The 109536-nt window shown below is 37.4% G+C and overlaps 3 protein-coding genes across 7 annotated transcripts; all 3 read left to right on the top strand.

Moving 5' to 3' along the window:
- Positions 1-995: 995 nt before the first annotated feature.
- Positions 996-2395, top strand: LOC124643495 (neuropeptide IMFamide). The gene is made up of 3 exons (XM_047182489.1): positions 996-1082; positions 1467-1605; positions 2096-2395. Exons 2-3 carry the CDS (start codon positions 1467-1469, stop codon positions 2185-2187), a joined length of 231 nt encoding a protein of 76 aa, XP_047038445.1. The 5' UTR covers positions 996-1082; the 3' UTR covers positions 2188-2395.
- A 634-nt stretch (positions 2396-3029) lies between these two features.
- LOC124643336 (unconventional myosin-Va) lies at positions 3030-55917 on the top strand. Its single transcript, XM_047182277.1, is given in 41 exon segments — positions 3030-3386; positions 6263-6385; positions 9299-9417; positions 12409-12491; positions 12961-13083; positions 13629-13759; positions 14157-14376; positions 15003-15110; positions 15711-15841; positions 16440-16541; positions 17072-17216; positions 17749-17885; positions 18662-18860; positions 19506-19741; positions 23893-24071; positions 24303-24383; positions 24801-24939; positions 25894-26010; positions 26012-26052; positions 26538-26712; positions 30876-30965; positions 31355-31539; positions 32698-32954; positions 35885-36011; positions 36814-36892; positions 37326-37424; positions 37628-37736; positions 38415-38558; positions 39183-39262; positions 42358-42467; positions 43037-43144; positions 45632-45731; positions 46769-46886; positions 47590-47724; positions 48905-49109; positions 49576-49721; positions 51448-51659; positions 52875-53024; positions 53621-53752; positions 54363-54479; positions 54986-55917. Coding segments are annotated over 41 exon segments (5448 nt in total). The 5' UTR covers positions 3030-3359; the 3' UTR covers positions 55115-55917.
- A 10210-nt stretch (positions 55918-66127) lies between these two features.
- On the top strand, positions 66128-108794 carry LOC124643396 (solute carrier family 28 member 3-like). 5 transcript variants are annotated; one of them, XM_047182378.1, is made up of 16 exons: positions 66128-66261; positions 83784-83978; positions 90990-91049; positions 92169-92358; positions 97483-97654; positions 100131-100255; positions 100640-100776; positions 101460-101549; positions 101926-102087; positions 102549-102642; positions 103776-103935; positions 105266-105477; positions 107413-107528; positions 107870-107989; positions 108386-108446; positions 108662-108794. In XM_047182378.1, exons 2-16 carry the CDS (start codon positions 83943-83945, stop codon positions 108691-108693), a joined length of 1767 nt encoding a protein of 588 aa, XP_047038334.1. In that variant the 5' UTR covers positions 66128-66261; positions 83784-83942; the 3' UTR covers positions 108694-108794. The 5 variants fall into 5 exon arrangements, with proteins under 5 accessions (XP_047038334.1, XP_047038336.1, XP_047038335.1 ...); XM_047182380.1 differs by lacking the exon at positions 66128-66261 and adding an exon at positions 76837-76874; XM_047182379.1 differs by lacking the exon at positions 66128-66261 and adding an exon at positions 76854-76882.
- The last annotated feature ends 742 nt before the right edge of the window (positions 108795-109536 follow it).

Below are 109536 nucleotides of genomic sequence, written 5' to 3'. Positions count from 1 at the left end.
AAAGGCACAACAGTCAGCATCGGCCCTGGAAGAGTCAGTCGGTGGAGGCATCATATTGCATCAGCATCACAGCTGAAAAACGTCTACTGCTGGACTGCTGCCTCCCCTAGTTTGGAGGATTTACTCATTCTCACTGTACTGGGCATGTGTGTTGGTGACTATTCACATTGCATGAAGCATGAAAGCCAAAAAGTGTAACATAAAAGGCCACTGCTCTTTTCTGAATATCCTTCTTTTTATTCTCAAAAAATATCTGTTTGGACACCTGGCTAGGCACATTACGCATAGTCTGCTTTTTACTCTCGTCTTGTAATTTCGCCTCAGCCGAAAGTACCCTATCTACTGGGTCCTAGATTTAAGTATCTACCTACTTAGGTTATTGCTTGGAGATTTGACTTTGTCTTGTTGATAGCATTTCAATCATTTCTATTTTGTTCGCTTTTACACTTTTCCCGCTCGACGTGAAGTCGTAGTGGTCTCGTGGTTTAAGCGCCAGTTTCTTAAAAAATAGTGCGCGGGTTGGACTCTAGCAGCGAGTACGCCAATACAACATTTCTAACATATTTCTGAGTATATCTTGGAAACCAACGACTGTTTAAGGGTGGAGCAAAACATCTCTAGGAAACGGTCTTGACAAGGTCTAGAGTCTAGACTATTCATAGGATCAGAAATCACCAACCTGCATTGAGCAAGAGTGGTGATTAACTTTCAACCTTTCTTGGTGTGAGTGAGAGCCAGTCCCCAGCAGTGAGACAATAAAAAGACTGATGATGACCACTCAACGGTTAAAACTTAATATTTATCAATGACAAACTTCTATAACCACGTATGTATTTAACGAATCCAAGATGGCGTCCCTTCAATTCTCGCTACTAATCTTATGCACTAACAAAGTTATAATCCCTGAGGATTCGCGGGGAATCTCCGTCGCAATATGTGGTCAGTATCCACTAATCCAATAATTGGATGGACAGCAGCCATCTTTGATTTCAGAGTATAAATTGGCGGGAAACTCGGCTCACAGCATCAGTTGACATTCAACCATTCCAGTGTTACCAGCAAGAAATACATCAACCTACAAGGTAGTTTTCAGTTTTATTGTATTTTCAACAATTTTTTTTACATCAGTACCTATACTTTGTATAGTGAAGCAAAATTTAGTTAATACAGCCTCCTCATTATATTACTATTGAAAATTGTTGTAACTGTCCGAAGACGTTCTTAAGAAAAAGTCCAGTTTATAAGTCTCAGTATAAGTTTACACTTTCAGAAACACTAAAGTGCAATTTATTTATATTCTTGCTGTTTTTTACCAGTAAGTTATTGCATGGGACAGCTACGAACAAGCTGCAACGCCACTTTTAGTAAGTCGATTCCCAGTAAAACATGCTTACTCCAGCACTCAAACCCCACTTCATCTTCCAATCTTCTTATATCCTCTTCTACTATACTTATTTCTTGTCCAGATGTCCGGAGCCATGCTGCGTTTCAGCATCGGAGTCGTCTGCGTAGTCGTGGTGCTGCTGTCCCTGGCAGGAGTCAGCGAAGCCAACTACAAGAACGCACCCATGAACGGTATCATGTTTGGCAAGAGGGGTCCTACTGGTATGTACTACTTCTGTTGAATGGTTAAACTTTCTAGTAGACCTATTACGGGTTCTTTCGAAACGTTAGAAGCTAGACGTATGGTTATAAGCAATTTGTGAGATCATTCTATGATAGCATCTTCATGAAAATCCCTTAATTTAAAGTTAAAGGCAAGTTTGTGATTACTAAAAAAACACCACGCCTTGGCTGATCATCAAGCATTTTTCGCAACCAATCCCAACATAGACGCAAAAAGACGATAGTTCCTACTTACGCCTTAGCAATAACTTCCTTTTTCAGGTCTGATGTGTTCGTTATCTAGAAAATAACTTCTATGTTTTTTTTTTTAAGAAAGCTTTTTTCATACATATTTTTTTATAGTTTAGTTACATAGTTATATACATAGATATTTACAACACAAAAAATAACTATCCTAGTAAAGCAATAAAAATAAAAAAATACACAAATATATACAAATAACAATACATAAATCGATTATTTTCCACAGAATACGACCAACGCGGCAAGACATTCACTGCTCTCTGCGAGATTGCCACAGAAGCTTGCCAGGCATGGTTCCCATCTCAAGAAAACAAGTGAATTCATTAATCAACTAAAACAAACAATAACGACAATAGCTCGACATTCGGACTGTGGTAGAAAATATTAATTTGTAGGTAATTTTTAACATAAGCATTGCAACACTGATGCTTCCGCTCATTTTGAAAAATAAATTAAATAATAATGTTTAATTGATCTCTCATAAAGGCTGGATACTGAATATGTAGAAATAAATGCTTAAAAACAATAAACATTTGTTTAATTTATAGGTAGGTACATCAATCACGTAGCTTATGAAGCTTTAATACCTACCTTGCCTACCGTATAAGTACCATCCTTGCTAAGTATTTTGTTTTCTAAATTCTAAACAACTTACTAAAATATTTTTCTCGACTATTGTAACGTTGAAGTGCGCATAATATAAAAAAGCAAAGAAAAACTAAAAGCGCCTACACAAAAGTTGATATCACTAGTTCCTGTGTGAAAACAATAATAATTATCACAGGAGACTTAATCGGCGAGGTACTTTTTCTTTCCTTTCTCAGGTATACATCGTACAGTTAAATAAAACAATTATTTATGTCAAGTTTTCAACTGGAACCTGGAAGCGAAATAATATTAAGATTCTCAAAATGTTTGGCTTCATTAAACGATTGTAGAAGTGATTCCAATTTATTTATTTCTTATTAAAAATATAGCAAATTCCTAAAATATATTATTTAAATAATTTTAAGACCATGGTTGATAAAACTACTATAAAAAAAATCAATAACTTATAGATTCCTTTCATAAGACTGCGTGAAATGAACCGTAGATTTGTCCCAGATCCACTTATTTTATCATGGCAGCCCCGACCGTGGGAATTTTATAGATAAAGTGGAACTTTCAATTTGTATTGTTATCAAATGTTTTTGTCCTACAATTAGATTCCAATAAGAATTCGCTTCCTTGTAGAAATCATGATATATTCCCACAGTGTGAAATCAAACTCTTTGGTGCTCAAATAATTTTATTATTGTGATAAAAAACTGATAACACTGGAAATAAAATGTCAATAACATTGCAGTGACGTTTCGCATTCGGAAAAATCGTATTTCGAATCTACCTTACTTTAATAAAATGGAACATTTAAGTTGTGAACCCGTGGTGAAATAATGAAATAACACTAATTATTTGTTCAAGTAATAAAGCATTAAATAAAAAATATCAAAATGACTACGAAGGAGTTGTATACGAAGGTAAACCTTTCAAGTAAAAGTATTTGATTGTATTTTGTTTTTTCGTAGACTTTATATTTCGAATTTGGAACTCAAAGTCAATTAAACTCTTGTAGTATCATTTCATTGATGAATTCAGCACTTCATTACAGTAATTGTTAATTATAGTAATTAAATAAATGTAATCAGAACAGTCGACTGTTTACGATTGACCTTCTTCATTTAATTGAATGGGACGTCATTTCAATTTGTGTATTGGGCTATCGCTAATTCAGCTACATTTATAAATATTTGTCGTGTCAGGGAATATTACGAGTTCCGTGATGACGTCAGATTTCACGTTGCAACAATTCGCCCTAGTGTTCCATTTTTAAAAACATTAAACAAACAATACACTGACTGACCATTCTTTATTCAAACTACTCAGAAATCCTCATTATTTCCGAAATGGCGAAATCAATATGATTTCCTTTAAATAATCTTGTTGATATGCTTATTAACATATCACTTTTACTGTCTGGATTAGTGAGATATATTTTGCTCATGAATTATTTATATTGCAATTACACAGTGCTTGGGTACTCACTGTTATATGAAGTCAATTAACACTCTGCAAAATGCTATTCTGATCTTTATCTTAAGATTATAAATAAATATGTTATTAAATTAACTTATCATATGTTTCAATGCATATCGTGTTATCTTTATGACAAAAATTGCCTTTTAATTTTTAGAATTTTTTTACAAATGTCATTTTGATTGCAAACTTTTTAGTTGTCATGTACATAAAGTCATAGATATCTATAGAAAAATAATCATAGTTGTAATCTTTATGCATTGATTTGATATTAGAATGCATAACATTACATTGGTATTGTAAAACCAGTTTTAAATCTCCAGAAATAAGGTTTAATATGCCATAACAAAAGTTCACAAATGAAAACATGAAAATGTTAAGACTATGATGTCATACCAACATTCAAACAAACAACTAAATATTTAAAATGCATTTCTTAATGCATTTATTAATTATCATAACAAATTCTTGACAAATCAAGGCCATTATTTCTTGTTTTTATTCAAAGCAATGTTAATCTTATGCTAATGGTCTTTTAAGGGGCCAGTTTCACCTCTCTTGGTAATGAATTATGTAACAGATTCATTTCCAATATTATATCTATCCATTCATTTGGTAAATTTTGACATAAGCCCCGTACAAGTAAAGTAAAATTCCTATCTCCAGTAAGCAAAATAACACATAGATTGAATATTGGGATTGACAGCAAATGTGTTACATTGATAAATATTAAGATTTCCTGGTAAGGAGGGCTTTGTGTTAACTCCAAATTATCTCATAAAAAACTCAGCCTCTGAACCTTTTTCCCAACTATGTTGGGGTCGGCTTCCAGTCTAACCGGATGTAGCTGAGTACCAGTGCTTTACAAGGAGCGACTGCCCTTATAAAGAACATAGAATAGTATTGAACAATCTCATAGATAATCAAACCTGGTCTTATTCAGAATCTATAAATAAATTTAATTCGCCAAGCCTTTTTCCAACTATGTTGGGGTTGGCTTCCAGTCTAACCAAATGCAGCTGAGCACCTGTGTTTTACATGGAGCGACTGCCTATCTGACTTCCTCAACTCAGGTACACGGGCAGCCTAATACTCCTTGGTAAAAGAGGTTGTGAGAGTTTCTGGCTTACTACCTCCTCTGGCGTAACTACCTGTAACAACTACCAAAGATGTTAAAAAAACAACTGGGACCTACAGTTTAATGTGTCCTCCAAATCAAAGACATTGGTGTCCAAGATATACTTAGGAAATCCATAAAAACATGGTTTTCAAAATACTATATTTACAATATTCCTTTATGCACGGACTGTGTTAATTTATTTACACATAATTTTTATTTTTATGGTGTCCACAATTTTATAGTTTTTTTTTGTGGGTGGTCATGCCAACTTGTACTTTATATGTAAATATTATTATAAACTTCCTTATACATTAAATTCAACCATAAAAATACCTTAATTTAAATGGTGCCTTTTAAATGAATTTACATATTATTATGTCATGTTATGTTGTTACAAACTATGTTGAAATACTACTATTCAACTACTTACCATTGTGAGAACTTTAGGAATTATATATATTTGCATTGCATACATATACTATTATTTGATTATAAAATGCTTGGCTTCAATTTTTCTTTTAAACAATAAGTACCTATCTTTGCTAACTGCTTGTCACCAAAATTATAATAACCAAGCCCTTGGTAGCTTGGAACCTGTTCCCTCTATTGGTGCTCACCTACAATTTATATGTAGATTCATTATCTATACTAATATTATAAAGCTGAAGAGTTTGTTTGTTTTGTTTGTTTGAACGCGCTAATCTCAAGAACTATTGGACCGATTTGAAAAATTCTTTCAGTGTTAGATAGCCCATTTATCGAGGAAGGCTATAGGCTACTTTTTATCCGGGTTCGTGCCGTGGTTCCTACGGGATGCGGGTGAAACCGCTGACAGAAGCTAATTTATAATATAACAAATATGTAATTGAAAAAATAAATGAGAATATCATCTTCTGCCCAGCCTTTTCCCTACTATGTTGAGGTCAGGTTCTAGTCTGACAGGATAAAGAAGAGAACCAGTGTTTTAAATAGAGAAACTGCCAGATAAAATATTGCATAAGTCATCCAAGGATAACATAGTTTCCCAACAGCAGACGGAACATCTGCCTAGCTTTTTTGTTAGGGCGGCTTCCAAACTAACCAGTTGCAGCTGAATACCAGCATTTTACAGTAACAGTGAAAGGAACAAACATACAAACAATGTTTCCTCTTTATGATATTAGAACAGAGGTATAAATAAAATGTTATTTCTTTCCCCAGGGTGCCCGGATATGGGTGGAACACCCAGAGAAGGTATGGGAGAGTGCCACAGTGACATCCGACTACCGATCCGGTGTGCTCATCGTCAAGATAGACCAGTCCGGGGAGATCAGACAGATAAAGGTCAGTATATATTTTTTTATAGTTTCTATATTTGTTTATGTTATTAGCCTTTTCATTGTCCCTCTGTAGGGCACAGGCTTCTTCTCATACAGAGAATAAATGAGCATTAATCACCACGTTCGTTCAAGGCGTGTTAGTGATTTCGGGCTTTTAAATACAGAAAAAAAAATGTTACATATTTTTCCTAACATTGTTTGATATGGATTTCCGCAAAATAACTCCTGATTCCATTATTTATTTTAAGTCCAGGTTACCTCGAGATGTTTTCCTCCAACTTTGTTCAGTCATTGGTGTCTAAAATAATATCTTTAGTCTTTACATTATTTTAACCAGCAGGCTACAAAATTATTTTGAAGTTATTAATGAAATTGTGTTATAAATAAATGCCGCCAAAATATGCTCTGCTGTACATCCGCTATCTATAGAAAATCGCGTTTCGGAAGCTTATTAAAAGTAGGTCAATTGATCAATGGTGTCAGCCACCCTAGTTTGGGGTCAATCAAGTTACGTAGGTATTTTGTTATTTATGTATCAGCGGGTAGGAATAAATAAATTTTAAAAAAATAAGGATAAAAATTAAATTACGCTAAATTCCACAAAAATCACCGTCCAACGGTAGCATGTATTCGCGCACAAAGGTTGCAATTTCGCGGACATTTTAGAAATGTTCGCACATAATTTGTTACTAGAGCGAGTAGATCAGAAAATAAAGAAGATGGATCAAAATTGCCCCACGTCCTATAACAATGTGACGTATCTCAAAAAAAAGATAAAAATGTTTAAAAAAATATGGCATACTCTCTAATTAATTTTTTTTACACCTTCATACGAAAAAAATGCTTCAAAAATTGTTCAGGCGCTGTTATGAAAACATCGTTCATAGGACTATTTATAGACTATTTTATTAAATTATTTTTTTGTTTGATAGGGTATACTCACAGGTGGTCCCATAATCATCAGGTCAGGATCTGATGATGGAAACCCTGAGAAATCCAGGGCAACTTTTGAAAGTTGTAGGCATGCGCAAGATAAAAACTTGACTATAAGGTGTATGTCTTATAACAATAGGCAACAGTAAAGGTTTGGAGCTGACCTGATGATGGAGACGAAAGAAGGTCGAGGGAACTCGACAACCGAATATGTAAACTAGCTCGTGTTTGGGCTCATATTATTTGTATTGAATAGACCTTTGCAACAGTGAAGGTTTGGAGCTGACCCGACGATGGAGACCAGAGAAGGTCGAGGGAACTCGACAACAAAATATTTAAACTACCTCAGAAGTCGGTGTCTAATGGATGTACCTAAGTTTATTTCCCCACCGACTTCTAGGCCGATGTTCTTAAGACTAGTTTTTTTGCTTTTCAGTGTTTTTGGAAGGTTTTTTTTTTTATTTTTGGCTTTTCAGTGACAAGCACAGTTGTCACTATCCGCATAAGTGGAAAGTTCTTATCAATACAAATAATATGAGCCTAAACACGAGCTAGTTTACATATTCGGTTGTCGAGTTCCCTCGACCTTCTTTCGTCTCCATCATCAGGTCAGCTCCAAACCATTACTGTTGCATATTGTTATAAGACATACACCTTATAGTCAAGTTTTTATCCTGCGCATGCCTACAACTTTCAAAAGTTGCCCTGGATTTCTCAGGGTTTCCATCATCAGATCCTGACCTGATGATTATGAGACCACCTGTGAGGTATACCCTATCAAACAAAAAAAATAATTTAATAAAATAGTCTATAAATAGTCCTATGAACGATGTTTTCATAACAGCGCCTGAACAATTTTTAAAGCATTTTTTTCGTATGAAGGTGTAAAAAAAATTAATTAGAGAGTATGCCATATTTTTTTAAACATTTTTGTCTTTTTTTTGAGATACGTCACGTTGTTATAGGACGTGGGGCAATTTTGTATGGATTGTGATCCGTCTTCTTTGTGTATGTCACAGTGTTTCACACCGGTGGCATCTTGTCTTCCCATAGCGCACCTTCCCATGCCATAACGAAAATCTAAGAAAGTAGCACGCGCCATAATGCGGGTGTTCGGGGGACGAAGAACGTTACTGTCTCCGCCCTTCTTTAGAACCCGCCAATTTTTTAAATACCAAAAATCGTTGGTAGATATCTCAAAGAACCCGAACGCCTCGTCAGTTCACTTGTAACTGATTGTATTGGTCATGCCCGCCGTACATATTTGACCTATCTTTCCTTGCTCCGTGCGCCTTCCATATTTCTGTCTCACTGCCTTTCAATCAGAATAATGCTTGATGTCATAATGTATTGTCAAAATTGTCAGTGTCGCGTGAACCAATCACGATAGTATTCATGAACCAATTAAAGTTAATTAGTGATTATGTGACTGTGGGAGGAGTGGGGGGTACGCTAGAACATCAGGTATATTTTCACAAAAATACAATTACGTTAACGGATATTTGTGTAAAAATCGAGAACTGAGAAACAAAGCGGCAAAATTCGAAATGACAATTGACGTTTGCGTTTTTGACAGATTTTTGCTGTCATTTATGGTTTGAGGCTTTTACTTTTTAATGTAATACAGGTATTGAAAACTTGCCCTTTAAGTTTGAAACTTTTTTGTCCACAATATTTCAGGCATTGACATTATATTCTAACGATCTCCACGAACTCGAATCGTCGCCTTGGGCGGTAGGGTACTAATCTTTATACCAGTAAAATCATACTGATTTCAGAGCGGCAAAGATTCAGTTTTTGTAAAGGTTCTACAGTTTTCTCAAACTTCATGTTGGCTCCCATCTATTACACGTTTAATTCTCACCTGCTGTGATCTGCTGACTTCAAGTTTGCTACAATCTTTACAATTACTGAATCATTGGATTTAAAACTAACAATTGTATAAAACATCAAACAGCTAATAACACCTGTTTTTTTTCACCAGATCAAAGATGAGGGCAAGATGCCTCCCCTCCGGAACCCTTCGCTCCTGATCGGGCAGAATGACCTCACGTCATTGTCTTACCTCCACGAGCCTGCTGTTCTTCATAACCTTAGAGTTAGGTAAGTAATGAGTATAGAGGCAGACTATTTAAGTCTCCTAAATGACAGTAACCACAGCCATAACGTACCAAAGAATTTTGGCGAGTGAAGCCGTTAAGAACTCCTAGTTAGGAGAGTTTACCTACATACACAAGGAGGTATCATATAAAATATTTTCGGCTCCATTTTCACACACACATGAACACATGAAGCTACTGCCTATTTGACCTCCTCAACCCAGGTACAGTCAACTTCAGGTCAGTGGTAATAGTTTTATAGGAAAATCGAACTTATTACTATTGAATTAAGGTGCATGACAGTTTCCACTGATGTGCGGTTGATTGTACCCGGACAACCCGATAACCCCTTTTTAAGACCGGATGTCTGACTTCTAACTACACTAGTTATTTTTTCGTCTTCACTCGCAGCCTAAAGAAACTATTTCACATAACCTAAAATGCTATGTAGTTCGGGTTCTAGCTACCTCCGTATCAAATTACATCTAAATTGGGTCAGTCATTTAACCGTGAAATCGCAGTAGGCAACCAAGTAATTACGCATGTACAATGATAGTAAGGATTCCTTTTTAGTTTTTTTGTTAGAAGAAATACTAACTTCGATATAAAAGTATCGATAAGTAGTTATTTCCCATGGTTCCTGCGTCCTGAGGGAACTACTTCCCGCACACGGATAAAAAGTAGCCATGTCTCTATTCTGGTAAAAAGCTCTATAATTGCCAAGTTTCTTCATTTTTTTTCATTTTCACGCAAAAAAAATTATGAAACTTGCTAGTTTTGTAAAAGAAAGGGCTTAAATCTGTACTAATACTAGGTAATATAAATACTTAAAGAGGAAACATTTTGTGTTTGTTTATTTGTAGCCTTAAGGTTCCAAAACTGCTGAACCGATTTAAAAATCTTTCACTGATGATTCTTCTCAAGTAACATAGGTTATATTTTACCCGGTACAGCCAGGGTAAACCGGGGGTAAAACCGCGTGAAAACGGCTAGTAATATAAATGTCTTTAACTCTTTCGTATATTGAAGAGATTTCGTATATGACTGCCTCGTTGGTCTAGTGGTCGCAAGCGCGGCTGCTGTGCTCGAGGTCTCGGGTTCGATTCCCGGGTCGGGCCGAAATCGCTTTGTGGGTTTTCTTGAACTTTCACAACGCAGCCCGTAGTCTGGAAGTTGGTGATTGATCCACCCGTGCATCGGAGAGCACGTTAATGTCGGTCCTGCGCCTGATCTCTCTCCGGTCATGTCGGATTGCCGTCCCATCGGGCGCAGAGAGTGAAGGAATAGTGAGTGCACATGTGTCTGCGCAAATGCTTGTGCACTATAATATTGTCCTGCGCAGCTGGCTGATCTCCTTAAATAAGAACAGCCGCCGTGGCCGAAATCGGCCGTGGACGCCATTATTATATTGAAGGGATTTTGAGGAGTTAGTTTGGTATCTGAAAGGGCTTTCCCAAATAGCTCAATCGCTTTTTCAATCATGACAACATAACGACACAAAAACAAACTCTATCAACATTAAATACCAAGGAGTTCCCGATTCGGGATCAGCTATGGATAATTCAGCCCACTTCATACAACCGACGATAAATAAACACATTTCCGTACAAACCGCATGACGAAATCCGTGAATCACGTTCAGATAACGGTTGATAACAGTGACGATGATACTATGTAGTTTGTATACTATGTGAAATCTGTGCCGAATAGGCCGTTTTATTTATTTACTATACTTCGACGGAGGTTTCACCTGCGTTTCTAGGGGATTACTTTTATGTACCAGGATAAAAAGTCGCCTATGTTTCATGAAAATCGCTTTAGTTTTGGCGTGAAAGCCAGACACACGAGAGTTACTATCGCATTTATAATAAACAAGCCGTGTTCCCTCGGCTTCACCCGCGTCCCAAGGGAACTACTGCCTGTTAATGGATAAAATATATAGCCTTTGTTACTCGGCAAGAGGGTAGCTTTCCAAAAATGACAGATTTTCTGAAATCGGTTCACTAGGTTAGGAGCCTTTAGAGTACCTCTACAAACAAACAAAAAAATCCTATTTTCATGTTAGTATGGATTAAGTTAGTATGCAACTTATAAAAATACTGGTACTCAGCTGCATCCGGTTAGACTGGAGCCGACCCCAACATAATTGGAAACAGTCAAGGCAGATAAGAAAGATTAAATCGCGGCATATTACTATCTTCCTTAATGAATAACCGAATAAGAATTTTACCCATTAGTACTTACGTAAAATGTTGTAATTTTCATAATCTCACAAAACATAGCACTTGTTTAAATAATGAATCATTTAACTATGACATTGTTGCTTAATATTGTTTGTATGTTGTTTAAACGAAAGGCAATCTTATGTCTATTGTTTTAAGGTTCAAAATTATAGGATTGTTAGCGTCCTTGATAATGTGTAGGATGACAAAGAGATATGAGGGTTCCGTCCCTATAGATTATTATTCAATTGATTTTAGTAGCAAAATTAATAAAAATACTAAATACTATATCTAAATTAATTACGGGATGTTTTCCCGCGGTTTCACCCATGCCCGTGGGAACTATCGCCCGTACCTTGATAAAATATAGCATATGTTACTCGGGCAGACTGTAGCTTTCCAACTAATTCCAACAGTGAAAGAAATTTTCAATTCGGTCAGCAGTTTCGGATTCTTTACGCTACAAAAAAATATATTTTTCTTTTACTCCCTTATGCATTCACCTATGCACTACCTGTTATATTTCCTGATGTATTTTCTTATATCTTCCCCTATTGTCTTCCTTATTTACTCTTTTATGTTTTTGTATATGTAGTTCCTCATGAACTCCCTTATTTACTTCCTTATATATTTCCAAGAAATCTTTTATGTACTTTAACTATGTAATTACCTGTGTACTTTTCTATGAACTCTCTTACGTACTAACTTATGTTATATCTTATGTACTTTGACTAATCCACGAGCTCTTTATAATTATAACTTTTTATCCACAGATTCTGCGATCGCAACGCCATCTACACGTACTGTGGGATTGTTTTAGTCGCCATCAATCCTTACTATGATTTGCCTATATATGGTAAGTTATATCCTTTTATATATTGAACCGATTCTAATCGTCATCAGCGTCTATCGTCCCACTGCTGGGCTGCGGCCTCCTCTCACACGGAGAAGGATTGAGCGTTAATCACCACGCTTGCTCAATGCGGGTTGGTGATTTCAGACTAAAATATGTCTGCGTGTGAAGATAATGATGCTAATAAGAAATTAAAATTAAGTTCATATTTACATTTAATTAATACTTCAAAAACTTAGTAAATAATAATAATCGTGATCCAACAGATAAACTATATATGTGGGATAAAACTTTTGTTGGATAAAACTTAAAATGTACCTTTTGATAAATAAATAAATGACTATTATTTGAAACATATTAAAAATTGCAACCAAAATATTTCCCACCTCAAAAAAGGGCATAGATTTATTTGTACTTTTGTGAAAATGGTAGTTTTTTTCTTCATAAACATAAAATACATATTCATTTTCAGGTGATGAAACAATAATGGCTTACCGCGGTCAATCCATGGGTGATCTAGACCCGCATATATTCGCCGTGTCAGAGGAGGCATACACCAAGCTAGAGCGAGAGAGAAGGGATCAGAGTATCATTGGTAAGTGCTAGAAGGACAAATATGGACGTTAAATATTGGTCTTTAGGTATATTTTACAGTGGCAATATGAATTGGTACTTACCGCCGTCAGGCGTATATGCGTGCATATATCGTAGCCCTATTCTCAAGCTATGTTGGGATCGGCTTCCTATCATAACCAGATGAGTTGAGTACTAGTGTTCCACGTGGAGTGACTGCCTATCTGACCTCCACAACCCAGTTACCTGGGCAACCCGATACACCTTGATAAGACTGGCTCCTTGGTTTTCTGGCTTATGACTGACCCGTAACGACGGCCAAAGATATTCAAATGACAGCCGGGACCCATTTAACGTGCGTTCTGAGCCTGCCTAGCTATATCTAGCCACAAGCTCCTCTTCTTAAATTCATCATCAGTCTATTTATTATGCCTCTGCAGGATTGGTGATTTCAGACTTTGAAGCCTAGGTTTCCTCTAGATGCTTTCCTTCATCTTTACTCTTAAAAATATGTACCTAAATATACCTACGTTAAATATATGTAGGTAAATATCTTCTTCCTTCCAGTGAGCGGAGAATCCGGCGCCGGAAAGACAGTATCAGCTAAGTACGCGATGCGTTACTTCGCGGCGGTCGGCGGCAACGCCAGCGAGACGCAGGTCGAGAGGAAGGTGCTGGCCTCCAGCCCTATTAGGGAGGTAATATTGTACCTAACCTTTTTCTTCCTAAATAGCCATTACAGGTCTTTTTAATGCTATTATTTTCATCAATAATTGAGATGACGGTAGGTAGTATGGAAGGAGAAAACATGCTGCACCGACCACAAATAAAATTGGGATGATATCCTGGAGTATATATGCTGGAGTCAGCTACCTGCGATATTCAATGATGTCTGTTTTATATCTTCCGTCCACCGTTTCATCCGCTACTCCCATCGCCGGTATAAAAAAAAGTACCCAGGTCCGACTCCAGGGTATTACTTACCCTATAACATTTATGTTATTTTTATCTAGCTATATTAACATAATTGTCTAACACAACCACACTTTCAAACATTCGCATTAATAATAATAATTCAAACTTACTTGTCCACAGGCCATAGGAAACGCGAAAACAACCCGAAACGACAATTCATCCCGTTTCGGCAAATTCATAGAGATACACTTTGACAACGTATACCGGATATCCGGGGCTAGTATGCGAACCTATTTGTTGGAGAAGTCCAGAGTGGTCTACCAGAGTGCAGGAGAGAGGAATTATCATATATTCTATCAGTTATGTTCTGCTGCTAGGCATATGCCTGAATTACAACTTGGTGAGTGATTTATCCGATTGTAGAATAGAATAGAATAATAGTTTATTTGTAAAGACAAGGGTTATGATTTTTTTGTCCCTAGTTTGGATATTGGGGTTGTTTTTAAGTTAAATATTCTTTTAGTGGATTTATATGAATAGTGCAGTGTGGGGTTTGAACCCACGATCTATGGGTCAGCATGCCGACACTTTAGCCATTTTATTTTTGGCCTTTATTATTATTTTCGTCAATAGCGTGTTTTTCTGGAAATCAGCGTATTTTGAAGGCCAAGTTTACAAAAGACAGCCCCAAAACGCCCGCCCTTGACCCCTTCCTATGTGTTTTTGCTGGGAAGAAGAAATGGTGGAACAAACTCCTCAGCAATAACAAAATTCATGATTACCTTCAAGATAATCTGTTAGCCAACCATCGGGCTAACTATAGGCCGACAGTTTAGCCTACAGTCATCATCTTCCGAGCCATCTCCCAACTATGTTGGGGTCGGCTTCCAGTCCAAACGGATGTAGCTGAGTACCAGTGCTTTATAAGGAGCGACTGCCCTATCTGACCCCCTCAACCCAGTTACCCGGGCAGCCCAATACCCCTACCTGCAGTTTGCTTTAATAACTAGTTTTATTCATTTTCAGATCATCAGGACTCGTTCCACTATTTGAACCAGGGCGGCAGTCCAAATATAGACGGGGTTGATGATCTAAGGACTTTTAATGAGACGAGAAGCGCTCTCACCACGTTAGGTAAGTTTTTGTTTAAATATGGACTCTGATGTCTTGGCTTTAAGTGTATTTTTTATGTAAAAAGCACGCTTGCTCAAGGTTTGGCGATTTCGGAATTTAACCACTTCACTGTTCACGAAGTAGACACAATAGTTAAACAATCGGTGTGTATCACACATGAGTCATGGGACAGGGAAGTTATTAAAGTCCAAGTTTCTTCAAGATGTTTTCCTTTATGTAGCCACCGGTGTCTGCAAGATTAGCGTATCTTGTCGGACACCAATGATTGACAATGTTACACTAATGACATGTATGACCCACTTTGTCCAAAATTCGTTTTAAAACTAAGTACTTTGGAGTGGGGGTGGTTCCATTAGATACTTCTAGTTTTAAAATACCGAAGCAACAAAGAATGGAATGAAATTCGAACTTCTTGCATTTGATCGTCTCTACGAAAACTTGCTTAAGGACGGTCATACATGTCTTTGGTTAATAGTACATAGAAGTTACATTGGTACTTATTTGACCTGGTATTGAACCCACACACTTTTACTGGCGATTCTAAAAATGAGTGATACTAAAATAGTAGGTAAAATTAAAAGCTGTATTTTTTTATTACAGGAGTAACAGAAACCGAGCAGCAAGACATGTTTATAATCCTATCCACTATCCTGCACCTGGGTAATGTAGAGCTCAGTGCTTGTGACCCGGACGCTCCCACGGCTGATGCCGACGACGGCGCTTACATTAGTGTAAGTCACATCATTATCTGTCTATCATTTTCTCAATTCATTGGGGTCGACTTCCAGTCTAACCGCATGCAGCTGAGTACCAGTGTTTTACAAGCAGCGACAGCCTATCTGACCTCCTCAACCCAGTTACCCGGGCGTCTTTATATCTCTAGGTAAGACTGGTTGTGAGACTTTCTGGCTTCTGACTACCTGTAACGACTGCCAAAGGTGTTAAATATACACGTGCACTCTGCCATACATACATAAGTATTATTAACACGTGTAATGTTCTTTTAGGGTTCCGTACCCAAATGGTAAAAACGGGACCCTATTGTTTTCGCTCCTCTGTCCGTCTGTCCGTCCGTCTGTCACCAGGCTGTATCTCACAGATGATGTATTTCTGTTGCTGCTATAACAACAAATACTGAAAACTAGAATAGAATAAATATTTTGGGGGGGCTCCCATACAACTAACGTGATTTTTTTGCTCATATTTGCGCTGGTACGGAACCCTTCGTGCGCGAGTCCGACTCGCACTTGGCCGGTTTTTACATATATGGTAACAATACCTTAGTTAATTAAGATATAATGTAAACTACAATATCGTCTTTATTTTCAGTCTAACGACAAGCATCTATCCATCGTATGCTCTCTGCTGGGGATATCGAAAGCTGAGCTATCCCGCTGGCTCACGCATAGAAGAATAGCATCTGCACATGAGGTAATAAATATGTGTTTATACAGTAACTAGCTCCGTGCACCTGGATAAAAATGAGTTTTACTTTATTGTGATGGTATTATATAAGCTATATTTCTGCCAAAGACCGAATAAGTTAAGCTGCTTTTGCTTGATTGTCTCTCGAACATACCGACAAAGTTATTTTCGACCTGTTTTCCGAGGGAACTACTTCCCAAACCCGCATAAAAAGTGTCCTATAGTATTTCTTGATAAATGACCTATCAAACACTGTTTTTTTTTTTATTTGAAAAAAAAAAGTTAAAAATAAATAAATATTATTCTAATTTAGAAGCTATATTTCCACCATTTTACATCAAACAACCATTCGGTATTATTTATGCAGAGCCCCGTGCAGGGGCGAAACATGTCGAGTATCCAAAGCCTTTTATTATGTGTCTCGCGAAATTACCTTTACATATTTACTAAATATTTTACTTACGTTCACACATCCAAGCATTAACGTTTATTAGTGTTATATATAATTTTATCTTTAATTTCATTTATTTCCCCAGGTAATAGTATCTCGCATGGACGTACAGAGAGCATCGTTCGCTCGCGACGCTCTCGCCAAGCGTATGTACGGAGAATTATTCGCGTGGCTCGTGCTAGCTGTCAACAGGGCGTTAGACACCGGACACGCTAAGAAACACTTTATCGGTGAGTTTGGGAGAAATCAGTGAGAGATATGGATAATATGTGTTATTTTGACATGTACACTATATTGCTGGCAAGTATCATGAAAATCTATGTAGAAGTTCTTGCGTAACGGAAACATTATTTGTCCATACAAACTTTCAAATCTATCTGCAAGTATTATGAATGAATGTCCTTCCGCGAAAGTAAAATGTTTTAACTTTTGAGAAATAGGAATTAATTTAACAAATTATAAATAACAATTAACAAAAAAAATACCTACAAGTATAAAAAAAATCATCCGCATCGCTATCAGAGGGATCGTGCCCAAAAGGCTGGCTGCATACGCTGAATGGCAATGCATATTTGACCGAAGTAATAGGCCAGGCCTCTGGTCACGAGTGGACTCCACTATCCCGGTTGTAGATTTGAAGGCACAAAGCCCCCAATAGGAATGAATTTTTTGTTTGCTATTCTATGCTGTTAGAAGTTGGTTTAAAACAAGTCGGCCAAACAAAAGCAAAGTGAATAATGTATGTATTGTTATTGTCCACAGGTGTCCTAGATATCTACGGTTTCGAGACCTTTGAAATAAACTCCTTCGAGCAGTTCTGCATAAACTACGCGAACGAGAAATTACAACAGCAGTTTAATTCGCACGTGTTTAAGCTAGAGCAGGACGAGTATATCAAGGTAAGCTTTATCGATAATTATATGATGAGAAATTTTCACCACGCTATGACATTGACATTCGGCCTATAACTATCGATATAATCCAATCACGGCTTAATTTCACACATTCTTTGTTAAGAAGGCAAAATATAATTAGCAATAAATAATAGAGGGGTTTGTTGTAAGTTTAGCTTTTGACAAAAAGCAACTTGGTAACTTTTATCGATAAAAATGTTTGATAGTGTGGGGTTAGATAATATCGATAGGTTTTGTATTAATGTCGATGATGTAGGCCGTCAAAATGTCGATAGTTTCGAGGCAGTGTATCTTTATAAATGGAATGGTATATAAATTACACACAACAACAGTTTAATTCGCACGTGTTTAAGTTAGAACAAGACGAGTATATTAAGGTATATAGTGTTATCGATAACAATATCGATATGGTTATTTTATGTGTGAAAGATGATGTGTTTCTTAGCTTTTTTCGATGAAACTGTTTGGTAACTTGTATCGATTACAATGGCAAATATTAGCATTGATATCGAGGATGTAGTGTTATTATGTATATTCAGATACATCTGGGGGCACGGCAGTGCCCCAGCCAAGTCTCGATCGAAATATTCTTGTCGATGTTTTTGCACTCTTGTCGTGTCTATAGTGATGTGACCTAGAGTTATCGATAGTTTAGCACTTATGAGGCCTGTAGTGATGTGCCATTGAGAATAATGATGTACCACTCGAAAAAAAATACCGATACTTTTTTCTTTCACAAAATGTAATTCTGCGCTATTTAGGAGGAAATATCGTGGGAGATGATAGAGTTCTACGACAATCAGCCATGCATAGACCTGATAGAGGACCGGCTGGGCGTGCTGGCGTTGTTGGACGAGCAGTGCCGGGTGCCGCAGGGCAGTGATGCGGGCTTTGTCGCTAAACTGCATCAGTCCTGCGCTAGGTATGCGCATTTCATGAAGCCTAGGTTTGGCAATGCTGGTGAGTGAATTTAATTTAAAATTTACACATTTATGTTATTGTAAACGTATGTAGCATAAAGATATTTTACTTGCAGACCAACTCATTTATAAATTACAAGCCGATTTCACGCGGTTTCACCCTCGTTTCGTGCAAACTGTTGCCCATACCGGGATAAAATATAGCATATGTTACTCGCAGATAATGTAGCTTTTTAGTGGTGAATATTAAAAATTGGTCTAGCACTTTTTGAATTTATCCATTACAAAAAAAAATACAGGTCATAATATTGGTATGGAAAGATGTAATATCGAAATTATAATTAAGTGGCTATTATAGTTCGGCCGTTCAGAGAATGCGTTCCTGACACCTGTCAGTTAGTTATTTGACCAAGTTATTTGACACTCAGTTTGGACCAAAATTATAACATTCATTGATTATTGATATAATAATGTTGTTTTAAATTTATTTCATCAATTGTTAAAACGGTAAACCATCAGCAAAAAATTTTTATCGTAACTGCAACGCCATTACAAAGTTACGTCGTCAGTTCAATCGCGATGTGTCAGGAACGCATTCTCTGAACGGCCGAACTATACTAGCTAGAATAGGCTACAATAATTACGTGCTACTTATTCTTAGTTAATTATTTTTATATCTTTCCAGCGTTCATCATAAAACACTTCGCCGATAACGTAGAGTACCAATCCGGCGGTTTCCTAGAAAAGAACAGAGATACAGTCTCTGAAGAACAACTGGAATGCATCAAGTCTGCAACGAGTTGTCGACTCATACATACCATGTTTACGGAAAACGCGGGGGAGTTGAGTTCCTCCTCGAATACGTTACCCCCACCGTCTAAAAGGAGGACTACCCCGTCTGTGCCGCTGACGAGCTTGACTGTAAGTTATATTATATATATTTAAACCTCAAAAACTCAGAAATTATGTATTAAGTCTGCAACCAGTTGTCGACTCAAAAATATCATATTTACGGGGTAGCTTAACTGTAAGTAAAAAACATTTTTTTGTAGTTTTTTAGCCTAACTGCATAAAAAAGCACTAAGGTAAATGTGTTTAAGGTGAATTCCAAAAGTAGTGAATTGATTTTCATGCGGTTTTCACTAATAAATAGAGGGATTTACGAGGTTCAGGTGTAAGCAACAGAAAACCAGGTTCTAAAGCTACTCTGTTGAAATGAAGTCTGCAACGAGTTGTTGACTCATACATACCATGTTTACGGAGAACGCGGGGGAGTTGAGTTCCTCTCCCAATACTTTACCCCCACCGTCGAAACGGAGGACTACGCCTTCTGTGCCGCTCACTAGTTTGACTGTAAGTTTAAAATATATATAATACTAGCTTCTGCCAGCGGCTTCACCCGCATCCCGTGGGAACTACTTCCCGTACCGGGATAAAAAGTAGCCTATAGCCTTCCTCGATAAATGGACTATCTAACATTGAAAGAAATTTTCAAATCGGACCAGTAGTTCCTGAGATTAGCGCGTTCAAACAAACAAGCAAACAAACAAACAAACTCTTCAGTTTTATAATATTAGTATAGATACTTAATTTTATGTAGTTGTTTAGCTTAGCTGCAAAAAAGTCCTAAGGTAAGTCTGTTTGTGAGAAATTCCGTCACTACTGAATTAATTTTCATGTGATTTCATTAATCGATAGAGGCATTTAAGAGGTTAAAGTTAAGTATGAGAAAGCCGAGTTCTAAAGTTACTAAGTTGATATGAAGTCTGCAACGAGTTGTCGACTCATAAATACCATGTTTACGGAGAACGCGGGGGAGTTGAGTTCCTAGTCGAATACTTTACCTCCACCGTCGAAACGGAGGACTACCCCGTCTGTGCCGCTCACTAGTTTAACTGTAAGTTATTTTTTTGTGTAGTTTTAACCTCTATAAACTCAGAAACGACTGAATGCTGAAATATCGTGCGGTGGATACTGATAATAGATAGATGGATTAACAAGGTTAAGGTTAAAGTATGCGACAACCATGGCTCTAAATACCATTACGGCTACTAGTTTAACCGGATGTAGCTAAGTATACCACTAGATACCATTTATTGTTTTTCAAAGAATTCTCTGCGATATTTAATGCACTTTTGCACGCATTAAACCCAGTTCTTGAAACATTTATTCCATTCTAAAGTGGGGGTAGTCAAATTGGCCGATTGTATGAGTCAACAGCTTTTTCAGGTGTGCTGAAACGTTTACCATGAAGACTTTACTTAATTTTGTGGAATGTAAAACAATCGTTATGCCCACTGATCTATGTCACGGTATGTTACATGTTGGTCTGCGACAATTAACTGCCGCATAGCCTCGATATTATCTTGGGTCATATCGGGTTTTGAACTACCTTCACGTGGCTTGTCTCTAAGGCTAGATTGCCCACTTTTAAATCCTAAATATCAGCGTACTGCAGTCCTAAGGCATGGTTCAGGATCACTAAACACAGAACAATTTTTTTTAAAGCGCTGAAGTCGCGACAATCCGCTTTTAAAGTTGTAGAAAATTATCGCACGCTTATTTTCCTTCGACATTTCCATTTTTATCCAGAAGACTGGGGTTGGAAATTGATACATAATATCTGGAACCTATTAAAACTTTACTCCCACCTGCTCCAGGAAAACTCCTGACATAATTTTTTGCAATTGCAAAAAAGATTGTAGTATCAAATCGTCCTCCGAGCCCTTTTCCCAACTATGTTGGAGTCGGCTTCTAGTTTAACCGGATGTAGCTAAGTACCAGTCCTTTACAAGGAGCGACTGCCCTATCTGACCCCCTCAACCCAGTTACCCGGGCAACCCAATACCGCTTGGTTAGACTGGTGTCAGACTTACTGGCTTCTAACTACCCATTACGACTGCCAAGGATGTTCAATGACATCCAGAACCTACAGTTTAACGTGCCATCAGAAACAGTCGTTGGTGTCCAAAATATGCTTAGAAAGTACATACAAACAAAAGTTGCATTGGTACTTGTCTGACGTGGAATCGAACCCACTCATACTCGAGAGGTTGGTTCTTTACCCACTAGGCCACCACGAGTTTTTGTATGAATCTGATAAATCTAAAACACTCACAATAATAGTTAACCCAATAGATAATATCAATAATGACATCATATTAGAACTTGACGGCAATTATTCCCTTAAACTATCCTAAAATTGTCATGACAGTTAGTGGAGTAGGCCTACAGGAGAAACTACGGTAAAAAAAACGCGCCGAGTATACTACCTCACAGGTGGCGTGGAAATGTGTTCATGTCATGTATGGAATATACTTTAAAGCGCGATATCTCAGGAATGGTAAGATTTAGGAGAAAACTGTTCATGCCATTTTTGTAGAAAATTTAAAGATCTACAATTTTGGTCCGATGTCTTTTTTTGATAAAACTTACCGTTTTCGAAAAAAAATCAAGAAACCTAAAATTTTGACATTTGACCTCGAATAACTTTTGACGCACACATGGGATCGATGGGGACTTCTAGTATTTTATTTATAATGATCAAATCTAGCTCTTCACCAAAAATCAGCTCTGTGGAATTTTTGTTATTTCAAATGTCTATTTTGACCGGGCTAAGGTCAAAGTTAAGTATGCAAAAGTCGGGTTCTAAAGTAACTAAGTTGATATAAAGTCTGCAACGTGGTTCATGCTACTTTACTGAGTTGCTCGTACATATCATGTTTTCGGACAATGTGAATAGGCATGATGACAAATTTTTAAATACCTTTGTATGATGTAGGTATACGTCTATTTTATATGAAAAATTATTAATTTTAAGAAAATGCGAAGTTTTTTTATCAAATAATTGCATTTTTCTCTGTCCACTTTGAATCCGGCGCGAAAACGCTTGTCAGTGTCATGTCGTCACTTGTGACGTCACGACTGAAATTACAAGACGCAAGTAAACAACGCTCGTGCAATAATTAAGTTTTTTGTGTTATTAAATATGAATTCGAAAGTGCATAGGTGTTGTGGGGTCCCCCAGTGTAAGAACACATCCAAAACAACTCCTGATAAGTTATTTGTGTACGTTCCTCACAATAAAAAAATACGAAACAAGTGGCTTAAACTTGCAAGGCGAGATTCAAAAGCAATATTGCCCAGGGTACAACTTTATTTTTGTGAAGATCACTTTGATGTAAGTTGTTACATAGTTCTCTAGATTCTAACATAGAAGTTTTTTTAATTAAACTAATACACTTACATGGAAGTTTTTTTTTTAATTAAACTAGTATACTTACATGGAAGTTTTAACATTTCTAAATTCAGCTGAACAAAAATCTTTATTTGATGCCAAAAACTCTCCCAGCATTATGATATCAATTCTAAGCAAATTAGCGCTGTTTGCCTTGATAAATCCGGGCTCCATAACAATTAATTAAATAAAAACAAAGATCGCAGTGGAAGTTCACAATAACGAAATGTGACGTTCGCGCGCTTTCGCGCGAGTTGTTTTGAGAAATGACGTCACGAGCTCTGATTGGTGTTCAAGATATCATGGCGGATTGCCTTATTTCGTAATTTTATTTTATAAAAATACATATTAATCACATTATTAATAAAGAAAACAATGCGCGTTTTATATTCCAAGCTTCAAATTTAATTTAATAAATATATTATTTTAATGATTTTTTATTACTGTCATCATGCCTATTGTTTGACTATAAAAAAGATGTACATAGTAGTATGTGTTACTTATACACCTAGCCATTTACTACCATTTGGCCGTTGGGTTCCAGTCTCATCATCTGGCTAGCTTTTTCCCACCTATGTTGGAATCGGCTTCCATTTTAAGCAGATGCAAAGATGTTCAAAAGACAGGCCTTACTTGCCTATTTACCATGAAATATTACGAAACTACATGACAAGACAGACCAATCCGCGGATTGACCGCGTCAAGCATTCCTGAACTATATGATCGATAGATCCGCGCTGCAGTTACTTACCCATGGGCTCCACTTTTTCGCCTTTATAAATATGAATATGACAGTAATTTTGAAAGTTGTTTTAAGCATAGTTTTCTTCCACAGCAACCGCCCCGGCGTACATCAGGCCAGAAACAGACAGTCGGCTCACAATTCCGTCAGTCGCTGTCGGCGCTGATGTCGACGCTGTCGGCCACCACGCCGCACTACGTGCGCTGCATCAAGCCTAACGACACCAAGGAGCCCTTCAGCTTCGACAGCGCCAGGGCCGTCAACCAGCTCAGGTGAGTTCTACAACATTGTACTGACTGACTGACTGACAGACTGTTTCTCTAAGAAACGGCTCACAATTCCGTCAGTCGCTGTCGCCGCTGATTTTATGTGAACGCAAAAAAAAACTATTGAACTTTAATCTTTTGCGCTAAGTTGCGCAAAGTTTGCGCTAAGTTTGCGCAAAATTGCGCTAAATGAAAACCACTTGTGCAGTAATCTATAGTATAATTATTTATTTACAGAGCTTGTGGAGTGTTGGAGACTATCAGAATATCGGCAGCTGGCTTCCCGTCTAGATGGCTTTATCAAGATTTCTTCAATAGGTATGTATTTATAACTGATTAACAAAAAAATGTACTGAGATTTGACAATTTTTCGCACAGAAAAATATATCAAAGGGATAACGTTTGTTCTCGAAGATTTTGTCTTTTTTATTGACTCTACAAGGTTCCTATCGTTTAAAAATATCCTGGACCTGAACATTTTAACAACAAAATAAGCCTAATTTTATCGATTCCTGAGTTTGAGTGAGATAATTTTCTCTTATATAAAAGTCATTGTCACGGACAAGAAGCTATAAAATATTGAATAATGAGTTCAATAATGTAATTAATTTGTTCTTCGAAAGCTGAATTATGTCATATTAGCTTTCGCATAAAGAGATTTTTAATAAGATCACACCTCATAATATTTTTCAACATCAAAAACCCCCTTAACTTTCTCCACCATTTCTCCATTAGATACCGTCTCCTCTGCCTCCACAAGGAGATAGACCGCGGCAACATCAAGGCAACATGTGGGCGCATCCTCGCGCGACACGTCAGAGACCCCGACAAGTACCAGTTCGGAGCCACCAAGATATTCTTCAGAGCTGGACAGGTATGCCCGTGCATCGGAGAGCACGTAAATGTCGGTCCTGCGCCTGATCCCTCTCCGGTGGTGTCGGATTGCCGTCACATCGCGCGCAGAGAGTGAAGGAATAGTGAGTGCACCTGTGTCTGCGCAAATGCTTGTGCACTATAATATGTCCTGCGCAGCTGGCTGATTTCCTTATATGAGAACAGCCGCCGTAGCCGAAATCAGCCTTGGACGCCATTATTATTATTATAAGAGTCCGTTCTCATTTGCTGATTAATTCGTTCTTATTTAATTGTGCTAATTTTGTGTTGATTACATTTTTAAATAATTCTCGGAATTATTTATTGTTAATTTCAGTAAACTAGTAAAAACTACATGAGTTCGTTGTGATCTGTCTTTTTTTAATTTTTAACACTTCTGGTTCCTAAAAATACTATCAACCAATGACATGAATGAAACACTTTCGAAAAATCATTTTGAAACTGCCGACATACCAAAGTCTACTTGATTACATACACAGTGCATGCAGAATTTCGACCTGTATTTGATTGTGTCTACGACCGAACCGCTTTAAAAAATATTTTGCCGTAAAGAAGCTACCGTAGTTAGGAGTGTCATATTTTAGTTGGTTATGGGAAGTAAATAGTTCCTTCGGAACACGTGCGTGCTAAAAAGTGATTCCAACGAGTCCGATATTTAGACAAGCAAAAAATATTTATACGTATTTTTGTTGTAAAGTGGTGAAACGTATAATGTAAACAGTTTGCATCCTCATTGTTCGTAATAAGTGAAAATAGAAGCAAAGAAAACAATAAGTATCCAATATTTTAGGCAAAAATGTATTGTAGACACTTATGAATGTCTATGAGCTATCCTTATTTATATCGTCAACGGAACAGAACTTTCTTTTCAAACGTTTAATTTTAACAATAAGTTTGCTATTTAAATCTAATTTACTTCCATTTACTTTCAAAGGTGGCGTACTTAGAAAAGATCCGTGCTGACATACAGCGCGACTACTGCGTGAGGGTACAGAGCTGCGTGCGACGCTTCATAGCAAGACGCAAGTATCTGCGGCTAGTGGCCGCCATCCGGGGGGCTGCAGGCGCGGGCGAGGGGCTACTTGGCGAGGAGGTGAGTAAGGTGGCTACTTAGAGAGGATCCGTGCTGACATACAGCGCGACTACTGCGTGAGGGTACAGAGCTGAAAGCTACACTCTTCCCGCGTCACATGGTCTACCGGTAGGGTACGAGCTATTGGCAATAGTTCCTACAGGACGCGGCTGAGACCGCGGGAAACGGCTAGCTATAGAAATATAAAACTGATACAAGTTTTGATTATTCTTCTGTTTGCATTGTATAAGCTCCGTAACTACTGAACCGATTCGATAAAATATTTCACTATTGGGAAGGTACACATTCCTGGGTGACATAGACTATATTTTATCCGAAAACGGGAAGCAACCTCTCAATTTGAAGAAGTTGAATAAGATTAATATAAAAAAGTAGTTTTTTTTTTATATATTTATGTGTTATCATGATATTTTATATGTATTCACATTCAAACGTGTTTTACATAGCTTCTTATTCAATGTATTTACACCACTTTTTTCACACAGACGCGCCCAAGAAATCCGTCGTAAGAGAGCGGCTACTAAAATACAGCGGAACGTCCGAGGATGGCTCGCGAGACTCAAGTACCAGAGGTTACGGCGTCTGGCCATTGGGTTACAAGCACATGCTAGGGGTTACATGGCCAGAAACCTCTATAGAGACCGCAGGAAGGTTAGAGCGGTAAGTTGAACTTGGATCCTTATAGATTAACAGTTAAAGGACTTTTTTCCAGGGTTACTCTTATAAAGTGTCTATAGGTGACAAGATAAGCTAATAGACTAATTAGTAAGTTAGGTAAAATACATAGTTAGGCTCGCTAGTCTCAAGTACCAGAGGTTACGGCGTCTGGCCATTGGGTTACAAGCACATGCTAGGGGTTACATGGCCAGAAACCTTTACCGAGACCGCAGGAAGGTTAAAGCGGTAAGTAATAGTTTGATGCACACGCTCATGCTTTATATACGATATGTACATAGGGAGATTTTAAGTGACGAAGTCTGGCTAGTGGGTTACGAGCACTTGCTAGGGGTTACCTGGCCAAGGAAGGGCAATGCGGTAAGTTTTTTTAAAAATAGGTACATTTTATATAGGGTTACTCTTGTTAACTCTTGTAAAGTGTATATTGGTGTCTAGGATAAAAAAAATAGCGAATTAGTCAGACGAATTACATAGGTAGGTAAGCTAGACTCAAGTACCAGAGGTTACGGCGTCTGGCCATTGGGTCACAAGCACATGCTAGGGGTTACATGGCCAGAAACCTCTATAGAGACCGCAGGAAGGTCAAAGCGGTAAGTTGATTTTTTAAATAGGTACATTTTATCTAGGTTTATTGCTGTTAACTCTTGCAAAAGTGTCTATAGGTGACATGATAAGCCAATAGACTAATTAGTAAGTTAGGTAAAATACGTAATTAATATATAGGTAGGTAAGCTAGACTCAAGTACCAGAGATTACGTCCTTTTGTTTTATTGAAATTAATTTCAACCTCAATAAAACAAAAGGCTATCTAATAGGTAAATATGTATGTATCCTGAAAACATTGATTGTCTAGCTAAAGCATCAGAGGTTACGACATGTGGCCGTTGGGTTAAAAGTCTGTGACAGAAGCTACACGGCTAGAATAAAAACCTTATTCTGAAATTATAAATGTTTCATGGAAGTATAGCCCAACGATTTCCCAACGATGTGGAGGTTCTCAATTTCCATGATAAAAAAAATCTATACATATAATAAATCTGTAGAAAAGTAATTTTTGTACATTGAAGAAATTGACAAAAAAAATAGCCAGCATGTTAAAGGATAACTAACAGAACCCATTTCCATAATTTTTGTCATTTTTGTCTGTTTATCTGTTTGTCTGTTTGTCTGTTTGTCTGTTTGTCTGTTTATCTGTTTGTTTGTTCGGGATTCACGTACAATCTACGAATTAAATGCAGACAATGCTTATATACAAAAATTCTACGTAACTTGGGGTATTACTTAGTTTTTGTTTCATCGAAATCGATTCACTCTATCAAAAGATATGATTAATTTTGTGAATTCAAGATGTAAAATATTACGACACGCAATCTATTTGTCAAAACTGTACATTTGAATGTTGTACTTATATAAGTTGATCGGCCTATTATTAATCTTTACACAGAAAATCACACCTTTATGAGTAACTTCGGAAGAAAAAAAAAAATGAAAATTTTGTTTAGCCAAGGTTAAAGTAGCTCCATCTGTGGTAAATAAAATACACCATCAATTTGTCAAAGGAGCGAGGTGGTAAATGACAATACATTCTTTATAGAGGATTATTATTTCAACAGATGGAGTTGTGTATTTTCCGTAATTCACCATATTTTAACACGAAGTGTAATTTTTCGATAGACATTTCAATAGTGTTTGTCAGTTTGCCGTGCCACATCAAAATACAACTATATTATTACCTTGATGAAAGGAAAATTAATAGTTCTCGGCCAAATTTAAAACGGTGCCATCTAAATTATTTTTTGAACATAATGTCAAAAATGATGACTTTAGTGGAACAATTAATTATCGTTTAAAGTTACAGATGGAGTTCATATCAGGATTTTTTCATAAACATAGTTTAGTTTATCTTCCACTAATGTGGTGGCCTTAAAACAAATTACTTTAAGTGAGTAGTATTAAGTAGACCTTTTTTTTTCCGACGTCAAAAATCATCAAATGACCCCTCCGGCTGTGGGTTAGCAGCGGTGAGGGAGTGTCAGACTCTTACTGACTAAAAACCGTCGTGTTCCGTCATAGGCCTTTTGTGTACCAGGGCCGCGGTATCTCTTTCGAACAACCCGCAGCCCCGGCAGGCCTTGGCCCTGCTGGGCCCCACTGGGGTTGTATTAAGTAGACCTTAATTATTTTTTCTGATGCAAAATATGTAAACTTAATCCTAGAAGAAATGAGGATCTATCTCTCGCAAGCGCTGCTAAGCGTGAGGTAGGTAATGTAGGATTCTGTAGCTTTAAAAACAAGCCCAGATACAAAGTGCAGATAAGAAATGGGAGCTTTCTCGATTTAATACCATACACACGTAAAATGCTTTATGCGTCTGAAAACGTACAAATTATGCGCCGCATACCAAAGACATGTTTACTTTCAACTTCTGATCGCAAATACACTGTTCACGATTACGAACAGTCTCAGTAAGACCCGAGCCAAGTCTAAAAAAACACCTTTTATATAAAACTACGTTTGATGTCATTTAATCACAAAGACAGAATTGTTCTCTGTTGCAAATCCTATCCACCTATATCCTATCCTAATCCAGAATGCATTGCAGGTGTGCATTGCACAAAAACCAATGGTATCCTATTCGAGAAGTCAAAAGACTTGACCTGCTAACGTCAGCTTCTGGGCTAAGCAAGTGTTCTTAATAGTACCATCAGAATTACATTCATCGTTGAATGAGGTGATTAAATTTTCAGAAACCACAATAACAGTAGGAGCCAAAGCGTATGATCGCTTCATAGAGCTCTGATTGGCCCCAGGTGACCAAGTCAGGTCTGATTTGTTTGTTCATCAGATCTTTGAAAGTGTTTCGGTGGATACTTACTGTCGTCCTGTTTACGTGTGACACAAGATATGGTATATAAACGTCCTTCGCAAGAGTGAAATTTTCCCGGTGTGCGGTAGTGACGCACAGTATACAACACTTATGTTTCTTTTGATTTGCTGGCTCCACCAAGAAATGGCAAATTGCGAGCGTACATTTTGAAAATCTTGGCAAAACTGCAGGTTTCAAGTACGAACACATGAAGTGGACTCGCACAGATACGTACATTTTGCCTATTCGTGAACTAATGCAAACATTTCGGTGGAGTCCCGGCTTAGGCCACCACACGTGTGCGTAGCGCGGGCGCCGCGCGTGCGTCGCGAGCGCGTTGCGTGAGCGTCGCGTTTTGCTGCCCTGCGGCACTTGCAGCGCGCTCGCGGCGCGCACGCGCCGCTCTCCTTGACGTTTAACTGCTAAGGCGTTTAGCGGGCGGCGCGGCGGGGATAGCGGGCGAAAGGGTAAGAACGCAACTCGAGCGCCGCGTGCTCGCCGCGAGCGCGTCGCTTGCACTCTTCACACATGCCGCAGGGCAGCAAAACGCGACGTTCACGCAGCGCGCTCGCGACGCCCGCGCTACTCACACGCCCGAGGATCACGCACGCCTAATGTGGGGTCAGCCCTACCATAGTGAGTAAGTGCACAGAAAATCCCCGTCATACAAGTGTTTCTCCCCAGTAGTGAAACTATCCTACCCTATGCGCCTGCTGATGATGATGACTCATTTTATCATCCATCCAGCTATTCCCCAACTATGTTGGTGTTGGCTTCCAGTCACCGAATCTGTTTGAGTACCAATATTTTGCTTGGAGCGACTACCTATCTACCTATCTTCAATCCAGTCAACTACACAAGACGATATCCATGGTAAGACTGACAGATTTTCTGGCTTCTGAATAGTCGCAGCAGCTGCAGAAAATGTACAAATGACAGCTTTGTCAGACTCAAAGCATATAGACATAGATTATAGCTGTTTCCTGTGAAAATTACTTACGCACCATACGTAATAATTTTCCAAATTGGCTGACTAGATTCAGAGATATTCACAACGTCACAAACTTTACTTCTTTTGTTTAGATAAATGGTCACATCCACAACACAACTTTGATCAATGAATCTATGCGACTGCTAAGTGCTAATCATAATTATACTGTCACGTGAAAGAATGCACCTACGGGATAAGTAGTATTTTGACTATTCTATATTGCCCACGCAGACGAAGTTGCGGGCAACAGCTAGTAGATAATAATATCTGTAATTATTTTTTTATCAGGTCATCACAATACAGAGGTACGCTCGCGGCTACCTCGCTCGCAAACGTGCGCAGAAGATCCGTCGACAGATCGTCATTGCACAGGCTTCTGTAAGTATACTAATTTTTATTATGTACTAGCTTCAAACCGCGGTTTCATCCGGTTTTGGTATTTAATACTATTTTATAGTTTACGTGGTTTTGCTTTTGCTCTATAAAAAAGTCATGAGCTTCTTATCCATGGTAACAGGTAAATTTTAAGAAATATATACTCTACGTTACTGGTAATTATTACTTAAATGAAGATAATACGTATTCTCTTCAAATCTATCCTATTATTTGATATTATAAGCTCGTGTTTGTTATTCCGCTTTCACTCAAACACGATTGGACGGATTTTGTTTTTTATCTGTGTGCGTAAAGCAGATCCCTCATGACACTGGGAAAACCGCAGATATTGCTAGTTCAAAAATAATTACTAATTCCATTTCCCCCCACAGATTCGCCGCTTCCTCGCCCGTCGCCAATACAAGCGTCTCCGCATAGAAGCTCGCAGCATCGACCACGTCAAGTCTCTCAACAAAGGACTTGAGAATAAGATCATCAGTCTACAACAGAAGTTGGGCGACGCGCTCGAGAAGAATAAGAGTATTGAGCCTCTGTTAGCGCAGATTGTCGACTTAAAGTAAGTTAAAGTAACAAAAATACTATATTTGTTTAGTAAATTAAGGCTTAGAGAACATGATCATCAGTCTACAACAGAAGTTGGGCGACGCGCTCGAGAAGAATAAGAGTATTGAGCCTCTGTTAGCGCAGATTGTCGACTTAAAGTAAGTTAAAGTAACAAAAATACTATATTTGTTTAGTAAATTAAGGCTTAGAGAACATGATCATCAGTCTACAACAGAAGTTGGGCGACGCGCTCGAGAAGAATAAGAGTATTGAGCCTCTGTTAGCGCAGATTGTCGACTTAAAGTAAGTTAAAGTAACAAAAATACTATATTTGTTTAGTAAATTAAGGCTTAGAGAACATGATCATCAGTCTACAACAGAAGTTGGGCGACGCGCTCGAGAAGAATAAGAGTATTGAGCCTCTGTTAGCGCAGATTGTCGACTTAAAGTAAGTTAAAGTAACAAAAATACTATATTTGTTTAGTAAATTAAGGCTTAGAGAACATGATCATCAGTCTACAACAGAAGTTGGGCGACGCGCTCGAGAAGAATAAGAGTATTGAGCCTCTGTTAGCGCAGATTGTCGACTTAAAGTAAGTTAAAGTAACAAAAATACTATATTTGTTTAGTAAATTAAGGCTTAGAGAACATGATCATCAGTCTACAACAGAAGTTGGGCGACGCGCTCGAGAAGAATAAGAGTATTGAGCCTCTGTTAGCTCAGATTGTCGACCTCAAGTAAGTTATTGCACAATAAGGAGGAAATATATTGTATTCTAGGTCTGTAGAATAAGATTATGTCAGTACAGTAGTGCTACGGATGTTAGGACGCAAAAATAAATACTATCTAGCCTTTTTTCAATTATGGTGGGGGCGTTCAGTCTGCATGCAGCTGAGTACCAATGTTTTACAAGGAGCGACTGCCCTATCTGACCTCCTCAACCCAGTTATCAGAGCAGACTGTCAGATATATTGGCTTCTGACTACCCGTAACGACTACTAAAGATGTCAATGTTCAAATGTCAGCCTTCTGAAACTCGTCATGAAGAGATGGTCACTCATTTAAGGACTAAACGTAGAAAGCATTGCTCAACCTTATGGCTCGTGTGGCTGTTAATTGGCCACGAGCCATTTTATATCTACTATAACCATTTTTTTTCTTCCCCAACAGAGCCAAACTAGAAATCTTAAAACTCGTAGAAATAGAAGCAAAAACTCTCAGAACGGACCTTTTCGACAAGAACAACCAGATCTCTACTCTCCAAGAGGAGTTAGAGAGAGAGAAAGAGAGTAACAAACAGTTGAAACATGAGAAGAAGTTAATAGAAGAGCAGTATGAGTTGAATAGAGCTTCGTGGGAAGAAGAGAGTGAGAAATTAGCGAACGAGTTGAAGAGTAATAAGGAGCATTTTGAGTTGGCGATTGAAGGTGAGTTTTTGAGTATTTTTTTGTAATAGTTATTATGATTAGAAGTTTTTAAAGATTTCTTTTGCATCCTTGAAGGTGTTATTTGAGTATTACTTTCACCCTCGTCCCGTGGGAACTACTCCATTCACAAGGATAAAAAGTATAGTTTACAGCCTGGTTCGAAAAATACATGTTATATGCTATCGTCATCATCATCCACTGAGCCTTTTCCCAATCTTGTTGGGGTCGGCTTCCAGTCTAACCGGATTCAGCTGAGTACCAGTGCTTTACAAGAAGCGACTGCCTATCTGACCTCCTCAACCCAGTTACCCAAGCAACCCGATACCCCTTGGTTAGACTGGTGTCAGACTTACTGGCTTCTAACTACCCGTAACGACTGCCAAGGATGTTCAATGACAGCCGGGACCTACAGTTTAACGTGCCATCCGAAACACAGTCAATGGTGTCTAAGATATACTTAGGAAGTACATACAAAAAAAGAAAAGTTGCATTAGAAAAGTTGCATTAGTACTTGCCTGATCTGGGATCGAACCCGCGCCCTCATACTTGAGAGGTTGGTCCTTTACCCACTAGGCCACCTGAACTTAGTATGTTATGTGCTATCGTACGTTGAATTTTTTTTTTTCAAATCGATTCAGTAGTTCCCGAGATTAGCGTGTTCAAACAAACGAACACACAAACTTTATAATATTGAAAGTCAGACATGTTTTTATGGTTGGGTACCTATGTTTTCCCTTGATCGAATTTTATGTATCATAATTTGCATGTCTTTTAATATTTTTTGTATTATCTTTATTGTTTTTATAAAACTAATGATGACTTTCGGTCTCACCCAATCCTTAATTATGCAGTAAAAAAAATCTTATCCATATGAATCATATAAAGCGAGTAGATATAATTTGGGTGGGTTTCGGGTCCATTAGCAACATTTTAAATACGATTAAAAACCCCATTTATCGTTAAATATTATTTTAAACTCTATTTTGTTAAAGTTTCATCTCCCGAGCCTTTTCCCTTTTCTTTGTGAGCGTCGGCTTCCAGTCTAACCGGATGCAGCTGAGTACCAGTCTTTAACCAGGAACGACTGCTTATCTGACCTCCTCAAGCCAAACCCAGTTACTCATGCAACCCAATACCCTTTGGTAAGACTGGTTGTGAGACTGTCTGTATTGTCAGTTTTCACAAAAACACGGTTTCTATAAAAAAAAAAAACTTTGTAGAAGGAAGTGCAATATGTTATAGAATTAATACAATCACAACTTTATCACAATGTATTTTATAAGACAGATATAGGCTAGTTGCCTTGCGCTGCGGTTCTACCCACCAGTCTCACGATAAAAAAATTCACACAGCTTCTTTAGAAATATTTTTCTAACTAAACCTTCGCAGTATGCTCTTAATAAGTCAGCTATAGTGCAAACTATATGTGTTAAACATACACACAAACAGTACATATTTTTATATAGGTATGTTAGTATTGATAAAAACAAATCAGTCCAATGCAAGTTTGCATTACTTGTCAATTTGAAAAGACCACACAAAGTAACATTTCGAATAAACCAAAAAAATATATGTTAACAATACCTCTGATAAAACACGCATTATCGACAAAAGATAATACCAACATTATATATTTGATAACATTATCTAATAGTTGATAACAACGGAATTAATTAACTTTCATGTATTTTGTTTGAGTCACAAAATCGATTTTTTATATCGCCAAGTTGGCGGAAAAATGGACGACATTTTTTTTACAAATAAATAAATAAAAAGTGAATTTTCACACGTAAAGTCGGCGTCCCCGAATGCTACTCAGTAGCAGTCGTTGTTACAATTCCACGTCAGAGGCCGTCAGGCAGATTTGAACACTCCGACACTAGGACTCGTTAGGTGATTAAACCTGCAGCTCACTCGATAAGAAGAAAAAGTGCATTCTTCAAAATGTGACGAAGTTATTGGCTATCGTGAAAGTGATTAATAATAATTATTATTGGGAAATACATGTGAAACGCTTATAAGCTTCAGTGGTAGTCAAGATTGAAATATCAAAAGTGTTTGGTGATAAATTAAATGTATACAATGTGATTTATTTAATAGCAGTTGTTATTTATTGAAAAACTGCAAAATACGAACAAATAGTAGACTGGCACATTGTTGAATGTTGTGTTAAGTTTTACCCAAATCTTTCAATCGCTTTATATACGAAAAAGTGACGAAAAAGTTATCAGTGCAAGTAGCTATGTGCAAGTTATATTTAAATCTAAGACAGTCTTTATAAGTATTCTGAGGAGGTCAGATAGACAGTCGCTTCATGTAGTGTAGTACTCGGCTGCATATGTTGAGTGCAATTTCAAAATATTAGTAGCAACAAAATTAATATTAGTGTAAACAAAATCAAACAGTGATAAATTAATTTAAACCTTGTTAACTAAAGAATAGAGTGCAATATCAAAATGTTAGTGGCAACAGAAGTGATAAATACCGATGTGACAACTAAATCTTACGAACCGACGCTAGTGGAGTGGTCTCAGGAGTTCAAAAGTCGGGCACAACTTTGGAAAGGTACTTTAAATATGGTCATTTTTTACACCTTCGAAAGCTATGTTTAATAAAGTGCAGTTTGAAAAACATATTTTTATTATCTGTCTTGCTAGGGAGTTAAATTCCATCGAGTATTTTTGCGTGAAAGAGGAACAAACATTAACGTAATATTATTAGCTGATTCAAAACATGGTTCCCAAATTTTAAATATAGATACACATAGATATTCATGTTCCCTAATTAGTATGTTATGGTGACTTTTTATCCGGCTACGAGAAGTAATTCCCTCATTATCCAAGTGGGACCGCGGGGAACAACTAGGAAGACCATGTTTCCCACCAAATCATTGTCTAAAATACATATTAAAATGCTATTTTCTCCTGCAGAACGCGACAAACAGCATGAACAAGAGAAGAAAGCGTTGAATGCAGAGCTAGAAGCAGAGCGACAGAGTCGACAGAAGTTATTGTCCGCGCAGTATGAGCTGCAAGAGAGAATCGACTCTTTGCAGAGGTTAGTAGCTAGTCTTAGTGTAATATGTAGCAAGAGAAAGAGTGAGTTTGTGAAAAAGAGAGTGTGTGTGTGACAGGAGAAAAAGAGTGAGAGGAGGAAGGGTGTGTGAGAGGAGAAAGAGAGCGAGAGGAGAAAGAGTGGGTGCGAGAGAGAAAGAGATATAGAAATAGTGACAAAGAAAGGTCAATCACATAAGTTATTGAAAGGTAGCGGTAGAGAGAAATAGGTAAACAGAAATATATAGAAAGATAACGTGAGAGTAAGAGATCTTAGCGCAGTGTAATTTGGAAAGCTAAGTGAGAGCACAGTATACAAGAGAAGAAGGCGTTGAATGCAGAGTTAGAGGCGGAGCGACAGAGTCGACAGAAGTTGTTATCCGCGCAGTATGAACTGCAGGAGAGAATCGACTCTTTGCAGAGGTAAGTAGTTTGCTCTTATAGTATCTTAGGAAGGGGAGAGTGTGTGTATAAGAGAGAAGGAGGAAGATTTTTAAAAATCATAGAGATTGAGAGATAGATATGCAGAGAAAGCAAGTACATCACAGTGGGATAGATAGGCTGGGATAGAGGTAGATAGGGAGGTAGAAAGTGAGATTTAAAGAGAGAAAGTGAGGAAAGTGACTGTAATGTTATCTGCGGTCGTTTGTCAACTGTAAGAGAGAGAGAGAGAGAGAGAGAAAAGAGAGATAAACCTATACAAGACGAAAATACCGAATTGACAGAGAGAAAGATGCATGTAGGGGGTGCTTTTTCCTTACGTGATAGACAAAGAAAATAATGTTGTGTTTTACTTATATTCACAGCAAACCAGCGCCTAAAGAACACAGGAGATCGCTGTCGGACGCGAGCAATAATTCTCAACAAGAAACTACCGTTGAAGACGTAAGTATTTGTTTATTTTAATTAACTATGTACTGTTAGCTGGATTATTAAGATGGTCAATCTTACACAACATCTAGATAGTTGAATAGTACTAATATTTGGTATATCGAGCATCTCCTAGCGGTTCGCTTCCCGTACTTCTTCGTGTACGTACACAACCTTTATTTCATCCAAATCAAGTTTCATCAAAATCCATTAGTTTTTGTGTAAATGGAGAACAAACATCCATACATACAAACTTTACAAAGTTTATTAAGGATGTATTATGTGGGTATGTTAATCTTTAACATAGAAACTTCTGAATGGATTTATTAACTAAATTGACCTAACTTGTACACAAGAATGTAATACCGACTACGGGAAGTAGTTCTCTCATATAAAACCTTAAATAAGCTAGAATAACATACCTAATTATTATTATTTATCCCCACAGGATTATGGCTACGGTTCAGTCAGATCGGTGGAGAGCTCTCGGCCGGCACTCGAGGCCGTCAACTGGTCCGCCGGCACGCACAACGGACCTACACAACCGGTACAGTTTTACCACTTTTGCTATAAAAATTTTAACTTTTACTTTGAAATGAATTGAAATCGTTTATTTTGCAAGTTGGACATTACATCACTTTTACACGTCATTTTTTTTCCATATTTCCTCGTTTCTAATTACCCTGGTTGACCATACCACAAATCCTTAATACCATAAAAATAATACATTCTCTATATTCTTCCCCACAGTCAGCGGACGCGGGGCTGGTGCTACGTATGCGTAACAGAATATCGGCGTTACAGAGCGAACTGTCCCGCACCACCAAGCGAGCCGCCGACCTCGAGGAGAGGATTATGAGTGAGTTATATCTTGGCACATTTTATACAGGTTTCGTCAGATAACTTTGCTTGTCCGAAGTTAGCTACGGTCATGGAGAAAAAAATAACGAGCAGAGGTGTCATAATGAAAAATCTCTTGAGAATGGATAAGGGCAGGAGGATGATGCATGTAACGTCGCCAAAATACGTATTTTACCTAGAAAAAGGTGCCTGACCTACCTGACTTAACATTATGCTATTAACCAAAGACATGTATAATCCACTTTATCTTAAAATTCTTTGAAACCGTCAAAACAATATACAATTGGTAGAATTTTTTAATTTCTTTGTCTTAACGAAAATCCGGTTAATGCGTCGTCTGAAGTCGTGAAATTCGGCATGCATTTTTGGGTTTAAACAAAGACATCAAAAATTACTTTGAGGTATATTATAACCGCGAATGGTAAGACATCACACCCCATATCTTCTTTTGTGAAGCGGGTAAAACATATATAACAACTTAAGTATACATTTAATTTGAATTTTTCGCTCCCAATCGAAGCATTTACCTTAAGTAGAATCATATACATTGGTTGATAGTACATTCTTACTAGAAATGTAAGGTGGTAAAGATGGTTAAACATTCAAATAATATATTTTTTTTAATAATTATTTTCTGTCATTTTTTAATTTACTAATCACCACAATTAATCCCCAGACCGCCACTCGTCAGCGCCAACGAACCCCAACATAGATCGCTACAAACTCGAGGAACTAGAAATAGAGAACAAGAAACTTCGAGAACATTTAGACAGGCTGAGAGCTGCCGGAGACACCGTGCTGGTCTCCAAGGAAGTCATAGGTATGTCCATTATTTTGTTATTCCATTAAAACTCGGGGAAGTAGATCACACTGTGCTGGTTTCCAAAGGTCTCTAATTATAACCATTGGAAAGTAATAGAATAATACTTGTGCCATTTATGCCCGCTACAATTTTTGTATTTTTAAGCCCCGAAATAAATGGGCTGAAAATCAGGCAAAACAATTGATAGAAAGAGAGAGAGGGAGACGGGGAGAAAGATAGAGGGGATTAGAGAAGGAGGGTAGAGAGATAGAAGGGGTCGACTGTCAGAGAAATACCTAGGGGATAAAGATGTATAGAGATCGATTAGAATAGAGGGACGAAGAGAAGGATAGGAACAAAGAGGTATAGGGGGAGAGATATAAAGATTTGTAGAGAGTGACCGAGAAATTAGGGGATAGTTAGCAATAGAAAAATAGGTGTCGAGAGAGGAATAGTGATATAGTATACAGTTAGATATACAGTAAAAATAACAGACTCTAGGTACGGTAGACTGCACATCAGTGGTAACTGTCATGCACCTTAACTCAATAGTAATAAGTACGATTTCCCTATAAAGCTGTTACCACTGACCTGAAGTTGACTGTATCCTACCGAATTTATATCATTGCATTATTATTCCAGAACAAATGAACATAATGCAGAAAGAACTGGACAGGAGGCGAGATGAATGCATACAACTCAAGAGTGTATTAACCAACCAGGTATTTATTTATTTACTACTGTACCCCGCGATAACACCCACGTCCCGTGGGAACTACTGCCCGTACCGCGATAAAATATAGCTTTCCAACAGTGAAATTTTTCAAATCGGATCAGCATTTTGGGTATAATAAAAAAAAACACTTTATTATATGTATTTGTATATGTAGATTAGCTTTCGAACAGGACTTTATCTGTGTCGCGTGGAAGCTACTTCCAGCATCCGGATATGAAAGCATTATATCTCCGTATCTAGGATATCTTCATGCCTTATGTCAAACAGTTCAGCCGTTTTAGCGTAATAGCGTAACAAACAAACTGACCTTTAGATTTCCTTTTACCTTCCAATTAACCCTTTATTGCGTGCAAAATTCTGTATTTTAGAACTAAATTCTGCAGTTTTACGGTGTTATTGCAACAGACTAACATTCGAATAATTACATACATCTTTTTAGCAAACTGCAATGTATTACGAAATAAACTACTATAAGGATATGTACACACTGACGTCAGATTGGCGTTTTATCTAAAAGCAGTGTCCTAACTGTCACGCTAGTTTATCTATGATGTGTTTTTAGATAATTTTTATCTGTACTGTTTGCGTATGTCACAGAAAGATGTTAATATATGAAAATATTGGACTGTCTGTGTGTAGAAAACTTTTATTTTAAAATAAAATATAAAATAAAAATTTGGTTTAAACCAAAAGCGGGAGGGGTTCTTGGTGATTTCTGATACATTAACGAAATAAACATTCATGTATCATATCCGACAAGGTTTATGTTATCTTCAAATCGAATTTTATCTACATTGGTTTAGCCATTTAAACGCGAGAACGCAACAAACAGATTTATACAAATAACTCGCACAAACATTTATAAATGTAGGTTCATATAAAATGAACAGGCAAAACCACGGGACAAGATAATATAAAATCTAAATATTTTAGTATGTCATTGTATCATTCTGTATTTGTTTTTCTCAGAAATGAGACATTCTTTTTCAGTGACGGTAAAACCAAACATACAATCATTTTGTGCAATTACAAATATATAATAACAAAGTTAAGAATCTTGGGTTATTTGAGAGATTAATTTAACAATATTAATACAATAATATTTTTGAATTAATATTTATGCTGAAAAGTTAACCTACAAAGATGTTTATTTTTAAATCATAATAGCAAAAATATAAATTAAAAATACACAACTATGTGACAACGTGAAGAACTCCCATAAATCGAAATTAACACTTTAAATAAACAAAAACAAATTTATTTGAAGATTTAGTTAATGTATGGTATATGTTTATAAAATATGGCGATCCCTCTAACTGGTGTGAAAATATCGAGACAGTTACACATGGATGAACCAGTGCATAGGAGTTGTTACTATTATTGTCAAAAACAGGTATTGTTATTGATTTTCAGTATACATATTTATTAGTATTAATAGTGATCGACTATATTCATCATCATCATCATCATCATCTCAGCCATAGGACGTCCACTGCTGAACATAGGCCTCCCCCTTTGATCTCCACAGATACCTGTTGGAAGCGACTATATTACTTTTTCACAAATATAATAAATGCGAAAGTACGTTTGTTACACAGTAGTCGTAAGAGGAAAGTCCGTCCACGGGGTCCTGGGTTCAATTCCTGGGTCAGGTTAGGCTTTGTGTGTTTTAGAAACTTAACAAAGCAGCTTGGAGTCTGTTTGCTGTCGGTGTTATATCCTCGAGCTAGAAATAATACGTCCTCGAATGCTACTCAGTAGCAGACGTTGTTACAATTCCATGTCAGAGGCCGTCAGGCGGATTTGAGAACACTCGTACACTAGGACTTGCTAGGTGATTAAACCTGCAGCTCACTCGATAAGGACGGCTGAAGATATGGAAAGAAATAGGTATTAATCTAGAAACCGTTATAGGCTAAGTTTTATCTGGGTCCTGGAAGTAGTATTTCCCTCGGGACTTTAGGATACAGCTAAATTAATTATGATTACAAATTGATTCAAGAGCTGAGATTTAATAAGAATTTACAATAGCTTTTACAATAGTAGGTGAATAAATAAGTGAAAAAATACAGATTCAAATGATTTTGAAAATATTTTTAATATAAACATCTTTGATTGCAACGCAGAAGCCATGGTTCCAAGCTCTCAAAAACGTTGTGAGTAATAGAAATTAAACGTAGTGGGCAATGTTATTAGATCCACTGCTTTTTGGAGTGCTTTTAGTTGACCCTTTTAAAATATTTTTTTAGCTTAAGCAACACAAGACGTTTTATTTGGCAAAATATATTTATGGTTGAAAAATTTTAATTTTTAGAAATGTTATATTTCTTAAACTCTCCTTAGCGACATTTTTTTTTTAATTGATGGGTTTTTATTATTAATTATCTTTGAAAAAAAAAAAGATGTCGAGTTTAATGTCACAAGTTTCAAGAAAATATGTTTGCTTTGTTATTTATTTTTATGATCATTATTTTTATTTTTCCATGCTCTCCGTTGCTGTTATTGCATGGTACATATTGTGTTTTTTATATGTTTCTGTAGTTAGTGTAACTGTGCTTCACGCATAATATAAAATTAAGAATATATTTGTGTTAACTCGAAATATAAACCAATAAGGTTTTATTACCCCCTTTTTCACATGTAAACTAATTCTTATATACCTTTTTAGAATTGTGTACCTAGTAGATTTAAAATGCACCTCCTACGTACTATGTACCTTACTAACCCTATATTAAGCTCTTTTGTTTATGAGTCAAAATTCGAAAAGACAAACATGTGTTTAAAAAGATTAAAGTTTTTCGACAAACTTAATGACTAGCATCAAGCATTTATTATGTTTCTTACCATTTCCCTAACTTGTTTTCAACTATGTTGGGATCAGCTTTCAGTCTAACTGAATAAGCTAAAAACCAGTGTTTAATCTTTAATTTCTTATGATAATTAAAAATTCAGATTTACATTATAATTTATAAGCCACCACCATTAAGATTGCCAATAACTGCACAATTCTTTTAGTTCCAATCAACTAACAGAAAAAAATCCTCAAGATACCCCAATCAATTTTGAACCTTATGTCCTCAGACGGTGAATCTAAAGTCGCTTGCCACATCAAACTACGGGTCTGACGTCGATATTATAAATGAAGATGGAGAGTTGGCAACTGCTTATGAAGCTCAGAAGGGTATTAACAGGTATGTAACTATCTGCCTAGCCTTTTTCTAGAGGTCGGCTTCAAGTTCAACTGGATGCAGCTGAGTACCAGCGTGTTTTATAAAGAGATTGTCTATCCGACCTGCTTAATAGAGTAACCTGGGAGACCTGATACCTCTTGGTAAGACTGGTTGTCAGACTTTCTGGCTTCTGACTACCCGTAACGACTGCCAACTATGTTCAGATGCATTAAGATTCCTTTTCTTTTATTAGGGTTTATCTTGTTATCAGTTCAGAGAAACCGAAATGCATGTTTACTTATAGATTGACTTACATTATGGAGTACTGTACTGTATTCGTCTGTTCTTCTTATTAAAAAAATCTGCTCTACATTATGCAATGTAATTTTTTATATCCGTATGTAGTTGTTAATCTATAAAACTACAAAATACTATAGTATAACAAGGTTGAGAAAGTTATTCTGATACATAACGTAATTACTGCCAAGTTTCATTAAAATCTATTCAGTAATTTTAGCATGAATAAGTAACAAACATCCAAACATGTAAACTTTCTTATGTATTATATTAGTAAGTATATTTAATTGCAGGCAGCTACAAGAAGAGCTATTGGCAGAGAAGAAGTTCTACTCAGAACACATATCGAAGTCAAAAACAGAGATAGAGAAACTAAGAGAAGAAAATGAGAAGTATCAGAAGTGAGTAGAATGACTTATCTATATATTTTTTTCTTTAGTGGTTTAGTCAGTTGCATAAAAATTGTTGCTATATTATATATTTACTAGACGTACCTAAATATGATAGATTGGTGAATCATCAAAAAACATTTCATTTTGAATTTCTCGCTACCAGTTAAAGGATTCACCTTATCTTCACTATCTATAAAGGCAAAGAGTTAATTGCAGAGTCCAGCATTATTTGTAATACCATTTTTATGCAACTCTCTGTAAATATTCATCATTTTCCATCATTCATATAATCATCATCATAGGTTCGGGATTTTTCTAGATCAAAACATTTGTTCGTGACAGCACTGCTTCTCACCCATACATTAAGTATACAGGAATGAATTTTATCCAGTGCGCAAACTTTGTCAACTTATAGTTAAATAAGTTTTATAGATACGTATATTTTTATTTTGTTGTGTTTTAGTACAAAAAATAATAGTTATTGATATCGAAAGATGTTTATTTTGTAACCGATTGTACGGTCACATTCGTCATAGTATTTATTTATTTATTTAAACATAAACACTACCATTACAGTTTAACCAATTCGACAGTGGTGTCCACAATAGCTACAAGTAGGTACAAAAATAATACCTAAAATTTACTTAAATCTAACACAAAAACAAAACAAAACAAAACTGAAAATCAAAATAATTTTGGTATAGCCAAAATTAAAAAAAAATTAACACTAAATAACATAATAAAATCTCCTAATAACTATAACTAATAATATTTAACAATACTATTGCTAATTCACTCAGATTGCACGAAAATAAATCTATTCTCTCATGCACTTCGTTTAATACCCGTATTGTGCGGGTGAGGGGTGCCTTCGCCAGCAGATTAGTTCTGGCTGCCGGCACTGCCAGCAGTGGCGGCCGCCGCCGTCTCCACACGTCCCTGTCCGGCACGCACAGCTGCAGGTGCCGCAGCACACCCGGGTTGTGCGCCAAACCTCGCAGGAGCGACACTAAACTGTAAATTCCATGCGCACTCTTAGTTCGTTGTACCCCACCATACTCAATAAAAAAGTGTAGGATACATCAGCGAGTAAAATGGGTACACCCCGTAAGTAGTAAGTAGGCACGGCGGCAACGCGAAACCGGCTTACTGACGCGAGCGCTGCTCCAAGCGCGTAAGAATAGTTGGTATCCATATTTTGCTGATTTAAGGGCGGATAAAAAAATAATAAAATTACTGATGATGCAGATATGTTCTGTTAATGATTCTGGATCACCAGTTTTTTTGCACTGGGTAAAATTCATTCCTGTATAATATATTTTAATATAACCCCCTATATATAAATTTTGTAAATATAACATTAGCAAATATCATAAACCATTTCAGCGTGGAAGATTACACGAAAATCCACATGGAATTCAGAAGAAATTGCACGAAAAATTGTTCAGCAAACTTTGTGACATGCACTTGTACTAAAGTATTATTAGAATTAACTTTAACCGTATTAAAAATTATATTTGTTTAAGTTTCAAAGAGTATATTTATGTTTTGTGTTTAATTAAATGTATTTTGATTATCATTTTTCAGTTTTTTTTTTGCATTTCAATCTTCATCCATTTTGTTTTTTCATCCTCATTTTTTAAATAATAAAGCTTTTTGTGGTGTGTTTAAAAATATGCTTTACGCCTCTCGTCAACTAACTTTGTCGTTTTCAAAGTGGCTTTTAGAGGCTGTTAAATAGTTAAAATGTTTGTAATAAAACACTATTGTGCATGCGCAAGGCATCAAATTTCTAAGTTTCGAGCGGCAAAGTTATTTGACAAGAGTTCTACATGTGATTTGATCTGTTTTTTTTTTTTGCTGGCACATGTAAATAATTACCTAAAATCAAAATCAACACCTATGTAAAAATACTGTGTGAACAAAAAAAAAGAAAAAAGCACTGATATGACCATAGTAAAAAAATATAGGTAACTTGAATATCGAAATTCATCGCAATCGGTTCAATTGTTTTACAAATATTTTAAAGAATTTGACTAAACGTTCGCTGTATTAAAATGGAGAGTATATTTGCCTAGCTATGGGACGATATAGATTACAGAAAGGTTTTTTAATTACTATTTAGTGCATTTTGTGCTCAGAAGCAAAAGTCAGAACTGAAAGATAAGCAATATATTTGTTTTCATTCTGGGGTTTCTTTATATGTCAATACAATGTCAAGAATTTCTTCAAACCATGAAACAAAATAATATTTGAAATTTTACTAAATCTTTAATTAACAGAGTAAAATCTTGACTTATTTAATTATTATTAGTAATTAATATATAAATAATCTTAACTAACATATCATATAAGAAATATATCACAATCATTTTCACTTTTCACCATCACATATAATAGAACAAACGGGCTATCTACTGTTGACTTTCAAAACCTGGTAACCAACTTTAAATATAATTTTCACTATGGAACACTGAACAAAATGTCTTGTTGTAGGTTACTCAGTGCTGATTTGAGCGCTGAACCCAAGAATAAGACTCAGGAATTCGCACAGAATGAAATCATTCGATTGGCAGCTGAAAGTTTGGCGTTACAGGTATGTTTTTTAAGACAACGTTTATATTTACTGTTTAGTGTAAAATGCATTAAAAGCTGTGGAAGATGTGAAAAGGAGACGGGGCCTGTTATTATATAAAAAATGTTATTTGTTTTTTGAAGAAAATAAAAAAATACTTGTTCGTTATATCAGTTTATTTAAAAGACATATTAATTACTTTTTTATTCACCATTAAAAACCAATTTTGTAACCACCGAAATAAAGATCGTTAAGTATTTCTAATCAATGATATCCAACCGAAAAAAAAAATACAGATAAAGTATTTTTTTATTTTGAACTTTATAGTAACCAATTAGCACGTTCTCGTTAGCTGTTGTTTTTTCTTTGAGTGTAAAACATTTTTATTTATTAGGTAATTTCAATTTTATTCCTTTCTTTCCTTAATTTGATACTCAATACTCAATTCTTTACTAGCATTCCATTATATTATTATACATTATGATTAGGAACAATATGGACCCTATAGGGGGGCAGAGCTTAAAGAAGTTGGAGAATTTAAAAGTTGCTTATTTATAAATTATAATTATATTTAACAAACATATTAATTAGTGTACATGTGAGTGTCGGTATGAGTGGGTGTCGGTGTGAGTGGGCGTGAGTGAGTGTTAAGTGAGAGTTTTAGGTTTTTTGTTTCGGCGGAGGATAAGCCTGGTCATCTGTAATACAGGACTAACCTACATCAGACACCATGCAGTCTCTATGTTTAAAGCAATTTTTATCCAACAAATTAATGTATTTTGATGATAAGAATTAAATATTGAAACTACTTTTACGGATTTTATCGCGGTTATATTAATATTATTTAATCACGACGTTTCGACAGTCTGTCCGTGGCCGTGGATGCTCTAAAGGATCCGAAACGTCGGTATTACATATTTTTCCGTTAAAGTAGTTTTATTTCAATGTCTATTATTCGCGTAAGTGTCAGAAATTAGTATGAGAATTAAATAAATTGATAGATATTTTACTTATATTTATTTTACTTTTATATTACTTTATATTTGTATGTATAACAGGAACGTGTCGACAAGTTATCAGAAAGTTGTCGCCGCTACAAGAATCAGATTCGACTGCTAGTCAACAAGCTCAAAGAAGTCGGTATTGAAGACGTCAACGATATACTTGATAATACTGGTGAGTACAATATTTGTTTTATGTTATAAATGTACCTCATTTTTAATGTCAATCTAATATTTAATATTATACATTATAGTTCGGCCATTCAGAGAATGCGTTCCTGACACGTCGCGATTGAACTGACGACGTAACTTTGCAATGGCGTTGCAGTTACGATAAAAATATTTTTGCTGGTTGTTTACCGTTTTAACAATTGAGGAGCATTAAAACAACATTATTATATCAATAATCAATGAATGTAGTTACGTCGTCAGTTCAATCGCGACGTGTCAGGAACGCATTCTCTGAATGGCCGAACTATAGCTTCACCCAAAGTTTTATCTCGCATTCTGAAGGAACTTCTTCGCGCACTCGGATAAAATTCGGTTGCCATTATGATACTCTGATATCAATGGCTTACTGCCAAGCGTCTTAAAATCCATCGCTGTGTCAGCCAAAAGACATCCACTGCCGGACGTAGACTCCCCCAAGGATCGCCAGTTTGCTCAATCCTCAGCAACCCACATCCACTGCTTCCCGGCGACCTTAACCAGATCGTCCGTCCATCAAATCCATTCAAATGACAGTCCTGTGAAACCAAAAGTTATTGTTTATCAGTTACATAAGTTCCTGATAGACTATCAGAGACATTATCAGTTAAAGAAGAAGGAAGAAAGAAGCATTCATTTCACAAAATTCATCTTATTTATTTTGTCCCTAGACCCAGTGGCGCCACCAAACGCGTCGATGACGCTAGAGATGGCGCCGGTAACGCGTAAGAAGGAGCGCGAGTACCTCGGCATGTTCGAGTACAAGATACAGGACGAGGCCGTCATTATCAAGAAACTTATCTCTGGTAAGTGTTTGAAAATGTAATTTATTTGTATAGATTGTGCTGTTTGCGCAAAGTTGCGCAAAGATAAGCGCAGTTTGCGCAAAAATTAGAGCATATTTTGCGCCAACAAGCGCGTAGTTTGCGCAAAAATAAGAACGTAGTTTGCGCAAAGATAAGCGCATAGTTTGCGCAAAGATAAACGCGTCGATGACGCTAGAGATGACGCCGGTGACGCGTAAGAAGGAGCGCGAGTACCTCGGCATGTTCGAGTACAAGATACAAGACGAGGCCGTTATTATTAAGAAACTTATCTCTGGTACGTACCAAAAAAAAGAGAAAAATATGTACGGGTCGAAAAGGGAACCTTTTTTTGGGGAGGTCTGAAACCTAAGGGGTTCACATAAAGATTAGGGCATAGTTTGCAAAAAGTTTTTCTTACGTGCAGTTCTAAGAATGCCCAAACATTGTTGTATAATAATCTGTTTCCTAAATAAATAAATTAGCCTAGCTTCTAGCAGTATGCTAAAATTACTGAAAATACAGTAACAAGTACGACCTAGGAAAGCTAGTCTATAACGCAATTTGCTCAAAATTTTGCATCGCTTGCGAAACTTTTGCGCAATGGTACTCGTCGCCTTAATGTTCTTTTATCACCCGATTACAGCAGCGAATTAAACAGTCACTCTTAGTGAACGAAATGTCACCTTACCCCAACAGACTTAAAGCCCAAAACGGCAGTGACGCTGCTCCCCGGGCTGCCCGCGTACATACTGTTCATGATGCTGCGACACATGGACCACGTGGACGACGAGCCTAAGATGCATCAGCTCATGAAAGCTGTCAGATACACTGACTATTAGTGGCTTTATATGCCATCAATCTAAATCCCAGCAGTAGTTTTTGAGACAATATTCGATTAGAACACAGATCCCTTTATTTGTGAAGTCGGTTAAGATAGTCTTGATTAGTTCAACAACAATGATATCTGTCATATTTTAGATCTAGGAAAGACTGCCTACATTTTTTGCGCAATTTGTGCTAACTTTAGCCCAGTTTGCGCAACCGTTGCGTAATAGTGGGTGTAGCTTGATGTTCATTTATAACCCGAGTGGTTATGATTTAGCAGTATACCTAAAATCTCCCAGCAATCATCACATATTAATAACTGTTACTCAACGCAATATTATCCTTACGCCCACAGACTTAAAGCCCAAAACGGCAGTGACGCTGCTCCCCGGGCTGCCCGCGTACATACTGTTCATGATGCTGCGACACATGGACCACGTGGACGACGAGCCTAAGATGCATCAGCTCATGAAAGCCGTCAGAACTGCTGTTAAGAAGACCTTGAAGAAACGAGGGGAGAGCGTCGAGTATAATGCTTTGTGGTTGGCTAATATGTTAAGGTAAGTTTTACTATGTAACCATATGCAGCCATTTTTTGGTCCCTGAACAAACATCAAAAATATGAAAGTTTTACTCATGTAACGGTGAGAAATGCCATCACATTTAAAGCTTCTCTCTCTCTAATCTCTTCTCAGGAATAATTGGTGTGCGATATAGTTATCGCGCCTAACTTTTTGTCATTAACAAGGGACATTGCATGAATCGCTGTGCATAATTTAGTTACCAATAGGAAGCATTTTCTTGTAACAGCGGGTGACGAAGGAATGGGTATAGGCCATATGTGCAGACTTGTGCTTCGAATGTTACGTACCGCCATTGAGCTTCACTGGAAATACATATAACCTATAGAGGTATATTGAACAGTTCCCACGTGATATAGTTGAAACCGCTGGCGAAAGGTACTCACTATGTATAAAACTTAATATTACAATTAATTTAGATGCTAAAAACACGTTTTTCCCCCAGACTACTGAACAACCTACGCCAATACAGCGGCGACACCATCTACCAGACAGCCAACACTCCTCGTCAGAACCAGCAGTGTCTGCGCATCTTCGACCTGTCCGAGTACCGGCAGGTGCTGAGCGACATCGCCGTCTGGATATACCAGGGTAAGTGTACCTCTCTCCCACAGGCTACTGCATACCCTGTGACAGAAGCAGCAGTGTCTGCGCATCTTCGACCTGTCCGAGTACCGACAGGTGCTGAGCGACATCGCTGTCTGGATATACCAGGGTAAGTGTACCTCTCTCCCACAGGCTACTGGACAGCGTAAGGGAGTGACAGACTACAACCCACCATGATCCTTATTGAGTCCTATGTATCAGGGTCGCAGTAGATCTTTCGAACAACCCTGCAGCCCAGGCAGGCTTTGGCTCTAAGGGATACACTGGGTTTTCTGATTCTCTCTGAAGACTGCCCCGCATTCACCTCCTAGTCTTAAGACCTCAAAGTCGTACATACTTGTGTGAAGAATTCAGTTAATGACCACCATAGAGTTACGTGGAAATCTAGCCAGGATATACGAAATTACCACTCTTCCTTCCAGTGGCGAAGGGTGGTTTAATGAAATAGGGAAGCCGCAGCAAAAAAAACTGGGGGGGGGAGTACTCAGGGATGGGGGGGAGAGGTAATGGAGGTAATTTCTCAGTCCACCTTTTAGCACTGACTGAGAGACTGATAGTTTGAACACGTTTTCTCGAGGAATTCGGCAGATTATTAATATCTATAAAACTTTATTATCTTTACAAAATATAAGTTCCTTCCTGAAGTAAATAATCTGTCGGAAAACGTCTAATGCGATATATGCTATCCTAGTTAAGTTTTAAAAGTAGGTACACTAAATAGAAACCCGATGCAAACTGTCTACGTTTCAAAATTACTCATTTCAACGTAGGTCTCTCTAATTTCACTACACACACTGTACTTGTACTGAGTACTAGGTCACAGTGCGATCGCGGGGATTAGTAGAGAGTAATGATACCGCCAACAACTTAATCAAAACTATATACTTGGTGAACACAAAAAAATATAAATTCCCAAGTAGGGTGATTAAATCGCGGAGAATCTTAACACCGCGATTCAGGATTTGCATAAAAATGCACAACGCCATCTATGTTGACATAATGTAACTAAAACACTTAAACTAACATAAAATATTGTACACACACGAACTATGTTATTTCTAAATGATACACACACTAATAAATTCAATGAAGTAATACAAAGAACAAATAAAATTGTTAATGGTATTATCTAAAACAAAATAAGAACAATGAGAGTGAATTTGTCTGATTTGTTTGTTTACATATTTGAGAGCTCTAAGCGCTGTCACTCGCGCGTAGACAGATATAGCTACTCTACTCTTGACGCGTTCTTTCTCGTTCACTCGCGAGTTTTGATTGGCTGGAACCCGCTCCGTGAGCCGGCTTACCGCTCGCCCTTATGCCGCGAACATCGCGCGGCGCGGCGTGGATGACGTCACGCAAGCGTAGTTTTGTATGAAGGAGGAAGCCGCGGCTTGTTTAGTAGGAGCAAAATGTTTCAAGTAATTTATAGACAATTTTTTTACGGTGGTAGGCGTTTTGTTATACCTACATATTTAAATTGTGTGGTTTAAATGATTATATTAATTATACCTATACCTATATTATAACTTATACCTATGCTTCTTTCTTGAAATTCGAAAGGGAAGCCGATGGGAATCGGCTTATAAGGACGCTTCGCCACTGCTTCCTTCTGTTAATGCCCTGGGGACTTCTAATTTAGTTCTAACTTATATTGCAGACCAGAAAAAAATCTATGAAAATACACATTAACTTTGTATTTTTTTCCCAGGTTTAATCCACCTCCTAGAACGTCAACTAGAGCGCCTCATAGTGCCCGCCATCCTCGAACACGAGGAGATCAGCGGCCTCTCAGGGCCCAGCGCCCGCCCCGCCCCGCCCGGCGCGGGCCCCGCGCGGCTCAAGCACGAGCTGTCGGCCACGCACGACCATCTGCATACCTTCGCCGTTGACCAACCGCTCCGGCTCACTATATTTAAGCAGGTCAGTTGCCGTCCCAGTACAGGACTAGGGGCCCAGGGTCCTGGCTGAATGTCCGCCAAAACGCCTGTTTTTGATAAGCATCAGCCAAGTGCGCATATTATAGTGCACAAGAATTTGCTTGGACACAGGTGCGCTCACTATTCCTTTAGTAGCCCGATGGGACGGCAAACCAAAAAAAATGGAATATTAGGGTCAGCTTCCAGTCTAACCAGTGTACCACATGAAGGGACAAATACTCAAATGACAGTTGGGACCCACCAACACATTGACATGCATTTCGAAACATATGTATCCCGTCATAACGAGATGGTCACCCGTCCACGAACTGACCGCGCCAAGCGTCGCTGAACCTTAAGATAAACCATTTATTTTACCTACGCATACATAAATTGAACACAACACAACATACATTTATGTTGGCGTCAGGCTCCGAAGTCGTTAAATAAAACGAAGGGGTCTTCACACAATCACTTAGTTTATTCCAGTTAACGCAATATTTGTCACTACAATTAATTTTAAAGAAATAAATTATCACGTGGGAGGTGTGCACTCCGCAACGGTCGGTTTATATAAGACTGACACAATGACGGTGGCGCCCCTCACATACATTATACAGAAAAAAACACCAAATCGGCATACATAATAGGGTAGTGTCCAGGGTCGAAATAATGAAATAATATTTAGTCCGCTTTTTAGATAATCAAAAAATATTGGATACGTATTTTTTCTTTTTTTAATTAAACATAAAATGACAAAGATAATACACTTCAAAAATTAGGAGTGGGGGCCTTTTACGTCACAGTGTCCTGAAAATTGTAGCAACTTGTGACGTCACACTCAACTTTAACACGCTATATCTTAACAAGTTCTGATCCAATTTAAAAAAGAAAAAATACGTATCGCTTAATTTTGGACAATCTACAAGACGGACTAATTATTATTTTTTAGGAAACTAGCCTATTGCTGTCAGTATAGGTAAGATCAATCGACTCGGATTTTACTTAGTCACTAACTCGGACATTGACAGCCTTACTACAGAAAACTGAAACATCTGTTGAACAATTGTCTAAAAAAAGTGTAGCTGCAAAACCGACCTTATTTCAACGTCATTATCAGATTTTTTTTTAAGACAAGAGTTCAACAGACATTTAAAAGTTTTTGTGGTACGATGGTCACTTACTATTCTACCAAAATAACCTTTCTTTGTATATTCAGCTATTCTACTACATCTGCGCGTACAGTTTGAACCAGCTACTTCTACGCAAAGACCTGTGCTGCTGGGCTAAAGGCTTGCAGATCAGGTACAACATCTCACATCTCGAGACCTGGATAAAGGAGCATCTCGCTGAATATGGCCAGAAGAGCGTGAGTATATTTTTAGTACCTAGTGTTATTTCTATTTTGTGAAAGTCGTGATACGTCGATGACTTGATGTTGTGATCAAATGTAGTTCGTATCGTGACATGCGATTAATTTGTGTAATTATCCCATTTCGTTTTTTATTTTTATTATTTAGTAATAAAATTTCATTGTTCATGTTCTTGTTTAATTTATTGTTTACGCAAATAATACGCCTGATGTCAGGGTTATATAGTTCCGATTAGTCCTTCTTTTAGATAACCTTTCAATATTGATAATGTAATTTTATATTTTAACTTAAGATTTTAATTTCGCTAAGATATAACTTTTTAAGAGTAAACCGACGATGTCGTAGCGCAGATGTACTCGAGACACAATTGATTTTCCATTGTTTTGTTTAGCAAATAAACAAGCAGTTAAGGCTTGTGACGTCACGTTTAAGTAATTTATTTTTAACCCAAAAGTGAAATAACACAAAATCTGTCTCGTCTTCATCTTCCGAGCCCTTTTTGCAAACTACATGGTACTACTATCCCCCCACGTAGTCAGCTTCCACAAAATTTGTCTATTATTAAAAAAAAAATGCCTACTTTCCATCCCAGGTGGAAGAGATCCTGGGTGTTCTGAAGCCGATCACGCAAGCGGTGCAGCTACTGCAAGCTCGCAAGTCCATGCAGGACGTGCAGAGCACCGTCGACATGTGTGCTAACCTTAACGCCATGCAAGTTTGTAAGGTATGTCATCATAATCTTCATCAGCCTTTGTATCGTCCCACTGCGTTTGCGTTGCAAGGATTGAGCGTTAATCACCACGTGCGCGAGATGCGGGTTGGCGATTTCAGACTTTATAGTCTAGGTTTCCTTGAGATGTTTTGTTCGTACTTACATGTGTGCGTAGCCTTTTCCCAAATATGGTGAGGTCGGCTACTAACCGAGTATAGTTCTTGTCAAACTTTTTGTTGTCACGGAAAATAGTTCGAATCGGTACACAGAAACTAATTTTAGGCATCAGCTGTTGGGGGCTGCGACATGTATATTTAGGGACTTAAAACTATCAATCTCGAATTTGATTTTTTTTTTTATAAAATATCAGCAAAATCGAAACTTTAATAAAAGTTGGGTGACTAAACCATATACTCAAACGTAAATGATCTCTAAGTTCTGATATTTTTTTTTTGTCACAGAATTTAACGTGTATTTATTTATTGGCACACCAAAAAATAAATGTCGCAGATATAGCATGATGTTTGAGCAATGAGCAGCCTTTTTAGTGTTTTTTCTGTATTCGGCCGTAACATATGTATAACGGATATTTTTTTCATATTAAAACGCATTTTTTCTCCAGATCCTGAACATGTATACTCCCGCTGAAGAGTACGAGGTGAAGGTGACCCGCGAGTTCATCCACGAGATACAGAAGAAAATGCAGGAGAAGGCTGGCACCAACCCTGATAAGGAACCAGTAAGTACACCTTATCATCATCCTCTTGCCCTTATCCAAATTTTATTTGGGGACTTCACAGCATGTTTTCTCTTTGCATACTCTTCTATCTTATCTAACTTATGTGTGCTATTGTATGCAAGAAAAGCAAAATCTTTTTAAGTCTTTCATCAGAACTGGATAGTTGCCTTATTCAAAATTAAAATCCTTTGACTTACTTTTGTTGCTTGGAGAAACAGCTTAAAATACCTTCATTTGTCGTTTTGATGAATAAATTGATTTTTTTTAATGATAACGTTTATAAGTAGAATAATTATAGATATAGTTTGATATTAAAAATCTGTGAAAGTGCAAACTGACATAGTTTGCATTTTCTTATAAATTGAATAGAGAGTGAACGTTTTTGACAGATCTGTATGTTGAACTTGAATAGTTCTCAACTACAGTATCCATTGTTTGGTAAATTCGTTAGTGATGCGTATAGCAGAAATCCTTTTATTATGGTAACTTTATCATTTCTTTTACAGCAAAACCTACTAATGGACTCAAAGATGATATTCTCGGTGCAATTCCCCTTCAATCCATCGTCAATACGTCTGGAAGCCATAGAGTTACCAGAAGTACTAGAACTGGAAGGTCTACTCACCAAAATATAAGAAGACCGAGAAGACCAGGTGAAAATACCGACGGAATAAGGTGAACAAACAAGCCTGTAGCTGTTTTTTATTTTTTTACGGCTGGTCTACTGTAATATATTGAGTAGACCGAGTAGACCATACAAGGATTTAGGTTGAATCATCGACAATTTATTCTGTTTGTAGCTGGAATGTGAAATAGAGTTAATACACCGAAAATACCGTAGAATAAGAAGGTATGTTCAAAACTATAGGTATTATTTTGTAAAGAACCAATAATAATCGTGGTCTTTCGTTGAAAAGACCAAGTCGACAGAAAAGACCGTAGGAATAATAAAGTTATAAGTTTTAAACACAATAGTTGTTATGTTTTTGTAAATGGAAAAGACGGTCTATTTAATACAAGAAGTAGTTGAAATAGCTCTAGGATATTAGCCTAACATTTTTGTATAATTTTGCTCATATAGTTTCATGTCTGTTAGATTTTAAAGGTAATCTGAATCAAACAATCAAAATAACTGCATAATTATTTAAAAAAAAACTTGATTTGTGATAAAAAATTTCGAAAATATTCTACTTTATAAAATCTAAATGGACAATACATACTAAAATATACTTTTTACATCTTGCCTTTATCTTCAAATAACTCATATTTTCGTTTCTCGGTTATTGCCATACAAAATAATCGGTTAATATGGTGCCATTATTATTTATTATATTATATAAATCGGCTTATAAACAATATATTACTAATTAATATTTATTTTTTCACACTTAACATTGTCTGTCATTGAACATCTTTGGCAGTCGTCACGGTTAGTCAGAAGCCAATAATTCTGAAACCAGTCTTACCAAGGGGTATTGTGTTGCCCGGGTAACTGGGTTGAGAAGGTCAGATAGGCAGTCGCTCCTTGTAAAACACTGGTACTCAGCTGCATCCGGTTAGACTGGAAGCCGACCCCAACATCGTTGGGAAAAGGTTCGGCAGATAATGATGGTTTTTTCACACTTAACATTCCATAAAAGCTGTGATTTATTTCTCCATTTTTTTGGGAATAAAAGTATGATTTGATTTCGGTAGAAAAATAGTTGTAATTCTTAAATTATATTTATTCTTATATCATCAAGTATAATTAATCCGACAATTTCAATAATAATAATTATCATATAGCAAAATAAATCACCAATGAATAGAAACCATTAGTGCTTAAATATCTTAGATGACGCAGAAATATAATATTACACCGACTTTACATTTGTAAGCTGCTTCCATAAAAGTAAAGTAATGTAACTTCCGTGACTCGGAAGGGGTTCTAAGAAATTACTGTAAGTGACATACGGAAGGGTTTTACATTTGTAAACGAACTATAATTACTTTTCAATACATTTTTTAATGTTTTCTGCGCTGAGATATGACAAAAAAAAAATATATGGAAATGATGACCATACGGCATAGTAGTTAGTGTATCTGCCTGCCACACTAAGGTCGGGAGTTCGATTCCCGTGTGAGTCAAACTTTGTGTGCATAAACATGGCTGATTAATGTAGCCTGGGGGGTTCTATGTATGTATTTACAAAAATAAATTTCCAAAATCTCTTGTTCATGAAATGCTTCCCAAAATTAGTCTTCCTTTTGAAAAAAAAAAACTAAACATCGAAAATCTTTAGTCACCAAAGTCAATTATAAAATGTTGAGTTATTATATTTTTTCCAAAACGCAGTCTATCTCAGCCATTTCCTTTGTAAAATAAGTTTTTAATCAACGAAGTTATTTTCTAGTTTTAAATTAAGGTTTATACATTTTTTATTGTACTTCTTACAAAGGTTTTTGTTACTTAAACTGATTAGTTCAAATTACTCACCACTTTTCGAAACCACTTTTGAAATATTATTCTCAATAAACACAGTATTTAAATTACTTTAAAAATATGTGGCAGTTTTTTTTCTGAGTCGTTACGGGTAGTCAGAAGCCAGTATAGTTATCGGCACGGATATTGAGCCCTGACCTTCACCTGCGCAGAAGCGATTTATTGGTTTATTGCCTTATGTGTACAGTGCTCAAATCGATCCCCACTCTTCCGCAGAGAGCTCAATATCCGTGCCGATAACTATAAGTCTGACAACCAGTCTTACCAAGGGGTATCGGGTTGCCCGAGTAAATGGGTTAAGGAGGTCAGATAGGCAGTCGCTCCTTGTCCTCAACCGCATCCGGTTAGACTGGAAGCCGACCCCAACATGATCATAAGTCTTACTCTGAGTATTCCTAAAAAAAGTAAAAAAAAAACATATATTATTAAAAATTGTAATGTTGTTTACTTGTAAAAAATTAAGGCAATTTATTCGATATGAGTATATTGTCAAGTAAATAAATAAATGTATTTGCGCAAGTAAGGCCACAATTGATGGCTATAATTATTACATAGGCCAGTTCGGACGACTAAAACTAACTTATGTTTGGTAATCTTTTGTCGTATTCAGTACTACAAACGATTAAATGCTTGGAATATTGTTAAATGATATCAAAAATATGTTTTTTTGACCCAGTATTACATACACTCTTCAAAGGAGACAGCGGATTGGCTGATTTATGAAAACTTTATTTTTTAATAAATTGAAGTATATAATAGCTAAAAGAAACCTGAGACTATTTCGTATAATGTATAATCTTTGTCATAATAATAATAATAAATCATTTATTTGCTTGAAATATGGTTTTACATAAGGTGTTAACAATTATGTAAGTTGTAGTGTACAAAACATATTTCACCCGTATTACGGGTATCGTGTCTCGTCTGTACTGGTTTAAATAAATACTTCATAGCATGTAAATTAAAATGCGTACTGCCGACATTTTAGCAAAATAAATAAGCGAATAGTGCTTCTAAAATCTGTGTTCGTCGTGAATAAAAATCTTATTTGTATACAAAGATATTTAATATACATAATGTGGTAAAATTGTGGTGAATTTAATATCAATTTGTTGTAAAAAGCGCTGTATGAATAGAAAAAATATAATAATGTCTGCAGCGACTTTTTTGACAAACGTTTAGTGTCATTCCATTGTGTTTAAAATAATGTTATTTATAGTAAATAAAAGTTTATTAGAATTATTGTTGTATAGAGAAATTATAGTTGGTTTTTGGAAAGTTGTAAAAATATCAAAATATAAACCAATACATACATACAAATATGGATATTTCAATTGGCAAAAGCTTTATGATAAATCAGAGTTAATAGGGCTTTTTGCAATTAAAATGATTTTTAATTACCTGACTTTTGATTTTTGCAAAAATTTCAAGAAAAAATATTTATACGACTTTCCAAAATATTGAAGTATGTGGACTCAATAAGTATGTAACTTAGAGATAATTTAGAAAATAAACAGTGTTACCATTTGCGCTAGGTGCTTTCGAAGCTTGTATTTATTATATTATAATTATGTAAACTTTTTTCCACCATTTTCTTACGAAGTTTTGATTGCGTAAAATAATAAATGCTTTATATAAAACAAATGTGAATAATTTAAGTTATTATTGGGTTTTCTGTTAGAATACGTCTTGATTGAGTGTCTATAAAATCAAATCAAAACTTGTTAACCTTACGACAGTGGTAATTTCTGGTATGATTGAAAAAAAAAAGTTTTTAGTGAGAAGGAGACATTTCTATGAGTTCTTACTACTGTAGTCTCAAAAAGAAGGCAAGAACTTTTATAGACACGAAATTATGGCATTTGCAGACTAACAGAACTTGTACCCTTAAGTTTTGACATTCCATTTTTTACTTATCTATAGTTCCTTATTGTTTGTAGTATTGTTTCCATATTAAAACCGCGGTTATTAAGATAATAATAGAGGTAAAACAATTTATTATGAATGTAGTTTTGAAATAGAACATTATAGCAAAAGCAGGCACTAAGTACTTAAATAGAAGATTTTGTAAAATCAGTATTTTGTATGTAATTGTTATTATTTATTTATTTGTTATGCATACGACAGGTGTATATCAGAATTTTTTCCTAGCAAATTGTCGTATAGCTTAAAAAAATGTAGACAAATATATGTAATAATATCTCCTTGTTGTACTTAATGTATTAAAAATATAGAGAAATATATATTTATGTTGTGTTGTATATACTTAAAATTATATTTATTAGGTGCTCAAGTTGAAACTATTCGAGTTTATTAAATTCTTTCCAAATGTAATGTATTAAAAATATTATTCGTCAATTGATTGAAATTGTTGTGTCATTCAAAGACAAAATATTTATGGAATTTATCTTTGAATGGATCATTATTAATTAAAAAATGTTATTTATATGTAATGAATATTGAAAATTAACTATTGCAGACTTGCTAGAAGCTGATCGCGTGGCAATCTAATATTATCTAAAAATGCAGCCCTTTTGGTTAAAAATAATTATTAAAACGAGCAACTATCTGCGAAAGTTTCTAAAACAAGTAAATAATTAGATATATTGCAGGAATTTAATTTGGGGCGATATTAACAGGCGCTTAAACCAAGATATAAATGAAATAGATATTACTTAGCGAGTATTTTCAAAAACATCTATTTTTGTCTTGTAATCAATATTCGCAAAGACAGGAATATTTAAAAAATGCTTGATAAGTAATATATGCTCAGATTAATAACATGCTATGCCTAATAAGCACTGTATAGAAGCTAATCATAAAAATATTAAAAAACTATTTATATATAAAAAAAGACGTGTCATAAATTAAACTTTATGTAAATGTTACAAATTGTTAAAACGTTTATGCCATGTTAAAAACATTAATCCTATGTGGATAGCAAAAAAATAATGTAATCATGTAATCAGTTGTCATATATATGACATTCGATTACGTAATCATTGCTGTTTTTCTTTGAAATATTTGTAACAAGCAATATATCGCATATCTATGTAATCGTACTAATATTGGTATAATTAAAAATTCTTATGATTGTTAAAATAATTGTGGATTTAAAATCATAGAGGAATTATGTTGGTATTTGTTTTTACGTGTTAACTGTTTTTGTGTAATGAGCACTCTACATTCCTTAGATGTTATGTTAATAAAATCATTAATTGAATAAAATTGTATTATTATTTCTTCGATACCTTGCCAGTTTCCTTCATTGGAACGTCTTTGGCATTCGTTACGGGTAGTCAGACGCCAGTAAGTCTGACAACCAGTCTTATCAAAGGATATTGGGTTTCCATGGTAACTGGGTAGAGGAGGTCAAATTGACAGTTGCTCCTTGTAAAACACTGGTACTCAACTGCATCCGCTAAGACTGAAAGCCGATCCTAACATAGTTGGGGAAAGACTCGGCAGATGATGATGACGCTAAAGTAGAATAAAAAATATCGCGTTTGTCGTATGAGAGACCCCTTGAGCATTATTTTTTGTTTTCAGCCGTGGTTGTCATAACAGTAACATTAATACATCAACTATCACTGTTTATAAAATACAGCCTGGTGACAGCTAAGTATTTTAATCTTTGCGTATGAAACCTTAAAAAGATTGCCTTATAGATAAAGATGGATATGGAATTCTTTCTTTATTTTACTAAATAACAAACTAGTGATATGTCTGTCACTCTATTCGCAATAAACCTCGGCAACTACTAAACAGATAAGTAATTTGACGTAAACTATAATAAATCTATTGTTGCCAAGGGTATTGGCCCCTCATTTACCTTGAGAGATATCAAACTATCTCCTTGCATAATTACGTAGTTGGACAATACGTAGTTTTAATATAATTTATTAAGTATTTATTATCTTTGTCGATAGATAATAATCGGTAACTGAGTGAATTGTTGATAATAATTGTCACAGAAACTAAATACTTAAGTACTTAGGTAAAAACAATAGATTTTATGTAGAAATACGGGTTGCGTATGTTGGTAATATTGTTATTCTTTCACTTGACAGAGTAGTGAGTACTATATTAAGGAATCTGTGTTACTATCTACAGCTTATAATATATAGGCTACTTTTTTATTCACGTGCAGGAAATAGTTCTTCGCTTACACGGGTGGAATCGGGGGGAACATCATCTGCCTAGCCTTTCCCAACAATGTTGGGGTCGGCTTCCAGTCTATCCGGATGCAGCTGAGTACCTACCCGTGAGCCACATGGAACGACTGCCTATTTGACTATCTCGACCTAGGAACCTTTGCAATATTAAAAATAATTGTTATGGATGAATCCTTTTTGCATACGGAACTGCGGGAAATAGTAAGTTAGAATATAAAAACCAAAAAAACAATAGGGATACAGAACCCTAAAAATGAGAGAATTATCTACTTTCCAACATCAACCAAGGAAGTCCACTACACAGCAACTTCGTAGATCTTTGCTAATTTGAAACTCTCAGGCTGTGAGTGACTCCACTGCTTTGATTAATAGGTACCCATTGAGTGACCAACTATCATCCACTGCTTTGATTGATAGACTTGTATGTCTGTTTTAACTCACGAAACCTTTAAACCGATATAACCTTCTAAGAAAGCATCATTTCGTTTATTTAACGTCATAAGGGCAGGGCAAGAACATGTTTTTTTTTTTTTTTTATAATGTATAAGCAAACAGCAACCTAAGAAAAGATGGATGGATTGCCTGAAATATGACATGAATAAGAAGTGAGTGTCAGTTTGACGAGTGACAGGGAAAAATGGAAGCGGAAGTCCCAAAATATAATTGGGACCAAGGCAAGAAAAAGAAGGAGCAAAAAAGGAACCTGGAGTTAGGGAGTGGTAAGGCGGCATCTGTACTTTAAAAACCGGCCAAGTGCGAGTCGGACTCGCGCAGAAAGGGTTCCGTATCATTATTTATAAAAGCGCATCTATATGTTGCCGTTATCGATATCGAGCGAAAAAGAGCAAAACTCACGTTTGTTTTATAAGAGCCCCCCAAAATATTAATTTTAGTTTAGTTTTTGGTATTTGTTGTTATAGAAGCAACAGAAATAGATAAATTATCTGCGAAAATGTGAACTCTCTAAATATCACGGTTCATGAGATACAGGCTGATGACAGACGGACGGACGAACAGAGGAGCGAAAACAATAGGGTCCCGTTTTACCCTTTGGGTACGGACCGTACGGAACCCTAAAAACTGAGGTATACGACCTCTAAAGATGTGGGAGTAAAACATACATGCCTGATTAGATATCCTACAATATTTTTTTTACTTTTCTACTCTGGTAAAAAACTCTTTTTACTATAACACCCACTAGTAAAACATGCCTTGTAGGTATAATTATGTATAAAGTTAAATTAGGCACAAAAACTATAGTATCATTAGAACTATACTCAAATACCAGTTACTTATAGTTGTGTACCTATCAATAATAAGTATGTAGATAGGTAATTAGTAATTGAGATAATCATTATCCGCTTTGCCTTTTCCCAACTATGATGGGGTCGGCTTCCAGGCTAACCGGATGCAGCTGAGTACCAGTGTTTCACATGCAGCGACTGCCTATCTGACTTCAACCTAGTTACCCGGGCAACCCAATACCCCTTGGGTAAGACTAAGACTCGTTTTGTCCGACTTTCTGGCTTCTGATTACCCGTACCTAACGACGTTACAGTACCTCCGAAATAGATGAACCGATTCTTTGCCGGTACATGCCAGTTTTGATCCTGTTTTAATTTAAGGAATTCTGAAACGACCTTCATCCACTGTAGGCGGAGCTAAAAGAAGACAGATGCAGACTTACAACCAGCCATATTCTTTCTGAAGCTCTTTGCGTTTCACCGATATATCTTTCGCGAGGTTTGCATATTATAAAAAATTTCGTTGTTAGAACGAGCACATCTCAGGAACTACTAGTCCAATTTGAAATATTCTTTCAGTGTTAGACAGTCCTTTTATCGAGAAAGGCTATAGGTTATTTCTATCCATGTGTGGGAAGTAGTTCCCACGTAACGCTGCAAAGAATAAAATCGTAACAAAACGTGCTCCAAAGACGGTAAGCAGTGCCAATGAACCGCAAAACATGGCAAAGTGCTAAACATAAGCAATATTGTCGAACAATGGCGTTCACACGGGGTAATATCAACAAGCAATCATTCAGAGTCAATGTTGAACAAACTCGTCATCATGTGGCTGGAGGCAATGTTCTGAAAACATCGAACGAGAAAGAAAGAAACATTTATTTGCATAGAACCTATGTTCTTTACCAGTTTTTATAGAGGTTAAACGTTCTAGCTATAAGTATTATGCCTAATTTGGAATGCAAAAGAGTTTCAGCGTACAGACTACCAGTGCAGATTAACCATAGGTAGTTAAAGAAAGAGTGGCAATTTCTGCGTCTACAGGGGCCTTCCACTTAGTTCTCAAGGTTTCTAAAAGTTCTATGCTACCGAACTGACATATCTTTTTCGCTGTTTCGTTTCTCTTTATACCTTACAGACCAAATGGCAGACCAGTCGCAAACCAATGAAATGTCATTGGAATACGATTGCCAATCGTCGATTGGGTTTATATTATTTGCAGAATGCCCGCTAAGGTTAAAACTGCTATTGCGATTCAATTTTGACATGATTAACTTAGCAGAATCGGGCCCCAGTCAGTGAAAAGGCGGACTACGACTATCTATAGGTTGTACGAGTAAGTATTATTGTAGACAGCGATTGTAAAATTACACTATGCGGACGGACACTATGTGGTCAATTCAACCACAACAAATGATAGTAATTTCTAACTTTCTCTGCGAACCATTTCAGTTTACATCTTTTGTCTGCCATCTGATACCTAATAAATAGAATTAGAGTGTCTGCTTATAATTTTAAAATAACCGTCTTTACTAAGTAGCATTAGACTTACTAGAGAGTAGAGAAAAAACTCGCGGCTGACATTGAACATCCTTGGCAGTCGTTACGGGTAGTCAGAAGCCAGTAAGTCTGACGCCAGTCTAACCAAGGGGTATCGGGTTGCCCGGGCAACTGGGTTGAAGAGGTCAGATAGGCAGTCACTCCTTGTAAAACACTGGTACTCAGCTACATCCGGTTAGACTGGAAGCCGACCCCAACATAGTTGGGAAAAAGGCTCGCAGGATGATGACTAAGTAGCACTAGACATTATGTCATAGACCCTTTGGGACAAAAAAAAACAATGTAAAATAAAAGAATAGAATATGTATTGCAAAAAGGCATCATTATTTACACTATATAATTTACACATTGTAATTATTAATTTGTGGAATTCTCAAAGAACTGACGTAGGTAAACTTTGCTCATTAATTCTTGTGTTACTAATTATTTATGGTTTAATAATCTCTACTAGTCCCTACTAATATTATAAATACGGAAGTGACTCTGTCTGTCTGTCTGTCTGTCTGTTACGCTTTCACGTCTAAACCACTGAACTGATTTTAATTAAATTTGGTACCTACAGAGATAGAGTTGACCTTGAGAAAAAAACATAGGATAGTTTTTATTCCGGTCTTTTGAAGAATTCTCTTGAAAACGCGATATAACCGAACTCTACGCGGGCGAAGCCGCGGGCGGAAACTAGTCTATTTATGAATAACAATCATTAAATATTGTGGGCAAATAAGTATATTATAGGGAAAACGTACCTATATGTTTTTGTTTATATACCATTGCAATGCTATGAGAAATTACATGTGATAATGTCAACTTTATTTCCCTCTAGTTAAGTATGCACCTACGTAAGTGTGTAGATTCCTACTGTATAGTTTTAATATCAGTAGCTTTTTTTAATGCTGGTCGAAACATCATCATCTTCCGAGCCTTTTCCCAACTATCTTGGGGTCGACTTCCAGTCTAGCCGGATGTAGCTGAGTACCAGTGTTTTACAAGTGTTTTGCAGTGTAGGTAGGTAGGGCTTATATCTAAAACTTTCACCCACTGTTGTGAGATAAATCATAAAATTAAGTCAGTTTTCAGCAGCCAAAGTCCGAAGTGACGGCGACATCGACGAAGCCCGGGAAAGCGTTCTAAAACTAGGTAATTACATTTGGACTGTTTCACAGTTACGTTTGTGCCCAACTTCATACCGGCAAACTTATTTGAAAAGAGCAGTAAGTAAGTACGGTAGACTGCACATCAGTGGTAACTGTCATGCACCTTTACCCAATAGTACGATTTTCCTAGAAAACTGTTACCACTGACCTGAAGTTGACTGTACGTATATCAAGGCCACAGTTCAATATGTAAGTATGTATATTAGTTCTTCCCTGTCTCCTCAAAACATTTTCCTCTACAAATGTGAAGAAAATGACGTCAAAACTTCAAGTGAGTCAAATACTTGCAATCGTCGAAAGTAAAACCTGATTCTGGCGGTCAATTTGCATTGTAATTTGAACTTCTGGGATCATCGCTAAACCCACTGTACAGTGCATACTAAACAGTCGACCGACATTTGGCCCCGAGGGATGAAAAAAATTATTCTTTAAGAAAAGTCGTGAATTTAGTCGAATATTTTAGTTGATCTGATACTGGTCAAATACCTGGTTAATATTATGTGCGCACTCCTATACTTGCATAGCCATACGTATCAAACTGTCGACCGACTAAAAAGTGCTTAGTGTGTAGAATACCCACTCTTATTGCGTTTTTTTTATGCTTTATTTCTTTAGAGACATAAAAGTTTTTATTTTGATTGCAGGAAAATGAAAACACTTTTATTGATAGGTATTTTTAATGTTTGCAAATTGCGGCTATCATTTGAACATAAAGAAAACTACACTCTTTTAACATATCCATCCCCAAACCATGTCAAGATTAACAACTTAGACCCGAGTTTATGTACAACATAAACATTCGTTTTTCTTAAAAAAACTGTTTAAGTGATTTGAAATTTGGACGTAAAAAGTCATATTAAAAAAAATAAGTTTTAAGAAATTGTTACCTTAGGTGAAATATATGTTACCTTAGGTAACAGAATACGACTGGTAATAAAATAACGCCTTATTTAATTTAATTGGCGCGTGAAATCAACTGTGTATATGTGCGATTTGTAATCGTTTTCAACTGTGTTGTAACTCTATAAAACAGTCTGACTTTACATTTGGCGGGAAACGGACGCGCGCGCCATCTTAACCACAGATAATACGAGTGTTATTTTTTTTTATAAATAAAAATCGCGGACGAAAATATTGAAAAAGAGTTTTGGATTGGTTACCAAAAAGGTTCGTTGTAATATTATTTTTTATGAGTGTGTGAGTCAATGTGGTTTTTTAATGTTATGTATTTAGGCTAAAATATAAACATGGTAGGTAAAATAGCAATATGGTGAAAGAGATTGTGGTTTAAAATTATTTGGTAGTTAAATGTTTTTCGAATTTATTGGTCATAAAGTTTTAAAAGGTAATTTTATACTCACGCTCAAAATCAACTTTTATCTTCTTTTTGCTATAAAAGTATGCAAACAAGAAATTACCTGCTTAGGCCAAACAGTGAATTTCACAAAATTAAAATTTGCCTTTATATGCTTCTTGTTTTAGAAAGAAAGAAATATTGATCTTGTTTTTGGAAAATCTAATCTATTGCCTACCAACACGAAAAAAATATGTTGAATTTCTATTTAAGTCTCAAACACAAGCAATTCACTTTATTACATCTAAGCAACGTTGCATTTTTTTTTGTAAAACCATAAACTGAGCCATTTGAACTAGCCGTTTTGCCGCGGTTTCACCCGCGTCCCGTGGGAAATACTGCCCGTAACGTAATAAAATATAGCCTATGTTACTCACAGATAATGTAGCTTTAAAATTGTAAGACTTTCTTTAAACGGTCCAATAGTTTTTGGGTTCATCTGTTACAATCAAAAATTTTTTTTTCCTCTTTATAATACTAGCGTAGATACCTATTCACTATTATATGTTATTATTTCTTCCGTCATGTGTTTACTGTGTATATAAATAGTTAAATAAATAGATAGAAAAACATTGGCTTTTCCACTTTACGTATCTGCCTATCTAATTTTATTGATTTGCATACGAAAGAAGGCGGATTCTTACTATCATAATCTAGGACCTAAGTAGGTCAATAAATTAATAAACGATATAATCCGTATAAAGATATTAGCTAGGGGTAACTTATCAGTGTATGTAGATAATCCACAATGCTTTAACTTATCTTCAACTAGCTTCTGCGATCGGTTTCACTCGCGTCCCGTGGGAACTACTGCTCGTACCGGGATAGTGTAGCTTGCCAACAGTGAAGAATTTTTCAAATGAAGAATGCCCGCTAAAGTTAAAACTGCTATTTAGATTCAATTGATATCCTATAGACACATTATAAAATTAGCTGAATTGAGCCCCTGGTACCTACTACAATTGATTTCCACACTGTTTTAATAGCCCGATCAAACTGTCGACTAAAAGATTTGTCTGTCAGTAATTTTTCCATCAAATTATACAAGAAAAAAAATACAATTGTTTTTCAATTGTTAGATGAATGAGCTTAAAAAATTAAGTCATCATCATTATCTGCCTAGCCTTTTCCCAACTATGTTGAGGTCGGCTAAAAACTACTACATTTAACTACTAAGAATCATAAATCGAGTAAATAGTACTGTTAATAGCCACAATGATTGTTTTAATTGTCAAAATGACAATGTTTTTATGCATTTTTTGTATAATTACAGCTGAGTAACTAACGAAGTAATTTATCGGTAATAATTCATTAAGGACGTAAAAATAGAAGATGGCACAGTAGTTATTTATACTATCATCTTCCGAGCCTTTTTCCAAACTATGTTGGGGTCGGCTTCCAGTCTAACCGGATTCAGCTGAGTACCAGTGCTTTACAAGGAGCGACTGCCCTATCTGACCTCCTCAACCCAGTTACCCGGGCAACCCAATACCCCTTGGTAGACTGATGTCAGACTTACTGGCTTCTGACTACCCGTAACGTGTCGGGAAAAAGCTCGGAAAAGAACTCGGAGTATGATGATGAGGAAAGTACGTTATTTCTAATAAGGGACATTAAACACACAACATAGTCTTCCTAATAAAACCTTCACCTTTTTTTTCATAGACATACCTTAATCATCGATCACACAATCATCGATTTTAAGGAAATTCCATGTTTTTTAAACATAAGTCAACGTGCGATGCAACAGGAAAATAGCATTCTCAGTACAGTCAGACACCTGGTCATGTCAAGTATTTATTATAATAAAATTGTTGTTAACTGTACCTCCGAGCGTAAGTCGGGTTCCGTGTATATTTATAGAGGTATTGTAGGTATTATAAAAGCGTAATATTATGGGAACGTAGGTGTTTTTTAAAATAAATATTATTGCAGTGGTATTTTTTATTATTTTATATTAATAGGAATATTTACAAAGGTTATTGCACTTATGTGTACCTATCTAGTATACCTACGAAACTATTGTAAACTATGTTTTAGTTTGTGAGATTTTGAGCTTTTATTTAATTTTTAATAACGATATTAAGTACGCAGTTATTGAGGTTTGGGATTATCTGTTACATAGAACTTAATTTTGGTGTTCACAAAAGACAGACTCTTTACAGAGTTTCCGTAAGTAAGGAAGTATGTGGTTTGGTACTTACAGGATAAAAATTATAACGTTAATTTCGTTCTCCAAACAAAAGGTTTCATTTATTAACCGAAGGAGCTCTAAAACATGGTAATTTTCTCATCAGGCCATTCGGGAACAACTTTTTTGCGTCATTTAAACTGGTCCGCAAGTATTTTGAGAGTTTTTGAAGTAATTTGGTAACTTGTTTGAGAAAGGAGCTTGCGTGTGGGTCCTGTATTCGATTCCCTGATTGTTAAAGTAAAAAAGGAGAAATAAAAGTTCATTCCTTCTAATATATTTCCATTATATAGGAAGTAAAAGAATATATGTCTGTTTGTCTGTCTGTTACGTTCCTAACCTATTTGTAAATATGTAACAGTTTAGAGTCTATCTGAGTACCAAACTTTTGGGCACGCCACCATCGTGGCGGTAAGTCCCCTCTTTGAGGAGTGGCTCGGGAGGAGTCACGGCGCCCTCACGTACCGCATGACGCAGGTCCTCACCGGACACGGTTGTTTCGGGAGGTACCTGCACCGCATCGGTCGTGAGGAGGCGCCCGGGTGTCACCATTGTGCGGACAGCCCCGAGGACACGGTGGACCACACAGTCCAGGTGTGCCCCGCATGGGAAGGGCACCGCCGGGTCCTCGTCGAGGCTTTGGGCGGCGGCGACCTCTCGCGTCCGGCCCTGGTTCAGGCCATGGTCCGGGGCGAGAGGGAATGGGATGCCGTCGCCTCCTTCTGCGAAACGGTCATGCTCGAGAAGGAGGAGGCGGAACGCCAGAGAGTTCGCACCTCTCATCCCGGCCGCCGCGCTGGACCAGGTAGACACCATGGGCGCCGGGTGTCGCGAGATGACTCCCGGCCACCGTAGGCGTGGGTCTGTGGGCGGTGAGTTCGGGTGGCTCATCGTCCCTCTGTCTTCCTAGACGACAGACCCGTGTCGACGGCGCGCGTTGTTCCACGCGCTCCTCAAAGAGACAGCAACCCCAGCGGGGCCCAGCAGGGCCAAGGCCTGCCGGGGCTGCGGGTTGTTCGAAAGAGATACCGCGGCCCTGGTACATAAAAGGCCTATGACGGAACACGACGATTTTAGTCAGTAAGAGTCTGACACTCCCTCACCGCTGCTAACCCACAGCGGGAGGGGTCATTTGATGATTTTACGTCGATAAAAAAAAAAAAAAAAAAAAAAAAAAAGTACCAAACTTTTGTATTTACAAAAGTGAAAGACTTCTTTTATCTGTGTGTGGGAAGTGGTTTCCAAGGGAGGATCCTGCCGGGGCTGCGGGTTGTTCGAAAGAGTTACCGCGGCCCTGGTACATAAAAGGCCTATGACGGAACACGATGGTTTTTAGTCAGTCAGTAAGAGTCTGACACTCCCTCACCGCTGTTACGTAGATTGTAAACAGTTCTGTATCGGATTTCAACAATAAAGGCTTTTTATTTTATACTAGCTTCTGCCCGCGACTTCGTACGCGGATCCTGTCCCTTATGCCAGCGACTACGGGGTCAGCAAAATCAAAGATCTGAATAGTCTGATATTGAATTTTAAGGGCCCGTTGACTTGAAAACAACGGAATACGCATAACCATTAGAAACGTTCCATATATTTAATTTTTGTACTTTAACGGCAAAAGCACAGCAGACTAAACAAAACGCTGAGAACTGAACCGCAATAGACGTGACCATAGGGATAAAAGTAGTGATTCTAATTAGTCCGCGTAAAAAAACATTAAATAGATGACAAAGTCGTGGTGGTTTAGTGGGTAGAGAACCAATCTCTCAAGTATGAGCGTGCGTCTTTGATTCCAGGTCTGGCAAGTGCCTGCCAATGCAACTTTTCTAAGTTCGTATGTACTTTCTACGTATATTTTGGATACCAATGACCGTTATTTGGAGGGGATGTTAAACTGTAGGTTCCGGCTGTCATTGAACATTCTTGGCAGTCGTTATGGGTAGTCAGAAGCCAGTAAGTCTTACCAAGGGGTGTTGGGTTGAGCGGGTAACCGGTTTGTGGACGTCAGATAGGCAGTCGCTCCTTGTAAATACTGGTACTCAGTTGCATCGTGACTGGAAGTCGACCCTAACATAATTGGGACAAAGGCTCTTGAGATAATAACGACAATAATAATGAGATATAGGCACTGCAGGACATCTGAGGCTGATGACGGGGAGTAGCGACCCCGCGGGGCTATATATACTGAGTTCTCCAGGGAGAGTATACTGTCCCCCATCTCCGGCCGGTCGGAGTGAACTATGACGGGGGTAGGTCTCACGCCTCTGGCTTGGCTTGGCCGTCCAGCGTGGAGTCGCTAGAGCAGGATTAGTAGCCCTGCTCGGAGGGTAGGTGCCTCATGGTAAGCACAGGGAGCGCGTAATCTGCGTTTAAAGTCCGCCGAGGTGTCCTCACCCTTCAGCCGCTCATGTCCCTGTTGCCCTCTTGTTGCTATTCAGTGACTGGTTCCCGGGGGCCCAGTAAGTGAGGTGGCGAGTCTCCACCTGCCATTTTTACATGTACCTAATACATTGTCATCCACTAATATCCCATCACAATAGCCCAAGTAGTTTTCCTCCATAGTTAGCAATAGTTTAGCACAGTACCGGGGATTGTCTTTTTTTTTAACGACGTCCACCGGGGATTGTCCTTGGGTTCATTTTTATAGTGTTTAAAGGGATAATCGTCGGTTTTGTCATTTGTGTCACCATTTCATTAAAGTTGTCTCAAAAGGGCTTCAGCGTGTTGGCTTCGGCCCCACGTTTGCCTCCCAAAAATTCGGAACTTTGTAGTCCCGAGGTCTGGAAGAGACATACAAAATAATAATGAGATATAATAATGTTGTTGTATCTTCGTTATTATTTGTTTGTGAGAGAGAGAAAAAAAATACGTGTCCATTATTTTAGGGTTATCTTAAAGACGGACTAATTACTTTTTTTGATTCACCATACCTATTTCATAACATTAATTTCTATACATTTCAAGTGTAGTATTGCTCTTGAAGTTCCACATCAGGTGTTCCAGATCTTCGATGTTTATATGTACGTCAATAGAGAGTGCTTATCAGATTGAACCACTTTTGCTAAAACGTCATATCTTCATATGCTATAGTCTAGCTGGGCTCCTGGAGTTCCACATCAGGTGTTTTAGAGAGTGCTTATCAGATTGAACAACTTTTGCTAAAACGTCATACCTCTATATGCTATAGTCTAGCTGGGCCCCTGGAGTTCCACATCAGGTGTTTTAGATCTTCAATTTATATAAGTCAATAGAAAGTGCTTATCAAATTGAACAACTTTTGCTAAAACGTCATACCTGTATATGGTACAGAGAAGCTGGGCTCTTGGGGTTCCACATCAGGTGTTCCAGATCTTAAAATTTATTATCTCAACTGAAAATGCTCATCACAAGAAACAATTTTTGCCATGGCACCATTTTTGTATCTCTTATAGTTTTGTTGGTCTGTTGGTGGTCTGCATCAGGTCTTCAAGTTTCGAAGATAAATTATAGCCTATATGTTGACCAGGCTTAATACTGATACAACAAAGAAAAAATCATTGAAATCCGTCCAGTAGTTCCGAAGATTAGCGTGTACAAACAAACAGACATACAGACATACAGACATACAGACATACAGACAGAATTTTTTTTTTGGATTTGTGCTCCATCACTGTTTCTAAACCCCACTCAATTATTATTTTTTTAATATATTCAATGTACAGACACAGTTTTTTTACAGATTTATTATATGTATAGATATTTGTATCTAATTAGTATAAGGCACTTAAAGCCCCGGGTTACTGGGTTGAGGTGGTCAGATTGGGAAGTCGCTCCTTGTAAAGCGCTGGTACTCAGCTGCATCCAGTTAGACTGGAAGCCAACCCCAACATAGTTGAGAAAAAGGCTCAAAGGATGATGAATATAAGGCCTTTAAATTAACAAGGGTGTAATTAACTAAGAGTTTACGTAAAAAGAACTGTTATAGTTCGGCCATTCAGAGAATGCGTTCCTGACACGTCGCGATTGAACTGACTGAATTATAACATTCATTGATTATTGATATAATAATGTTGTTTTAATGCTCCTCAATTGTTAAAACGGTAAACAACCAGCAAAAATATTTTTATCGTAACTGCAACGCCATTGCAAAGTTACGTCGTCAGTTCAATCGCGACGTGTCAGGAACGCATTCTCTGAATGGCCGAACTTTAGTGAATAAGAAATCGTAAACCTATGTAGGTATAGTTTCAGAAAAGTTATGGTACTTATTAAGTACCTTATTGTTTTTCGCATAATTAGTGATACATAAAGTTATTCAATAACCCACAAATTGTTATTTACGTCTTTTCATTGTGATCAAACTCCGTAACTAATTACATACAGGGTGTCCAGTAAATAGCACGACATACTGCAGGGGGTGATAGCTTGGGTCACTACCTATCAATACAACACAATATTATATTGTGCCCCCTGCAATATGTCTTGCTATTTACTGCACACCCTGTATGTACTTACCTTTGTTAATACATAACATACATGACGTTAAACTTGTCGGTACATTGAATGAGCCCTTACCACGGAGGAAGGAAAGATAACGGAGATGCCATAAGGAAAGTAGGCCAGGTGCTTTCTTCTAGGTCAAATTTGTACGGTGGGCATGACCGAAACGATCAGTTTCGAGTGAACTTACGAGGCGTTTGGGGATCTTTGAGACATCTGTCAACGATTTTTGGTATTACAAAAAATGGTCGGGCCCAAAGGCGTATAAGGGCAAAGACAGCAACGTTCCTCGTCCCCCGAACACCCGCATTTTAACGCGTTACTTTTTTGGGAGATTGTGCGTTATGACATCTCCGCTAGTCATTTTGTTCTCCGTCGTACAGTCAACTGCAGGTCAGAGGTAACAGTTTTATAGGAAAATCGTACTTATTGCTATTGAGTTAAGGTGCATGACAGTTACCACTGATGTGCAGTGTACTGTACATAAATACATGACGTTTAACTTGTCCTTACATTGAATGAGCCCATTCATTTTACTACATTGTCCCCATGCCATAACGTCTGCGTGCGCGCAGATCAATTGCTATTGATAATATTTTAGAGACAATTTACGACGTGTGATGTAGGTACTTACTTACTTTATTTTTAAGAGAGCATCCATGCAGTTTTTTAGATGTTATGGTGGTGGCCTACTGGAAAAGAACTGGCCCCTCAAGTTTGAGGGTGTGGGTTCATTCCAGTTAAGGAAAGTACCAATTCAACTTTTCTAAGTTTGTATGTACTTTTTAAGTATATCTTGGACATCGATGGCAAAAAAAGGTGAAGGAAAACATCTCGAGGAAACCTGGACTATAAAGTCTGAAATCACCAACCCGCATTGAGCAAGCGTGGTGATTAATGCTCAATCCTTCTACGTGTGAGAGGAGGCCGCAGCCCAGAAGTGGGATGATAAAAAAGCTATGACGAATGTGACGATTCACATATATATAATTTATTTTTAAGGTTATTCTTTAAAAGCCGAATGAAGTTCTTAGACCCAAAGTTGGCTATTTTTATTTACCAGTGTCGGAATGTCGACCCTATACCTGATCTCTCTCCGGTGGTGTCGGATTGTCGTCCCATCGTGCTATGAGAGTGAAGGAATAGAGAGTGCACCTGTGTCCAAGCAAATTCTTGTGCACTATAATATGTTCTAAGCATCTGGCTGATGTCCTTATACATGCATGAGAAAAACACTTATTGGTCTTGACACCATTATTAGATACCTATATACTCTAAAAACATTTTGGCAGCAACAGAAATGGATTGCTGGGCCCCAAATATAGATATTGCTCTGTTTACAACTTCTACACTGACTTACTCACCATATAGATGTTCCTCAATCGCGTGACACTCCATTTGACTCCCCAGTCTTCCGCCCACGTTTCCACGAAGGCTTTGACCGTCACTATGACCACACAAGTTGACCTACAACTGACGAATGCCGACCCTGACCTCCGCCTCGATTGAGTAACTTGCACTCAACAGTGCGAAACGAATTGTTAAATAATATTGTCGTAACAGCCTGACTCATCACGACATTTTTGACGATAAAAATATTTACTTTTTGTAAGGTTATTGTTAAAAAATTTCCGTTAAGCGGTTTCACCTGCATCCCGTGGAAATTACTCTACGCATCTGTATAAAATGTAGCAATATAGCCTTCTCCGATAAATGGGCTATGTATGAGATAATACTGAAAGAATTTTTAGGAGTTTCTTAGCAAGCAAAGAAACTCTTCAGCTTTATAAAAACTACTTACTTGGTGTTTTTCGCGGGTTCACTCGCTTCCCGGGGTAACTGCTTCCTGTGCCCGGATGAAACATTTGTTACTCGGGAATAGTGTAACTTTCCAAGCCTTTGGGGTAGACATGGGAAAAACGTATCATTGAAAAGAAAAGATTGATATGTATCTTTTGATCACTGGGATATGTATCACTCTTTTGTATCTCTATATCTTTTCGAATCCGTGAGTGACATTGTACTGTTGCTCAGAGTGACTCGCTTCGTTCAATTCAATCCAATGTATCACTAAATCAGTACGAACTAAGAGTGATAGATTCGTTTAGGATAGATAGATTCGTATATCAGTTTATAATATTTTTAAGTTTATTTTTTTTTATTTTTAAGTTTCTATTTTTCATTTTAAATTTAAGTTTACGATTTATGTAATTGGCTGTTAAAGCCGTGTAAATCGAATAAATAAATAAAAATAATGGTCAAACACTTATTCTCGGTATCGAGAAAGTAAGACAGAACATTCTAAGTAGGGAAGTGCGAAAGAGATGTCTGGACTTTCCAATGAGAAACCGTGACGCCAGCCGCTCAACGCTGTGTGTGCGAGTGCATCACAGATACAAACGGACGACGGATTGAATGAGTTGTTAAAGATACACTGATACATTCGGATTTGAACTGATACAAAGAGTGAGTGATAAGAACGGAAAGATACATATCTTTTTTATCTATCACTCCTGAGTTACCCATCTCTACTTTGGGGTGTAAACAAACAAACAAAAAAATCAATTCCATACATTTGCACAGATTCAAATAGTTTTTCCATTTTAAAGGCTCGCCCTAATTAATGCATCTTTACAGAAGGATAAAACTAGTTTTTTTTTATCTTATCTAACACGTGAAAAAAACTCGGATAAAGTAGAACATTATTAAAATAATTTAAAGAACTTACAGCAGTACTTATCTGATAAAAAACATATTTGTTCTCGATTGATTGTTTTCCAATTCGATTCACGTTGTTCAAATTGCTGTGATATCGATATGTTTATAGTTTACATGTGAAAACTGTTTGTTTTCAAGATACGATATGATAGATTTTATATTTTTATGTATGTAAATAAAATTTTTACGCGAGAGGAAATATGTCATACCAAGGGGTATTAGGTTGCCCGGGTAACTGGGTTGACATTGTAAAGCACTGGTACTCAGCTGCATCCGGTTAGACTGGAAGCCGACCCCAACATAGTCGGGAAAAGGCTCGGAAGATGATGATGATGATCAGAGAAAAAATCGTTTTAAATAGTGGGATAGATACCTAGATATATTTTGTGAAAATGAGGCTTGTGAATTTTTTGTACTATATTTTCTAACTAGCCATTTTCTCACGGTTTCAACCACATCCCGTGGGAACTACTAATAAAATATAGCCTACGTTTCTTGGGAAGAGTCTAGCTTTCCAACATTGAAATATTTTTACAAACAAAAAAATGTTTCCTCTTTATTATATTAGTATAGATTAGCTGTTCCACAAGAGTTCTGAGAGAACTACTTTCCGCACCAGGATAGAAGGTAGCTCATATTCACATATCCTACGACTACTTTCGGCACGCGCGTAGAAAGTAACCCATGTCATTTCCCAGTCTCTATGTGTACCTAAGTACCTACTTATCTTTTATTATCTTTAAAGATTGTTGTAACAACAACAATGTTCTAATTTTTGATTAATTTTAGGTACGTTTGTATATTATTTGAAAAAAATAAATTCTTTATACATTTCGAGGTCATTAGCCTCAACCACACGGAACCCTAAACCATCGACAGTTTCGTCAAACTTTTCGTCATACAATTTACGATTATAATCCTGCAAATTAGCAATGTACCGATGAGTAGTCAGAAGGCATACCATGCTGTTATCTTATTTAAATTAAGATGATAACAACTGCGTATCTTACCTCAGTTTATAATCAACCAGATAGGACAACGGTATGTATGTATGTACAATTCAGTTGTTTTATTAACCTAAACATACCAAATATGGACTTAAATGTAAAGAAAATAAAGTCATTTCTTCAATTTTTGACTGTATTGGTGAATCGAAATATTTATTTTCAAGTTTAGAGTGATTTTTGTAAAGAAAACTGCAGAAATTAAAATAATTGGCTGTAAGAAGTGTTGTTGTGAAAAACTGTTCTAATTAGGCTTGTAATAAAAGGTGTTCTACGTTCTAAAATCTAAAGGAAAATTTAAGTCAAACAAAGTGCTTATCTAAGAAAAATATGTGTGTTTTCGTCTTTAAATAATAAGTTTGTTTGAAAAAATTGGAATAACACAAGATGATAAATCAGACAAGGAAATATGAACCTTTTTTTGTTGTAACTCGCTAATTTCAAGAACTATTTGACCGATTTGTAAAATTCTTTCAGTGTTAGATAGCCCATTTACTGAGGTAGGCTTTAGGATTCTTTTTATATACGGGTGCCCACAAAATGTAGGTGAAACCGCTGACAGGAGTTACCTAATCCTACTTATATTATAAATGTGAAAGTTTGTGAGAATGTATGGATGTATGTTTGTTATTCAATCACGCAAAAACGGCTGGACCGATTTGATTGAAATTTGGTATGTAGATAGGTGATACCCTGGATTAACACATAGGCTACTTTTTATTAACATACCACGCGGGCGAAGCCGCTGGCGGAAGCTAGTTCTATAATATGTGTAATTCAGCATGACTATGACATTTCAAAAAAGAAATCAACCTACATAATGTTATGAATTTGAATGGGCAAACACAAACGAAGGAGTTTTGTAATCATTTTCATTGTTTTTCTGCGTTTTCATTATGTTTTTAACCCAAATTGTGTTTTCAATTATTATTTTTTACCAAAGGTGATGGTCCAAAAATGTATGGACCAAAAACCCAGAGTCGATTTAGACAAATCAGGTATCAATAGCTTTATTAAAATGCACAATTTACCCCACCGAAAAAATTATGCCCATATCCATGGGATATAAAAGTTATAGGCTAACAAAGTATATTAGAAAAGTCATGAATAACTGGTTATTTTTACCAGTTTTTGCAACAGCAATATATTAATAATGAATAACTTGTTATTTTTATCAGTTTTTTCAACAGCAATCTATACTAATATTATAAAGCTGAAGAGTTTGTTTGTTTGTTTGTTTGAACGCGCTAATCTCAGGAACTAATGGTCCGATTTAAACAATTTTTTCGGTGTTAGATAGCCCATTTATCGAGGAAGGCTATAGGCTACTATCTTAGGAAGGCTATAGGCTATAGGCTTTTTATCCGGGTTCGTGCAGAGGTTCCCACGAGATGCGGGTGAAGCCGCTGGCAGAAGCTAGTATATTAATAATAAGTTAGCAATAGTTTAGCACAGAACCGAGGATAGTTGCATATGATCGCTAGTTATATTTATTATTGTCCTATGATTATTATTTTGTATGTCTCTAACTGACCACGGGACTATGGAGTCCCGGATTTTTGGAAGGCGAACGTGGGGCCGAAGCCAACACGCTGAAGCCCTTTTGAGACAACTTTCATGAAATGGTGACACAAAACCGACGATTATCCCTTTATACACTATAGAAATGTACCCAAGGACAATCCCCGGTTCTGTGCTAAACTATTGCTAATTGTGGATGAAAACTACTTGGGCTATTGTGATGGGATGCTAATGGACTAGGAATGGGGGAACTACGGGAACTATGGCACCTGCCTATAACAATGTTTGCACACGTAAAAATGGCAGGTGGAGACTCGCCACCTCACTAACTGGGCCTCCAAAAAAAAGTCGCTAAATCGCAACAAGAGGGCAACAGGGACATGAGCGGCTGAAGGGTGAGGATACCTCGGCGGACTTTAAACGCAGATTACGCGCTCCCTGTGGGTCCAGCATCACCGGCCCACTCGCCACTTACCACGAGGCACCTACCCTCCGAGCGGGCTGCTAACCCTACTCTAGCGACTCCACTCTGACCGGCCGATGAAGGCAAGCCAAGAGGCGGGAGACCTATCCCCCGTCATGCTTCACTCCGGCAAGCCGGAGGTGGGGGACAGTATACTCTCCCTGGAGCACTCGGATATATAGCCCCGCGGGGTCGCTACTCCCCGTCATCGGCCTCAGATGCCCTGCGGGGCTGATTATTATTATTAATATAATGCTGTTGAAAAAACTGGGAAAAATAATAAGTTATTCACGATTTTTCCATATATACTTTGTTCGTCTATAACTCATATACCCCATGGATATGGGCAATTTTTTTTTCGGTGGGGTAAATTGTGCATTTTAATAAAGCTATTGATACCTAATTTGTCTGAATCGACTTTGGGTTTTTTTTGGACCATCGCTTTTATTTTTTTCTCTTAGAGCTTCAGCGCGCTGTAGACAGTTGACAGTTGACCCGATCGTAATTTTTTTTCTTAAAAATATCTTGATTCCAAACAAAGTTTTCAGTCGGTCTGATACCGGCTAAATACCTGATCTTTGTAATGTGATGTGCGTACTATTTGTAATCTTTATACTGATTTATGAGATCAAACAAACCATCAGCCGACAAAAAAATTGCAGTGCGCGAGTTCTATTAAATTTTTCGCAAATTATTATTTAAAAACCGGCCAAGTGCGAGTCGGACTCGCACACGTAGAGTACCGAACATATGCAAAAATGATCAAAAAAATCAAGTTTGTTGTAGGTATGGGAGCCCCTCGAAATATTTATTTTATTCTAGTTTTCAGTATTTGTTGTTATAGCGGCACCAGAAATACATGATCTGTGAAAATTTCAACTCTCTAACTAAGGTAAACGTACCAATACTCGTCGGATTTCGGAAATCACTGACTTTGAAGCGCTACTGTGTGTTAAATATTCAATAGAAAATGAAAATTTTTGCATGACGTGATAGAGTATTTATTCGTTATTCTAAGTAACTATGTTTTTTTAATAATTTTAATGGGTTTATATACTTATTAAGGCAAAAGTAAAAAAAGGGCGATTTGTACCAATAGTCGTCTGATTTGTACGGATACTCGTCAAATATTCCCAGTACTCGTCAACTTTTAATGCTAATGTGAACTCTCTGCTCTTGAACATAAAGTTCAAGTTAAGTACATTTTTTTGTGCTTGAATTTGTTAAGCGTACTTGTACCTTTGAAACATTAGTTAGTAGATAGATAAAAGACCAAATCCCTATTTAGAATAGCAGGTCATAATCTGTTAGAAGAGCAGGTATTCAATAAAACAGATACATAGTTGCATTTTAATTTATATTCCTATCCATCAAACGCAGTCACAAAATCAGTCTATAAAATATATGTTGTATTTCTTAATCATAATAACCATGCAGTCATGTGCATTGTAGCACGAGTAAAATAAATTACTATTAAAATATTTAAATTGTAAAATAAAATAATTAGTTTTCACAAAAAATAAAAGCCACATTCATTTATATAGCTTTCCGCGAAATAATTACTAACATTCATAAATATGCAGGTAAGGTTATCATTCATCAAAACTTCTGAACTGCTTAGCACATGCTTAGTACGATTTGCAAAAATCTCTATAGATAGTTCAAACTGTCTTAAAGGTATCAATCAAAAAAAATATATGATTAGGTACAACTAAGCGTTCAAACCCAATAATAATAATATCTAATAAGCCTGATATAGTGGTGATAGATCGATTAGCGCGCCGCGCGATGATAGTCGATGTCGCCGTCCCGCATGACGAGAACCTCGTGAAAGCTGAGAAAGAGAAACAAATAAAATATCTTGACTTAGCGCACGAGGTTGTCGCCATGTGGGATGTCGACACGGCTGTTATTGTGCCGATTGTCATTACGGCCAATGGTCTAATAGCCAAGAGCCTCGACGAACACCTCAGGAGGCTCTCGTTGGGCGGCTGGATCAAGGGACTGATTCAGAAGGCAGTACTCCTTGATACGGCACGTATTGTGAGGAGGTTTCTGTCTCTGGGACCCTAACCACCGGTACCTTGGACCCTGTGCCCGATATCGGTGGCAACCTATTTTTTATATTTTTAAATGTTTTTTATTTTTATATTTAATATTTAAAAATGTAAATAATATGTTTGAAAATAAATAAATGTCAAGAAAATATCTAATAAGCCCCGCAGGGCATCTGAGGTGGATGACGGGGAGTAGCGACCCCGCGAGGCTATATATACCGAGTGCTCCAGGGAGAGTATACTGTCCCCCATCTCCGGCCTGCCGGAGTGAAGCATGACGAGGGATAGATCTCCCGCCTCTTGGCTTGCCTCATTGGCCGACCAGAGTGGAGTCGCTAGAGCAAGGTTAGCAGCCCTGCTCGGAGAGTAGGTGCCTCGTGGTAAGTGGCGAGTAGGCCGGTGATGCTGGACCCACAGGGAGCGCATGCTTTGCGTTTAAAGTCCGCCGAGGTATCCTCACCCTTCAGCCGCCCATGTCCCTATTGCCCTCAGGTTGCTATTCAGTGACTGATTCCCGGGGGCCCAGTAATTGAGCTGGCGAGCCCCACCTGCCATTTTAACATGTATTTCATACATTGTCACCGGCAAGTGCAAAAGTTCCTCATCACCATCATCCTTCGAGCCTTTTTTCCCAACTATGTTGGGGTCGACTTCCAGTCTAACCGAATTCAGCTGAGTACCAGTGCCTTACAAGAAGCGACTGCCTATCTGACCTCCTCAACCCAGTTACCCGGGCAACCCGATACCCCATGGTTAGACTGGTGTCAGCCTTACTGGCTTCTGACTACCCGTAACGACTGCCAAGGATGTTCAATGACAGCCGGGAACTACAGTTTAACATGCAATCCGAAACACAGTCATTGGTGTCATAGGTACATACAAACTTAGAAAAGTTGCATTGGTACTTGCCTGACCTGGAATCGAACCCGCGCCCTCATTCTTGAGAGGTTGATTCTTTGCCCACCAGGCCACCACGAATATTTTTCCAGGTGCCATAGGTCCTATAGTTTCCTATATCCTAATCCACTAACATCAAAACGCAATAGCCCAAGTAGTTTTCCTCCACAGTTACCTAGCAATTAAATAGTTTAGCGCAGAACCGGGGATTGCCCTTGGGTTCATTTCTATAGTATATTTTATACAGGGATAATCGTCGGATTGTGTCACCTTTTCATTAAAGTTGTCTCAAAAGGGCGTTTTAAATTTTCTTGCTGCATCTGATGTTGTGTGTGGCCCCTTGATTTACAGCTTTTATGAATTTTCAAAGGCCCTCTTGCTTGTAGTTTCTTTCAGTCATGATCTGCTATTAAAATTACGATCATGCAATCACTAAATACATACAATTTTAAATAAAAAAATCTTACTTAAGATTACTCTTTACCCATCAATATCGAATACGACAAGCAAAGAAGTGACAGCGATGGAAGCTATGTCATCTTAGTTTTAAAACTGATTTTAATATTTTTTGCGTCAAAACTAGTTAGGGACGTTAGGGAGACGCGGTACAATACGCGTGACGACATGCAGTTATTTCGAACAAAAAGCATAGTGTATAGTTATCGGCACCAATCTTGAGCTCTGACCTACATCTGCGCAGAAGTGATTTATTAGCAAAGAACCAATCCCGAGTGACGGCTATGACGCGATGCACTGCGGGCCAATCACCGCTTTAACCCGCCCCCGCGCCTCACTTCATACCACAAAAGGGACCCAATAAATTACTTCTTCACAGGCGAAGGTCAGAGCTCAAGATTCGTGCCGATAACTATAAGAACAGTCAATTTTTGCTTGCCACAAATTGTAATCCAAGCGTAGTAGAAACAAAGGCTAGTGCTAGAGTTACTTGTACCCAAAGCATTAGATCTTAATCGAATGGCGGAGGCCTACAGCAGCTAATATATACCTAAAAAACACTCGTAGAAAGTGCATACTTATAGAAAACAGGGGATTTAACCATTAAGAAACATATGAATTGAATTGAATAACATGACTGTGTACGTGTATCTAGAACCAGCAGAGTAAAATTTACCCCTAAGAAAAAGCTTAAAAGAAACTCAGTTTTATGAACAAATTTAGTCTAAATCTTAAATATGTTTGTTCTAGACAGTTAACAATTTTGTAAAAGTCCCGATATTCGCTGTTTATTTGCATTTTGTACTGTAAAACACAAAATATCCTCATTATGACGAGTTTAGGTGCAACTTTCGAGCATGTCCCAGTAGTCGTCATAATAATTGTAAAATTGACGGGTTTTGGGTCAAATCGGAGTTTTAAAGTACCAATAGATGTCACATTAAAAAAATATATCTTCTATGTTAAAAGTATTCCAAATTGCATATTACATCGTTAGCAAATAAACTTAACTATCTAATTAAACAAAGAAACATACCACAGAATCCACTGGATTTATGTAAATCAAAACACAAAACCACGTGCTGAGTTTCACTTTTGACAGCTGAACTTCACGAAAAAACGATTTTGTTAGGGCACACACGTTTAAAATAACATATCTTAGAAGCCGTGACTGTTAAAACCCCGTATTGTTATTTCAATTGTGCAATATAATATCAACAATATGTTTACATATAAACCGGCCCATTTTAAGTTCAGTAGAAAAAAATAATAAATGTTTTTAGATTAATTGACGACTATTGGGGCATGACGACTTCACCCGCGTTTACCTTATTATGGTTCATGAGATACAGCCTGGTGACAGACGGACGGAAGGACGGACGGACTGACAGAGGAGCGAAAACAATAGGGTCCTGTTTTACCCTTCGGGTACGGAACCCTAAAAATCAAACTTTACACCAAAACTATTTCTTTTTAAACTTAATAAATATGAGTAAAATAAAAATTTTAATCGTCGAAACTTTTCTAAAAACATGTTTTTTTTTGTTTTCAGATAAAATGGTGCAGATCAAGTTAAAAAAAAAATCCGTAACCAGAAGATATTTCGTGCATTTATAAACAGAATTTAAATTGAACAGTTATTTATTTATTATTTATTAAACGAGTGATATTTAATTCTAGTCAAACTATTTATTTAAGTTAATAAGAAAATATGGAAAATAACGACCCTGAAGCGAAACTTGCCGAGGTAAGTGTATTTTTATTATTTCACCTAACTTTTTAACCATGTTTTGAGAAAAAGTGGCGCACTGGTCACAAAACCTTTATTTTAGAAGAATTTTCAAATCGCTTCAGTAATTACAGACAAACAAACAAAAAATACAAGCGTATTTTATATATTTTAGTTTGTAGAAGTTTGGAAATATAGTTCGTATTAACTGTGCGTCAAAAAAATATTTCTATGATAAATAAAAAATAGGTTTTACCTATTTATAATGTTAGTAGCCTACTAATAGAATGAGATATAAGTAGATAAATTAGTTTTGATTTCAAAGGGAAGAACCGGAGAATATTTTTTTGTTGCTAAATACTTTTTTAACAATAATTAGCATACGTAGATAGATACGTACTGATAATTATCCTAATCTTCGTTTATAATAGCTGAAGTGATGTGATGTTATCTATCTGTTATCAATAAAACAATTGATATTTGAATTGTTTTACCAAGTTCCGGCCTACAGGAGATCCCTATTATTTCTATTATTTTCTTGATAACCGTATATCTTTAATTTTGACCAACCTAACAAACAGACATGTGTTGCTGGGGAGTTTGTTGCGCCACTTCTTCCCAGCAAAAACACATAGGAAGTGGTGAAAGACGTCCGTTTTGGGGGCTGTCTTTTGTTTTTGACGTTCGAAAAGTGCTTTTGATTTTGAGTCTGAAGATTTTAAGAAACAATGAAGTAATAAAATAGGCTACGACGGTGATTGTTCTCGCACAGGACATTGACAGTGCACAAGCATTTGCGCAAACACAGGTGCACTCACTATTCCTTTAAACTCAGCGCCCGATATCTAAAAACGCAATAAAAACGGTCGACGCTTGTCGTGGCCAAAAGGCTGGCTATTACCTCGGACAAAGGATCAGCATAGCGATCCAACGAGATAATGCTGCCAGCCTCTTGGGTACGCTCCCAGTCGACAGCGATGGGAACGAATTTTTTGACGCGTTTTAGTTATAGTGTTTTTTTTTTGTTTTATTTGATAGTTTTTTATATGTTTGTAAATATATAAAACTGTAATAGACTTCAGAATTAAAAATTGTTTTTTATTGAAAAAGAAATACAATATCCATTTCTATTTACGTAAAACACATGCATACGTGCATACGTACAACAATTTATTAGTTTACGACGAAAAGTCATTTATTTTGAATCCAATCAATCTTTGTTTGATATTCATGATCATTTACCAGTTTTGTACCTAGGTACTAATTAAAAAGTCAGTTTCAGCTTTCAATTTATTACTAGGTAACGCCAGCGATTTCTTTCAGCGGACTATGAAATGATGCATTATATACAGAGAAGTAACCCAGATATTTTCTTAACAAGTCGTCTAGGTACCCATTACAGGTATACATTTTTATTATTAGTCAAAAGTCTCGTTTTTTGTGGATTTTCGTGTGTTTTTGGATAGAAGATGAATCACTTCATAATAACAAACCGTAAAACTGTACAAATCACAGAGGAAATTATAGCGAACAGCAATTACTTTTTTAGTAGGTAGCTATTTTCTCAAAAATACTCTTCATTTTTTGTGCAGAATACTTAAAAAACATCTACATTTATCTAGCTATCCAAAAAGGCACAAAACACACAAAAATCCGCAAAAACGAGACTTTTAACTAATAATAAAAATTTATACGTGTACCTAGACAACTTGTTGAGAAAAGATCTTGAAATTCAATTATCTTGAAACGGGTTAACTTTTGCCCAGTGTATCCCATGGTCAAATTTGTCCGTATTGACCTATACTAGTGCGAAAGGATGCGGTCCATTTACAAGTAACCCTGTATACCTAGCTATTATATTAGTGTCTTTCCTTGAACACGGTAGGTACTTAAAGTAATCTTAGGAATTACTTAATCCTATTTGAAAAAATATTTCAGTGTTAGATAGCCCATTTATCAAGGAAGGCTTGTAGGCTACTTTTTATCTGGGTACCTACATGAATATTTTCCATGGAATACAGGTGAAGAAATTACCTGGTTGTAAGCAATAGGTAAATAGATGCAGTTAAAATAAAAACTCATTCGTACTTGTATTTATATAATCAATTATGTTTACTGCTACACATGCCCGTGATAATCTAGACTGACGCACCTATGTCACGTTTGCTTGTAAAATTATAGGTATTGACTTTACAAAATGGTTGTCAATTTTACATGGAAAGTAATAATGGTCCATTTTTATTCAAATATTTACATAATATTTACATTAATTTTAAAAATTAAAAATAAACTTATATATACAACTTAAAACTAATACATAGCATCAAAAAATTGCTCCTCATCGCTGTCACCGGGTAATGTACCCAGAAGGCTGGCAGCATTGCCACGTTGGATGGCAATGCTCAACCTCTGTGCGAAATAAAAGCCAGCCCTTGGGTCACGAGAAGTGTCAACAAGGCGCTTAGAAATTTCCTTTGCAAGCGCGTGAGCACTCGGACCCCACGGCCCGAGAGTTTCAACCCCAAACGGCTCAAACATGTAATTCCCGATAAGGCTACTATATTTGCGCCGTTTGAGGTCTTCTGCTTGTGAAGCGGCGGAGCCGACACAACACGCAGTTCTAGGAAGATGGGATGGCGCAAGAGTGTCGACGCAGGTCGCGTCCCACACTAAAGTCCTACCCATCTTCCACGGAAATAGCGACATGCCGTCTGGTCTCTTGCCATCGTCGCGTGCCAAACCATTTGGTTCAAGTACGGCTGGCACGCCGACGGCAACAAGAGCCCGACGGATCACGTCGTTGATATTCGCATGTCGTGGTATGCGGCCCGCACTCCGGCTGCACGACAGGCCGTGGTGACCGAGGCTGTTGACAGCTTCCCCGCAGTGGCAGCGGTGAGGAGTGCAGCATGAAGCACCCAGACGCAGGCAGACAGCGAGTCTGAAAGTGGTGTCGTCAAACATGGTGCCTATGTTTGCCGACGGAAATGCGTGAAGCCAAAGACCTGACTCCCATTCACCCACAGCCAGTAGGCGTGCTCGCTCCGCAGAAGTAATTGACGTATCAATGAGATTTTTCCGTATTACTCTGCAGAGCGGCTCATCCCACTGTCTCTGGGAGGATGGGTTGGCGGGTAGATCGGTATTCGGGCATGTGACTTTCCAGGCATTAATAGCCTCCGCCAGGCATGGCACCTCAAAATTGATCAGTGTAATAGGTAGGATTTTCCTGATCAATTTGTCAGTGCCATGGACGGAGGAAATAAATGCCGGTAAACTAATACTGGAAATTTTGCGGACGCCAAGCCCTCCCATACGGATGGGAAGTGTAGCTTGAGACCAAGCTTTGTCGTCCAAGGCCACATTTAAAATTGATGAAAGTGTGTGTCGAATTATTTTATCAATTTGATCCAAAAGGTTGATGTGCTTCCATAAATGAGAAGCACGCAAGATGTAGGTTAATTTGGGGCCAAAGCAGCAGTATCGTAGGATGGTGATGGCTGAATGTATATTAATTTTGAATAACCTTTCCGAAATATCATTGAAATTTTGAATTTTGTTCTCAATAAAATCCGAAAATGACTCTTCTAGTACTGGTGACCCCAGGAGGCAAAGAGAACTTTTGTCTATTATTTTTATGCCATCGGCTACTGCGTTAAAATTTTGGAGTGTCGTCTGTCTGTCGGTTGTGTCAGATATAAATAGTTCGCATTTGGAAATGTTTAGGTCAAGGCCAATGTTATGGAGTTTGTCTCTTAGGAAAATGAAATCATTAAGTACGGTATCTCTGTTGCCTCCCAGGGTCCCATCGTCGAGATACCAGACGTTAAATTCAGAATTTAGTTGCCGAATTATTGGGTTAATTGCCAAACTAAAGATCACAGGCCCGAGGGGATCACCTTGTTGACAGCCAACAGCGGATTCTAATAGGTTGTCCCGATAAAGTAATTTGGTTGGATGTCTGTAGCACTGCCAGAGGAAACTAAAAATTTAAACTTTTTTGGCTTCTGCCAGCAAGGTGTCCCTGTTCACCGAGTTGAATGCGTTCTTAATGTCAACCTTCAAGATGACATCTCCGTTCCCATAATTTAGGTAGGTCGACAGGGCGTGTACGGCAGCCTCGCAGCCCCCTTTCGAGCCATAACCTAGCTGCAGGGGCTGAAATTTTTCCGAAACGTCCTCACTATAAAATTTACAGCAGATTTTGGCTGCCATACGACGATAAGTGGTCCCCACGGCAATTGGACGAATACCGCCATCCTTCTTGCGCAAAGCACAGAGGTTTGCTCCATACAAAACGTCTATGACGGTTTCGTCCACCTTGCCGGAGAGCATAAGGTTGGTCAGGGCCGTAAGCTCCTTCAAGAGCGACTCACCTGCTTCCCCGGCGCTTGGGCAGGTGAGATCCTTCAGGTGTTGCGGACTCAAGCCGTCGAGGCCGCCTGCGGAGCCGCTCCTGAAGGAGCCTATGGCTGTGACCAGGTGTCGACCTGAAATTGTGAGGGTATGTGCGTCTGAATCAGGAGGGTCGGGAAAAGAGAGGCCAACTGCTGGGGCTGGGTGTTTACTCTCCAGAGCGGAGAGCGTGTCTGGAGAACACGGAGCCACCACATCACTGCTAAAGAGAATTCTAGCAGCCCCCCGAATGTCACCCTCGCCTAGCTTTGATTCCACTAGGCGGGGTATATTAGAAATTCTTTGGGTCGGTAATTTGGTATCGAAATCTTCTTGGCCTAAACTTACGCAGTTGTCTTTAATTTGTTTTGTCAAGGACTTTTTGTTTGCCAAATTTTTCTGAACGTGTAAAACTCTATATGGGAAGGTGAGCAATTGCTCCCAAGCACGTTGCGAGTTCTCCCGTGCAGCCAGGCGAACACAACCTGCCAAGTGTTGAGCAACCAGGGGCCTGGCTCCACGGGGAACCCGCTTTAATACCGGAGTTGAGTTTTTTAATTTAGATAATTTTTGCCAGAAAGGATCGGTGGTTGGTGTCGGGTTTGTAGCGGTCGCATTAGCCGAGCCTGCACATTGGGATTTGTGGATCTTCCCAATGTGCACGCTCAAGCCTCGCTTACCTCTGAAGAAACGAGCTTGGGGGCACAGGGGGCATCTCTCTAGGGCATCCAGTGATCCAGAAGATTGACATGCACTATAATCCATATCATTCCCGCTGCGCATCTGCGTGCTGCGGCTCGTTTTATTTACACTTATAGGCTAAAAACACTAAAAACACTAATATTACAAGAAAAATAAATCCAAAATCACACAAAAAAAGTCAAATTGACGGCGTCGCTTTGGCGCTGTCAGGGGCCGCGCCGCCGCACCGCGTATAACAGCGGCATCTCGGCACAGGCCTCGCCGGCCAGTATACAGCAGCTTGGAGCTGTCCAGCTCGCCGTGGAGTTTATAAAATATTTTACATCGGAAATCCAGATGTAATTTTGTTAGATTGTAAAACTATGTTACGATGTCTTCGTATTTTTTCACCAAATATTACTCATAGGTTTTCTTTCCTTTTTATATTTGTACACCAGTAATGGTAAAACATGTTGGTTCAAACCTAAATATTTTTAATTATATTATAATTATAATTTTAATTTGTTTAAAGAGACATTTGTTCTGACATTTGTTCATTTGCCAGCTTTCCTCTTTCAGCTTGAAAGTAATAATTATTTAAAAGTATAGCTTTTCCTAAGCAAATATTCTTGGGCTGTATTAAATAAAAATTAGCTATTGTCGGCAGCTACATATAAATAACTACTACAATTAATGGGTGATTATTTTACCATGACAATTTGGTGGACACGGCACGATAAATTGGTGGGTCCCGGCTGTGATTTGAACATCATTGGCAGTCGTTACGGGTAGCCAGAAGCCAGAAAGTGTGTAAACCAGTATTACCAAAGGGTATCGTGTTCCCCGAGTTACTGGGTTGAGGAGGTCAGATAGGTAGCTCATTGTAAAACACTGGTACTCAGCTGCATTCGTTTAGACTGGAAGCTGACCTCAACATAGTTGGGAAGGCTAGGCAGATGGCATTTTATCACGCATTTTTGGATCAAATTCACTGATGAATACAAACAAAATACAGTGATGAATAGCTATAGTAATTATAAATGATGGTGATTGATACACCCGTGCATCGGAAAGCACGTCAATGTCAGTCTTGCGCCTGATCACTCTCCGGTGGTGTCGGATTGTCGTCCCATCAGGCAATGAGAGTGAATGAATAGTGAGTGCACCTGTGTCTGCGCAAATGTTTGTGTAATAATAATATGTCCTGCGCAGCTGGCTGATCTCCTTAATGTGATACGCCATTATTGTAAATAATAACAAAGGCGAAAATCTTGAGACAATCCAATAGGCATTCAGTTATTGTTTATACTTAATATAAAAAATAAACAAACTATCTTGGATGTTTGAAAACAATACGGTTTGACTGTTGATAAACAATTGAAATTAAATCGGGTGTCAATAGACTATTCAGGGCACATTATTTTATGCAGTCTTACAAAGAAAGGTTGTGTCGTGACCTGGAATTATTTTTGTAGATTTTTTTTCAAGTGTTTTAAAGCGGTTTTTTGTAAAGTGGTTAAAATAGATAGAATATTTTGTGAATATCTGAGGATAAAAGTGATTGTTAAAGCAATGATTCAGGTATTTATTTCAATATTTATGTATAGTATCTGTTGGTTTTATTTCAACCTTACACAGAGTTATATATAGATCTACTCGGCAAAACTAACTCGTCCAAAAAAAAAAATAAGTTAAGGTTTTTTGATCAATATTTTTTTATCAATTAAGATCCTAATACAAAAAAATATATTGCGAAAATGTACTATACTCAAAGAAAATGCTATTTTTTTCATAACAATTACAGAATTTATAAATTTTCAGTGCCATAGCCGACTAGATTTTGACCTGACATTACAAATTATGACCAAAATATATAACCTTATTTAACCTCTTAGAAGTATCTATAATGTTTAACTGCTTTAATTAATTAAGTAATTTTTTATTGTTTTGCAGAACTCGGAAAGTAATGAAGTAACAATCGATGAAGGCGACAATAATGAAAAAAATGGCAAAGTGAGTATTTGTTTATTGTTTTATTAGGTTGTTTCACTAGTGTCCCGAGTTACTTCCTGCTCCCGGATAAAAAGTAGATATAACTAATGTCCTTTTTCACGAAATTTCATTTAAATCGGTACAGTAGTTTTGGTGTTAAAGTCCGACGGACAGAATGGGTTATTATACATTTCGTAAAGCATTATAAGGAGGATAAATTAATAAAAAAAATTGCCTTAGCAGTTTTGGGCCTAAATCCCGTTGTAACCTAATTCCAATAAATGTTAATTGTGATACCTAGATATTACACACCTACAGAATAGAATGTTGAAGAAAAGAAAAACTAAGCCCTCCTTTAGACGAAATCTGGCCAAAATGAAGGAAGTTCAGTTCCTCTTAAGGAAAAAAATGAAACTTATCGCTACAGCCGTTATCAAGAAATCATTAAAATTCATCAACCACACACTAATTTGCGATGCGGTGGTCGGGGAAAAACAGAGACAGTCGGGGTAGAACCTTTTATCTGTAAATTCCTTGGATAGATGATAAGTTTTAGATTTATTCACTTCGATAAAATACCTTCATACTCAGATCAATCATACTTAAAAAACTTGTCACTCGCCAAGGGAGAGATCAGGCGCAGGACCGACATTTACGTGCTCTTCGATGCACAGGTGTATCAATCACCAACTTCAAGACTCCGGGCTGTTTTGTGAAAGTTTCTTAAAGCCAAAAGCGATTTCGGCCGGAATCTAAGCCGAGACCTAGAGCACAGCAGCCGCGCTTGCGACAGCTAGACCAACGAGGCAGTTAAAACGTTCAGGTATCTGGTCTTTATTAGACCGACTTACTTGTAAAAGTATGATTGGATTCACGATAACCTTCTTGATCTCTCTCCGGTCGTGTTGGATTGTCGTCCCATCGGGCTATGAGAGTGAAGGAATAGGAGTGCACCTATGACTGCGCAATACTTATGCACATAATTGTCCTATACTTCTTATATGTCCTGCGCAGCTGGCTGATCTCCTTATATAAGAAGAGTCGCCATGGCCGGAGTCGGTCTTGGACGCCATTATGACCGCCTGCTTTTTCTGATACCAGTGCTTTCTACAGTCTCATATATACCATCAATTGTTTCAGACAATAACCCACGAATACCTGGACTACGAACCCTCAGGGTGGCTGGAGACCACCCTCATGAGGGTTGGTAACTCCACGGATGACTTCTTCAAGGAGAACCGATCTGTTGTCAAAACTGTCACGCTGTTCGTCATCAATGGAGCTGTGTTGGGATTCTTCTTCGGATGCCTATATTATTGGTTAAATTATAGTAAGTAGTACTTCCAGTTGGTGATTGATACACCCGTGCATCGGAGAGCACGTTAATGTCGGTCCTGCGCCTGATCTCTCTCCGGTGGTGTCGGATGGCCGTTCCATCGGGTTGTGAGAGTGAAGGAATAGGGAGTGCACTTGTGTCTGTGCAAATGCTTGTGCCCTATAGTATGTAATGCGCAGTTGGCTGATCTCCTTACATGAGAACAGCCGCCGTGGCCGATAATCGACTAGGAAGACATCATCATCATAGTACAAAGGAAATACATAGGGCAGTTCATAGAGTACATAAGGAAATACATAGGGGAGTTCATAGATCGTACATAAGGAAATACATAGGGGAGTTCATAGATCGTACATAAGGAAATATATAGGGGAGTTCATAGAGTGTACATAAGGAAATACATAAGGGAGTTCATAGAGTGTTCATAAGGAAATACATAGGGGGTTTATTGAGTGTACATAAGGAAATACATAGGGGGTTTATAGAGTGTACATAGGGAAATACATAAGGGAGTATATCGGGTGTGTCGTTCATAATCACATTAAATCCTATGGCATATACTTTATAATATTCTATGGCGAATTGTAAAAAAAATAACCTAATCCATTCAGTGGTTTAACCACAGGAGTCATTTTTCGTTTTTATAATTTACAACATCATGTGTAAAGCAGAGATAAAGTTAGGAATATCGAATGTTTTGATCGGTTGACAGCTGTCAGTTTTCAAGGGAGAATTTCAGTTGTTTGTAATGACTGACTTTTATATGGTGTTCTAATTTTCGCACATTTTTATTCTATTTACTTTGTTTGAAAAATTCATTTTTTATTTTTACGTATTTTTCTTTTTTCTTTGTGTTAATCGACATATATTAACCAGTATATTAACGCATTTCATTTAATGTGATTGTGAACGACACACCCGATATAGAGTGTACATAAGGAAATACAGAGGGGAGTGCATAGAGTACATAAGGAAATACATAGTGGAGTACATAGAGTGTACATAAGGAAATACATACTGGGTTTATAGAGTGTACATAGGGAAATACATAGGGGAGTATATAAAGTGTACATAAGGAAATACATAGGGGGTTTATTGAGTGTACATAAGGAAATACATAGGGGGTTTATAGAGTGTACATAGGGAAATACATAGTGGAGTACATAGTGTGTACATAAGAAAATACATAGGGGAGAAGATAGAGTGTACATAAGGAAATACATAGGGGAGTATATAGAGTATACATAAGGAAATATATAGGGAAGTACCTAAGGATATACATAGGGAAGTACATAGAGCGTACATAAAGAAATACATACTGGGTTTATAGAGTGTACATAGGGAAATACATAAGGGAGTATATGGAGTGTACATAAGGAAATACATAGGGGAGTATATAGAGTATACATAAGGAAATACATAGGGGAGTACATAGAGTGTACATAAGGAAATACATAGGGGAGTATATAGAGTATACATACGGAAATACATAGGGGAGTACATAGAGTGTACATAAGGAAATACATAGGGGAGTACATAGACTGTACATAAGGAAATACATAGGGGAGTATATAGAGCATACATAAGGAAATACATAGGGGAGTATATAGAGTGTACATAAGGAAATATATAGGGAAGTACCTAAGGATATACATAGGGAAGTACATAGAGCGTACATAAAGAAATACATACTGGGTTTATTGAGTGTACATAGGGAAATACATAGGGGAGTATATAAAGTGTACATAAGGAAATACATAGGGGAGTATATAGAGTGTACATAAGGAAATTCATAGAGGAGTATATAGAGCATACATAAGGAAATACATAGGGGAGTTCATAGAGTACCTACATAAGGAAATACATAGAGGAGTACATAGTACATAAGGAAATATATAGGGAAGTACCTAAGGATATACATAGGGAAGTACATAGAGCGTACATAAAGAAATACATACTGGGTTTATTGAGTGTACATAGGGAAATACATAGGGGAGTATATAAAGTGTACATAAGGAAATACATAGGGGAGTATATAGAGTGTACATAAGGAAATACATAGGAGAGTTCATAGTGTACATAAAAAAATACATAGGGTAGTACATAGAGTATATAGGGAAATACATAAAAGAGTATATAGAGTGTACATAAGGAAATACATAGGGGGTTTATTACTGTTCGTCATAAGGAAATATATAGGGAAGTACCTAAGGAAATAGATAGGGAAGTACATAGACTGTACATAAGGAAATACATAGGGGAGTACATAGACTGTACATAAGGAAATACATAGGGGAGTATATAGAGTGTACATAAGGAAATATATAAGGGAGTATATGGAGTGTACATAAGGAAATACATAGGGGAGTATATAGAGCATACATAAGGAAATACATAGGGGAGTTCATAGAGTACCTACATAAGGAAATACATAGAGGAGTACATAGTACATAAGGAAATATATAGGGAAGTACCTAAGGATATACATAGGGAAGTACATAGAGCGTACATAAAGAAATACATACTGGGTTTATAGAGTGTACATAGAGAAATACATAAGGGAGTATATGGAGTGTACATAAGGAAATACATAGGGGAGTTCATAGATTGTACTTAAGGAAATACATAGGAGGTTTATAGAGTGTATATAGGGAAATACATAAAAGAGTATAGAGTGTACATAAGGAAATACATAGGGGAGTGCATAGAGTGTACATAAGGAAATACATAGGGGAGTACATAGACTGTACATAAGGAAATACATAGGGGAGTATATAGAGCATACATAAGGAAATACATAGGGGAGTATATAGAGTGTACATAAGGAAATATATAGGGAAGTACCTAAGGATATACATAGGGAAGTACATAGAGCGTACATAAAGAAATACATACTGGGTTTATTGAGTGTACATAGGGAAATACATAGGGGAGTATATAAAGTGTACATAAGGAAATACATAGGGGAGTATATAGAGTGTACATAAGGAAATTCATAGAGGAGTATATAGAGCATACATAAGGAAATACATAGGGGAGTTCATAGAGTACCTACATAAGGAAATACATAGAGGAGTACATAGTACATAAGGAAATATATAGGGAAGTACCTAAGGATATACATAGGGAAGTACATAGAGCGTACATAAAGAAATACATACTGGGTTTATAGAGTGTACATAGAGAAATACATAAGGGAGTATATGGAGTGTACATAAGGAAATACATAGGGGAGTTCATAGATTGTACTTAAGGAAATACATAGGAGGTTTATAGAGTGTACATAGGGAAATAAATAAGGGAGTATATAGAGTGTACATAAGGAAATACATAGGGGAGTACATAGACTGTACATAAGGAAATACATAGGGGAGTATATAGAGCATACATAAGGAAATACATAGGGGAGTATATAGAGTGTACATAAGGAAATATATAGGGAAGTACCTAAGGATATACATAGGGAAGTACATAGAGCGTACATAAAGAAATACATACTGGGTTTATAGAGTGTACATAGGGAAATACATAGGGGAGTATATAAAGTGTACATAAGGAAATACATAGGGGAGTATATAGAGTGTACATAAGGAAATACATAGGAGAGTTCATAGTGTACATAAAAAAATACATAGGGTAGTACATAGAGTATATAGGGAAATACATAAAAGAGTATATAGTGTACATAAGGAAATACATAGGGGGTTTATTACTGTTCGTCATAAGGAAATAGATAGGGAAGTACATAGAGCGTACATAAGGAAATACATAGGGGAGTACATAGACTGTACATAAGGAAATACATAGGGGAGTATATAGAGTGTACATAAGGAAATATATAAGGGAGTATATGGAGTGTACATAAGGAAATACATAGGGGAGTATATAGAGCATACATAAGGAAATACATAGGGGAGTTCATAGAGTACCTACATAAGGAAATACATAGAGGAGTACATAGTACATAAGGAAATATATAGGGAAGTACCTAAGGATATACATAGGGAAGTACATAGAGCGTACATAAAGAAATACATACTGGGTTTATAGAGTGTACATAGAGAAATACATAAGGGAGTATATGGAGTGTACATAAGGAAATACATAGGGGAGTTCATAGATTGTACTTAAGGAAATACATAGGAGGTTTATAGAGTGTACATAGGGAAATACATAAAAGAGTATAGAGTGTACATAAGGAAATACATAGGGGAGTGCATAGAGTGTACATAAGGAAATACATAGGGGAGTACATAGACTGTACATAAGGAAATACATAGGGGAGTATATAGAGTGTACATAAGGAAATATATAAGGGAGTATATGGAGTGTACATAAGGAAATACATAGGGGAGTATATAGAGCATACATAAGGAAATACATAGGGGAGTTCATAGAGTACCTACATAAGGAAATACATAGAGGAGTACATAGTACATAAGGAAATATATAGGGAAGTACCTAAGGATATACATAGGGAAGTACATAGAGCGTACATAAAGAAATACATACTGGGTTTATAGAGTGTACATAGAGAAATACATAAGGGAGTATATGGAGTGTACATAAGGAAATACATAGGGGAGTTCATAGATTGTACTTAAGGAAATACATAGGAGGTTTATAGAGTGTATATAGGGAAATACATAAAAGAGTATATAGAGTGTACATAAGGAAATACATAGGGGAGTGCATAGAGTGTAAATAAGGAAATACATAGGAGGTTTATAGAGTGTACATAGGGAAATACATAGGGGAGTTCATAGAGTGTGTATAAGGAAATATATAGGGAAGTACCTAAGGATATTGTATATAGGGAAGTACATAGAGCGTACATAAGGAAATACATAGGGTAGTTCATGGAGGGATTTTTCATCATCATCATCATCATCTCAGCCATAGGACGTCCACTGCTGAACATAGGCCTCCCCCTTAGATCTCCACAGATACCTGTTGGAGGCGAGCAGCCAGCGTCTTCCGGCGACCTTTATAAGGTCGTCTGTCCACCTTATTGGTGGACGTCCTACGCTGCGCTTGCTAGTCCGTGGTCTCTACTTTTTGAGGGATTTTTGGAGCTTAAGAATGTTCAGATTAAATAAAACTTTCTTTCTTCCACAGGTACTGACCCCTTAGAACTGTGCCACGGCTTCGGCAGCCTCATAGCGTTCCTCAGCATAATCTACTTCTTCATTATATACTTCACGGTGGTGAAGAGATACTTCGGCGTCTGGTTCGAGAGAGTCGTGTGGCTTAGGGTGGAGAACGCCTTTGAGAAGCTATGGGGAATGACGTAAGTTTTACATAAGCATATTACTTATAGTCTAGTGATCTATTTTAGAGTCTGTAAATAATGCCGTTTATGGGTTTGTGTTGCCTTGTCTATGAAGACCACAATATCATCGAAAATAAAAACGTCACTTTTCTTGAAACAACTGTTTTCTATGATGTTTACTTTCTACGTTAACAGTTAATGTAACGTTTAATTTCAAAGTTACCAGTCGTTTTAAAAATTTCGTTTTTCGGTGACCCCCAAAGTACATTCTTGGAGCCGGTAAACGACACTGCAATGTTCCCAGTTTAACTCATTAAATATACCTCTAGTCTAGTTAATTAAGCTTATTACCTATAGAAGTTGAGGAGCTAGAATTAGATAATTTGTCGTAAAAACAAATTACAGAAATGCCTAAATGGTGTTATATAACTACTGATGATCCAAAATTGCCTAATTCTATGTGAAACAACAATTATTATCAATTAGAAAGTCTTGCATCATTAATGACTTCTAATTACCTTAATTTAGGCAAACTCGCAGAGAATAGTTTTAAAATTACGAAAAGAAATATAAACCTAAACTAACATAGTAAGTAATAAGTTAAGAGTTTGTTTGTTTGGAATTGCACAAATATCTACATATTTCAGTTTAGTATACTTACGGCCAGTTTCTTCATCAAAAGTTAAAGTTAAAGTAATGTCTAAAGTAAAAGTAACGGTCAAATACGTTTTTTCAAGGTTAAAGTGACAGCAAAACTAATAGAAAAATTGAATTTGACCGTTCCTTTTACTTTAGACATTACTTTGACTTTTACTTTGGCTTTAACTTTTGATGAAGAAACTGGCTGTTAGACATAATTATGTCGAAATGTCTATCCATATTTATCGAAGAAGGTCATAAAGGTATGCTACTTTTTATTTGGGATACCATTGAAATCGTTGGTGAACGCTGATTCAAAAAGAAACGCAATAGATTTGTAGCTAGGCAACATTAACGCTCAATCCTCAAGAGGAGGCTTGTGCCCAGCAGTGGGTCATATAAAAAGGCTCTAACATACAAAATTGGTATTAGGAAAACCACAGAACAATTTAATCACTGTTGCGAATAGTACGCAATCAATTAAACTCTTAACCTCGCGTTACTATTCGTCGGTGAGCTAAAAAGAAAGATTAATCAAACAATTGATGATGTGTGCTAGAATTATTTGAGTCTATCAACTGGGTTTATGATTGACATTAAGAGTATCCGCATACTACTATTAGTATTTGAAGTAAGGTTTATTTTTGCATGCGCACTGCTTTTGTCATTGAGAATGCTCGAATGCGCTCGGTGTGAAATAATAGGAGGAGCCGACCGGCTCCGATCGTGTATTTTTTCTTGACGTTTGGCTCCGTTTGCATGCTCTTTAATGCTCGCGCAGCCGACCGGCTCCGGTCTGTGTGTAAAGAATGCGCGCCGATACTCTCCGACCCGGTCTATCTGAACGGACCCTAACAATTGGCATTAAAAAATAAAATCTTGATTCCAATCAAAGTTTTCGGGCTAAATACCTCATCTTTGTTATGTACGTAAGTAGTACTACGATTTATCTCTATACAGATTTATGAGCCCAAATCACAGATTACTAAAATAGTGTCGGCCGACTAAAAGTTGGCAGTGTGCGGATACTGTTGCAATTTAAGTTTTTTGATTACGTCTAAATGACTTGAGGCAAGGCAATGAAATAATTGACTTCGGGATTCCGAGAAATTAATTGATACTTAAAAGTGCGCAAAAAAACCGGGCATGTTCAAGTCGGACTCGTGCACGAATGGATCCGTAGCTTTAAGATGAGCAGAAAGATCACGTTAGTGGTATCGGTGCTCCTCGCGCTCCCTAAGGCCGGCAATACACGAACCGCTTGAAGCAGTCAGGGAATACAGCTTCAAGCCGTCGACTGCATAGTAAACTGCAAAGTTCTATGGAGGCACATACACGAACCGCTCGAGCTGATTTCGGCGGTCGACAGCTTGAAGCTGTCGCCCCTGACTGCTTCAAGCAGTCCGTGTAGCCTTAAAGATTAATTTTATTCAAATTTTCAGTATTTGCTAGCAGTTAACTATTCGCGATATAGACAGTATATGAACATAGATTGTTTACGTGATATTTCATACTCAGTTTTCAAAATAAACATCTGTCTTAAAAAAGGAAAGACACTTTTGGCCTTACTACAAAAACTTTAACAACTGTTTTACACTTGTCTAAAAAAAATGTGGCTCCAAAATGAACCTTATGTCAACGTCATAATTTGTCATTTTTTTAGACAAGTCTTAAACTGACGTTAAAAAGTTTTTGTGGTAAGACGGTTTTAGTTTACCCGAACGATTGTGGAAAAGACAGTTGTTCAAATTAAGCAGAGTTCAAAGCCCAAATTGACCGACAACTTAAACTTCAGTTTTTGCTGAACTTAGGCCTGTTTTTGCTAACAACTGATGAAATTTATGCTCTTCCGCAGTTGGTTCCGCTGGTGCCTGTGCCTGGTGATCCTGGGCGCGATAGGTCTGTACCTGTACCTGGACGCGCGTCACGACCCGGAGCGGCTCATCTCATTGTTAGGACTCTCTATTATACTGCTATTAGGTATGTACTGTCTATTTTGGCCCTAGGTACTCTAATTTTATTGGAATTTACCTAGGAATAGAACTTTCACAAAGCAGCCCGTAGTCTGGAAGTTGGTGATTGATACACCCGTGCATTGGAGAGCACGTTAATGTCGGCCTGCGCCTGATCTCTTTCCGGTCGGCACAGTGAGTGCACTATAATATGTCCTGCGCAGCTGGCTGTTCTCCTTAAATGAGAACAGCCACCGTATCCGAAATCGGCCGTGAACGCCATTAAACCGCCACAAAAAATACTTTTTCCGAAAAACGAACGGACAGGGCTATTATGATATAAATGATCCACCCATCCATGAATCGACCCGCTTTAAATGTATCCCTGATGTTAAGTCTTCTTCTATCCCAGGTTTCGTATTCTCCGCGAACCCTGGTCGCGTGAATTGGCGGACAGTGTCCACGGGTCTGCTCATCCAGTTTGTGTTCGGTGTCCTCTTCATCAGATGGACTCCTGGCAGGGTTGCGCTACAGTGCTTCTCTGATAAGGTAAGGGCAAAATACGAAGATAGTTTTTGAAGTTAGGTTGAATTTTTTATTAAATTAACAAGAGATAGACACCAAAACACCCACTTTTACCATGCCATCCAAACTAATATTATAAATGCGAAAGTAACTCTGTCTGTCTGTCTGTCTGTCTGTCTTTCTGTCTGTCTGTCTGTCTTTTCTTCACGCCTAAACTACTGAACCGATTTGTGTGAAATTTGGTACAGACATAGTTTGAAACTTGAGAAAGGACATAGGATAGTTTTTATTACAAAAAAAAAATAAAAATAAAATTATTCCGGACATATAGCGCCATCTATTGGTCAAATCAAAAATCTGCTGGTAGTCACTATTCCACGCGAACGAAGTTGCGGGCAAAAGCTAGTAGGCCATAAAGTAGATACTTATGTGGTCCGGGGGATGACATCATAAACGTCCATTTTTTTAAAACAACTGGTTACTTTGAAATTTGAATGGATTTGAAAATCATAGTACAGATGTTTCAAGAAAACTGATGTTTATGTGGTCGGCGAACTTGGGTCTACTCTTCATCATTTCTTAGCCTGCATAGAAAGTTTATCTAGTTGTAGGGATCTTACTAACTTGCTTTACGGGAAAGAATAAAATTGAGATGGTACTATGTAGGTACCAGATTGACTAACTCTTTCCATATTCTTGTTCCTCAGGTAGCAACGTTCCTGTCATATGGTGTGGAGGGAGCAGCATTCGCGTTCGGAGACCTGCTCGTCAGGACCGAGGGAGTCTTTGCGTTCAGTGTGAGTTTATACCTTTAGTCAGATACATACATAGATAGATTAGTGTATTTTAAGCTTTAAAAACTGTTACAGCCTTTTTCAAAGCCTTTAAAAACTACTTAAGTAATAATTATGTATTTGAAAAAATAAGCTCAAAGACACTTAATGAGCTATGGAGAGAAAGAAATAAGGAAATCGTGAAAAACGCAGCGTAGAATAGCCTCCAAGGGGTGATCAGGCGATCAGCCTGATGTCGGTTAGATATTCCATTTATCAAGGAAAGCTACATGCTACTTTTTAACCTTTTGTACAGACTAATTCCCACCAGACACTGATAAAACCGCTAATTAAAACAATCTTCAATGCACAATTCTAACCAACTCCATCTTCCTTACAGACGCTACCAGTAATATTCTTCTTCAGCATGCTGGTGGAGATGCTGTTCTTCTGGGGGGCGCTTCAGTGGTTCTGTCTGAAGCTGGGGCTGGTGCTTCGCGCGGCTACCGGCACCACGGTCTGCGAGAGTGTCATCGCTGTTGGCAATGTGTTCTTGGGGATGGTGAGTAGAATATATTCTTCTTCAGCATGCTGGTGGAGATGCTGTTCTACTGGGGGGCGCTGCAGTGGTTCTGTCTGATGCTGGGGCTGGTGCTTCGCGCGACTACCGGCACCACGGTCTGCGAGAGTGTCATCGCTGTTGGCAATGTGTTCTTGGGGATGGTGAGTAGAATATATTCTTCATCAGCATGAAATTCAGGTCAGGTAATTCTCAACAATCAGGTAATGATTGAGGAGTTTATATCGACAGATGCTTCATGTGGCACACTGGTACTCAACTGCATCCAGTTCGTTGACTGGACACCAAACCCATAATAGTAGGAAAAAGGCTTGGCAAATGATGCCCAGAATAAGATACATATGTGCGTAGGCTTCTTTTTATCCAAGTGCGCAAATTCGAGGTCCTGCCTCCAGTTGAAAGCAATTGATTCAAAACAATAATTCCCTATGGTATTGTTTCAGACAGAGTCAGTATTGCTGGTGAAACCGTACCTCCCTCTGCAGACACCTTCAGAACTACATGTCGTCATGTCTTCTGGATTCGCTACTGTTTCAGGTGAGTTATAGACTAAAATATAGTGGCAGTAAGTAATTGCGCACATTTGTTTAGGACTGGAAAAAAAATGCCCAGTGTAACCAAGGAGTATTGGGTTGCCTGGGTAACTGGGTTAAGGATGACAGATAGGGCAGTCGTTCCTTGTAAACTTGGGACTCAGCTACATCCGGTTAGACTGGAAGCCGACGCCGCGGGATTGTTCGAAAGAGTTACCGCGGCCCTGATACATAAAAGGCCTACGACGGAACAACGACGATTTTTAGTCAATAAGAGTCTGACACTCCCTCACCGCTGCTAACCCACAACGGGAGGGGTCATTTGATGATTTTTGGCGAACAGTTTTGGTGTAATCTGGCCATAAATTGACGTAAGTATTAATTATATGAGGTAAATAAATGACATCAATTAGAATATCGAAAACTTATCAAATAGGTGATAAATAATTTAAATACAAGGACATATCTAAAACCACGCTGTTTGGCTTATTATCAATAATATATTGTTATCAAGTAATCAGTTATTAAATCATAAATACCTTTGATTTCCTTGACACACGTGCTTACTGGCTTTAGATATTTGAATATTGGCAGCAATTGTCATTTTCAATGTATTAATCTATTAAAAATCCCCGGTTTTGCTTGTATCTGTAAGGATTTTTGCATGTACTATGTTGTAACTCCTTCACACCAAACTACTAAATAGATTTTGATTAAAACTTGGCGTAGGTAGGCTACTTTTAATCCATGTACGGGAAGTAGTCCTATCAGAGTACGGTTATGAAGCTGAAGAATTTGTCTGTTCACTTGCGCTAATCTCTGGAACAATTGGACCTACATGAAAAAAAATAGTTCTATCTATAGCCTTATAAAAGAAGGCTATAGTCATTTTCGATAATGTAGTTCCCAGGGAAATTACAGTTACCTAAATTATTTTTGGGCCATGGGAAATAAAAGAAAAAAAATATAAGTCCTGAGTTCACCAACAAAATCAGTTTTTTCTTCAAACAACTGTCTATTATGGACGTTCACGTTCAATTTACAAAGTAAAACATATTTTTAAGAAAAAAAAAGCATTTCATTCGTCTGTAAACTTGAACCCAAGTACCTATACACAAATATCTTGTTCTCCATCAGGTACAATCCTAGCCTCCTACATCGGTTTCGGAGCTGAACCAGCTCATCTGGTGACCGCCAGCGTGATGTCAGCGCCTGCCGCTATATGCTTCTCCAAGCTGCTGATGCCGGAGACCAAGAGGTCGCTAACCACGGTCGATAATATACAGCCTGTTGAGTGGTGAGTGAATTACAGCTGGTCATTATTTGCCTAGACATTTTTAACTATATTGGAGTCGGTTCCCATTATAACTGGATGAAAATGAGTGTTAGAGTGCTGCACGGAGGGATGGCCTATCGGACCTCCTCAACCTGAGCAATCCTAGGTCAGTCGATCATAAGGTTAAGCAACTCTTCGTGCGATTGGTCCGTAGATAGGTGACCATCTATCCTCTTCTTCTTCCGAGCCTTTTCCCAATCATGTTGGGGTCGGCTTCCAGTCTAACCGGATTCAGCTAAGTACCAGTGCTTTACAAGAAGCGACTGCCTATCTGACCTCCTCAACCCAGTTACCCGGGCAACCCGATACCCCTTGCTTAGACTGGTGTCAGACTTACTGGCTTCTGACTACCCGTAACGACTGCCAAGGATGTTCAATGACAGCCGGGACCTACAGTTTAACGTGCCATCCGAAACACAGCCAATGGTGTCTAAGATATACTTAGAAAGTACATACAAACTTAGAAAAGTTGCATTGGTACTTGCCTGACCATCTATCCTATTTTATAAAAAAATCCTCCGCCATTTGGGTCCCGGTTGTCATTTGAATATTTATAGCAGTCGTTAAGGGTAGTTAGAAACCAGAAAATCTGATAACCAGTCTTACCAAGGGGTATTCAGTTAACCAGGTAACTAGGTTGAGGAGGTCAGATAGGCAGTCGCTTCATGTGGTACACTGGTACTTAGCTGCATCCGATTACTTACTCTGGAAGCCGACCCTAACATAGTTGTTGAAATTCTAGGCCCTAGGCAGATGATCACTTCCTTTTTTTTATTAATGTATGCAGTGCATAGTGCTATGTTTTTCTTTAATAAATAAATAGGTACTTATTATTATAAACTCCTTTTTTATATCAAAAATAGTCGTGGTGGCCTGGTGGGCAAAGAACCAACCTCTCGAGTATGAGGGCGCGGGTTCGATTCCAGGTCAGGCAAGTACCAATGCAACTTTTCTAAGTTTGTATGTACTTTCTAAGTATATCTTAGACACCAATGACTGTGTTTCGGATGGCACGTTAAACTGTAGGTCCCGGCTGTCATTGAACATCCTTGGCAGTCGTTACGGGTAGTCAGAAGCCAGTAAGTCTGACACCAGTCTAACCAAGGGGTATCGGGTTGCCCGGGTAACTGGGTTGAGGAGGTCAGATAGGCAGTCGCTTCTTGTAAAGCACTGGTACTCAGCTGAATCCGGTTAGACTGGAAGCCGACCCCAACATAGTTTGGGAAAAGGCTCAGAGGATGATGATTTTATATCCTTCTAAATAAATAATGATCTTGTGTCTCTTTCACAGCGAAGACCAGTCAGTTCTCTCAGCGGCCACCAGAGGCGCCACCAACGGCATTGCCTTAATCCTGAACATTGTAGCTAATATAATCGCCTTCGTGGCTTTCATAGCCTTCATCAACGGAGTCCTGGGCTACTGTGGTGGACTGTTGGGCAATCCTGATATTAATCTAGAATGGATACTAGGAAAAGTGTTCATACCCCTCTCTTGGGTGATGGGTAAGTGCTGCTTTTAAACTACTAATAATTTATGGAGGCATATGATAGGGAGGAATGCGGAGAATTTCACAAGGATAATTTTGAACATGAATGTGGACGGATAATGTGTGAAATTCGACATGGTTAGAAAGAACGTCACTTGTGAGATAACGACAGATAGATGGAAAAATATGCTGGCAAGAGGATGATGATTAACTAGTTATATTCCCCATAGTCGAAAGTAAAAATTTTATTTGGTACAAATACGAAAACAATAGATTAACCAAAGCAAGATCGGTTAAAAACTTAGTTTCACGAAAATTCCCGCATCGTAGTACCTAGGTAATAGAGTTGTCGTTTAACCAACTGATTACGTAAACGACTGTCATTGTAATTGGCCCTAAGTTTACATATTTTAGTAAGTAAGAAACTTATGGTACAGAAATAATGCATTGTTAATTAATTTACAAACATAAGTGTTTAACATGCAGCAATTAAATTGGACACGTTAACGTTTTAAAAGATAACAAATACCTTTGTATCTAGTTTACAACACAAACATGTTATTATTTTCATGATAATGCATGAATGTTAAGTAAAATATGTGAGTAATATATTGTCGACTCAAAACATGATAATCCTTTAGTTCCGTTATTAACTTGAAAGGTAAGTATAATACATGAATTGTTTTGTTCTGGGGTTCCGTTTATCTGGCAGAATTTTATTTGGCCGAATTTTATTTGGCATAACACACTTGGCATAATTTTTTTTCAACGAATGTTTTTAAGGCATAAAAAATATTTAGCATAATTATTGTTTCACCGAATATTTATATGCCAGAATTTACAGTTGCATACTTTTAAGATGGCAGATTTTTATTTCGCATAATTGATTTTGGCATAGTTAGAGTTTCGCATTATTTCGTTTAGCATAATGTATATTTTGAGAAACTATTATTTGGTATAATCTCATTTGGCATACTATGAAGATGGAAGAATTTAATTTAGATTCAATTTATTCAGCAAATTGCCATTTATAACCTTCAATTAAAAAACATTGTATTAAAAATTGAAGCTAGTAACGAAAACGAATCGCTGCAAAACCGACTCCACATAGTCTTGTCTGCTCTACCCCTAGAGTGCAATTCAAAACCGCTTAGGCGCGGAGGGGCGACGCGGCCTGCGAGCTGAGGCGCAGGTAGTTTTAACGCTTGCCGACGCGGTTGAGGCTGGTTTAAGTATTATGTATGTTTCTACTATTTAAGTATTATGAATATGAAATTTATGCCTGAAGATGATTCTGCTTGCCAAAATTATGCGTTTTTAAATTATGCAAAATGAGTGTATGCCACACGATTTTCTGCGAAATGAAGATTATGCCAACTGTTGGTATGCAAAATAAGATTATGCCATAATAAGTTCTGCCATAAAGCGGGGACCCTTTGTTCTGATGTCAAAAACAAATTACGGTGGTCGGACCACGTGCGAATCGAATTCGCGTATGAAGGGGTTCGTACTGTTAAGTTATATTGAATGAAAACCTTTGTATCGCGGCCTCCTTAACTTTTTGTTTTAATATTCTGTTTTTATTAATTAATTTTTACTATGACGGCAACAGAAATTAATCTTCTGTGTCAACTGTCTAAATAATTTTGGTATATAAGATAGGTAGAGACACGGTTAGTGTAGTAGATACAGTTTGGTGACAAACGGACAGCGAAGTCTATAGGGCCAAATTTTTACCCCTTGGATGCTGTACCCAAAAATACATTTCAAGAACTTTATCTAATCTTCTAATTTTACGAACTCTCTTCAAACTTTGACGATATCCCTTCCGAATTTTTTTGTCATTAAGTACATAATATAAAATAAAGTCGCTTCCCCTGGCCCTAATATATCCCTGTGTATGCTTAAATCTTTCAGCTAGTTTTTAATATAAATGGCTGTAACATTACAGGAGTGCCGTGGGAGGAGTGTGAGCTGGTGGGCTCCCTGATCGGCTTGAAGACCGTGGTGAACGAGTTCGTGGCGTACCAGCGGATGGGGGAGATGAAGAGGGAAGGACTTCTCTCGGTAAATATTTAATTATCTTATATTTTTCAAAATATATTCGATGCCTTTGAAGGTTCTTAGAATTTGGCTTTATGCAAAAACATTTTTTTTATTATTTCCACGTTACATTTTCTATGTCAACAATTGTTTTTAAAAATCGGATTAACGAGCAGCATAAAGGATGTTGCTCGTAAAAATGGGCATTTCTTCAATACCCATTTTTGCCTAGCGATTACTTAAACGGCTGTTGGTGAACTGGCCCTAAACTCAACACAAAATAGGAAGATTAATAATTAATTGTTTTATAATTTTCGAAGTTGCCTTAGGTATACATCCTTACATAATATGGTTTTTATTTCCAGCCCAGAGCAGAGTTAATAGCAACGTATTCACTCTGCGGCTTCACGAACCCCGCGTCAGCTGGCATCATGATCGGCGCCATTGCTGCCATGGCGCCAAACCAGAGAGAAGTGCTGTCTAGTGTGAGTATAGATAATAATAATTAATTTTCTTGTCTATTATTAGCGAAAGTTTCATGCGAAGTAGTAAATAAAATTATGGTTTCCTTCTGATAAGCGCTCAGGTTATACTAGCGTAAAAAACTTTCTTTGCCTGTTTATTAGACGTCTACGGCTGAACATAGGCCTTCTCCTAGATTTTCAAAAAGACCAGTTGGAAGTGGCCTGCGACTAGGTCCCCTGCTTATGTACGATTTTTTTTAGATCGTCGGACTACGGTTCGTATCTATGCATTGGGAAATATAACTTTTTGTTTTTTCTTTGTTTCAATCTGCAATCAGTCTTCATTAACTATAATAATACGAGGTGTCTGGATCTTAAATGGAATATAACTCTTATTTATTTTATTTCTGTTTACAGATAGCCGTAAGAGCATTCTTCGCTGGCTGCGGTATTTGTTTCATGACCGCGTGCATAGCAGGTGCGTAAATTATCAAAATAAATAACAGCTCACTCATGCATTTTCACGAAACTTTCATCTTCATAGCAAAGAAAAGTTGACACTTAAACTACCAATTATCTAAACGGTTGTCGGTGAAATTGACCCCTAAAATGGCAATATGAAATCGCTCTTTTGATCTTTTAAACATAGTTATGACTTTCTGACAATAATATTTTTGTCTGTTTTTGTTTCAGGTCTTTTGATGCCCGAGAATGCGTTCGGTTGAAGTGATATTTATTTATTTAATTGTAATATTAACTTAAGTACTTAATTTTATATGTACAGTTGTTATTTATTAAAAAATAAACATTTCCTAACAAACTTAAACGTTTTTTCTATTCATCTTTGTCGATTACCTACTTACCATCATCGTCATCTGTCAAGCCTTTTCCCAACTATGTTGGGGCCGGCTTCCAGTCTAACCGGATGTAGCTGAGTAAGTATATAGGGTAGGCGTCGTCCTAATTGGCAGCGATCGTACGATGGCGCGATGCGTTTTTCATCTCACGATCTCACGATCTCACTTGCGAGGTTCAAATAGGACACTCTGATGAAACCTGTATGTTTGAACTCATCGCACGACGAGAACGCATCGTGTCATCGTACGATCGCTGTCAATTAGGACGACACCTTAGATGAAAAACGCATCGCGCCATCGTACGATCGCTCCCAATGAGGGTTTTCTAAAATGGCGTCCACGAGGTGGCAGCACCGAGTCGTCAGGTCCAGGTAACTGTCAAAGTGCTTATCTTTACTATGAATAGTGACCGATTTTAGTGTTTTTTTTATTTTATAATTAAAGCACTGCATTATTGTTTTACTATTGCGGTTGAGTAAATAAAAAAAACTAAATCATATTGTGTTAACAAATTTTTCAACAAGCTTTTCCTTAGTACCAGTGACTTTTGCACCCTCTCTCTTAGCTCAATTTTTAGTTCGGAAACCTTATTCTGACCGTAGTCCATAATAAAATCAATAACACTTCCAATATAACAGAATTTCAATAAACAATAAGTTCGGACCCTACAATTCCATACTATTTGACAGCTGTTTGGACCAGACGCATACG

Source organism: Helicoverpa zea, chromosome 27, assembly GCF_022581195.2.
Source record: "Helicoverpa zea isolate HzStark_Cry1AcR chromosome 27, ilHelZeax1.1, whole genome shotgun sequence".
Classification (NCBI taxonomy): domain Eukaryota; kingdom Metazoa; phylum Arthropoda; class Insecta; order Lepidoptera; family Noctuidae; genus Helicoverpa; species Helicoverpa zea.
This window is presented reverse-complemented; position numbering and strand designations above follow the sequence as displayed.

What these genes read in the sequence shown, in the direction of transcription:
- LOC124643495 (XM_047182489.1), top strand. Translation starts at nt 1,467, where the DNA reads ATGTCCGGAGCCATGCTGCGTTTCAGCATCGGAGTCGTCTGCGTAGTC. An exon ending in TGGCAAGAGGGGTCCTACTG is followed by an intron (nt 1,606 to 2,095) that starts GTATGTACTACT and finishes TATTTTCCACAG; the next exon opens with AATACGACCAACGCGGCAAG.
- LOC124643396 (XM_047182378.1), top strand. Translation starts at nt 83,943, where the DNA reads ATGGAAAATAACGACCCTGAAGCGAAACTTGCCGAG. An exon ending in GAGAAGCTATGGGGAATGAC is followed by an intron (nt 97,655 to 100,130) that starts GTAAGTTTTACA and finishes GCTCTTCCGCAG; the next exon opens with TTGGTTCCGCTGGTGCCTGT. An exon ending in AGAGAGAAGTGCTGTCTAGT is followed by an intron (nt 107,990 to 108,385) that starts GTGAGTATAGAT and finishes TTCTGTTTACAG; the next exon opens with ATAGCCGTAAGAGCATTCTT.